Source organism: Dreissena polymorpha, chromosome 2 (genome assembly GCF_020536995.1).
Source record: "Dreissena polymorpha isolate Duluth1 chromosome 2, UMN_Dpol_1.0, whole genome shotgun sequence".
NCBI classification, from domain to species: Eukaryota; Metazoa; Mollusca; class Bivalvia; order Myida; family Dreissenidae; genus Dreissena; species Dreissena polymorpha.
In genome coordinates this window covers 41382161-41526339 of record NC_068356.1, presented here as the reverse complement: position 1 = coordinate 41526339, position 144179 = coordinate 41382161, and the positions used below count along the sequence as shown (strand labels likewise).

At 35.7% G+C, this 144179-nt stretch overlaps 5 protein-coding genes and 1 long non-coding RNA gene across 14 annotated transcripts in view; 2 read left to right on the top strand and 4 right to left on the bottom strand.

Annotated features, from left to right (window-relative positions):
• Positions 1-3503, bottom strand: part of LOC127869680 (serine-rich adhesin for platelets-like) — a 6398-nt gene extending 2895 nt beyond the window's left edge. The window contains exons 1-2 of the mRNA XM_052412338.1: positions 3428-3503; positions 1-56 (exon numbers count right to left, since the gene is read on the bottom strand). The exon at positions 1-56 is cut by the window's left edge and continues 639 nt beyond it. Coding sequence (XP_052268298.1) covers positions 1-56; positions 3428-3503 — 132 coding nt within the window. The remainder of the gene's footprint in view (positions 57-3427) is intronic.
• A 12860-nt stretch (positions 3504-16363) lies between these two features.
• On the bottom strand, positions 16364-20053 carry LOC127869679 (uncharacterized). Its single transcript, XM_052412336.1, has 3 exons — positions 19826-20053; positions 17545-17697; positions 16364-16719 (listed from the first exon to the last, which is right to left on the bottom strand). Exons 1-3 carry the CDS (start codon positions 19899-19901, stop codon positions 16364-16366), a joined length of 585 nt encoding a protein of 194 aa, XP_052268296.1. The 5' UTR covers positions 19902-20053.
• Positions 20054-35249: 15196 nt separating this feature from the next.
• Positions 35250-63385, top strand: LOC127866745 (casein kinase I-like). Of its 7 annotated transcripts, XM_052407525.1 has the most exons (11): positions 35252-35439; positions 35561-35643; positions 38066-38176; positions 43313-43461; positions 43782-44010; positions 44280-44450; positions 45301-45449; positions 46714-46843; positions 48787-48810; positions 49974-50021; positions 53840-53983. In XM_052407525.1, exons 2-10 carry the CDS (start codon positions 35568-35570, stop codon positions 49991-49993), a joined length of 1059 nt encoding a protein of 352 aa, XP_052263485.1. In that variant the 5' UTR covers positions 35252-35439; positions 35561-35567; the 3' UTR covers positions 49994-50021; positions 53840-53983. The 7 variants fall into 7 exon arrangements, with proteins under 7 accessions (XP_052263481.1, XP_052263480.1, XP_052263482.1 ...); XM_052407521.1 differs by lacking the exon at positions 49974-50021 and having other exon boundaries at positions 35250-35439; positions 53840-56014; XM_052407520.1 differs by lacking the exons at positions 38066-38176; positions 49974-50021 and adding an exon at positions 37892-38002 and having other exon boundaries at positions 35250-35439; positions 53840-56014.
• Positions 56423-58471, bottom strand: LOC127866761 (uncharacterized). 2 transcript variants are annotated; one of them, XR_008043091.1, is made up of 2 exons: positions 56961-58471; positions 56423-56792 (listed from the first exon to the last, which is right to left on the bottom strand). It is a non-coding gene; the product is annotated as an uncharacterized LOC127866761 (long non-coding RNA). The 2 variants fall into 2 exon arrangements; XR_008043090.1 differs by having other exon boundaries at positions 57185-58471.
• Positions 63386-64133: 748 nt separating the features above from the next.
• LOC127866736 (uncharacterized) lies at positions 64134-128168 on the bottom strand. The gene is made up of 31 exons (XM_052407497.1): positions 128126-128168; positions 121115-121529; positions 120634-120785; positions 118460-118602; positions 117598-117729; positions 114205-114318; positions 113143-113316; positions 110496-110597; positions 109599-109779; positions 106856-106990; positions 106087-106198; positions 103664-103751; positions 102697-102786; positions 101523-101688; positions 98592-98751; positions 97276-97429; positions 93043-93165; positions 92401-92523; positions 91980-92086; positions 87634-90055; positions 83880-83998; positions 82221-82335; positions 79739-79876; positions 79251-79403; positions 78270-78451; positions 76629-76824; positions 74579-74881; positions 70708-73125; positions 69998-70053; positions 68021-68123; positions 64134-65791 (listed from the first exon to the last, which is right to left on the bottom strand). Exons 2-31 carry the CDS (start codon positions 121471-121473, stop codon positions 65714-65716), a joined length of 8898 nt encoding a protein of 2965 aa, XP_052263457.1. The 5' UTR covers positions 121474-121529; positions 128126-128168; the 3' UTR covers positions 64134-65713.
• A 1669-nt stretch (positions 128169-129837) lies between these two features.
• On the top strand, positions 129838-142769 carry LOC127866750 (thymidine kinase, cytosolic-like). Of its 2 annotated transcripts, none has more exons than XM_052407532.1 (7): positions 129838-129950; positions 133274-133305; positions 133967-134080; positions 135774-135867; positions 137784-137873; positions 138500-138619; positions 140200-142769. In XM_052407532.1, the coding sequence occupies exons 1-7, from the start codon at positions 129900-129902 to the stop codon at positions 140446-140448; spliced, it is 750 nt and encodes a 249-aa protein (XP_052263492.1). In that variant the 5' UTR covers positions 129838-129899; the 3' UTR covers positions 140449-142769. The 2 variants fall into 2 exon arrangements, with proteins under 2 accessions (XP_052263492.1, XP_052263491.1); XM_052407531.1 differs by lacking the exon at positions 129838-129950 and adding an exon at positions 131290-131446.
• The last annotated feature ends 1410 nt before the right edge of the window (positions 142770-144179 follow it).

The window sequence follows — 144179 nt, the reverse complement described above, 5'->3', positions numbered from 1 at the left end:
AGGCGTGAATACTGGAGGCCGATTGTAGGAAAGTAGGACTTGGTCGGAAACATCGTCTTAAATACAAAATAGCAAACAATGAAAATCCAAAAACTGGATGAGGAGACCAATTGTTGTTGTTATCCACTAGTTTTAGTACAGAACAATTATAAACATGAAATGGTTGAAACGGAGATCACGGTTTTGGAACAGATAATGCAACGTATTGGGAATTTAAACCGGTTTGGAGTTTAGCCGATGCAGACGCGCGACTCAAACAATTGTAATCAATTGTAACTAAGCCTAAAAAAATGAACACATGAATGCCAAGACGGGAACAAAACACATATTTAAGTGTTCTAGTGTCGTAAGTATCGGACATCTATCAAAACGATTACATGATAGGATTAAACGTTATTTGTTAAATCCAAATCGTATATAATCTATAAAATATTGAACTATTAAAAGCGATGGATCTGCAGAAAATTGTCAAACAAACTACGTGTAAGAGAAATTGTAAATATGTTTTAACCACATTACACGAACTAGTTCTGCTAATTACATGCTTTCAAGACTGAAATATGACAACATTAAATATATTTACTGGGATAAGTTTTACTCCATCCAAACAGCACAAGTTAAACTGTTGTAGGATTTAATATAGCAAACAATGAATGAATGTATTAATTTAATTGATAATTAAACATTCTTCTTTAGACAGACTCGTCGACAGTTTGAAAACAGAACAATACAATATTTAAAAAAATGTTTATCAATAAATGCATTTTATGCAAACACCCCTGACTGAGAAAACTGTTACGAAAAATCTGTAGGTTTATGAATATGACCATACCAATTTGATTGTATGTATATCATATATTTGAATGTTTGAAATTAACCAACCATTCAGAAAAAAAAACACGCAACTAGGTTATTAACAAAAATCATTTTTCTGTTATGTATCGTCATTATACTGTACGTTACTTCAATACACATACTTTAACTGTAATGATAGTAGTAGGTCGCCAGGTCTCCAGCAATACTCAAATCAACTTGAAGCCATCATTATAAGTATAAGTATTTAATAACTATAATAGCACAGAATAATTTCGATCAACGACTGGATACAAATTTTTTTTTAAATCATAAAAGGACAATTTAAATTTAAAAATATATAACACAATAGCCAAATAGCAATTATGAAATTATACATCAAGTTTATGCAATAACAAAACGCTCTTAACATACGAACATGGAAGTGTAATTATCTGAAATCAGCAACATTCGTGGTGAGAGCAGTGAACGAAAACACTTCTGTAGTAGATTCACGCCAGCAAACACATACCTTGTGAGCAGTGTACTACCACTGGAGCAGTGCTCGTTATTTTAGCATGAACTAACATAGGGTAAGTAAATTGGAAAAATTAAAATTGTCAAAATCCAATTTGAAACAACTGTGTATTAACATTGATAACAAAGGTATTGGCCTACATGTAGAAAAAAATCCTGACAAATTTTCGAAAAAATGAGCGAATGTGGCTCCCTGAAGTAGAAGATCGGGCAAAATGGGCCATGTTCAGGCATTTGGGGAGAAAAACTGCTTTAATTTGCAAGCCACTACAATAATTAAAGGATTTATACAAACTTACACATGTCTGCAATGACCTCTCAGCAGGGTTTCTCCAGAAAACTATTTCTTGTTGAGAAATTTGCGTTTTTAATGAACATGTTGGGAAAACATGGATACCATCTGGAGAAGACCAGGAAACCTTATATGAGCAGTGACTTTATAAATCTTTTTGGTGACAAAAAGAATAATTTCGAGCCATTGTGTTGCAATTTATTTGCTTTGCAGAGGCACAGAGTAAGTATATGTGAGCACATATGCATACAAATGTACTTTAAATGTCTTATGTATTATCAATAGTGCCTTTTCAACATTCTCGTGTTTTATTTCTTTTTATCAACACTATTTTAGGAAATTTAAAGAAAGACTTGACTGATTTGTCACATAAATTAATTGGTTAGGTTCATATAATGATGTCTTAATAAGTGTATATGGGGTTGTATATTTAATATTTAATAAGTCACAGTCTTAAAGTAGGTGGTAGTGATGATCGCAACCCTTTCTTCATTGATTCACTTTTTTAAGAGCCTCAAAAAACTTGTCATTACTTTATTACCGAAAAATTCAGGACTTTTTTTTCATCCTGCTGACAACAACCAACTGCCATAGATAGGAGTTGGGTGGTGTAGTGAGATGGCTGTTGTTTTCAGATGGTTTGAGTAACAGGTGTTTAATTGACTAGTTTCGTATACATTATATATATATTTCAATTGAAAAAAGTCATAAGACTTTGGGATACAGATGTCAATAAGTTAAACAGTTGATAGACACTGTGAGCGAGTTGTATAGGAAAATGGGATACACTAAAGTCAACAATTTATAGATAGCCGTTTAAAATTCATTTTTTGAAATGTTGAAAAGGGGAGAGGTAGCAAGCGTTGTATTACATGGACTCGTGCATAGCATATATCTGATAAGATAAGGGGAGGTAAACCAAACTAAGAGGTAGCCATTAGTGAAATTGTCGGGACGGACGTGACGTACTGGGACAGGGACGGACGGGACAAACTGCTTCCTATATAGCCCCCCTAAACAGAGTTTGTGGGGATATAATAATGGGGGGGGGGGACAACAATAGCATTGTGATACAATGTAATTTTAGCACAAACTGGCAAACGAGTTAGTAATTGAGATAAAACTATCAGCATTACATATGTAAAGCTGACATAGTCTTACCACATTATATATCAGACAAAGGATTCAAGTTGCTGAAATTATGATGGATGAAATGCAAAGAATATCATAGAATGTATTATAAAGCATTAAAAGTACATTTGTATGCATATGTGCCCATATACACTTACTCTATGCCTCTACAAAGCAAAGAAATTGCAACAAAATGGCTGGAAATTAGGTTTTTAGTCACTAAAAAGATTTATAAAGTCACTACTCATACATGTATAAGGTTTCCTGGTCTTTTCCTGATGGTATCCATGTTTTCCCAACATGGTCATTAAAAACGCAAACTTCTCAACAAGAAATAGTTTTCTGGAGAAACCCTGCTGAGAGGTTATGGCAGACATATGCAAGTTTGTATAAATCCTTTAATTATTGTAGTGGCTTGCAAATTAAATCAGTTTTTCTCCCCTAAATGCCTGAACATGGCCCATTTTTCCCGAGCTTCTACTTCAGGGAGCCACATTTCGCTCATTTTTTTCGAAAATTTGTCAGGATTGTTTCTACATGTAGGCCAATACCTTTGTTATCAATATTAAAACACAGTTGTTTCAAATTGGACTTTGATTTTTTTTCTATTTACTTACCCTATGTTAGTTCATGCTAAAATAACGAGCACTGCTCCAATGGTTTTACAATGCTCACAAGGTATCTGGTTTCCTGGAGTGAGATTGTAAAAAGACACTGCTGTGGCAAACTTTGGATCGATGAAAGCGGCCATTGTATACAATCAATTACAAATACATGTTTCAACGGAAAAACCAAGGGCTTTGTTGGCGAGTGGCCAGTTTAATGAAATGTGTATATTGTAAAACAAGATTTTTAACGTTGTCAACACTTGTTGTTTGCGTTCAGGCGCCCGAAAAACTACCGTACGATAAACAGAAGATCAATTGAGATCAGCTGTGTATATCCTTGTGGGCAATCATAATCAGATAATTTGATCAAGCGTTTATAATAGTTATATATTATACAAACATACGTTTAAAGAACAAAAGTCAACATTTTGTCTTGCTTTACTAATTATTTATAATAATGATAATAATGACAATAATAATAATAATATTATTATTATAAATAATGTCTATTTTGCAAACAAAATTTAATGCTCATGACGAAAACACATACAACACACATATTTAAATTAAATACATTAACTCTTAATTTCGAAAATCTTTAATAACTTTTAAAATATATGTATGTGTTTTTTACTTTAACTGCATCATATATTTAAAAGAGCATTCATTTTGAGAACATGTGGTATGCTTTGTTAATATATGTTTAAATTGTTCTAAAATTGTTTTTTAGAAAATTTGACTAAAAAATGGTATATTTGCTAGTTACAAAATACAAGTTTTAAGTTTTTATCAGGTAAATAAGTATGCCGTCTCTTCAGAAGAAAATGCATGATTTAGCCTTAGTAATTAAGTGTGACGTTGGTGGTTGTAGCAAAAAAAAGTATAATACTAACGATATGACTAGTCAGAGTCACCTTTTAACCCATTTATGCCTAGCGTCTAGAAAAAAGGCATTGGCAAACAGCGTAGACCCAGATGAGACGCCGCATGATGCGGCGTCTCATCAGGGTCTGCGCTGTTTGCTTAAAATAATTTATGTAAGAAATATTCTAAATATAGAACTAAATATACTAGACATCCCCAATTTTGGAAATACATTGATGCCATTTAGAAGGATGGGAGAGTCCAGTAGGCATAAATGGGTTAAAATACTTGCCATATCAGCAACATTCCGTTAGACAGTACACACACGAAGTAAGCAGACTATACATGTACGTATGAGTCTTATTATAAACATGTCTACTTGCATACAACTTAAAGTGTTCGTTACTTGAAAGTTTTGGTAAAGAATTATGGATTAGTTCTTTCTTAATCGTCAAGTTGACTGGCAGAATGCCTTTTCTGAGCTGAACAGATTTCATAGAACTTATTAAAATATATTTAAAATGTATGGAGGAAATTAATTCATATTAATGTATAAATTTTCAACGAGAGGCGTGTTTTTGTGAATTTCAGTTGTTAAATGCACCGGATAGTAAGGGAAAATGTCTATACTAGTATTCGGCAAACAATCCACATGCGTTCGCCATTGTTGTCATCTCACGACGAGAGTTATATTTTCTAAATGACCTTGAGTGCATATTTAAAAATGTCAACACAACTTCCGTTTTCCGTAATGCATTTTTTCGATATTATAAATCTCACCCGCATATACAGAACTATATTTGGTTTAAAAACTAACAGAGCATATATTATATTACAAATAGATATGTATAAACAGATTAAACGTCACATCCGGGAAGGTACTCATTTTACAAATGGGTTCGATTTGGACGTGTACCACGAAGTTTTTTTTTAAGAAACAGTTTTAAAAATCTGCAGAATTGTGATAAAAGTATGCTACCTTTTTGAAAATAGAACACTGGCAATCAATCTATCCCATTATTCTTGTCATTTCAGTGAGTGCATTTTTTAATCATTCTTTGGGAGGTTTTTTCGCTGACTATCGACCAACTGTCAAATTTTGGTAGCCTGTTGCAATGATTTTTTCCCATAACTAGTTGTGGCGCAACTCCATTTCATTAAAAAAAAAACGAGAAATTGTAAGTTATGGTAGCCGGGACATTTTCTTTAACTTCGTTGCTTAATTTACAACAAAAACTTGTGATGTTGACCTTATAAGAACTTTCCACGATTAATGGACAAATTTCTTTAATAATCAGTTAGTTATCAAACACTGTTCTTGGTAATTGTTCTTGCAATAGTGTTATTCCTCCATGATTTTCTCCCAGCGTGTAATATCGACATTTGGGTACTTTGCACATGTTTTTAGTTATGTGCAATACATTTTCTAAATTTGGGTATGTTGCGAGAACATCGGTTATAATCAGTAAGTTATCAAACAGTTTTCTTGGTAATTGCTCTTGCAATAGTGTTATTCATCCATGATTTTCTCCCAGCGCTTTTAGTTAGGTGCAATACATTTTCTATAATTGGGTATGTTGCGAGAACATCGGTTATAATCGACATATTTTTTTAACGAATACCAGGTCAAATGAAATGATATGATTGGTTACAACCTGATTTTTTTTTGTGTATTTGTATCTGACGAAGTTTTGGGTCGGCGCTCCCGTAAAACAAAAAAAAAAGGTTTTGTTTGTAGGTTTTATGATCGAAAATTGTGTTATATTTATTAACTTTTCAAAAATATTCTTTGTATCAAACAAACGGTTGAATAAAATAATATTCTTTCAACAGGATGTGAATAATATAATTTTATGAAGAAAGAAAAATCTATTATGCATTTCTTTTTTATATATGCATTTAATGTGACATTCTTCGTGAAAATTTTGCTTTTGCTAATTTGTGATAAAAAATCCTTAAATGTATCATTATTTACCTAAAATTGGCGCTTAGCAGTATTTCCAACTTCCCAACAAATATTGACTTTGTTTGCTTAGACGATTGACATCATTGTCACTTACCACAGCCAAGTTCGTCGGAGAGATCATAGCACGAGGCGACGCCGTCACATCGAACGCAGTCAAAAGGACACATCTCGTTTTGGCAGCAGTGTCCTGGTATGTCTGCAAGATATGGAACGTTTAATTGTATGTACTAGAAGCAGCATTCCACACACTTTAGGTAAAATGTTTATCTTTGAAGATTTCCAAAAACAAAATATCATTCGTGAATCAATGTATCTTAATCTTCGGCTTGCAGAATGAAACATCAATAGCAAAGGGCTATCGATAAGAGAAATGGCGAAAATCTAATTTCTCATTATGATTTGCAAACTTTCAAAAGACAAAAATAACGCTTAATGATTACCTTCTTTTCCATTTTGTAAAGCTACAGTTGCTAACTGATTGCAAATGACCATTACTAAAACAAGCAAGTTCCGTTTGGTGGCCATTGTCAACGAACTTATGTCCAGTCCAGTCCAAAATGTAGAGTCCTCGCAACTATTTATAAGAAAGCATGAAATTACGAGAAAGCATGGATTGACCACATTGAGAATTGTCCAATGTGACAACGCTTGACCGAGTGGCGCGTGGTGAACAAGTAAAAACGTTTAGAGCTACAACAGTTTTACGCAATTTAGGCCCGGCATACGTTGCAGCGATGGCTGCTAAATATGAGTTCAATTCATTTATATCCATATTGTAATAATACAATAATACAATATACATTAGTTACACGTAGTTATAATCAATAGATACACATATCATTGAGCTTAACAGATTATGTTCTGTGTGATTGTTGTGGCTTAAAACTTGCGTTAATATATCTTTTTAACTTATTGTATAATGTACATGTACATTTTTAATGTTTGACCAATCAAATGGCGTTGTTGCAATTATCGCGATGGTCAAACTACAATTCATACAAATAGTTTTTTACTGCCCGTTCCTGTAAAATGCACATTGACACTGTTATACCGTGAAAGGTTTCACCGTACGCGTACACATTAAATTGTGTTCGTTCGATATAGAATGCTGTTTTTGCCAATCAACGACATTAAGCATCAAGTTTAATTAAAGTTCAAAAAGAAAAAACATTAGATTCTAATAAAAATTGCATTATAATGAATAACTAAAAAGAAAGTTATAATGTATAACTAAAAAAAGAACCCATTATGCTAACAGTTTCCTTCTTGTTAACAAATAAACTACGATTTGTAATGCACTTGTTTGTTAGTTCTTAGCATCGGAAAACAAACGTGAAAGCATGATTATAGTATGGGCCTCAATATTCCCGTCAAAGTCATAAGCCATAATTAATGTAAGTAAAAATAGCAATAAAACAATGATAGATGTAAATGAGTTTCTACATAACTGACACTGACCAGCGCTTTGCAACGTTTATTGACACATTTATGTGAACTGCTGTGGCTACAGCAGGTACAGAGAGGGAGCTTTGTCACTCATTGCTGTCTTTAAATTCATTTTGCCTTGTTATTGCGGACATAAATGTTGTAAACGTATCATTTTTTGAAGTGGTGACGTGAATTACTTTTTAATGGCCGCTCTAAGGGTTTTCTTCTCGCATTGTTTCATTTCTGAAATCGTTTCTTCGTCGAAACACTTCGTTAATTGTTCAATCGTCACAAGTATGCGTTGAATTTGTTGGAGAAAAGTTTTCACTTTGTCATGACCAAGTTTTGCTCCAGTAAATGTTATGTTATATGAATGCAGTTATTTTAATCAATACTATAGCACGTGTCCAACGGCGTAATTTATCTGTATTATTGCTTGTTATGAGTAATTGGATAAACGGACGATACAGGAATGACCCAATTCAATTAACAACATAAACATTGCCTGTCCGAATCGTGTTAAACTTGACAGTACATGTGAAAGTTGCCTAAGGCTATGTTCTCACGAACATTCATAAATATTCCTGGTAATTTACCAAAAGCGTGTTATTATGAAAGGTGGATGTAATTACTCACGTTGTATTTAGGATAAAGTGTGTAATCATTATTAATAATAATTATGTAGTGTTTAAATACAGTAGTGTGGCTAAAATAATCGGGAGGGGAGTAGGAGTATAATCAGGTATATTTCTATAAAGCAAGCGTATAAATATATAAATTAATTAATTAATTAAGTATATGTCGTAAAAAGCCGTTCCTATAATAATTATCTAAACAAAAAAATGTGCCCAGCAGTTTTGCAAGGTTGTTATTTATATGACTTGTCTTGATAAAGAGAACGATAATGCCAAAGGAGGGAATAAAGTGATCCTCATTTAGAGAAAGGTTAAAACGAATCATTATTGTTTCAAATTGTTTACTTGTAAGAAGATTGTTTACATGTATTTTGAAGTCATATTTTATTTAATCCTTCATTATTGCTGTGGTTATTTCCTTTCATGATTACCTACTAGGCTGATGACTCTTTATGGTTACGGTGATAACAAGTTCAATACCCAAGGAGGTAAGGCATTTACCCTTATCTCTCGTGTAACAAATATGATAACGCTAATTTTTGTCCATACTGACATGACTTTCGATCATATTTTAACGTTGGAAGTTTGAATTGGTCCTCTTGTGCATAGAAAACGACTACCGTTATGCAACGCTTAAGTATGTCCCCAACTTTCATTGGCGTCGCTCTGTAGTGCGTTCAGTTACAGCGAACGTTTGCCAATGATCGTTCGTTTCCGATTCGGTCTTATTGAACGATAAGTTCGGCGCGAACGTTTCAAGATGGCGGCTCCCAGAGAATTGGTTGCGATTTTGATGAAGGAAATCGCTTATAACAAAGAAAGTAATTAACCAATAAAATACACTATGTTTATAATCCAATTCATTTTATGTACTACAAAAGAAATGAAAAAAATATCGAAGTTACACTGAACAACAACAACAACTTAATTGTCCGCCATCTTGGTTTCGCTAGCGAACTATAGCGAACTACCTCCCGAGACGGTTCGCTTCTGTTCGCGAACGTTCGCGGCGAACCGAGCGTTCAATAGCGAACGTTCGCGAACCGAAGCGAACTATTGCGAACGTTCGCTGTAACTGAACGCACTACTGGAGAGCGGCGACTAGTATGTAATGCATTTTTTTCGCTTATGGTAGGAGAAGTTATTTTACGGATCAATGTATATTTTTTTGTTTTAAGAACATCTTGCATAGTGGTGATTTTTTGTGTAAATTAGTGTAAATAAGTACTGCATTTTTACCTATTACATTTATTACAACATTTATTGCCAATAATGCAAAGCTTATTGTTTTAATTAATAACTGATCCACAACTGATCACAGGGGAAAGATCACAGGGACTGTGCAAATACGCGAAACTTTCTGGTTTTGAATAAAAACAAAACATAATCAAAATATATTTATCTTGTGTTTTTTCTCATTTGCTTATTAGAGGAGAATCAATGTAATACGATATTTGACGACCTATCGCGCAAGCAAGTTTATTGGAAGGCGTAGTGGTACGAAAACGTACAATGTATTAGTTTATTAATAGACATATAATAAAGATCGCTATACACAATTTCACCAAATAGCAGTACATAAATGATGTCGGCCGGAATAGCTCAGTTGGGAGAGCGTTAGACTGAAATTGTTTACGCAACAAACATTTAAAGGCACTATTGGAACGGTTCTGCGGCTGACATTTTTTTTTTAAGTCAGGTTAATAAATATAATAAAGCTTTATTTACGTAGACATTTTTAAATCCATTTTACTACAATTGGAATTTTTTAATAAAATTAATGGATGCCGCGTGGTGACAACGTTAATTAAAATTTCTTACATCACTTAAATATCTTATAAAAAATACACGTGTTTTTATATTAACAAATACATGTAAATGCAAACAACACATGTATTATCCATGTATTTTTATGGTTGTCTATCATAGGCCCTAAGTACTATCCCTACCACATATAGAGCGCGAAGCGCGACACGTATTATTGATTGTAACAATGAGTTGCGATAAAGGAAGCAGCCGCTTATCAAGGAGGAGCTGTGTCTCAGCAACCCGTTTCCGTAGAGTCAAGCACTCCTCGGAGGTTTTTTTTAAGAACACATATACAGCTCAAAGCGCGACACGTATTACTATCCAGGTGGTATGGGCCCTTTAGCATTATCCGACAATTACGTCCATAGTTATCTTCCTTAGAATTTGAGAAATTTTGAAATCGTTGTTCATAGTCCAAAATTTTCATCCGATTGTTCCCAAACTTGCACAGGTTTTTTTTATTAATGCGGACCCAACCCAAACTCTATATGATCAATATCGGACCATAAGTCCAGAATTATGTCCCTTTGAATTTAAAAATAAAAGTGAAAAACTGCTTGGTTAGGTGATTATGCCAACATTTTTCATCAGATTCTTTCCAAACTTACAGTGTCTCCATATCAATGAGCATTTTTACCTCATTTAAAATGAGAAACATCGGGACAATAAGTCCAGATTTTTTCTATTAAATTTGACAAAATAAACAATTTCCACTTGTTTAAAAGATTTCGCAACTTTCGTCTGAATCTTTCCAAACTTGTTAAGTGTTTTTATATCAGTATTACTCAAACCCTATTAAAAATGATGATTATCAAAACAATAAATCTATAATGATCTTTTACTGAATTTCAAAGTATTGTGAAATGCAGATTCTTTATGCAATTTACAGTTTTCATTCATTTTTTTTTCAAACTTTTACAGTGTTTTCATATCAATTAGTACTCAACCCCTATCGTAAATGAGCAACGTAAGAATAAGTTCAGAATCATCTCCCCTTGAAGTTGAGAAAAATATGAAATTACGCTTACAAGAGGAAGCAGATTTTTTAAAACCTACACAGTTCTGTTCCATAAATGAAAACTAAACACGGATGCCATTAAAAAAGGAAACCAATGTAAATAAAATGAACTATGAAACATTTGGGGGTTACAACACCAAATCATAGATAATGGTTATTTGAGGATTATAACACAACATCATAAATAATGGTGATTTGGGGGTTATAACACAAAATGATAGATAATGGTTATACCAGTATCTTTTTCTATTTTGTTTAAAATAATCGGCCAATATATTTATATTTACATTAGAAAAAAATCGTTCCATGTAACTTAATTGAGTGCCTTTTACACTGAAATTCCCGACGCCCTTTGATGCTATGCATCAATACTTATCTTGTACATTATCAAATAAAGTGAAAACAAGCAAGTTGAGCTCGAAACAGTTTTACGTGTCAAAGAAATTGTAATTAAACTGAAAGACAAATTCACAATCTCCACATAAAAACGTCTTGTATGAGTCTATGAGGACAAAATCATAGGTTATAATTTGACAATTATTGCAATTGAATTATCTTTATAAAAAAGTTATTATGCACCATATGATTTTACATTGAAATTAAACTAAGAAACCCGCTCCCGTTGATTATAAAACGCCTATCCCTCCAGATTGATTTTCAGAAGTCCTAATTGAATGCCGTTCTAACATATCAAGGTATTTCCAACGCAATATTGAAAATAACTCGGATATTCTACCTTTCATATTAATTTAAAAAACAAATAAAAAAACAACATCAACACATCAAGCAATGTATAAAACCCTTAATTGCTTACGGTTTATGACAATTTCTAAATTTCAAATATTTTCTGGTATAATCATAGCCTCAATTCGTAGTGGATTGTCCTTTAAAATCGACCTCCAAAAGAATTCACAATACCATGTGTAAGTCTGTTAATACAAATACAGTTTGGACGAATTGGGAGGTTGAAAGCAGTTCCGAACGTATGTTGCAAGATATTGACCGAAAAATGACGTAATCTGAATTAAATTTATGTAATTTTATTTTTATATATATATTTTTTTTTTTTGGGGGGGGGGGTCACTTTTAATCATAGTGGGTTCTGTCGGTCCCTGCCTTTAAACTCTTTTATCTCCATAACCTCATGACCGTTAAATACGTTGGATTGAAACTATATAATTTGATAGATCGTCTGATCAACAGTTCGTTGTAGTTTGCGTAAAGATGTGCACTTAAAACAGGTATTTTAACTTTATTTTACAAAATAATTTAGAAAAAAAAGAATATCAGTGTGGGTCCATTGCCATTTACATTATAAAGTGTGATTCTCGATAATTTTCCTCAGTCGATTTTAAGAACGAATTTCGACAAATATAAAAGTGTTTTAGTTACTCTAACTGATCCGTTGTAAAATGTATACTTTTATTAGTTTACTATAATTTCTTCTACATATAATTCACTTTTTATACAAAACTTACCGCCAAATAATCGAACTCACCAACTTTTTTTCACGAGAAAATTGCAAAACCGCATGGATGCTTGACTTTTATCTTGCGGATACATGATCTTACTAGAGCAAATATGTTGACGTATTATATACTGTATGGAGATATGATGGACAAAATGGAAAATATGCAACGTTTAAAGACTCAATACATTTTCGGTCTTTGAGAATATTTAACCAGAAAGTTGTCATAAAATTACTGACATATTATTTGCCTGATAAAATCTTGCATAATTGCAATTTTGAAACTGTGAATAAAATGAAGTTTTCCCCAGTTGATTTGCTATCGTTTATGCGAAACAATACATGCAAGCTGGAAGACATTGTTCATCAAATAATAAGTCACTGGTGATTGTGAAATTGAAATGTAAATGTTTATCATTTGTCATTATATATTAAATTATCCAGTGCAGGCCTAGGCATTAATAAAGTGTGTGAGAGGATAATAAAGTGGTGTATTTTGTAAGTGACGTATTCATTTTTGCTAAAGCTGATATTTTGTGCAATTGAGCAGACCTTTGCAATATTTTTTAAGACAGAGGACCACCTAATGACCATGAGTGTAATGTAAATTGTTCAGAAGACAATCCCCAGAAGACGTATATCTATACTGGGCTACGGCGTTCATCTTGTGCAGTTAAAGTGCAGCCACTTACTAACATTTCATCCCCTCGATCCCACCTGGGGCATATGGTCGCCACAACAGCATGCCATCGGTACCGATAATGGCCACATGTTTGGCTTCTTCCCGTGGCAATCTGGCTTTTTGATGTTGTGCGTGAATGTTGTGCGTGAATGGTGCGCCTTAATTTTAGAACCGGACGACCTCTTTCCCTTTTTCCTTGAGGGTTTTAACAACGGCATTCCGCGCTATATATGGCTAGCTTCTTTTCAGCGTATGTCAAAACCACTTCCGTTTCCTCTGCGTTTTTAGCGATTGGTGCTTGTTTTGTGCGCTGTGACAGTTCCCGGTTGGGTATGAAATGGGGCCATCGTTGTTGTTCGGATCAGACACTTTGACGCATACAAAGAAGCAGGATAGAATGCTACAGGGTTTCATCAATACCTGCTTGCATAAGACAAATCCGTGGATTGACTTATCATGTGACGCGATGATTCTGAGGCTTTTTGTCTTCTTTATACTAATTTATAACCAACCCTGAGCGTCTTGAAACTGTTTGGAGTCGATCTTCCACCTGTTGGATGTGCTGTTGAGTATTGGACAAGAGTCCAATGTCATCGACAAAATCTTGGTCGTCCAGATGCTAAGTGAAGGTATAATGAACCCCGCTTGGGTTTCCATTGTGTTTCTCGTCACCCAATCGATATCGACTGAGGACAGCAGTGGACAGTAAGAAGCATTGCCTGACACAAACTCAAAAGAATTGTATTGACATATATTCTAAATCTGAACATGTTTATGAACAATTTCAATGATTTATGTTATGATCTGCATGCATAATATATTCACGCATACAAATAATTATTTCATTTAGCCTTCAAAAATAGTAAATTAATGGCTGCAATGCACGGGTTGGAAAGTAATGGTGTCCGAATAATAATGTTTGCAAAGCCTCGTTAACAAGGCGCGAAAACAAGGTGCCCGAGAGGACAGGTAACCAATCACCTTTGTCGTGATGTCGTATATTTAGCACAAAAATGACAGTGTTAATGACGTACCTTGTCAGTAAGTAATTTACTTAATTGCTCATGTTAGTTCGTACACGCAATTTCAAGACATATCTTGGAACAACAGGACACTGTAGCCTAACGCAACATTTTGCCTCGACAGGCTATTAGAATGCGTGTATATGTGTGTTTAACAGGTATTATTTATCTTTTGGTTATGATCCTTTTTTTCCGTATGATCCGTATTTTCCGACAGGTAAAACTGCTTCGGGCTTAAAGTATGGGGTAATATCTCACCTCCTACAAAAATGACCTTATCCGATTGGCTTAGAGCGGTCAAGTACCCATGGTGTATTTTTTCATACACCCCGAGTAATTTCCATACACCCCGAGTAATTTCCATACTTCTATCAACGTAAAAAATGGCGTCTGTTAGATAAACTGCTAGATAAGTATTGTTATTAATATATAATATATTCTATGTAATGTATACTATTTACTATAATGTATATAATATATAACATTATATTGATAATATAATATATATAATATATATAATATATATAATATATAATATATATAATATATATATGATATATGATATATTCTATACGATATATTATACATGATACATGATATATCATATATTATATATTAAACATGAGATATGATATATGATAGATGATATATCATATATTATATACTAAATGTTATATATTATATAGTATAGATATATTATATTTAATATGTATTATTTAAAATGAGTATGATTTGGATAGGAGAGTATGATGAAGAGTATCTCTCTCTTCTCTTCTCTTCTAGAGTCTCTTCTCTTCTAGATTCTCTCTTCTCTTCTTCTCTTCTCTTCTCTCTCTCTCTTCTCTCTTCTCTCTTCTCTTCTCTCTTCTCTCTTCTCTTCTCTTCTCTCTTCTCTCTTCTCTTCTCTCTTCTCTTCTCTTCTCTCTCTCTTCTCTCTCTCTTCTCTTCTCTTCTCTCTTCTCTCTTCTCTCCTCTCTTCTCTCCTCTCTCTCTTCTCTCCTCTCTTCTCTCCTCTCTTCTCCTCTCTTCTCTTCTCTCTTCTCTTCTCTCTCTTCTCTCTCTCTCTCCTCTCTTCTCTCTTCTCTTCTTCTCTCTTCTCTTCTCTTCTCTTCTCTCTTCTTCTCTCTTCTCTCTTCTCTCTTCTCTTCTCTCTTCTCTTCTCTCTTCTCTCTCCTCTCTCTCTTCTCTTCTCTCCTCTCTCTCTCTCTTCTCTTCTCTCTCGTCTAGTCTCTTCTCGTCTCTTTCCCTCTTCTCTTCTCTCTTCTTTTTATTCTTTTTCTCCTCCTCTTCTTCTCTAAACTCTTTCCTCTTATCTCTTTTCTTCTCTTCTCTATTATTTATCTCTCTTCTTACTATCCATTCTTTCTCATCTATTATATGTAATACATTATATATAACATATTATATTATATTATATATTCTATAATATTATATACTTTAAAGGTAGTCGGTGAGATATAATCGTTACACTTCGCTCGAGTATGGTATGAAATTACTGAGGGTGTATATCCCATACACCATCAGTTACTAACAGTGTAACTTATAATTTCATAAAGGTAGTTGTTTTGTGGAATTATAAACATAAGGGGTTGAAAAACACAATATTTGAATACTAACTTTAAAAATTTCAGCGAATTCCGCCATTCTTTACAAGACAATGTTCTCTACGTTACTTGAATCACATTTGTTTCATCGGACGTAAGGCGGTTCGCCTAACCACGGTGGTTGCGCAACGAATTGACAATCGAACAAATGGGCCGTGCTCTGTGAAAAAGAGGTTTAATGCATGTGCGTAAAGTGTTGTCCCGGATTAGGGACGTAACTTTCCGCTTGATGATATTTTTGTTTTAAAAATATCTCTTCTTAGCAAAAATCCAATTATGGCGTAAAGTTCGTCTCTGATTAACCTGTGCGGACTGCATAGGATAATCTGGGACGACACTTTACGCACATGCATTAAACCGCCTTTACGGATAAACGTGTGTCTTTCTATAGTGTGGGTTTTTATGTGTAGCGTGCATGTCCTCGTTTTTTTGCAACAATTTCATCATACCACGCAGTGGTCAAACTGATAATTCATTAAGCAATTAATTAATTACATAAAAGACGTTTTATTTTATTAAATCAAGCATCCACCATAAAAATAATTCGTTCCATTGTTGCGGTGTTGCAAATATACTAGTTTGTGAAATCCACCTGGTGGGTGGAAACGTCGGTCGACTCGTAAAAGTGGGTGGAAACGTCGGTCGCCTCGTAAAAGTGGGTGGAAACGTCTGTCGACTCGTTATCCACGAGTGACTATCGTAGTTTGTTGTTCCATATGTGGCAATCGGTGTACTTTTGGTGGCAATGTGGTCAGAAGTAGTTCTTTGGGGGGTAGATGTGTCTTTTTTGTCGCAAATCGGAAAGGGCGGGATAGGTGGCGGCACGAGGAATTCTCTTGAACACTCCAAACGGACCGCATCGCCTGAAAGTGACGATGCAATATGTGGCATTATATGAATGGTCATTTACTTTAAAACATGTTAGTCAATGTATCTTTATAGACATATAAGATCTGTAAATATATATTTTGTTCAGTTGTCGCTAAACCGCATACATTTTGTTTCGCTCAATTTATCTCCCTATACCTCGTAAGCATTGAGCTCATATATACTTTATAGAATGCACGCCAGTATATACCGAACAACTAGAGCAAGACTTTCGATGATAAACGACACGATATATCTCTAACTTGAATGGTGGTAACCAATATCATTCACATTGCTATGACAATAACAATAAAAAAAAGCATTTTTGAAGGAAACAAAACAAAATTATTATATACCCAGACCCCATTTGTAGTGTTCGTATATTAATCACCACACAAAGTCAAACCTGCGAGTCTAGGCTTACATTACATGGATATTAAGTGTTGCCTTTGATACAATTATAAGGTTCAGGAGCATGAAGGACGAAAGTTACACCTTCTAAGAATTAGTAAGTTTTCTGTTTTGTTGCTATGTTGTTTATTTTGTTTCATTTTTGGTGGACATTTTTGTAACATATATATAGTTATATATGTATTGGTGATGGTTTGGATACTATCGATCGTAATGGTATTCAAAGCCCGATAATATTGTCCGCTATTTATATCACATCCTTTTGTGATAATAAACAACAACATGTTCATGTTATACTGTTTACAATATATTTGAACACTTACGTTCCTATTTTGTAGATCGTTTGTATACGATACTGAATTCTTAAATAAATTGTAAAACACACTATATGTAACACTATCTGTACGTACACTTGTCCGATGCCCTGCCAACTAACACAGTTCGGGGCCAGTTGTCACATGAGATCTCGTCTGAGAGATCGAAGCAGTCCGGCCGGCCGTCGCAGCTAGGACACAGGCCATCCGGTCGGGAGCTGCATGAGAAGTGGGGTGGTGACAGCCCATCTAGGAAAGGGATTGGAGAGGCCATAATATTTCGTATCTGAATACGGTAAATACTAAGGTTTACCGATTGCATGGCATTTTTAAGTTTGGGCATGTGTACGTATTGTGTGCAAAACTCTGGTAAATCGCTATATTCAGGGAATAGTCTTCACAATTGGAAGAGTATGTCTTGAAAACATTCAAATAAAAGAGGTTTGTTCACATTGGAGATGTTTAAAAAATTAACAAAATCGTATTATCATTAAGATTTTATAAAGCGAACATCGTTACCGTGTTTAATGACTCATCGGCTTGAAGTTGACAATAATAAACATACACACAAGGAACGGTTAATTTGGTGTGGCTGCACGGTACATTTATAACAAACTCGTGTTTTGTATGATTGAATGTAATACAGAATGCCAGTATTTATGAGCTCATACATTTACTACCAATCACAAACTGTTGATCAATTCTTTAACCCGTAAGTTAGAGTTATACATCCCTACTTTAAAGGGATCTTTTCACGCTTTGGTAAATTGACAAAATTGAAAAAAGTTGTTTCAGATTCGTAAGTTTTCGTTTTAGTTATGATATTTGTGAGGAAACAGTAATACTGAACATTAACCATGCTCTAATATAGCCATTATATGCATCTTTTGACGATTTTAAAACCTAAAAATTATAAAGCGTTGCAACGCGAAACGATTGAATAATTTGGAGAGTTCTGTTTTTGTCGTTAAATTTTGTGAAACTTCGAAGATTGCTTATATAAGGTATAAAATACGTCACGAACATGTACTCGGCGGAATAGCTCAGTAGGCTAAAGCGTTTTTACTTCAGGACTCTGGCAGGACTCCAGGGGTCACTGGTTCGAAACCTGCTCCGGGCAATGTTCTTTTCCTTTTTTTATTTTTTTTCTTGATTTTTTACTGGAGCTTTTACGATCCAATGTTTACATTTATCAATATAAAGCATTTAATGAATAAGTTAAAAAAAATGCCAAAATCTGTGAAAAGGCCCCTTTAATAGCATGTGTCTTGAAAGATGTTTATGACACAAATGACTGTGAACACACGCTAAAACGCTAAAAATGCGCTAAAAATGACTTGTTTGATCACCCGGTGAACGATCCTGTTCAATATCCTAACGCACTTTCAGATTACAGCAAATGCCTTCGTTCGCGTTACAAGAAGCCAAATTAGCTCTTAAAATCTCAATGCGGCTACTTACTTGTTTGATTGTTTCTGCAGGCTTTCGACATTTCTGAGCTTACAATTTCTAAACAATGTACAATTTGGCTATCATTCAGATATCTCGGCGTTAACCAAAAAAAACGGTATTCAAAATGAGCATATTTCGAAATCGATGTTTGAAAACTGATGAAATATACCAAACCAGGTGTTAACGTTAATTATATGGAAATACGTTAAAATGATTCAACAATCGATAGCATTTTCCTGTCAAAAAGAGCAATCTCCGAGCAAATCGGAAATATTATTTCACATTTCGATAAAATGTTAAAGGGGCCTTTTCACGTTTTGGTTAATTGGCAAAATAAAAAAAAAATGTTTCAGATTCGCAAATTTTCGTTTTAGTTATGATTTTTGTGTGGAAATAGTAATATTGAACATTAACCATGCTCTAAAATATTCATTATATGCATCTTTTGACGATTTGAAAACCTGAAAATTATAAGGCGTTGCAACGCGAAACGATTGAATAATTTTGAAAGTTCTGTTGTTGTAGTTATATTTTGGGAAGCTACGAGGATTGCCTATATCATTAAAAATAACACCCGTTCATGTCATTAGCACGCATGGTTGAGTGATCTAAGCGGGAGACTTTTTACTCCAGGGGTTAGTGGTTCGAGTCCAGTTAAGGGTTACTTTCTTTCTTTTTTTAATTGTTTCTTGTTTTTGACTGGAGATTTTTAGGTCCAATGTTTAAATTTATCAATATAAAGCATTTAATGACAAGCTTCAATACATGCACAAATCTGTGAAAAGGCCCCTTTAAAGAGGCAAATGCCATTCATTTGCTCATACACAGACTAAATAATTTATTCGTTCATGCTTTTATAACTACAATACGGCTTAGTTGATACTTGCAACTAGATGATTTAATGAACGTATGCGTTTGTTCTTACCTGAATAAACGTTCACCGCAATGAAAGTTGTCATAGCGGCAATACAGCCAAAATAATTATCCCATAATACTGCCATGGTTATTCTAAATATCTATAACAAGATACGTTAACTATGCATGCATTTTTTAACAAGGCAAGAATAGAACTTCAACCTCCGAATCTTCAGTTGAGTTAGTTTCCAGTTTAGTTCACTTTATAAACCATGTTTTATGTTTCAATTATTTGAAACAAGACACAATGTGTTTTCCCTCTAGCAATTGACGCTACGACTTGCGACGTTAACCGCATGACATACGGTAAACAGTGAGACTGAATAATTTACACAGTCCCGGATCTCACATTTATCAACATTATAAAAAGGACATCCTCATGAAACATGAAAAGAACTTTCTATATAAATCATAGTACAATCGGCTTCAGTACGTGTGGATCGGGGCACGTAGGTCATCGCAATGAAATATTAACAAAGATAATGCATTTTTATAGGCGGTATGCATAATGTTATAGACACTTTGATTCCCGATAACGGCCACGTCGGATAACGCAGACTTTCAAATTGGGCAGTCTGATATGTTGTAGACCGGCGAGAGCACCGTTGTTGTACCAAGGAAGCAGACATCGAGAGGAATGTACGTAAGCGTCAACGTAACATTCGGTTAAGTATAAGATAAGTACGATAAGTATATTGAATCTTCAAGAATAATGGTCAGTTTTTCATCCCTAAGAAATCGTCTCTTAATTCAATATACCAGGAAAAACAAAATTATATTCCATAGAGACACGAAAAATTAAGCAATTTTTCGCTTTTCGGTCATTCGTTTTTAATTTACGTCAGTGTAGAAATTGTTATTAATTGCCAGCTTACAATAGCTCATTGGGTCATTGTCGACCTGAAATGGCTTGAAGTCACCCTGGGGTGATTAGAAGCCGATTCTTGTCACCATGGGTGACTTCAAGCCGATTCTAGTCACCCGGTCGGCTTGAAGTCACCCTAGGGTGATATGAATCGGCTTGAAGTCACCCTGGATGACAAGAATCGGCTTTTAGTCACCCCCGGGTGACTTCAAGACATTTCAGGTCGACATTGGCCCAATGAGCCTTACAATAACAGTATTCAACGGCGAATTTTGCATTTCTGGTTAATGGGGCCTTTTCACGCTTTGGTAAATTGACAAAATTGAAAAAAATTGTTTCAAATTCGCAAATGTTCCTTGAAGTTATGATATTTGTGAGGAAACAGTAATACTGAACATTTACCATCCTCTAAAATATCCATAACGTGCATCTTTTGACGATTTAAAAACCTGAAAATTATCAAGCGTTGCAACGCAAACGATTGAATAGTTTGGAGAATTCTGTTGTCGTTGCATTTTTTGATACAACGAGAATTGCATATATGAGGTAAAAAATCCATTGAAAATGATATAAGAGCGGATGGTCTAGTGGATAGCGCAGAAGGTTTTTGCTCCATGGCTCCAGGGGGGTCAGTGGTTAGAGCCCCGATCAAGGTTACCTTTTTTTTTTTAATTGTAATTGTATTCTTGTTTTTTACTGGAGATTTTTAGACCCAATGTTTACATTTATCAATATAAAGCATTTAATGACAAACGTCAAAACATGCCAAAATCTGTAAAAAGGCCCCTTTAACTAAAAATAGTGTGTTATATATGTAATCGTTAACAGAAAAGCCATTGTCATTTAGAGGATCTGTTAAAGTAGTATCATGAACATGTGGCATCCGACTCTTAAAACATTTAAATTTCAGCAAATACGTAATTTAAGTACATGTTCAACATATTGCAACATTAATAGACATTTTGAGCTTTAATTCGAATAATGAACTGATTTTCAATGGAATTTTCTCGTTTTTTTTATGTAATCCACAGCTCTTCCGCGAATGTCTTTCTTCGCAACACGAAGTGATATTTCATATATCGGCGAAACAATGTTACCTGTTACCTGTCTGAAAACCAAATTAAGGAACTCACCTCTCGGGCGTGGCCTTTGCTTTTCTCTGCTATAGAAGTGCCATCCGTATATAGACCGAATGACTGGCGTGTGGAGTGTGCTCTAGGACTCCAACCTTAATGTCTTTCTACACACAATAAAGTCGGTACTTTTTTGGAACGTGGTTGCGGTTTTTGTATTACGGTTAAGCTAAAATGTCTAGCTATTTCGTTTTTACTGAACGATATCCAATTGTGTTGCTGTCATCTTATTTTATGGTAAGCCGGAGTACCTTGAAGAAATCCCACTTATTCGGAACGGTGACTACAACCATGCTCACATGCGCCAAAAGCGAGGATTGAACGTGGGTCTGCTGACAACTTCGCTTAAAGATCAGGGCTCAACATTTACAGTTTTCCTATTGCCCCTGGCAAGTAAATGTTGTGTCCGGGCAAGTTACTTTATAATATAGTTGTCCGCCCAGGCAAGTGCAAAAAAGAACAAAGAGCATTAAATTTTGTCTTAACTTAGACTTTATTGCTGTTATCATTTTGTTAAATGTGCAAAAGTAAAAAAGGTTTTGTGGTGTATCATTTTGATCTTTATTAAAAAAATATGAGGTTAACAGTAAATGTGATATTTCATGTTTGGGCAAATGGCTTTACGTTCAGTGCAAGTAGATTTTCTAAGTATTTGCCCGACAGGGCAAGTTGGTTTTTAGGTTAATGTTGAGCCCTGAAGATACTGCGTTCATGCGACGACAAGGGCGTCGTTAAATCGCCATGTGGTCGTCGGGAGAACGCATGAAGAAGGCGTTCAAAGCCAGACAGTTAACGCTGGCGACCTTATACCCCCAATACACCGACTCCGTTCGAAGTACGTTCTGAAAAATGTGACTTAACGGGCTCGAACTGTGTGAGAATGGAGTGATCGTAGTAGCAACGTGTTACGAACTGTCTTCGAACTTTGTTGACGGCATGGAACGGGGTTGAACGGGAGAGGTGTTTCAGAACTTTGAGCCTACTCAAAATTTTCTTCAGATCATCCCGTTCTACAATTAATCGTAGTAACAACGTACTGGAAACGGAATGGACGTACTAAGAACGGATAGGTTGTACTAAGTGTCACAGGGTGTAAATTCTTAATACATGCCATTAGATCGGTTAGGAACGTGCCAGAACGTAGTGCGATCGGACCGAAATTACCTGTACGATGCCACACCGATCGAGTCCGTTTCTAGTCCGTCCAATCCGTTCTCAGACAGACCGATCCCATCCGCACTACGTCTCAAGTACGATCTTGTTTCGTGTATATAAACAGAAACTAAAAGATAAGTTCTAACAACGTTTGCAACACGTTCTATACGTTCTCAGTAAGTTCTTAGTACGTTGTACTCGTTTTAAGGAGTACGCAGTAGGTTCCAAGTACGTTGTACTCGTTCAATGCAGCTGTTACAACGTTCAAACCGTAAATACAATACGTTCAGACAACGTGCATATAAATAGAGGTCTTTGTCTCAAAATTCATCATTTGTGATATAATGTTGAAGCATTGACAATCTTTGGGCTGTTAATTTTTTAAATGTTGGCTTCGTGCAATTTATGTTAGAAGCAGAGCAGCAATATATTTTTTGTTGGGGCGAGAAAGAAAACGGAAACGACACAGAACTTAACCGCACTGCCAATTTGGCGGAATTATTTCTTGTAGGCATTACAAATGTACGTCCGGTCGGCATAAAGCGTGAAACATAAATGAGAACTGGCAGGAACGTAGTCGGTTTTATAATCTCCGTACAGAACGTGGCTGCCACTTCGTCCTAAACCTACTAAGAACGTAGTCAGCGGCGTCGGAGCTGGGGCGGCAGAAAATGAAATTTCGGCAAAGACCTTTTTTATTTTATTTTTTTTCATTTCAATACCCGTATATTTGAAAATATCTTTACCACGAAACAATGTAGTCACGCTTTCGCGGTTATGACACGTGTCTTGTTGATTGTCATCACCCGCACGCCGTTATGTACGTGTAAATTATGTTATTAATTGATCGGTCTCTTTTTATATCAATAATCCCTTTATTCTTGAGTAATAAAACCTGGAAATCTGTAATTGTCGGTATGATCTAAGCCTTTGCTTATTTTTTATTAATATAAAGGAAAGTATGACATGAAACCAATGTGCCGATATCCAATAGTTCTTAATTATCACACAATTAAAAATACCTCAAGATACCTGAATTAAATGTAATAACTCAAAGTAAATCTATAAAAAAACTTATTAAATGTTTTTACCACTTTTTTGTGTCATTTCAATATTTTTACTCCAAACCAACCAACGAATTTCAAATTTCCAAAACGGAATTTCGGAAAAAAAAAATCCCGAAGAACGTTCTTTCAACCCACATGATCCCTACTCTTGTGTCGCCTGCTACAAAGTACAACTGCGACATGAAGAGATCACTTCTCCATCATTTGTCTGTCTGCCTGCCTGTCTGTCTGTCTGCCTGTCTGTCTGTCTGTCTGTCTGTCTGTCTGTCTGTCTGTCTGTCTGTCTGTCTGTCTGTCTGTCTGTCTGTCTGTCTGTCTGTCTGTCTGTCTGTCTGTCTGTCTGTCTGTCTGTCTGTCTGTCTGTCTGTCTGACTGTCTGTCACAACTTTTGCCATTCAGAAAAAGCCTGCAATAGACGTGTATAAGGTCAGGTATCAGGCATAAAAACGCACCAGAATGCGCCATTTGATGCTAAAATTTGAAAAACGGGAGGGGTATACCCCTCCAATACCCACCCCATCCGCTGCCCCAATGTCAATCTGCTTCCGACGCCCCTGATAGTAGGACGGAGTGAGAACTGCCTTTGAACGAGTTACCACTGCACAACGAATAAAGAAGAACTGCGTACGAACGTGATCGAACTGGCTGAGAACGGGCTCGGTCTGACTGGAAACGGTATACCAACGGAGACGATGGAAAAATTGACCCGAATTGAATTGAATAAAGACGGGATAGGACGGGATAGGAACGAGCTGCACGTAGCGTGAACTGTGTATGAACGTCATTCAATCATATTGTAGATTTTTTCTGACCAAAAACTACACGTTCAAGCAAGTTCACATCCCGATTTGCACTTTCTTCAGAACGTTGTCGAACTGTCTAATAGCGTGCTGGGTGTATGGGCTCCTTTACGGAGACTACTAATTTTGTAGAAAACTAGGATCGTATGAGACGATTTATTCGCTTCTTTCTTTAAAAAAACTTTGCTTTCTTTTAATGTTCATCTTATAAACTTTTTAAAACTAGTTATTAATACATTGTTTATAAATCAACGTTAACAATATAAACCTATTAACTATTTACACTATTTTGCACCGTAGGGCATGTATTGGTAAATTTGAAAAGGGAAGTGAATCAATTGCATCACAACAACGTCAACAACAAAAATTATGACAAATGTCTATAAAAAATGTGTAAAGACACCAAGGCAACACAACGTTGATATGATGTTCGCAGTATTTGCGTCACCAAAATCTAAAATGATCTTTTCTAATTTGACGCGGTTTTCATTTTTCCCCGCTCCCGGTCACAGGTGTTGGGCGCGCGGCCAAGTCACTTTAACACTATCAAAATGTCATAACAGACGAGAGCCGACCTAGCATTTCTACGAGTTCGAGGAGTGTTTTCTTGTAATTTATGTTGGCAAGTAGCCGTTCGTGGTCATTTTGCGTCAGGAGGCAACCTTTCCCAACAAAATGGTACACAGTTTACGATAATCGACCTTCATTTAGGCACTTAATGACTTTAACCCTTTGCATGCTGGGAAATTTGTCGTCTGCTAAAATGTAGTCTGCTGAATTTCTAAAATTAGCATTTTCTTCGATTTTTTTTCAAAGAATACTATCAGAATAGCAAACAGTTTGGATCCCGATGAAACGCCACGTTCTGTGGCGTCTCATCTGGATCCAAACTGTTTGCAAAGGCCTTTAAAATTCGGTTCCCGCACTGAAAGGGTTAAAATGTTGATGTATGTGGTTTTCCTGTGTCAAAAGATACCTTATTTGTATATATTATATTATATCAGAATTTGTTTTTGTCAAAATGATGAAAAATGTTGTTTTATGACATATTGATAGTGTTAAAGTGACTTGGCCATGCGCCCAACACCTGTGCTCCCGATTTGCTTCGTCTGTAAGCTACGATTCTATTTATTTTGTAAGACCTTCATTTTTAAGAAATATCCTGTTTTATTTTTGTTAAACATTTTAAGTTACACTATAGCAGTATGAATGTGTTTGGTCTTATCTAAAATGCATGTTTTCTCTTGTTACTTTGATTCTGACGGTTGCAAATATTATTGCAGAATTACCACAGCTTTTAAATATGAAATATCGCATAAATTGTATAAATATACATGTATTCAAGAAACCAAAGGGAAGGGTAGGTAGAATAGAGCAAATAAATTAGCATGACGAAACGTCGATCGACTTGCTTCAATTTAGGAAAATGGGCAGCTGGATTTGCAGTATGTAGCTGATTAAACTTGCATATCACACAAATGTCAATGCAAAAAATATGTTTAAAAAAAACTCCGTGAATTGAATGTGCTCAAGATACTAGCTTAAATTGTTGACGATATGCCTCCAGTAATAAAGTTGACAATATGGCAGAACTAGTCCAAAAACAATACTCGGCCCTTAGCCTGTCACCCTTGAGTGACAGTAAAAAATACATACTGGCACGCGTCCTTTGTGGTTTTAAACAATCACTTACAAGTGACAACTATCAAGGACAAACACTGGTTTATTCATTTATCATTTTTGGCAATATATCCAGCAGTATTATGTATTTGGAAGAAATGTTCATTTTTATGTTGAATTTCTTTTTATTCCACTTGTTTCGCTCGCATCTGATTACAACGAAATAAATATGTTTTATTTTTATTTCGCTCGCTCGATCCATTTTTTTTTTGAAGGGGGGGGGGGCTGTATCGAAATCTGTCAATTCACTGATCAATTGTTGTGGTGTAAACGTCATATCTTATGGCAGAAAATAATATTTTTTTGATTTGTGTTAACAAAATACCAGAGAACTTAATATATAATAAAAAAGAAACTAATTGTGTACTCATGCATTCAGGCGACAACTGAATACTTCGTTAAAAGCAACGATTGTTCACGTGGTACCTTATTATGATTTATGTATTACTTGTTCGCACCTGTATCAGTACACTTCAGGTCAAAAAGTATCTATGTTTTCACTTGAAACCTTTTTGCGTGTTGATCTCTTATAAAAAATGTGCTATGCAAGAGTCATCATAGTTCATGAACTAATTAATGTTACGTAATGAATATAAACAGTAATTATTTTCTGGTATAAAAAGTTTGATATATATTTCCTTGTAGATAAAAGTAATCTTTAAACGAAAGCTTGATATGATCAACATTTTTGAATTTAATTTTAAATGCCATTTCCTCAAAATTATTGAAATGTTAAGAGACCTTTTTGACGATATTTAAATTAGGATATCAATCAATTTTATACAAATTGTTATGTCTTGGACAATACAAATGAACAAAGGGCAAAACAACATATATACATGTATACTTTGCAATTATTATCAAAGTCCTCTATCATTATAAGTAGATTCGTTTGAATCCCTTTTATACTTCTTTTCAGTTATGATATGCACAGTAAAATAACACTGTGTAGATGGGCTCTTTGCTAGATTTTTAACAAGGGAAATAACTCGAAAACCACAGAAATTAATCAGACGGAGATTGATAGTTCATCCACGATAACTGGTCATTTTCTCTCATGATTACAGAAATGCCTCATTGGACCTTTTTGCATTCATAGGAAGATATACGGATGTTCATTTAAAGAGGCCTTTTCACAGATTTTGGCAAGTATTGAAGCTTGTCATTAAATGCTTTATATTGATAAATTTAAACATTGGACCTAAAAAGGTCGAGTCAAATAAACACATAAAAGGCATATCACTAGAACCTGACGAAGAAATCAAACAGTCCCTATTTGCTGACGATGCAACTTATTTTTTAAACGACAATTACGATTCTTTCCATAATCTAATAGAGTCGCTAACCCTTTACGGAATGACATCGGGTCTTAAACGAAACAAAAGTAAATGTACTGTGCTACGAGTAGGTAAATTAAAACAAAGTAATGTCCAATATAAAAAAGAAAAAGAAATGAAATTTAATTGGACATCCGATGAAGCCACAACGTTAGGAATTATTTTCACAAATAATGAAAAGGATACAGTTCTTAAACATACTACCTAAATTACAGAATTTTAAAAACTGCTTAAAATTATGGCATCACCGTAAACTTACACTAATCGGAAAAAACACAGTATTGAAAACGTTTGCACTTCCTAAATTAATTTATGTATTAACAGTCCTCCCAAATCCACCAAATGATGTTATTAACGATATAAAATCAGCAATATTTAATTTCATATGGGACGGTAAGCCTGATAAAATAAAACGAACCCAGTTACTTCAATCGGCAGAAAATGGAGGTATCCAAATAACGAACATTGACTCATTCTTGAATGCAATCAAATGCAGCTGGGTTAAAAGATACCTAGATAATACCAATACGAGTAAATGGAAATTATTCTACCAGAAAATCCTAAAAAAATATGGTGACTCCTTACTCTTTGAATGTAACATCAGCAATACTATCTTACATGAAATTGCAAACGAAAACATATTTCTGTCTGATGTTCTATCAGCATGGAGTGATGTCACTCATAACCTAGAAACCCAAACCAGCAGTAAAACTATTCTATGGAACAATAAAGACATAACTTCAAACAATAAGACGTTTTAATATAAAGATTGGTTTGAACGAAGCATTAAATATGTCGACCAATTATATGACTACAGAATTAATGATTTCTACTCTTTTGATGATATATGCTACATATACGGAATACCTTCAAATAATTTTCAGAAGTACTACACATTAATCAAAAGCATACCCATACATATTAAATCTGAAATCAATACAAATAATACACCATGTACTAAAACAACATTCGTAGAAAACATACTTTGAAGAAAAAACAAAACGAATAAAATATTTTAAACACTACAAATTTAAAACCCTACAGAAAACTCCAAAACCCAAAATAAATGGCAAGCCTTTTCGGAGAACATGAACTTAATTGGAAACACATATTTACCATGCCATATAAAGCAACTATTGAAAGCACTCTGAGAAATGTTCAATATAAATACATCCATAGAATTATAGCTACAAATAAATATCTCTTTAAATGCAAATTATCTAATTCAAATCTGTGTGACTTATGCAGTGAAAACATCGAAACTATAGAACATCTTTTTTGGGAGTGCAAACACATCCAGCCTATTTGGAATCAATAAGTATCTTTTCTTGAACAACAGCAACTAAACGTTAAATTATTTTTCTTAAATGTTAGTTTCGGAATTAACTCATTGAAATCAATAGACTGTAATAATATTGTGAATTTTATTCTTATAATGATGAAATATTTTATCTTTAACATGAAGTACAAAAAACAAGTACCAAATTTTAATTGTTTTGTCCATAGTCTTAAACTAAAAGTCCAGATTGAGAAAGAAATAGCCCTTAGTAATGACACATTACAAACCTTTGAACAAAAATGGAATCGGATTAAATTCTCATAATGTTTGTCCACTTAAATACATTTCACTCTAATGTTAGTTTATCTTTTTAAAATATCTTTGTATATATTTTTTTCAATCTTATAAGATCATTGTGAATATACAACAAAACACACAAGTCCAGTATGCTTTCTTCCCACTTTATACAACTCATCATTTTTCATAACTATTCTTCTGTTGCTCTTTTCTTTTCTCTTTAAAAAATATATATATTAGCATATCTTGTATAACATGTCTGAACTTTATTGTTTTGTACAATCACTATGTTGTATGATCATATACATGTATACATTGTATGTATTATATTGAATAAAAAAAAAGGTCGAGTACAAAAACAAGAATACAAATAAAAACACGAAAACAGTAACCATCAACTGAGCTCGAACCACTGACCCCTGGAGTAAAAAGTTTCCCGCTTAGACCACACGAACATCCGTGCTCATGCTATGAGCTGATGTATTTTTAAGTTATATATGCATTCATAGTAGTTTCCCAAAATATAACGACAGAACTTTCAAAATTATTCAATCGTTTCGCGTTGCAACGCTTTTTAATTTTCAAGTTTTCAAGTCGTCAAAAGATGCATATATCGGATATTTTAGAGCATGTTAAATGTTCATTATTACTATTTCCTCACAAATATCATAACAAAAACGAAAATTTGCGAATCTGAAACATTTTTTTTTAATTTAGTCAATTTACCAAAACGTGAAAAGGCCCCGAACACTTATGTTTTGCGAATATATATATATATATATATATATATATATATATATATATATATATATATATATATATATATATATATATATTCCGGAGATAAAATACAGGCTAATCAGGGACGACGCTTTCCGCTTATATGGTATTTTTCGTTTACAGAAAGTATCTTCTTAGCAAAAATCAAGTTTAAGCGGAAAGTGTCGTCCCTGATTAGGATTGCACAGGCGGATTGCACAGGCTAATCTGGGACGACACTTTCCGCATATGTATTAAACTCACTTTTCACGGAGCACGGCTTATACATTCTCATGAGATAAAGTCAACAGGAATTCCATCATAAGTCTCTCGCAGCTCTATCAAATTTTGATATACCATGAAAAAGACTTAAGTCAGATAGTTTTAGCACGCGGATGAGTGCAGTGTTTGTTTCATTTAAAATATACCGTGGTAATCAAACTTTTGGTTGAATTAGCTGCTTTGTTCATGTGACTTTAGTATATTTATATATTAATATTTCCAAACAACTTAAAAAGAATATTAATTTCAAGAAGCGCATAAGATAGTTTTTGTATGCTGCTTATGGCTATATATAGCTTATACATCAGAATTACTTTATTTAATGACCTTGTGGTCTTAGCCAAAAGTGCGATGTGTATGTAGCATTCAACATCACGCGGTTATGCAGCACGCAACGTGAAATTTTGGCACCGATTTCAGACGTATTAAAGGAATAATTCTTAAATCTTAAGATATCGACACGAACTGCAAGAAAAACTGTCTTTTATGCACGATACATGTTGCAAATGTATTTCAATAACTTGAGATATTTAAAACAAGAAATATCTTTTAAAAAGATTCACGGCGTTGATTGTGGTTGGTGTTGATGAAATTTCAAAAGTTGTATCAATGAAATCAATGATAGCATATGCCTTTTATGCACAGTTCTTTGCTGCATCACACGCAAATCAATTTCGCAAGATTTCGTGGCTTATTTCGCCTTATTAGGTATTTTTGACCATATATCTATAGATAAAGAATAGGAAAACACAAGATAAATGAACATAAAGGAAAACATACCAGTCAACCGTCCACACACGAATCATCTGTACATATTTGAAATATTTATACGCGAGTTCTTCGAACAGACTGTTTTACTGGTTTGTCGGACATTGTTATGTGGTTCGATTCTTTTAAGTATCGTGAATCATGCTTAATAAATTGGTCTATATGGAGAAATATTTTTAATTAAATTAATCAAAACTGGTACTTATCGTGGAATTGTTCAAAACGCATTAGGAATCTATGAGTGACATACCATAATAATAACGCCTAATATCTTTATTTACGAGATTTATGGTCAAAAAAATTAAAGTTCACTTAGTTAACGCGACAGCTTTTATATAACGATTCTGTTACTAACCGCGAACTGACTTTGATACCTTGCGGGCTGGAATGCAATTCGGTGGTAATTATTGAATATGAAAACACAGCCTTTAAGGTATTAGCACGTCAATGAATTTCGTGCAATATCGCCTTATTTCGTACATATCCGTCACTCCGAAAGTTTTCCGGATATATGCGGAAAAACTACGAATATTCGATAAATATCGCTATGAAATCATAAATTAAGGAGCCGCAAGCTGAATAAAATTACAACAAATATATGGCAAACTTCTAAATATAAAGGGACAGACACAAACTGTATTGATTGCGATAGTTGAGTGTGTAACTGTTCTGTCTCTCAAGCCTTTTTATAAGATATTAAATTGTTTCATGCTGAACGTGTAGTTATTTATTATGTCGTTGCAAAACGCACTGTAGTATCCCTTTATACTCTATACTTCCCAAAAATAAAAAGGCAATCGAGTAACATATGAATGTAAATGTGAAAACTGTAGAATGCACGTGTTGTACTTCGAACAGTTTCAGGCCTACAGGCAGGAAATGTTATTCAAATTCATTTGACGCTTACAAAGGTCAGTTAAGGTGAAAAGCGGGGTAAAACAGCTAAGCCGAAAAATAAAGTTCTAACCGGTGTGTTTACGTTTTTTTCAGTCCGTGTGTAAACTCCTGAAAACCCTATTGATCCTGCACCCTGTTTAACACACACTAACAGACAATATGACAACAACCAATTACAATGCAGTGTTTGTAAAACTGTTTCGAAAAAAATGTAATGAATTTTACGAAAATAAATTCCAAACAACACTATAATGATGCAAATTGTACTTGATTCGAAACAATTAAAAAATGAAGTAAAACGGTCTAAATACTTGATCTGTATTAAACAAGAGGGCCAAGATGGTCCTAGTTCGCTCACCTGAAAGGAGTCGGTTCATTCAATCTTTACCTAATGTCAAACTTGACCTAGATATTGACCAGACAAACATCCTGGTCAAGTTTCATCATTATTGAACCAAAACTCTGGCGTACATGTAGGGAGTGTTTTTAATTTTGTAAGATTTGAAATGGTGACCTATCAACAAACTTGACTGAGATCTTTCAGCAACTTTGATAAAGAATGCGTGAGAAATGTGAATGCTAGAGTGTTTACAAACCAAATGTGGACGGACGGACAGCGGGCAAAGACCAATCTTAAAACCTCACCTGAGCAATCAGGTGAGCTAAAAAGTGTGTTTCACCGATCTGAGCCATTTTCCAACTTGTCCAAGAAATCAATAAAACCAATGTATGGACTAAGTTTCACGATGATTAGGCAAAATATGTGACTTCCATAGTGTTCGATCACAAGGTTTCTCTCTATATAGTCGCATAAGGAAAACTGCCCCATCCCCCTGGCAGCAATGTTTATTGACCCATCGGGACCGTTTGCAAACTCATCTGAGATATATATAAAACCAATCTTTTCACCAAGTTTCATGATGATTGGGCAAAAAATGTGACTTCTAGAGTGTTTACAAGCTTTGTTTTACTATATAAATATAAGAGAACTGCCCCCCCCCCGGCAGACATGTTATTCAACTGACCGGAACCATTTTCCAACTCAACTCTCGTATCAAGGAAACAAATGTTCTGACCAAATTTCATGAAAATTGGGCAAAAAATGTGACTTCTAGAGTGTTCACATGTTTTCACTATATACATATAGAGAAAAATGACCCGCCCACTGGCGGCCATGTTTTTTCACCGATCTGGACCATTTTCGAAATCGTCCGACATGTCAATAAAACCAATGTTTTGACCAAGTTTCATGATGATTGGGCAAAAATTGTGACTTATAGAGTATTTACAAGGTTTCTCTAAAGCCATGTTAGGAAAACTGCCCCGCCCACTGGCGGCCATGTTTTCAACGGACCGGAACCACTTTTGAACTCAACCAACATATCATTAAGACAGACATTTAGACAAAGTTACATGAAGATTGGGCATTAAATGTGACTTCTACAGTGTTACAAGCTTCTTCATTTTTTTGACCTAGTGACCTAGTTTTTGACCCAGCATGACCCAGTTTCGAACTCGATCGAGATTCATTAGGCCAAATCTTCTGACTAAGTTTCATGAAGATCGGACAATAAATGTGGCCTCTAGAGTGTTTACGAACAAATGTGGACGGACGAACGGACGACGGACAAACACCGGTCACAAAAGCTACCCTGAGCAATCAGGTGAGCTATAAAAGACATGCAACCTCGAATAACAATTAACACATAAAGGATACACAAATCTACACTGTATTATTATGAAAGCATTAATAATCAAAGGGGAGTAACTACTGTAAACTTAAATGCTATATTTAGAAGAGTTGTATCGCATTTTACATGACCTTAATTCATGATTGTTTACAAGCCTTTTTACTTTATAAATATAAGGAAAACTGCGCCGTCCCCCTGGCAATCATGTTTTTTTACGGACCAGAACCATTTTCAAACTTTACTCACGTATCTAGGAAACAAAAGTTCTGACCAAATTTCATGAAAATTGGGCAAAAAATGTGACTTTCAGATTGTTGACATGTTTTCACTATATACATATAGAGAAAAATGCCCCGCCCACTGGCGGCCATGTTTTTTCACCGATCTGGACCATTTTCGAACTCGTCCGAGAAATCAATAAAACCAATGTTTTGACCAACTTTCATGATGATTGGGCCAAAATTGTGACTTTCATAATGTTAACAAGGTTTCTCTATAGCCTAATAGGGAAAACTGCCCCGCCACTGGCGCTCGATTGGTCATTGTCGGCTCGGGTGCTACTTACATGTACCCCGGGTACTCTAAAGTATACTTACAAGTACCCCGGGTACGGTAAATATACTTAAACGTACCCGGTCGATATAAGACTGTACCCAAGTTGTATTCCCGCCCGAAATACGATGTCGTAAAACGCGCTACCGATTATCGTAAAACGATGTTGTTAATCATAAACAAACTTCTCTTTTAAAAAAAATGCATCAACATGCTTTTTGAGTATGAGTTTCGATAATAACGAGTCCATTTAACAGAAAAAATAACAAAACATGTGAACATAATTAATTTAAAAAACTGCCGACAACGACCGATTTAGCGTTAAAATTACCGGGTACGTTTTAGTATATTTACCGAACCCGGGGTACATGTTAGTCTACTTAAGAGTACCCAGGGTACATGTAAGTAGTACCCGAGCCGACAGTGACCAATCGAGCGCCACTGGCGGCCATGTTTTTCAACGGACCGGAACCACTTTTGAACACAACCAACATATTAAGACAAACATTTTGACAAAGTTAGATGAAGATTGGGCATGAAATGTGACTTCTATAGTGTTTACAAGTTTTTCTTTTTTTTGACCTAGTGACCTAATTTTTGACCCGGCACGACCCAGTTTCGAACTCGACCGAGATTTTATTGGGACGAAGCTTCTGACCAAGTTTCATGAAGATTGGACAATAAATGTGGCCTCTAGAGTGTTTACAAACAAATGTTAACGGACGGACGAACGGACGGACGTACGACGGACAAAGACCGGTCACAAAAGCTCCCCTGAGCAATCAGGTGAGCTAAAAAGAATCTTGACATTCGTTCCCGCGTTATGTCATTTGCATCCGGGTACTCGTGTATACAAACCGGAACAAAGATTTCGCGCTTGCGCACTATCGTCAACAACGGCTGTCAAAACCTGTAAATAATGGCGGACGAGAAATAATTGAACAAATATCTGATTAATCTGACATAAAATACCAATATTTTGACCCATTTAATTGTTATTAGTTTATTAGGTAGATATTAAACTTTATATTTATTGACATATGTTGGCCATTAGCTGAACAGGTTAGTTGATATTTTTCTTTGAATTTTAATCTTTTGTTTACAGATATTGTTTTGTGTTTACTTCCCTGCCTACATTCCTGAACATTGTTAACAGCTGTCGCATTTCCGTGTTCGTTTTCAGGTTCAAAATGGAGCTGAGGGTAGGCAACAAGTATAGACTTGGTCGAAAAATCGGGAGTGGGTCGTTTGGAGACATATATTTGGGTATATTTCATTATTACGTTCTTATTCTGAGTCAAATCATTTTCGAATGGAATCATCATTAATAAGACGACTTCGCCTTATGTCATCAATGTTAATTATGCTTTGTTTAACTTAAATGAACAGTTTTTCGTAAAAATATCAATTATAGAATAATATATTTAGGGCTTCCCTTGGCTATAAATTGTCTTTATCTAATGAGCCTCGATTTTGTTGAAGCATTATCATTTTGACTATTTAATGTTTTTTTATGAAGAAAACGTTGTAGCCAAGCAGTAGTTCTGGCTACCATAACTTTAAATGTCGCTTTTTATGATTTTTGACTGGCGCGACTTTATAGTTATGGACCAACCCCATTAGGAAAGTCAACCAGAAATTCCCTAAAAGTTGACAGTTAACAAAACCGGTCCAAAACAGCTTTTTAATGCAGTTATTGGTCCAAATCAACCACTTGATCAGAAAGATTGACATTTTTCACATTTAACTGATATATTCTTTCACAAAATCTTTAACATTTAAAATTATCTATTCTGCTCTTACATATAGAGAAAAACAGCCATGTGACAGACTTACTTGAAATGCGAATCTCCCGAGATTTCACGGTCGTATGACGTTATTTCTATTTTTAGTAACGTAACATGCGCTCAAGTGTTTTCAAATTCAGAATGACATTTCCCGGTATTTTAAATTATTCTGGCTTGTTTTGTTAACAAATTGAAGTGAAAATACAAACTCAAAAGTAAATATTATTTAAAACTACCTGATTCACACTTATAATCTTATAATCCAGACGTAAGTTGTTTATCACAAATAATAGATTTCAGAAAACGAATGTAATGTTTACAATTTCAGCAAAAAATGTCAAGGTCGATCCGAAAGTATCCAAATGAAAACTCTTCACATGACAAAGCGACAATGGCGTCAAAATAGTGAATTTCAGACTGATGAGAGTTATTTTCATATATTGTAAGATGCATTTGAAACATTTGAACCTTAAAATAATCCATGATGCAGTAATTTATATTCATTCACCAATATATGTAGAAATGTTTCCAAGAAAATGAGCTTTCTTTGATTTATAGCGTGACATAAATATGTTATGACTCTGGTTGACTTTCGATACGGGGTTGGCTTCAGTGTACAGGTCTGTCAATACTATATAAACTGTACGATGAAGTTTCTTTAGCTAGCCAAACAGAAGCAATACCACATAATTTTGTTAAGATTGTTGTATAACCTAAAACAATATTTTGTCGAGAGTAGTGAGTACATCTTTGCCAATCACAAAACCAAACCCTTACATAGCACATACTGGGCTTAAATTAGTGCAGGACTGCTCTGGACTCACTTTGAGTACAAGTAGTCTTGTATAGAACCAGTACTCTGTGTCTTGGAGAAATCTAAAGAACGCTTCCACAGTGGAAATTATTAAAAAGAACCTGTTACCTCCCGATTGCTATGTGGACATCATATGAATTATGGGCTAGATTGCACTTTACCGGTATGCAGTTGTTTACCACTATCAACAAAGCGAGGGTGTGGGGGCGGTAGCCCCCGATACTAAGGAAATATATAGGACAAAAAGGATTATTAGGTCCTATTAAGGTGTTGCGGGTGAGGGTTAGGGTACGCTTTTCAGTTCATTTTTACGTACCGGTTAAGTGCAATTGCCCCGAAATACGCCTCCGTAGGCACGTGTTGTTAGAAGAAGAAAACTTCTAAAAAACTTTCAGCTAGTGTATAACTAGAAGTCTCTGGCTGGTTATAAAATATTTTCAGACAGTAAGTTGTACTTGACATAGGTTAGATTGACTACATGAAGTGCCAGAATAGATGTGAGCAAATTTATAATCCTGTTGTGCTTTTAATGTTTTTGAAATGGTTGTTTAATTTAAAAAGATAAAAACGCTATCATGTAGAAGTGTACTATTGGTTATTGTTTTATGAGTAAAATTTAATTAAAGATTACTGCCATGTCATGTACATGCACTGCCTTTTACTTCTCGTTTTGCATTATTTTTTTCGTTTCTTTAGGTATTTTGAATGAAGAATTAATTAGAGATGCTACGTATAATGTGCGGAACTGTTATCCCACAAATAGAAATGCAAAATGCTGATAATGTCTTATTCTGAGACTGCAGTCTCGTATGTTAAAAGAACTCTAAACAGTTCCCTTTTTACAGATATTTATATATTTAAGTACTTAAATCTGACATGTGTTCTTTTTCTTCCAATTTTGCTATCTATACAGGCACAGATATTTCCAATGGGGAAGAGGTTGCTATCAAACTAGAATGTGTGAAAACCAAGCATCCCCAGCTGCATATAGAAAGCAAAATATACCGAATGATGCAAGGAGGAGGTCAGTATTGATTAACAGATCAGTTTATGCCACTAATACTGCTAACCATTGTTCTTCTCACAGGCACCGATATTTCCAACGGCGAGGAGGTCGGAATAAAACTTGAATATGTGAAAACTAAGCATCCTCAACTGCACATTGAAAGCAAAATTTACAGAGTGATGCAGGGCGGAGGTTAGTATTGAATGCCCAGAAAAGAGACTCAAACCAGCCTTGTACCTGTCTGCCAAGATGGCTCTCCTGTGCTTTGCCTGCCTTGTAACAAATGCTAGTCATGTGGTGTATATGTGTATTGTATTTGTTTGTTACAAGGTGTCAAATTAATAATTAAATTATTTAGATAAACATAATTTTACATTTATTTTAAAATGTTTAGAAATATTAAATTTTGGTAAGGCAACAAAAAGGGTTTGTTTCTTGTAACCCGACCTATCCAATATTTTAATCACCAGCTAAACAGTTTTGTCTGAAATTGGGATCTGATTTTTGGTCGAATTCCAGCTACAAATACACAGTAATTGTGTGTTTTGTGTGTACCTTTCTCCGATTTTAAGCGCATGAAAATTATTCTGCATTTTTAACTTAACATTATCAAAGAGGAAAACTTGGATGTATAAGTTTGTAACTAAAAACTACACACCAAAGAGTTCTGTAGCACATTTTAACAAAATGACATCAGAAACATTTTGGAATTGACACTTTTTCTTTATATTTTGATAGATTAGTATTGATTCATGACTTGCAATGCTGTCAATTAAAGTCTTGTTTAAAATAATACCTACCAACCCATAGTTTTTTGGCATATTAACATAAACAAACCTTTTTTGTGTTTGCCTAATAAATTTTTGTATGTGTTAAACTATAACAAGAATGTTTGTCTTGCTTTGCCTTAATGACTTCTTAAATTTTCCCTTTGCACAGTCAAGAGAATTTAGGAAGGGTTTAGAGTGACTTGGCTTAGATTGCTTAGTATTTGCAGGAGGTTTTTGCCAGGAAATCTGCAGCAAAAAATGAATTCGTTATTAAACATGAATTGTCATGTTTAATGAAAATGCTATTTGAAAGATGAAAATATCCTGAGATGTAGTTCATAGTTATTTGGGTGTTGAAATGTGTCTTATAAGTGGATATATCTCAAGTTAATTATGGCAGACACTGGTATCAGATAAGATATTAGACCTCCCCCAATTAAATCAATTTGTATCTTAAACAATCGCTCTCAAACTAGGGCTTAACACGGTTGCAGGACCCTGTCGCACCAAAGTCCCAACCTGCCCCCTTTTTTCTACACCATGCCCTGGTTTTGATTTCATCACATCATTACAACTGAAGTTGTATTTGAAGTTTTAATTAATCAAATAATAATTCTGGCAAATATCCGTTCTGTTTCGATAATTATTAACTGTACAACATAGTTGTATTCAACACAATTGTACTGTATAACAATCAGAGAAAATAAAATTGTTTTGTTTCCAACGTGTGCATGAACAAAAATAAGACAATAATATATTTACCAATCCATATACCCAACACCATGGCATGGTCATCTTGTACTTGCTGTCCGAGACAGATTCAGAAAAATATGACTGACAATAAACATATTCCGTCTCATTCATGAAAGGTGGAACAGAAAACTTGTCATAATGGCTATCATATTCCATTTTCATCAATTTTCGAACTAAAGCTGTGGGACATCCGAAGCCCTATTATGCCGGTTCTTTATTTAGGGTGATTGAACATGTGTTGAACCTACATCACTACCAGTTTGAATGAATATGGCGAGTAGATCAGAATATGTGAAAATTTGGGACTTGGTCATATTGATTTCTTGTTCTCACTTATAACATGGTCATTGAATCAAAGTGAGGTGCGAAATTGTTTTTATATGCATTAAATTCTTTAAATAAGGAGTTTTTACGGGTTTTAAAAAGCATAGCATATCTCCTTTTAGGTGTGTGCTTCTGGAAATGTGCACTCTGTTCTCGAAGTGTTGACTATCATATCTTGTGTTCCTTGAAATCAATCATTATGTATTGGTTTTCAAAATGCAAAGCCTTCATACCAAAGAATTAATAACGAAACATCTGATGTTTAACCATGAAGATATTTAACATCCTTTACAAAAGTTTATCAAAGTATTCAGATTTTAAATTTGCAACATATAATAAGTGAATTACTATGAATTGTTTATTAGTTTGTACATGTTTATAAGTTTTTGCTTTTTATGCCCCCCTTCGAAGAAGAGGGGGTATATTGTTTTGCACATGTCGGTCCGTTTGTATGTCCGTCCACCAGATGGGTTTCCGGATGATTACTCAAGAACGCTTAGGCCTAGGATCATGAAACTTCATAGGTACAGTGATCATGACTCACAGATGACCCCTATTGATTTTGAGGTCACTAGGTAAAGGTCACGGTGACCCGAAATAGTAAAAAGGTTTCCGGATGATTACTCAAGAACACTTATGCCTAGGATCATGAAACTTCATAGGTCAAAGGTCAAGGTGACAGTGCCAAAAAAGTATTCACACAATGGCTGCCACTACAATTGACAGCCCATATGGGGGGCATGCATGTTTTGCAAACAGCCCTTGTTTATTGCAAAACTGTTATTTGGGCATGGTTTAGTTTTAATGTGTAATTCCATTTTTCACCTGCTGTTCACCATGGCATTGATTGTTATTGTGACATGCATGATAATATATATCAATGCTGGACCTCCAAGGGGATTTTTAAGCACTTCCTGCTTGTTATTTTCCATCCTGCTGTTTATATTTTGCTTCCTTTGTGTGTTACATTATTAAAACAATAATTAAAGGAATACTAAATTTCATAGCACTCTGCTAGCAGTTGTATGCTAACATCAAACATTCAAATTGATGCCACTTACAGTTTTTGAAATTCACATTTTCTGGACCTCCAATGGCAAGTAAGTATATTAATGGCCAGATAATAAAATTTCATGTAGATCTGTTAGTGAATTATTTTGGACAAGTCAGTTATTTCAAAATCATTATTCTGTTTGTGTACATTTCTTAATTTTTGCATGCGAATATACTTGTTATCAAATAAAATATTGATTGTTTTTTACTGTTCAATATGCAACTGCTCATTATACATCAATGTTAAGCTTTTTTGTAAAGAGGCACTTTACTTTAATACATCACATTTGATTCCTATTGGCTTTTATTGTAAAACTATAGGTTAGTAAGGAATTAAATCAAAGAACTCAAGCGAGTGCCATGCTTTAGTTCTTGCAAGTTTTAAAGTATGGTGATGGTTCAACATCCTAAAAAACATACACTGATTCCAGGGAATTTTCTTTTCAACAGTACTGAATTGTTGTTTGTTGTCAATATTTTGGTAAAAATTGTTTCTGGCAAGTACATTTCCAAAGTAACTGGTCCAACTAGCAAGTTAAAATTTTAAAGTGAAATTAAATACTGCAGTTATTCATTGCTTTATGCTCAACAGCTAATTATAATATTGACATTTAATAGTGGTTTTGTACATTTTTTACTTTCTGCTTAATTCGAGTAAGACTTTTGTAAGGCAAAGCTACAAGCAACAGTATTATGGTTGACAAAATGGGATCACCTGCTATTTAAGTTATACCATACCAAAATCAGTAAACTATGAGATTTTCTTACCTGGAATTATCGATTCTCCATTGCTTCCGTACTTTAACCGAGATCTTCCTTTCTTTTGCTTGGCTTAAAGTGGATGTTACTGTCTACTGATTTTAAATGGGACAAAGAAAGTAACGATCTCAGGTTTGTCATGTACCTACAGTAATACAAATCCAGTCTGTTTTCATACTTATTCTTATATTGTATGATTTAAATAACGTATAAGTTTTCAGTTCTAGAACCTTTATGCAGATTTAGTATGCTTGAGGATTAAATACATCATTACTCAGTCAGGTATTTTTATGCCCCCGGTAAGGTGGCATATAGCAGTTGAACTGTCTGTAAGTCAGTATGTCAGTATGTGTGTATGTCAGTCCGTCCGTCAAAAAAAAAGCTTTAACATTGGCCATAACTTTTTCACTTTTGAAGATAGCAACTTGATATTTGGCATGCATGTGTATCTCATGGAGCTGAACATTTTGAGTGGTGAAAGGTGAAGGTGAAGGTCATCCTTCAAGGTCAAATATATGGCGTCTGTCCGTCCGAAAACTTTAACATTGGCCATAACTTTTTAAATATTGAACATAGCAACTTGATATTTGGCATGCATGTGTATCTCATGAAGCTGCACATTTTGAGTGGTGGAAGTTCAAGGTCAAGGTCATCTTTCAAGGTCAAAGGTCAAAAAAATTATTTCAAAGTGGCGCAATAGGGGGCATTGTGTTTTTGACGAACGCATCTCTTGTTTTAGACATGGTATTTTAATTAAAACTGTTTTTCCTGCTTTGAAACACCATGGCTTCATTTGTAGTTTTACCTTGCCCATCCAAACACTAGCATCAACTATAAGAAAACAGTGTTTCTGTTTGAAAATTTCTAGCCTTTACGAGGAAAACAAAGGCATTTTTGTATTGTTCAATATCTAAATGGATATGATCTAATCCAGTATTGGAGTAAGCTGGAACAAGTTATTTTACAATGTCTCTTCATTGCAAGTATAGAAATTGAGAATATTATTTTAGTATCTTTGTGTACCTGAATGTTTAAGATTTAAAAGCTTAAGTTTAAACCCTTGAGTTTTCTTATGAAAATAATTTAATGGTGGATAAATGAACTGCTAATACCATCCCTTCAATAAATAAAAAGGGATCTTCAGACAATTACCAGTACATACAAAGACTTATTTATATAAGCAACGTTCTAGGAAAACCGGGCTTAATGCGTGTGTGTAAAGTTTAATTTTTATTGAATTTTTGTTTAAAAGAAATCACTTCTTATTTAAAATCAAGTTGAAGTGGAGAGTGTCATCCCTGATTAGCCTGTGCAGACTGCACTGGCTAATCAGAGACTTCACTTTATTCACACACATTAATCCTTTCAGTGCTGGAACCGAATTTTGAAGGCCTTTGCAAACAGTTTGGATCCAGATGAGAAGCCACAGAACGTGGCGTCTCATCAGGATCCAAACTGTTTGCTATTCTAATAGTATTTTTTGAAAAAAATGAAGAAAATGCTTATTTTAGAAATTAAGCAGACAACATTTTAGCAGACGACAGATTTCCCAGCATGCAAAGGGTTAAGTCCCGTTTTCCCAGAGCGAGGCTCATAAAGCTATAGATGCAGTACATAGTCTTAATCATTCTTATAGACTATGCTGACAGCTTTCTATGTTTGTATTCAGTGGGCATACCTACCATAAAATGGTGTGGAGCAGAGGGGGACTACAATGTAATGGTGATGGAGCTCCTTGGACCAAGTCTCGAAGATCTCTTCAACTTTTGCTCCAGAAAATTCAGCTTAAAAACTGTCCTCCTACTGGCCGACCAATTGGTATGTGGTCCCATTACGCTTAAGTGATTACCTTAAGATAGAAGCCTCGGCTGTTTGTAAGTTGTAAGACTCTATAAGTTATATCTTAATGTTAAACATATTTAGATGGTAGTTCTGTAACTGACACAAATGCCTTTTAAAAACTTTTGCAAAATTGAAAATATGGTTCATTCCACTACAATGCACTGTAATTACATGTATTGTTGTTTAAATAAATGTTCTAATATTATTCACAAACATTCTTGTTGTTTTTTCTTGTATGGACTCCATGACAAATCTGCTTGTTAAGATCTGCATCATCTCTCTGTACTATGTTTCAGATCAGCAGGATTGAGTACATACATTCAAAGAACTTCATACACAGGGACGTCAAACCAGACAACTTCCTCATGGGACTGGGCAAAAAAGGAAATCTAGTATATATTATAGACTTTGGATTGGCCAAAAAATACCGGGATGCTCGCACACATCAGCATATACCATACCGAGAAAACAAGAATCTCACTGGCACAGCTAGATATGCCAGTATAAACACACATTTAGGCATAGGTAAGTGATTGTGTATGGAATAATGTTATGGCTTTCCTTATATGCTTTATTCTTTTCTGTATTTCAGTATTTAATTTTTTTGCTTACCTTTAGCTTAAAATATTGATAGTAGTGAGTTGTAGTATATATCTTAAGGACAGCTATGATGATAAAGTCTAATCATAAAGCATATCAGAATATCAGTCATGGTTTTGGAAGTCCGTCTCAGGTTAGAGGCATCAGAATGATAAGTGCTTAAAGTAGTAACGTGGCTGTATCGTGTATTTTAGAACAAAGTCGTCGTGATGACATGGAGTCCCTGGGTTACATCTTTATGTACTTCCTGAGAGGCAGTCTACCTTGGCAGGGCCTCAAGGCCGCTACAAAGCGACAGAAATACGAGCGCATCAGTGAGAAAAAGATGTCCACGCCCATTGAAGAATTGTGTAAAGGGTTCCCATGTAAGTGGATGCCATGAAAATGCATGGATTAAAACTAATTGCTTAAAAGTATTTTAATTTATAATATTACACTCATGGGAAGGGGTACTAGTCTTTAATTAGTTGAAATAATAGCGCATTATAAACTAATTTAATGGTAACTTTTACATGATGTTATTGCTATAGGAATGCAGTTGCTATGGGTAAAGTTGTATGGGGGGAAACTGCTTGATTTTAAAGAAATTATATGGGGGTTTGAAACTGAAAATGAATAATAAACATACAACACTATTTTAAGTGATTTAACTTAAAACAGTTGTAGCATAATTTCGTTATATTTGAAACAACTTTTTATGCCCCCGGATCGAAAGATCGGGGGTATATTGTTTTTTGCCTGTCTGTGTGTCATTCATTGTATGTGTGTCCCAAAACTTTAACATTGGTTAAACTTCATATTTGGCATGCATGTGTATCTCACGGAGCTGCACATTTTGAGCGGTAAAACATCAAGGTCAAAGACATCCTTCAAGGTCAAAGGTCAAATATTGTATTTTTCTTTCCTAAAACTTTAACCTTAGTTTAAGTTTGGTCATAACTTTTTGAATATTGAAAATAGAAACTTGATATTTGGCATGCATGTGTATCTCATGGAGCTGCACATTTTGGGTGGTGAAATGTCAAGGTCATCCTTCAAGGTCAAAGGTAAAAAATATCAAAGCGGCGCAATAGGGGGCATTGTGTTTCTGACAAACACATCTCTTGTTTGTTGTTTTAATTGTTATGTGTTGACATTCATCAAACTATCTTTCAACATAGTTATGTGTTGTCATTGTGGTGTTACCAACGACAACTTATTCAATCACAATTTCAGCCGAGTTTGCGACATACCTGAACTTCTGCCGGTCCTTGCGCTTTGATGACAAGCCAGATTACTCGTATCTCCGACAGTTGTTTCGCAACCTATTCCATCGACAGGGATTCACATATGACTATGTCTTTGACTGGAACATGCTGAAATTCGTAAGATTCTGTGAAAAATGATTTTAAGGGGGAGTTGTATAGATGAAAATATTCTCAGCTCTTTGCAATTAAAATTCCATTTGCACAGACAGGATAGCTCATTTCCTTAGTTATGTGAATGGTTGTGCACCAACCTGGCCCAATTAGTTTGAAAATTCATTTTAATGTTACCAATCCTCAAAGTTTGACTCGACTGACTTTGATTCTTAAATGGAGACTACAAAATGTCTTAATGTTGATCTATTTGTTCAACTTCGAATCTCAAATAATAAAAACTGCAGATGACATAAGCAATCTTACTTTTGAATTAAATGTACATGCTCGTGTCTTCATTCAGATTCTTTGTTTATGTAGAAATTTAAACGGATTCCTTATATTTGATTAATTTATTCCAAAAAATGTTGTGTTCATATTTACTTTTGTCTTCATTTGATAACATGATTATCCATTAACATTTGAGGTTATAAAAATAATTATCCATATGTGGTTATATAATCACCTTTTAAATTGGTCACATTAGATATATTGTAGTTTGGGTCTATGTATACATGCTTTGGTATTTCAAATAAATATTACTACTCCAAAAAATAGTAGAGAAATGTTTCATGACAGAACATTGTCGCGCTTAGCTGCAAAATGACCTGTTAGGTTGGTTTAAATTATGTGTGTTTATAACCCAAAGGGTTTCAACAAATATGTTTGGATAAAGTTTATATTTATTGACAAAGTTTTAAACCAGGTTTTCTGAAGGAAAAAACTGGTTAATAGATTGGCGAATGTCGGCAGGCGGGCGGAACAAGCTTTTCCAGGCCATAACTATGTCGTTCATCGTGAGATTTTGAAATCATTTTGCACATGTGTTCACCATCATTGAATGGTGTGGCGCGCGAAAGAATTACGTCAATATCTCCAAGGTCATGGTTAAACTTTGAGTTCAAAGGTCAAAAATGGCCATAAATGAGCTTGTCTGGGCCACAACTATGTCAATCATTGTGAGATTTTATAATCATTGGCACGTTTATTCACCATCATTGGACGGTGTGTTGCGCGAAAGAATTACGTCAATATCTCCAAGGTCAAGGTCACAATTTGAGTTGAAAACCTGGTTTTGTGACAATTTTGTCCCTTGTTTTATTTATATTTGTAAAATTAAGCCATAACAATTTGTATATCTACAATAATCAGTGTCATTAATGTAGAATATTTAATGCCAAGGTGGAGCAATTCTTCATACATTTGATATCCATACTAAACTGATCTGCAGGGTGGCAGGAACAGTGACGATGCAGAGCGTGGCAAGGTGAGCCTCTCAGCACGTCCAGTTCACGGTACGGCACAGCCCCGTGGCCGCACTGAACAGATGGCTACAGCCACCCCACCTGGGGAGTACGGAAGTAAGTTGAGCAGGCACCCCACAGTAGTGTAGTCACCAAAGTGTACACCCATTGTCATTGAAACAAACGTCACCATAATAGAGCCACGTGTATGGGGAAGGCAAATCAATCTAATGAAATTTCAAGTGTTCATTATTGAGGTGAAATTCTCAATTACATTATGTCATTTGTTTAATTGTATTGCCAAGTTTCATAGTTTTGATTGTTGAATCATTATGTTAAGATGAGATTGTTTAAATGGTTTGCTTATTTCGAGGTAGATTTTTCTGGACTTATCAGATCAATTTGTTACTTTTTAAAAACTTAATTGGTATGCCCCTACAGAGTGGAAGGCATAAAGCTTTGCACTTGCCCGTCCATATGTCTGCCTGTACTGACAGAACCTTGTGTTTTGAATTCCTCTTACAACAGAGTGGATTGCGACTAGAATTGTCCAGTTAAATATCTTTCATGTTTAGATAATCGTTTAGAAAAATTTAAGGAATTTAGGCTGCAATGATTTTTTAAGAATTATTGCTCTTTGTGTGTTTGTCTTCTGTCGCCTATAAGTTGTGTTTTCAACTCCTCTAAGTTATGTTGAAGATAATTGTAAATAAGGTATTTTGGCTGTGATAATTTTTGGCAGGAATATGGAATATGTTTGTTTTTTCGATGTTAAATATTTTGTCTCCAATTTTGTAAATTCAACTCCTTTTTCAAACAGTGGATGGATCTTGCTCAAACTTTCACATTGAAATGACTTTAATGTGTAGATGATTTTAATGTTGGGAATTGTCTGAGAGAAGTTTTGGCAGAGTTTTTGTTCACTTTCTCTTTAAATACAGTTTGAATCCTCTGCAAACTTTCAATGTGCAATGACTGCAACAGTTTTGTCTGAATTATTTTGTCTACTTTTGTAATTAATAGATTTGTTTGTGTCCAAAAATGTGTTGTGGGGGCATCAGTGTCTGTGACACATTTCTAGTTGCTTCCAAATATGGTGACATTTGCATCCATCATTGCTGCATACACATGTATTTTCATTCATTTTTGGCTATTTTGTATTGTGTCACACATTTAACAACTTTTTTTTTGTTGTATATTCAAACTTCCTTTAATTATAGCAGAAGTCAATACATGTCTAAAATACTGTAGCATTTAGCATTTTTTTCATAGTCCTGTTAGAAAGTGCATACAGTTGTTACTTGTAGATAGATGTTTATTTTGCAAGAATATAAACTTGCATAAAGATGTTAGTAGAAAGCAGGTCCCTCAGGTTTGCTTTGAAAAGAAGACTTTTGTGCATAATAAATAAACCCGTGTTTGTTTATTAATATGCTTTTCAATTGTACAGATACTGGTTCAAATGACATTAAAATGCAAATTTGGACAGTTGTTTTGTGGTGCATTGGTGAACAAGCATGTTTTTTTTATTGTTTGTAAAATGTTGATCCCCTTACTGTTGGTTTTCAACCCATACCTTTTGTTTACTGATGGTGTTTTACATGTTCACCCAAGGTATTTTATGAGTCTGAATTTTGCTCTTCACCGCTTTAATATTATTATCCTTTATCACATTTCTTTACTATTTATTGTACAGAAAATAATAATTAAATGTAATTAAATAATTTTCTTGATTAAATTGTCTAATTGTTCTTAGATTTTTGAAAATAAGTAAATTGACATTTAAATGACAAATCAGGATATTGTGATAGATGTGAGTTTAGTATGAACCCTGATGTGCCTACCCTAATCCTAAAGTGGTGTATGTTTAATGCATCCTGCATTTTATCGTATGTTGTTAAAAGAAACTTGAACACAGTAATTCAAACAGTAAAAAAATGTAAGCTGTAAGTAACAAATGCCTATTAGCTTAAAATTGATGCATATCCAGACTAGGATATAATTAGAGTAAACTTTTAAAACGATCTTGAATGCTTCTGAAGACTTGTCCACTTGTGCAGGTGTGACTATGAGTGGGTCAGTGGGTAAGCATGCTATTGCTTTAAACGCCTGTATGTTACCTGTACACATATTTTCTATGGGTACACTATATCTCGCAGACTCCTGCTCATCAGTGTACTGAACATACCTTACTGCTGCAGCTTGTACATCTGTATCGGAAGTATATATGAACCTTGCTCTAGGAAAATGGGGCTTAATGCATGTTTGTTAAGGGTCATCCCAGATCAGCCTGTGCAGTCCACACAGGCAAATCAGGGACGACACGTTCTGTTTTTATCCCCTGCCATAGGCGGAGGGATATTGTTTTGGCGTCCGTCTTTCCGTCCATAAGTCCAGAGCCATATCTTGGAAGTGCTTTGGTGGATTTCATTGAAACTTGGTATGAGTATATATATGGATAACAGGATGATGCACGACAAATGGCATGGTACACCATCCGTTAATAACAGAGTTATGGCCCTTTTTATCTTGAAAAAGTGCTTTTTTTGTGTGTCCGGAGCCATATCTTGGAAGTGCTTTGGCAGATTTCATTGAAACTTGCAATGAGTATATATATGCATAAGAGGATGATGCACGCCAAATGGCATTGTGTACCATCTGTTAATAACGGAGTTATGGCCCTTTGTATCTTAAAAAATGCTTTTTTTACTGTCAAATATAACACTTTTGTGTCCAGAAGCATATTGGCGGGGGATATCAATTCAACGAATTTGCTTGTTGTAGTTTAGTTTAAAGGGGTCTTAAGCAAAAAATCTAGTTAAAATGGAAAGTGTAATTCCTGATAATCTGAACAGACTGCACCTTATCTGGTACAACACTTGCAAATGCATTAAGCCCTATTTTGTGTGAGCCCTGCTCATATATGATACCCAATAAACACTGTATAATATAGGAGTCAATGCTTAGTTAATTAACTGATGTACTTCCATCAATGGACTGTATTTGGTCCAAACAGGGTTGGTTGGGTTACACTTGAATACCGAGTCTACTAATCTTAAGTTGATGCATATAAACATAATAATTCTTCTATTTGTGCATGTGTTTTTTATCACAGAGAAAAATAATTGTTCTTTAAAAGCTGATTGGGTATTCTTTGTAAACATTGAACAAAATCTGCTTCAATATTTACGTAGTAGGTGTATTGACCTCCCCAGTGCGTGTATTTCGTGATGTTTTTATTCATCAGAAGGATTGACGAGAAGATAATTCAAGTGAAACAGATGGAAATATTCTGGTAATTCTTATGTGTATTTTAATACTCTAATAAGTGTGTGTACAATGTAATGTTTCACAGATATTTAACAAAGTTTGCAAGGCAACAAAGCGTTAAATGTTAATTTATTACACCGAAAAATGTATTTTTTATATAATCTTGCTTAATACTTGCATGCTTCCTGTTCTATTATACATTGAAAACAAAGGTTAAAGGCTTATTAACTAATATATTGGTGGACGTTTTTTTCATTCGATACCACACATATCGAGTCTTTCATAGAACTGGGAAATCTTCGTTTCAAATCAAGTGCAATGGCTGCTGATAATTGACGAACATTCAATGTGCAACAGCTTTAGTGAAGATAACATATAAAGCACCTACATAGGGATAGGTCTAGAGTGGAATATCAGGGTGCTGCCACTTGTTCTTTTTGGTTCTCCCCTCCTGCTCCTTTAGGTTGAGGAAATTTTCAATTGGAAATTAAAAAACATTACCTTTCAACCTAAAAAAACCTAACCTAGGAAATTCCTTATAAAGGTTCCATAATCCACCCTGCCCCTTCTTAGCTGCACCCTGTACCTTTTGTGATTCTAGATCTCTCCTAGTGAACAATTGTCTTTTCTTATTGTGAATACATGTATGTACAAGCATAGTTTTACTAAACTGCATAATGCAAAATACACATTTTGGTATGTTGCTTTTAGAAAATATTAGTACTGCAAAATATATTGCTTGTTAGTTAAGATTGTAATTCTTTTGGTTAACATTTGTTCAAGTTCATTTTGTGTTACTTTAAATTATATAATAGTTCAATAATTAACAATTGCTCCTGCATTCTGAACAGCTAAGTTAAAGGTCTCTATGAGCTCCTTTCAAAATTCCAATGTCATTGTTTTTTTAGGTTCCAAACATCTCAAATTGTTGTCATAAAAAACAAGTCACAGAAGTATCGCTAGTATTTGTTACGAATCAATGAGTATGATATTAGTTTGGTATTTAATTGTTCTCATCCATTTTTTTAAATAATTTTACTGACTGAACGATTTTGAAACACTTAGAAAAGTTAGGTCAAATGGGTAGAACAAAAGAAAAAGATGCAAGTATATGCTTGTCAGTTTTGCATTTTAAAATTGCACTTTTTAGATATGTGTGGTATTAAATGTTTTTATTCCCTAGCATGAGTTGTTTTATTGCTGTATAACTGCATGTCCTGTATTTGTTTAAACTGTTGTTGATCCGCCACTTGTATAGTTGTAATAAAAACTTCAGTTATCTTAATGTACATTGAGAAAATCAAACTACATTGTTGTGGTGGTTTATGAGCAATTGTTGTACCCTGTACTTTTTGTCCCCTACCGGTGAAACCAGAGGGGACTTATGGGTGTGCGCTCTGTCAGTCTGTCCGTCAGTCTGTCCATCACACTTTTTAGCTCACCTGATTGCTCAGGTGAACTTTTGTGACTGGTCTTTGTCCATCGTATGTCCGTCCGTCCTTTAACATTTGCTCGTAAACACTCTAGAGGCCACATTTCTTGTCCCATCTTCATGAAACTTGGTCAGAAGCTTTGTCCCAATGAAATCTCAGCTGAGTTCGAAACTGGGTTGTGCCGGGTCAAAAACTAGGTCACTAGGTAAAAAAAACAACAACCTTGTTAACACTGTAGAAGTCACATTTCATGCCCAATCTTCATGTTACTTTGTCAAAATGTTTGTCTTAATGATATCTTGGTTGAGTTCAAAAGTGGCTCCGATCCGTTGAAAAACATGGCCGCCAGTGGGGGGGCAGTTTTCCTTCTTTGGCTCTAGAGAAACCTTGTAAACACTCTAAAAGTCACAATTTTGGCTCAATCATCATGAAAATTGGTCAAAACATTGGTTCAATTGATGTCTCGGACAAGTTCGAAAATGGTCGAGATCGGTGAAAAAACATGGCCGCCAGTGGCCCGGGCATTTTTCTCTTTATGTATATAGTGGCAGTTTTCCCTATTTGGCTATAGAGAAACCTTGCCAATCATCATGAAAGTTGGTCAAAACATTGGTTTTATTGATATCTCGGACGAGTTTGAAAATGGTCGGGATCGGAGAAAAAACATGGCCACCAGTGGGCGGGGCATTTTTCTCTATATGCATATAGTGAAAACATGTGAACACAGTAGAAGTCACATTTTTGGCCCAATTTTCATGAAATTTGCTCAAAACATTTGTTTCTTTGATATGAGAGTTGAGTTCAAAAATGGTTCCGGTCAGTTGAATAACATGGCTGCTGTGAGGGGGGCAGTTTTCACATTATGCCCCCCCCCCCCCCTTTTCAAAGAAGAGGGGGTATATTGTTTTGCTCATGTCGGTCCGTCCGTCCACCAGATGGTTTCTAGATGATAACTCAAGAGCGCTTATGCCAAGGATCATGAAACTTCATAAGTTCATTGATCATGACTCGCAGATGACCCTATTGATTATCAGGTCACTAGGTCAAAGGTCAAGGTCACAATGACCCAAAATAGTAAAATGGTTTCTGGATGATAACTCAAGAACACTTATGCCTATGATCATGAAACTTCATAGATACATTGATCATGACTCACAGATGACCCCTATTGATTTTCAGGTCACTAGGTCAAAGGTCAAGGTCACGTTGACCCAAAAAAGTAAAATGTTTTCCGGATGATGACTCAAGAACGCTTATGCCTAGGATCATGAAACTTTATAGATACATTGATCATGACTTGCAGATAACCCCTATTGATTTTTGAGGTCACAAGGTCAAAGGTCAAGGTCACAATGACCTGAAATAGTAAAATGGTATCTGAATGATACTCAAGAACGCTTAAGCCTAGGATCATGAAACTTCATAGGTTCATTGATCATAACTCGTAGATGACCCCTATTGATTTTCAGGTCACTAGGTCAAAGGTCAAGGTCACGGTGACCTGAAATAGTAAAATGGTTTCTGGATGATTACTCAAGAACGCTTATGCCTAGGTTCATGAAACTTCCTAGGTATATTGATCATGACTCGCAGATGACCCCTATTGATTATCAGGTCACTAGGTCAAAAGTCAAGGTCACAGTGCCCAAAAACATATTCACACAATGGCTGTCAAGGTCACGGTGACTCAACTTAGAAAAAATGGTTTCTATATGATAACTCAAGAATGCTTACGGCTAGGATCATGAAACTTCATAGGTACATTGATCATGACTCGCAGATGAAATTATGATGAAACTTGAACAGGATGTTTGTCTGGACAATATCAAGGTCAAGTTTGACATTTGGTAAAGATTAAATGAACCGACTCCTCTCAGGTGAGCGAACTATGGCCATCTTGGCCCTCTTGTTTGGATCCTGCGATAACTTTAAAAGTTCTTCATATTTTTTCATGAACTTAAAATATGGATAGGTTTTAATATGGAGATTATGCACATCATTTCATTTTGTTCCTACATCAATAATTATGGTTGCTGTGGCAATAAATAAAAACAAATAAAAAACATCTGACGATGATGGAGTTTCACCGATAGGGGACGATATTGCTTGGCAATCTCTTGTTTTCTCTCTTTTTTTCCCAAAAAATTCTTCAAATTAAAAAAATAAATAATCAAAGCACATACTTTGTCTGCAATGTATACTGTTTGTTTGACACAACATTGGCTATATTGTATGAAAAATCATGCTCACAAAAATATTGCTTAAAAAGAAGAGATATTTGTGCAATAAAGTTTTGATTCCCATCGCAATGAATGCTAGGCTGATGATTTATAAGTAATTTACACAACTTCTGCAAACACATCGTTTTTATTTATTGTCTAAGTTAACCCATGAATGTTTTGATCCTCAGATATGACGCGTTGTGGCAGGGCAGGTAAGGAGCGTGTTCCAAACAAACTGAATATTGCCAGCCGGGGGGCGGAAGGGGGCACGGGAGAAATTCCCATGGACACTAGAATGAGTGAGAGTCGCCTAGCAACCCCCTCCTCTGGGGGACGAATGAGTGCAAAGGGCTCTGGAATTCCAGTGCCAGTTGCCGGGGCAACAGGGGAGACCGCAAAACAGAGGAGGTTGCAAGGGGACACACGGGGCCACGCGTCATCAAGGCAACGACAGCAATAGCTGTCCGTAGGAATACAAGAAGACGTGACTCTTACCATGGAAAATGTTTTAAGTAGCTTTGAATAAACCAGTGCAGTTATATTGAGAAAGTTAAGGGACAGAATATTTTGTCAATGAAAAATCTTTGGCACCTTGTTATTAAGGTTGCTTTTAAGAAAATTCCATTAATTTAATACTGTCTCTTGTGTATGGAATACTGCAAAATCGTTATTATACTTTTTACATGAATTTTCGTAGATTTATAACTGGAGTTGATTACACTGTTAACTTTGCTGACATTTCATATTTTCAGCCACTGTACAAGGATATTTCTGATAAAATACTGTACTTTAAATGGTCCAATATTTACAATACAGAGTGATAGAAGCTTTATTGAATACTAAGCCAAGTAATTTGCTTACATAAATTAAAAACAGGTTTATTTGGGCCTTCTCTAATTATGTCGGTTATGGTAAGATTGTCATCAGTATTGCCATGGTTGTTATTGAATAATACTTTTTATTAGAAATTAGCTTTGTCGCTTCAAACACTTTTTAAAAGTCATTCACTCCCCATAATCTGTTTACTTCCACTTCAAAACAATGGACTAGTTTATAGGCATATTATAAATAGTGCTGGACTCTATAATCTTTTAACACTGGACTCATGAATCAGCATGTTATTAATTTGGCCCACTGCCTGTGAGTGTACTCAAACCACAGGAATATATCCTGGACATGAATAACAAACACATAAGTTAAATGGCAGTTTTAAAATGTTTAAGACTTTCCAAAATCAGAAATTAGAGATTTACGTGTCCATGAAATTGTCAGTTAATATATAAAAAAAAACATGAAATATAATGCAGACATATATATACATGATTTTGCAGTTTGAGATTTTTTTTCTGCAATATAAACATTATTGTGGTGAAGCAACATCACACAGTCTTTCCACATTGTAATTTAAAGTTGCAATATCAATTAAATCTTTGTGTTGCGATTCTAAAAAATACTACAGTCATAAACTAGCTGTCTTGTTATGAAGATGTGCCAAATTTCAGCTTCATGAGTCTAGTAACTACATGTACATGGATGCAAACGGATAAAATAATGCACTCAATGAAAAAAAATGCCAAAATTAATTGTAAACTGTGTAAGGCGCATGTGCCAAAAAAACGACTGTTGACATGTGCTATCTAACATAATGATTTTTACAAAGTAAGTGAAAGAAGACAGTGCAGTTATTTTCAAGATTCTAATTCTTTCTTGTTTGTCACTATATTAAAGTTTGGTTATTGACATTGCAACTTTAAAGACATTATTGCAAAGCTTGCTTCTTTGTTCAGAGCTCTTAAATAACATTATCAGTGTTCATTGTGCTCATATGTACATAGCCGTTTCACCAAAACAATATCTTTGTAGGTAACATTTGTGATAATTTTTGTTGGCATTGTGATGAATGTGTAAATAATAGCTTCATTACGAGTTTGTAAATCTGACTGTATAGAGGACACTGCTACATGTATATAACCATTGTGCATTCAATTGTTATGACCTATAATGTTATATCTACAACATCGATGTAAGCGTTAAAGTGCAAGTGTATTAACTGATTCCAAATTTGACATCAAACACTTTAGTCTTATACCAAAAATGCTGTAAGTAATATGTACAAATTTGTTAATCTGCATTGATTGATTGATGCAAGAGATTCACACTTTTAAAATTGACAACAAAAGCCAGACAAGAATACCATTATGAATTTTAATTTGCAATAAAAAAAAAATAGTTATTTCAATACTTTATTTTGTAATTATTTTTTTTCAATAAATTACTAATTTTTTGGTGACAACTATTTTCTCAGACCAATGGGGAATTTTACTACATTTTTTAACTTGTTTAGTATAACAGGAACGAAGAGATACATGCACATACTTTTCAATTTGTATCTGTATTTGAAATGCAAAATTGATCTTTTGTTTAAAAGGCATAGAGACTTTAATGCTGCGTATAAAAAATCAGTTCACATTATTTCAAAACAATGTTGGTTTTTTTACTTAACTTTTAAAATAAATATCTATAACTTGTAATATAATGCAATTTACTTTTGATGTATGTAGTTGTAAGATTGTCTTTGTTATGTTTTAATATTTGGTTGTTGCATTGCTACATTATAAAATTATTTTGCATTTTTAGTCATTTATGGTGTTGTGTTACAATGTCATTTACCTTCTTTACAGTTATTCCAATACTTCATTTAAGATTAAATAGTTTATTGCATAACTTATATATTTTTATATGATAGGTTGTTTACAGTTTTATTAAAGTGCTCTTTAGTGTCTATCTATTTTGTTTAACATCTCGTTCCATCCATTAACTAAATTATTAACTTAACTTTACTTTACAATCTTTAGAATAATTGTACTCTTTATAATGTTTCTGAAATAATCATACCATGTACAAGTTGTCATTGGGTACAATGTTGTACAATTGGTCAACTAAAGCTGTTTTAAGTTTCCTTTGTTAACCTTTTTAGCTGACCTGGGCACGAACATTTGACTTTGATTTCAGTCTATTAAGATGACTTTTGTAATAATATATAAACATTATAGGTGGTGGTAAAATAAAGTGTTTTTTACTGAACGATAGTCAGTAATGAAGATGTATTGTTAGTATAAGAGCCGTGTTCTCAGCTTGTACCTGGGTATTGATGAAGGAGAGTGGACAGATGGAAGAGCCGTGTTCTCAGCTTGTACATGGGTATTGATGAAGGAGAATGGACAGATGGAAGAGCCGTGTTCTCAGCTTGTATATGGGTATTGATGAAGGAGAGTGGACAGATGGAAGAGCCGTGTTCTCAGCTTGTACATGGGTATTGATGAAGGAGAGTGGACAGATGGAAGAGCCGTGTTCTCAGCTTGTATATGGGTATTGATGAATGAGAGTAGACAGATGGAAGAGCCGTGTTCTCAGCTTGTATATGGGTATTGATGAATGAGAATGGACAGATGGAAGAGCCGTGTTCTCAGCTTGTACGTGGGTATTGATGAATGAGAGTGGACAGATGGAAGAGCCGTGTTCTCAGCTTGTACATGGGTATTGATGAATGAGAATGGACAGATGGAAGAGCCGTGTTCTCAGCTTGTACATGGGTACCGGGTATTGATGAATGAGAATGGAAAGATGGAAGAGCCGTGTTCTCAGCTTGTATATGGGTATTGATGAATGAGAATGGACAGATGGAAGAGCCGTGTTCTCAGCTTGTACATGGGTATTGATGAATGAGAATGGACAGATGGAAGAGCCGTGTTCTCAGCTTGTATATGGGTATTGATGAATGAGAATGGACAGATGGAAGAGCCGTGTTCTCAGCTTGTATATGGGTATTGATGAATGAGAATGGACAGATGGAAGAGCCGTGTTCTCAGCTTGTATATGGGTATTGATGAATGAGAATGGACAGATGGAAGAGCCGTGTTCTCAGCTTGTATATGGGTATTGATGAATGAGAATGGACAGATGGAAGAGCCGTGTTCTCAGCTTGTACATGGGTATTGATGAATGAGAATGGACAGATGGAAGAGCCGTGTTCTCAGCTTGTACATGGGTACCGGGTATTGATGAATGAGAATGGAAAGATGGAAGAGCCGTGTTCTCAGCTTGTATATGGGTATTGATGAATGAGAATGGACAGATGGAAGAGCCGTGTTCTCAGCTTGTATATGGGTATTGATGAATGAGAATGGACAGATGGAAGAGCCGTGTTCTCAGCTTGTACATGGGTACCGGGTATTGATGAATGAGAATGGAAAGATGGAAGAGCCGTGTTCTCAGCTTGTATATGGGTATTGATGAATGAGAATGGACAGATGGAAGAGCCGTGTTCTCAGCTTGTACATGGGTATTGATGAATGAGAATGGACAGATGGAAGAGCTGTGTTCTCAGCTTGTATATGGGTATTGATGAATGAGAATGGACAGATGGAAGAGCCGTGTTCTCAGCTTGTATATGGGTATTGATGAATGAGAATGGACAGATGGAAGAGCCGTGTTCTCAGCTTGTATATGGGTATTGATGAATGAGAATGGACAGATGGGTACTAAAATGTACATAATGCTACCGGTTTATCTGTCAATACATAACATGAATGTAGGAATCGGTGCAAAGTTAAACAGTGTGAGAGAAGCTAAATAAATGCCCTTGATGGCGCGATGTATGCTTATTTTTAATTGACTCGTATATCAATGGGCACTGGTGTTGTGTACTTTCCATGTGTGATCTGCCGTAGAACTATTGACAGTTTTACCTCTACAGTTATTGACTGTCTGCTTATTAGGAAATTCAGGTCATACAGCTGCGTGCTTAATTCTACATCAAAAACCATGTGAGTAGTAATGAGCTGCGCAGGGACAACAAGGCTAAATGCATGTGTGTAAAGATTTGACCTTGTTTAGCCGGCAATTTGACCAGACTTATCAGGGATGACTCCTTCAGCTTTTATAGAATGTTATGGCTTAAAGGCAGTCTCTTCTAAACAAAAAACCAGTCTTTTGAGAAACTATTGTCCCTTATTAGCCTGTGCGGACTGCACATGCTAATCAGGGACAACACTCTGCTTTATGGAAATTTTGGTTTTAAGGGGAGTCTCTTTTAAACCCTGATTATTTGTGCTAACCTGCCATATATGGCGAATATACTTTCATTTTTGTCAAAGTTTAACAAATAAATAAGTAAGATAATATCTATGGAAAAGTGAAGTTTGACAGCTGATTCATATTTTAAAGGATAGTTGAATTTTAAATGTGTGTGTATGCTTTTCTGTCTATATGTATTTTTAAAAACATGTTCATGAATGAGTCTAAAATAACAAGTCTGCATTATCATTGTTGAGCTTCGAGTCTTTGCTAATGTTTATTTACCTGAGAGTTATTGTCTTGATGCATAGTATATGCTGCATGGTTTCAGTTAATCATGTATAATTATGTCCATTACATGTTCATGTTGTATATTGTACAAACAAATTTTAATAAACTGCCAAATTCAAACAACTGTGTGACTGGTTGGATTGTCTCTGCCTTGTTTGTTGTGCAGATTTGGTTGGATCGCAACAAACTTGCACAAGTGATCTATATTACAAATTGCTAAATTCTTGACCTCTTACATATTTGCAAGCAATAACTTGTATTGCATTAACCCTTTACCCCCATTGGAAGCAAAGTAAAAATGGCTTTTGCAACCAGCATATCTGGTTACTCGCAGGCTGTTCAGGTTTTATGCTGTTAGCTGCTCATCAGTAACTAAGGGTTGGAAATGAAGCCTTTAAATCTTGAATTTAGTAAGAAAGGTCTTTAATTAAATTTAACTTTCTAAGGGACTACACATGCATCAAAATACGTATCTATGTGGTAAAGGTTTAAGATTAAATCATGTCATTTTATGGTCAGATAACAAATATATTTTGGAATACCAATTTGCCCTTAATGGTTTACTTTACATCACAGAATGTTGCTCAAAAGTGGAATGATGCAAATGATATTTCTTTGTTTCGTTAGGCCTAGGGATAGTATAGTAATTTACTTTTGACAATAGTCTATTACAACAGTGCTTTTAAAGTAAAGCCTGGTATTGGTGTAGCCATATCAAATATTCAAACAATTATGGTAGAGTTGTATGCATAGGTATTGATCTAGTACATATAGCTGGTGCCTATCAAGTGAAGTCTGTTAGAAAGTGCTCAATGTTAACAGCTGATAACGTGTATGGTTGTCTGAAATCCCACAAGACACAACACTAATTGTTTTGTTCCTTTTAGAACTATGATCATATTAAGAGGAAAGCAATGTAAAACAAAAATGCTTCAAGCAATCCTGAAAATTGTACCTTCATGTTTGGGTATTTAATAAATAGATGTGGTCACAATGAAGCATTATATTGTTCATAGAAAATAAGGTGCCTGTATCTATTAAATCAAATTGTTACTGTATAATTGTCACATGATTGTATCTATGGAAACAGTGCCTTTACTTACAAACACATGATCAGACTTGAAGGTAAAAGTAAAAAATTGGATTAACCCTTTCTTACTCAGAATCAAGTGAAAATGGCTATGTGTGAACAGCATAAAACCAGAACAGTCTGCAAGTAACTCACAGGCTGTCCAGGTTTTATGCTGTTTACTGCTCATCATTATATAAGGGTTGGAAATGAAGCCTTTAAAATTCGAATCTAGTAAGAAAGGTCTGTAATTAAATTTAACTTTCTGAGAGACTTTATAGATTGCACATACAGGCCAACATTGTTGGTCATGGCATGGTCAAATTGCTCTAATTGAAGAATGATGTGATAAGAGGTTGTAAGTGCAAGGTTTAGACTCAGCAAGTCTATTTACATTTGTAGAACATTGCAGTTTTTAGAATATTTTAAGTGTACTAATTAGAATTGTTTGTTGAATATGGCCCAGGTACTGTTAACATATTAGCAAGGAAAAAAATGTGAAATAATTTATGTATGGTTATGAAGTGATGTTTTTACTGTCATATCAACATATGAGAGTAAAAGAAAATGTCAGAAATATATTTTCAAACAAATAGCAAACAAGTTTATGTTCTTCTATTGCAGCCACCTCACCAAGGCCAATGTCAAGAGAACGTGAGAGGCGTACAAGCACCCGTCTACACCGTGGTATTCCAACCGCTGGCCAAGACGGCATTGTGCGAGAAGGGACCCGCATGTCCACTCAGATGCAGCCTACGGCCCTTCCCGCCAATCCCGCTGCCATGCGCAAGGGAAGTGCTTCAAAAGATGGCGATGGCCCTCAGCGCGCTAGCTCTTCTAAGCATGTGCGCAAGTGATGTGATAACGTACATACAGACTGTGATATTAGACAATGACCAAGTGTAGAAAGAATCATTGGGTGCCAACAATATATTTTTTTCTTTTTTGAAATCAGCCATACCATGTTCATTGAGTCATTTCATTGTTGTGTTGAGAGCCGTTGCCTGGGTGTACAGGGATGAACCATGCTCTTTGCCTTTTTCAAGTAATTGGCAAGTGTCATTTTCACAGGTCATATCAGCATCATAAGGTCCTTGTGTGTATAAGGGTTAAGTTTTTGAAATGTTTTTTAGTTACTTAGGATTGCTGTGGAACAATCATTCAAGATTTATTTTTTGTCTTAATTTATTTTTAGCTCTAATTATTTTGGCTTTATTCTGTCCATCTCAGACTAAAGTTCAAACATGCTTGTGTTGATTCAAAGAGATCTTGTATGTTGAACCAGTATACTGTTGTATCCTTATACTGGTATTTCAATCATCTGTTGAGGCAAACGATTATCAAAACAATGTAGTGCTTGATTTAGAACACTGGTAATTTCTTGGATGTGTTTTAAAGGGAAGTTCTACATTGATGCAAATTAGAAGGCAGGTCATATGTGCACAGCAGGACATTTTGATGGCTACATGTGCAGACCAGTGTTGTTCCACACCCATGTGTCAAAGTAGGACAGGAGATTTTATGTATTGTGTTATATTATATATTGTCATGCTGTAATAATATACAACTTTCAAAAATTCATGTTGTAAATCATGTTTATGTCCACACCACTATAGTGGGGGACATATTGTTTTTGCCCTGTCTGTTGGTCTGTTGGTTTGGTCAAATTTTAACATTTGCCATAACTTATGCAATATTGAAGAAAGCAACTTCATATTTGGCATGCATGTGTATCTCATGAAGCTGCACATTTTGAGTGGTGGAAGGTCAAGGTCATCCTTCAAGGTCAAAGGTCAAAAAAAAGTCAAAGCGGCGCAGAAGGGGACATGGTGTTTCTGACAAACACATTTCTTGTTAATATCTGACAATTTTTCCAATTTTATGTATGTGTACCGATTAAAAGAATGTATGAGATATATGTGCCTGTATCACAGTGATGTTCACACTAATAATAAACAACTTTCAAAAATTCATGTTGTAAATCATTTTTAATATCTGACAATTTTACCAATTTTATGTATGTGTACTGATGAATAGAATGTATGAGAGATATGTGCCTGAATCACAGTGATGTTCACACTAATAATTAATTGCCCTTGTTGTATATATGTAATACAGTGTTTAGAGATAGTTCAGACATTATCAAAGAGTCCACTGGAAGGCAACTGAAGACAGTTTGGAGGCAAAATAATTGATTTGGCTAAATCTTATATTTATATCTCTTGCTTTCCAAACTGCTACAAGGCTTTATGTTAAAATAATTATAGTGGTCATTTTAGGCATTGTATTAGTTAAAAGAATAAAAAAACATTGCATTACATGACTTACATCTATAAATAAGTTGAGTCCATTGATACACTTCTATGCATATATTTATATACTTGTGGATGTTTGTATTAACAGTAGCAAATCTGTACACAATTATTATCTGCAATTTCTGCAGCACATTTCAAGATTTCAAGATGGCATGGTGCTTCATGTTGTTTCAGGAGCTACATCCCTTTGTTTAAAATTGCCAACATGAGCTTCTGTGGGCAACTCATACATTTGCACATGGTTTTTGACAGACTTTTACAGAATACTTATCTGCAAGGGCTACAATGCAGTTTGTCAAGGTATCAAGATTGGGGTTGAAAGGAGTAATTGCTGTTTGTTTTTAATAACATATAAAGTGTCTGTGTGCATTTTGCATGCCTTTTCCTTTACAAAATAATGATCTCCAAGTGCTACATGGCATATTGTTGATAATTCACACTTGTGTAATTTTTTAGAAGTTATTGCCCTTGGTTTAAAATTACAAAAGTTTATGTGAGCTCCTTTATTTTGCATCCTATTTTGTTAAACTTTTACAGGATAATTATCTGTGTGTGCTACAGCACATATTATCAAGGTTTCACAATTGTGTTATTTTGAATGGAGTTATTGTCCTTTGTATAAATTACATGCAATGGTCGTGTGATTGCAGCTATTAATTTTCTTTAAAATATGATCGCAAATTCTAACTGTACCCTCTTGACAACAATGCAACAGAGGTGTTGGATACACTGTCCGACATTTTCTTGTAAATTTTACTTGCATTTTCATTTGTCATGTTTTATAAAAAATTTAAGTGTTTTTTTACTTGTATTTAACACGGGATCATAAAGTATGATTATTACAGAGTATTCTTTGATGTCATGTTTTAGTCAGAGTGATAGTTGCTTAAGCTAAAAGCATAATTATACAACTGTTGTAAATATCAAGTAACTATTAAGATCTGTGTAAATATAACTAAGTAATAAAATTGCTCTTAAATCCAGCCTGTTTTGTTTGTGACAAAGTTTAGCTGCATGCTTAGACCACACACACACACAAGACAACACTTATTGTACTTCACACACATTTTATGCCCATGCCATGATCATTGGGAAAGGGCACAAAGTATTCACCATGTCTTAGTGTGTATGTGCTGATATTAGTTTGGCTGGTTCATAATTTTGTCATGCCAAAAGGGACTTGAAATTTGCTCTAATGATCGCCATACCAAAGGTCAAGGTCATAAGTGACATTTGAAGTTTTTACATATGCCTGGCATGGCTATGGTGGAAGTAGATGTGTCTGGCCCATAATTTGATAGTGATTGGATGTCGAATGGATTTGCACAAATGTTTGTGGCCCAATAACTGTATTTTAAAGTTTGTGGATATTACTTGAATACACATGTAAATAGAAATTGATGTTCACATCTGGTCCATTAATATTGGATGATTGGATTCATTTCACAATTATAAGGTAATCAGAAGGTGTGTTACAAGACTAAGAGAGGTACTTTAAAGGTATTTACCATTTTCATTATTTTGAGGAATGGATGTTTTGCTTGTGACTCTGTGTTATTCACATGATGTAAGTTACACAACTATGGTCCTGTGGTATTTGAGCATTGGACACATGAACATGTCACATTTCTAGACAGACTACTGATCAGTTTCAGAAGTTCGCTTTAAAACACATTAAACAGTTCTATGAAAGAAAGACTTAATATTTTACTACAAAAGAAAGACTTAATATTTTGATACATTATTATTTATTTACAACAACATGCATAATAAATATAAATGTTTACCCAATAACTTATCTCAAGAATTGTTTATCAATTTTCTCAATTATCAAGAACCGACACATGTAATTTTTCTGCACATAAAAAGTAAAACTTATTTTCATATATCTATTTGGTACCAAAAGAAGTACCAGTTACCAATTTACTCAATTTTGCAGTTGTCAATATGTAGAACCAAACTAAAAAAAACACAATAAATAACATTAAGCAAGTTCTTAACGATAGTTCATAATCAAATCATACAGAATTTACAAGACGCTTGAACTATATACATGTAGCAACATATAGCACAATGATGCTTAGGATTTCAAAAATGATAACACATACTATTGAATACACACAGAGATGTCATCAACCGCAGTAAGCTCCTACAATAATTTGTTTAACCTCTTGATAAACAATAATTCAATGTCATAAAGTAGAATGCAGGAAGGATGAAATTGGTGAACATAAATACAATTTTAAAGACGTATATTGCACAAAAGGACATTATCATAGTACTACCATGCAAAAACGGGTTTGAACATTTGAAATGAAGTGTGCAAACACACTATTCAAACCAAATATAGCATAGGATATTGGTCATGATTAACTTACAACACTTACACAATTAACTCAAAACAGCTAAGTTAAATTAACAAGAGGCCCACATGAGGTTCTGGCCCTTGATGATATAAAACATCCGTTGAAGTTTCAAAAGGATAGAACTTTATATGCAAACAAACAAGAAATGTGTTTGTCGGAAACACTATGTCCCCTTCTGCGCAGCTTTGATTTTTTTTTTTTACCTTGAAGGATCACCTTGACCTTTCACCACTCAAAATGTGCAGCTCCATGAGATACACATGCATGCCAAATATGAACTTGCTATCTTCAATATTGCAAAATTTATGTCAAAATGATAAAGATTTTCATTTTTTTCTCATATTCAAGGGGAGATAATTCTGGACTTATAGCTCCGATAGGGTTTGACTCATCATTCAGATAAAGACACTGTGCAAGTTGGGAAATGATTGAATGAAAACTGTGGACTTTATTGTGTAAACAAGCCTTATTTCACAATTTTCTCAAATTCAAGGGGAGATAATTCTGGACTTTTTACTCTGATGTAACCCATTTTCAATAGGGTTCGAGTCCTCATTAATATAAAGACACTGAACTAGTTTGAAAAGAATCGGATGAAAACTGTGGACTTTATCGCGTAAACAAGAAAAAGTATAACGCACAGACGGACGACGGAAACCACGCCATGACATAAGCTCTTCAGGCCTTCTGCCAATAGAGCTCAAAATGAATATCTCTCTTAAGGACAACAGTTCAAGACTCTGCCACAGAGTTGAAAACATCTGACAACTCACTATTTGGTTTAGAACCACCACTTCTTAGGTAAATCTTCAACAAACACAGTTTGCAACAACAGACGTCTGTTCTTTTTTAAATGCACAATGAAGTCCAGCCTTTCTACAGCCAGTGACTAGACCAGGTTGCCTGCTGTAGATGGATAACCCTCAATTTGTCTCAGGTATTCCCTTATATGGACTCATCCTCCGTTTCCTTATAGGGTATGCCAAATATCAACTTGTACAGGTGAGCAAATCTCTCTCGCACCTGAGATAGAAAATACGAGAACATTTTAAAGTAACAGGAGTTCAGTCAAGAAACAGGAGATCAGTCAAGTAACATGAGTTCACTTGTAAGCTAATATTGATATGTGGGCATGACATATGAATTTGAACTAACAATGGCCCAGTATAATGAACATTCTAATTTGTAAATGCAACTCAGAAGATGGGTTTCCACACAGTTGAGTAGTGAGAATGGCGGTCATCTCAGAAACAATAAGAGTCGCGTTCTGAGAAAACTGGGCATAATTCATTAAAGTGTTGTCCCAGATTAGCCTGTGCAGTCTGCACAGGCTAATCAGGGACGATACTTTCCGCCTAAACTGGATTTTCGGTAAGGGACTTGCTTGAAACTAAAAATACCATAAAAGCGGAAAGTGTCTTCCCTGATTAGCCTGTGCAGACTGCACAGGCTAATGGACTGCACAGGCCATTCTGGGAGGACACTTTATGCACATGCATTAAGCCCAATTATCTCAGAGCACGGCTCATATAAACCCTCAGCTATAAGGATACTCATTGTCCTCCTCTTACTGGGGTTCAGTGAGGTCCAAAACTCATTATAACTCATGTGAACATCAAACTTGGCAAGATTAGCACATTTATTTCAACCCTTTCCCACTAAGAAGCAAAGTGAAAATGGCTATGTGCAAACAGCATAAAACCAGAACAGTTTGCAAGTAACTCGCAGTTTGTTCAGGTTTTATGGTGTTTGCTACTCATCAGAATCTAAGGTTTGGAGTTGAAGCCTTAAAAACTTGAATCTAGTAAGAAAGGTCTAAAATTAAATTTAACTTTCTATGGGACTACAAATGCGTGAAAATACGTATCTAAGTGGTGAAGGGTTAACAACAGTGGAACAACTCAAAGTGGAGTAAGCATATTAACTTAAGTATGTTAGTTAACAAGGCCAATGACCTCATTTCTGGTGATGAAACCTTAAGTCACCTTCATTATTTGAGCACGATTAAGAAAAAGTCCAAGGGGAGGAAAATTCTGAATCGATACAACCAGATGCAAATAATGCAAAAAAAATTCATGGATCCGCTGAAAAATCCTCTTAATACCTGGTAAATACACTATAATTGGGCTGTGCTCTGTTTAAAGGGGGTTTAATGTATGTGCATAAAGTGTCGTCCCACTGAGAGACTGGGTTTCAATGCATGTGCATAAAGTGTCGTCCCACTGGGAGACTGGGTTTCAATGCATGTGCATTAAGTGTTGTCCCACTGGGAGACTGGGGCTCAATGCATGTGCATAAAGTGTTGTCCCACTGGGAGACTGGGGCTCAATGCATGTGCATAAAGTGTCGTCCCACTGGGAGACTGGGGCTCAATGCATGTGCATTAAGTGTTGTCCCACTGGGAGACTGGGGCTCAATGCATGTGCATTAAGTGTTGTCCCACTGGGAGACTGGGGCTCAATGCATGTGCATTAAGTGTTGTCCCACTGGGAGACTGGGGCTCAATGCATGTGCATTAAGTGTTGTCCCACTGGGAGACTGGGGCTCAATGTATGTGCATAAAGTGTCGTCCCACTAAGAGACTGGGGCTCAATGCATGTGCATAGTGTCGTCCCACTGGGAGACTGGGGCTCAATGCATGTGCATTAAGTGTTGTCCCACTGGGAGACTGGGGCTCAATGCATGTGCATTAAGTGTTGTCCCACTGAGAGACTGGGTTTCAATGCATGTGCATAAAGTGTTGTCCCACTGGGAGACTGGGGCTCAATGCATGTGCATAAAGTGTTGTCCCACTGGGAGACTGGGGCTCAATGCATGTGCATTAAGTGTTGTCCCACTGGGAGACTGGGGCTCAATGCATGTGCATTAAGTGTTGTCCCACTGGGAGACTGGGGCTCAATGAATGTGCATAAAGTGTCGTCTCACTGGGAGACTGGGGCTCAATGAATGTGCATAAAGTGTTGTCCCAGATTCGACAGACCAGTTCACACAGGTTTATCAGAAATTTCACGTTCTGCCTAAAATGGAATTTCGCAAAGGAGAGACTTCCCTTAAAACTAAAAAAGCCATCTAAGCGGAGTTTCATCCCTGATTCACCTGTGGGGACTGCACAGGCTACTCTGGGACAGCACTTTACACACATGAATTAAGACCCATTTTCCCACACCAAGGCCTGACTGATTATGGAACTACCTGATGTGCTCCCGAATCAACAAGTGTGTCCTAACACAGGGCTATTCAAATCTTACACACCTGCATCTCTGTTACTTTCCCAAGAGTCTGTGCTATTTTCTGGAATGTCTTGTCCTTAATTCCATGCATCTTGCACATTTCAAGAATAGTTTTATCGGTCTCCCTGGAAACAAAAATCAAGACATCTGAAATACATATAGCATAAATCAATTCTTCTTAAAATTCAATTGTTGTTTCAATACAATATTTATTACTTTGCCTATTGTTAACTTCTGACTAACAGTTTATTGTAAATTTCTGACTAACAGTTTAAGGCAAGACTAACAAGAAAAGTTTCAAATGGAAATTGATGCATCCATGTTAAACTTTTTCCCCAAAAATCCATTTAAGTAAAAAAGCAAGCAGTCTGACTTGGACCTTTGAGCCTGTGAGACAGTGGATACACACCACACTAGTCTATTCATGATGGTCACCTTCTTTTCAAAATAGCATGATGATTAACAAGCTTTTTTTTATGGCAAAATGTGACCCTTTGTCTCAATTATGCAATCTTGACCTTTAAGGTAGGGGGTCAGGTGGTACACACACCATAACAAGGGCTGTTTGTAAAACATGCATGCGCCCCATATGGGCTGTCAGTTGTAGTGGCAGCCATTGTGTGAATACGTTTTTTGTCACTGTGACCTTGACCTATGACCTAGTGACCTGAAAATCAATAGGGGTCATCTGCCAGTCATGTACCTATGAAGTTTCATGATCCTAGGCCTAATTATTCTTGAGTTATCATCAGGAAACCATTTTACTGTTTTGAGTCACTGCAACCTTGACCTTTGACCTAGTGACCTGAAAATCAATAGGGGTCATCTGCCAGTCATGATCAATGTACCTATGAAGTTTCATGATCCTAGGCGTAAGCATTCTTGAGTTATCATCCGGAAACCATTTTACTATTTCGAGTCACTGTGACCTTTGACCTAGTGACCTGAAAATCAGTAGGGGTCATGATCAATGTACCTATGAAGTTTCATGATCCTAGGCGTAAGCATTCTTTAGTTATCATCCGGAAACCATTTTACTGTTTTGAGTCACTGTGACCTTGACCTTTGACCTAGTGACCTGAAAATCGATAGGGGTCATTTGCCAGTCATGATCAATGTACCTATGAAGTTTCATGATCCTAGGCATAAGCATTCTTGAGTTATCATCCTGAAACCATTTTACTATTTCGAGTCACTGTGACCTTGACCTTTTACCTAGTGACCTGAAAATCAATAGGGGTCATCTGCCAGTCATGATCAATGTACCTATAAAGTTTCATGATCCTAGGCCCAAGCATTCTTGAGTTATCATCCGGAGACCATTTTACTATTTCGAGTCACTGTGACCTTGACCTTTGACCTAGTGACCTGAAAATCAATAGGGGTCATCTGCCAGTTATGATCAATGTACCTATGAAGTTTCATGATCCTAGGCCTAAGCGTTCTGAGTTATCATCCGGAAACCATCTGGTGGACGGACCGACCGACAGACGGACCGACAGATATGTGAAAAATAATATACCCCCTCTTCTTTGAAGGGGGGCATAATAATAGTAATTATCTTCTTAAAATGGTTTACATTTTCAGAAAGTTTGGTGACAATAAGATGAAAATGTATGCTTCAAAGAGCAGAAGTATTAAAAAAGCCATATTTTGATAATTTGAAGGCCATTACCTCCAAAGTGCCTTGTGAGATTTGAACTTGGAATCAATGTTATGCTAATTTATATTCTCAGAAAGTTTTGGTAATGATCAGTTGATTGCATTAGATTATGGAACCAAACAGTTCTGACATAGGGAACAACAGTGCAGAAGCTACATGCCTCCTTTCCATGTTTTACAGGAAAGTTCATTCAAATAATACACTGCACACAAAAAATATGCATTGTTTAATATAACACCGGTAAACTGATCCTATCTGATTGATGAATTGTTATGGATAACCAGTTAATAGCTTTTATGTTTTCTTGTTTTAATGAAACTCAAGAAAGTCTCTCACTTGGACCAGACAGGCTCTGCCAATGATGGAGATGCTGTCTGCAAGGAGGATCCACTCTGTAAACAGAACATAATGATGGCAATGAGCTTTTTCTGAGAAAATGGAGATAAATGCATGGGTGTAGTGTAGTCCCAGATTATCCTGTGCCTTTCCCACAGGCTAATCAGGCACGACACTTTCCAGTCTTACTGTATTTTTTGTTTAAAGGAAGTCTTTTCTTAGCCAAAATCCAGTTTAGTTAGAAAGTTTTGTCCCTGATAAACCTGTGCAGACTGTCTAGGCTAATCTGGGACAAAATCTGGGACAACACTTTATGCACATGCATTAAGCCCAGTTTTTTCGTAACATGGCTCAAATATCACAATGCATTAAGTCCTGAACAATTAATTACACTAAGGTGTATTTTTTATTTTGAACCTTATATTCCGAACTCTCCTTCAGTTGACCACTTTTTTTTTTAACAGAAAGTTAATCCTTACACAGCTGTTTACCATCATATTTCTCAGAAAAAATGTTTGTCATAATGAATAAGCACCTTTTCTGTTAAAATATTGTGTATCACTTGGCATTCATTTACAAGCTAACATGTACAATACACCCATTATCTAAATTCAAAGATAACAGTTTTCCAAAATATAATATTTAAATTGATATATGTTATTGTGGCATCCCTGCAATTGATTAGCACACTGATTTTTCAATATTATTACCTGCTTTTCTTTAATGTTTCCTTTTATAATATCATCAGCATCACTGGAAGTTTCTACAGCTTTGTCAGAGGCGATCTTTTTCCTTTTTGAAGAGCCCTTGTCTTCATCATCAAAATCTTTTCTTTTCCTTTTTTGTTTCTTTTCTTTTCCTGACTTGTGCTTTGATTTATGTTTAGACTTCTTTTTGCAGCGTGATTTTGACATGTCATCTGTTCCCTTATCAGCTTCCTCAATGTCAGGTTCTATTTTAATAACATCAGGAAGATAATCACTTGATTCATTCATGGCATGTTCACTTGTACCTGCTTCTGCCACATGTTCAGCACAAGCACTTTTATCATTCCTGTGCTGTTCACTCTTGTATTCCACTGCACGTACAGCTTGCTCCTCGTCATCTGCACAGACCACACCAGTCTCATTGTTACAAACAGTACCTTCAGCTGGTATTGTGGTATTTTCCTTACTCCCTGAGTGTAAAGATTTTCTTAGTTCACGCCGAGACATTTTTTGACGTTTCTCTGTAACTTTCTTGGTTTTGGATACATTATCAACCGAGTCTTTACCTTTACAAGTAATGGTATTCTGAATTTTGCTTTGGAGATTACAGGTATCTTTAATGGCAGAATTTCCATCAAGTTTCTTACTGAGATCAGTCATGCTACTTGAAGGTGTTGTTCTAGTACTAGAATCACTATCTGACAGGGAAGAGACCCAGAACTGGCCACGAGTCAGTCTCTCCATGTTTTCAATACTTTGTACAGAATGTGGATAATACTGGCTATTCAGATCACTGGGAGTATTTTCATGGTCACTAGAGAAAGAGCTGTCACCCTGGCTATCACTTGTTGAATTTTCTTCCATTCTTTCTTGATTCTTGTTAGCTTCATTCACTTCTTCAGATTTGTTCTCAGAAATGTTACAGGCCTGAACATTGGATGGGCTGTCCCTCTTATGATCACTATGCTGCACAGTTTCTTCTGAATTGTTTGCTGATTTACTTACACTTTTAGAGACACTTACATCCATTAAATTGTTGGTTAAGGTTGCTGGCAGGTCATTTGAGTGACCATCCAAAACATTTAACATGTTAGTCAGATTAGAAACGCTGTGCAGAGTGTCTGAACATTTGGCGAAGCACTGGAATAGGCTCTCGTCAGACATGAGTACTGAACTGTGCTGGGTGGTCACTGCAAGTCCTGGAAAACCAACATTTGCATCCTCAGAGTGAATGGCGGGCTGGCTGAATACCATACCTGATGGGACATCATTTGTCTCTTGAACTTGCTTGGTGTCCGACTTTGATGTGTCGCAGGCCTTGAATCCGGAGTCAGATTCAAAAGATGTCAAACTTTTTAATGCAGAGCTCATTGATAAATGTGTACCAGAATTCAAATTTTGCTGACTTCCACTCTTTGAACTCAGTGAGAAAGGTATGGCTGTATCACTGTTGGACTTGTCACTGTATGTCAGACTCAGAGGACTAGTGACCATATCAGGGAGTACTGGGGAATTATCAAGAGCAGCCTGGAATGATGAGGATGTCTCCGACATGAGTGACCCTTTCACAGGGATTGGAGTGATTCGTCGCACGCCCTTGACTGCTGCAGGGATCTGACTGGAAAACCCTGGACTCATCACTGATGAAGACCCGGTGATTGTCTCTACCTCCTGGCCAAATGGAGAGAAAGGTTGTGAGTTATTAAGGTCTGGATTCAATATTTTCTGGGAAGAGATGAGACTTATGACCTGCTCTTTGGGTGAATTACATTCACTTCGCTTTCTTTGCACTGTTGGTGGTTCGACATCAGAGTGCGCAAAAGATGACTGTGTTATTTTGGAGAACGATGAGGTGTTTGAAATCTTGATTTCCCTGTCCCCAGTGGGCACATTCCAGGTACTGCCTCCAATCAAGCCACTTACTGCTTCTGCCACTGCTGGCTTCTTCTTCCCATCATCCTCTACTTTGTTGACCAAGAAATTGGACAAAGAGAACACAGGCTGCTTTTCGCTGGCCTCACTTTCAAGCAGAATGCGCTCAGTTTGCTCGTCGGGCGATATCAGATTACTGAAACTCATCGAGTCCATTGACATCTCCCCTGACAAAGCCTTGTTAAACGCAGCAGCCAAAATGTCATTTGCTAAGGACGTGTCATTTAAAACTCTCTCTGGTACATTGAAACTTCTTTCCGGTGTAACTTTAGCAACACTAACATTTTCATTTCTGTGAGTGTCACGCTGTTCATCACACCTTTCTTTTGTTTCCTTGTTGTCAAAAGTCATCTCCTTATCACTGCCATTAGCTGAAGTTTCAGGCGGTGCTTTTGCCACAGTTGCGTTAGCTTGGTTTCCAGTAGAATTTGTGACGTGATCTGTAAATGTTTCCATCGGCTCAATTGTTTCCTTTGTGAGCACCACATTCTGCAAACAATTCAAAAGACAGCCATAAATAATTATACATGTAAATACCAGTGAAATAAACATTGGTTATTCACTTTTTTGGACATTCTTTTTCTCAGATCAGATATTTTACTATTTATTACATCTGCATTGTTTGGGTGTACAAAAACCCCAAATTTTGTGTAGCTTTTTCTGGCTGTTTTATAATAAACATTTTTCTCAGATGATTTACAACAGTGAAACCAGGAAAAATGCACAGCTCATATGTAATTCAATTTAATATATTTAAATAAATGAAAATATTCCTGAAATTACAGAAACATTGAATATTACATACCCACAAATAAGCTTATTATAAGCAGATGCCTATGTGAGTACTAGTACAATTAATCTCACAATTGTGTCGCTCACTACTTGTGGAGTGCTCCCATCGTACTACTTTAGCCATATAAAACTTCCCAGTTCCTTGAGGGCCGTATTTTCCAATAAAAAGGAGCCATATCTTACAAATTGACTTTTGATCTAGTTTTTGACCTCAAAATACCGGGTTTCAAACTTGCCCAAGATATTTTTTGGACACAAGCTGTGACCAAGTTTCATAAAGAATGGGAAATAAATGTGGTCTCTACATTGTGCTCTGGTGAGCAAATTATAAGGTCTTGCACTTCTACATAGTATAAGCAACATCATAGTATAAGCAATATAGCTATAAAGTTTCATGCTAATAGGCAGAAAACTGAATGATTATGTCCCGAGTGATAGACCAACCAAACAAACAACCTACTGACCAACAGACCACACAACCTACCAACTGACAGTGAGATTCTAGAATACCCCCCAAAAATTCATTTGCATGGGTATACTTTCAGAAACAATGGACTCATTGATTTTACATAATAAAGTGTATCCCTTCACAATTAAAGGTAAATGAATGACATTCAAATTTATACTGCCATCAAGCTCCCTTGCATTAAAAAGGGCTTAATGTATGTGCATAAAGTGTCATAAAGGGCTTAATGTATGTGCATAAAGTGTCATCAGTATGCACAGGCTGATCAGGGACAATACTTTTTGCCTAAACTGGTTTTTGGCTTCAAAGAGACTTCCTTTTAACCCTTCGCATGCTGGGAAATTTGTCGTTGGCTAAAATGTTGTCTGCTGAATTTCTAAAATAAGCATGTTCTTCTAATTTTTTTCCAAAGAATACTATCAGAATAGCAAACAGTTTGGATCCTGATGAGACGCCACGTTCTGTGGCGTCTCATCTGGATCCAAACTGTTTGCAAAGGCCTTCAAAATTCATTTCCTGCACTGAAAGAGTTAAAGAAAAATACCATAAAACAGGGAGTTTTGTCCCTGATTAGCCTGAGCGGACTGCACCTCCTAATCAAAGTAAACACTGTTTGCACATGCATTAAACCCTGTTTTGTCAGATTCCTCAGGCTGAATTTATCAATGGTTGTTCATGTCTTACCTCGAGTACAGTAGATCCACTGCTTTCCTTTCTTTCTACATCCTGGTGACCATGTTGGTCTCTAACTTTGTCCCCATCACTTCTTTCCTGATCAGTTGGTTCCCTGGTTGTTGTTTCATTCCCCACACAACAGTTCAAGTCTGGTTCCCCATTCTGCTCAAACTTGATAGGATTGATTTCAGGTCGATCTTCAGGTGACTGGTTTGTCAAAAGGCTGCTGGCTTTAATGGTTGGACCATAGGTAACATTGACTTTCTTTATTGTGCTCTTGTTCACTTTATACACTAATTCCCCATCTATCACCTGAGAAACAAATAATGAGGTAATAAGTTTGTACTCTAAAAAGTACAAGATGCTAGGTTCAGTAATAACATATGCCCCCAGTGGAAGCCGTGTTAGTAATTATTTATTGCCTCATTTGAATAAGTTAAGAAAAGATCAATGTCAAGCACAAAATGAGGTCAGGTGATGTGAATGAGCTTAGAGTTATATGGATGTAGCAAAGCTTTTTCATATCTTTTTCGAAAGAAGTATTGATGGTTAGCAGACGGTCAAATGAGTAAACAAAGATTGTTGACTTTCTGAATAAGACTTAATCCAAAGGTCAAAATCAAGGTCAATTGTGTGTTGATAGTTAAAGACATCATCCCTTTTAATATCAAATATTTCTAAGAAGCATTATTGATGAGAAATATGTCATTTTGGGTCATCCTCATACAGATAAATGGAATATTGAACTAACAAATGAACAAGAATGGACAAGAAAATCTCAATTGCCTTACCAGATAAATATCTCTTGGCTTCAGAGCATGCTGGGGGCATACAAATATAATTAACCAAACTTGTCCCTTATAAAATCTTAAAGAACAAGTAAAATCATGGTACCATAAGCTTACAATAGAAGTTCAAAACAACCTCTGACTGTAACTTACAGCAATTTTTTTGCCCAGAAATAGAAAAGTACCAGTACCATGCCAAATGGGAAAAATAAGCGCAAACAGATCATGTAATTGGGAGATATTGTATGATGAAATCTTCAGATTGGGTTATTTGGGGTCTTTTGAAATTGCTTAAAACTTAAATGTATAAGATCATGTAAATGTTCTTTTACATTCTTTTTGTGTTAAATGTTCAGTTTCTGTGATCATTTTATTTTATTTACTATCTGATGCTGTGAAACCATTTATTTTGGTCAGCATGAAATTTCATTATTTTTCAAAAAATGAATATTTTGTCAGCACTTAAATTCCCCAATTTCTGATTTTGACTTTTTTTTACGTCAGTCAATATCTGATTTGTTTGTAATACTTGTCCGCAATAAATAGCGGTTTTGCCGTTGTGACACATCATGGTGGGGAAAAGAGAAAACATTTTGGAGTTCTGTTTGTCACATGCCAATTAAATAGTCTTTTTCTATCAAGTGATAGTATTGGGCCCTTATTATTGTATGCCTTTGACAAGTTCATTGTTATGATAAGCGAATTAGCGGGACCGAATAACCGTCAACAATTGCTTGAAACAACAAAGCCAATTGCCAATAAGTGTAAACGCCTGAAAAACACAATACACACAATGGGTAATAAAGTTGTAAACAATTAGTGCTAATCATTACTATTCTACCCAAATGAAGTCAACGCATTCGATACAGCTGAACTGCATCCGCGTTTTACAGCAGTGCCACTTGTCAGTTAAGTACACTGTATAATGTGCACCCCTTTGTGTCAAAACCAGATTTATTTTGATAACGCAAACAGACAAACAAAGTATGTATGCATGGATTACGTTGGATTTTAATGTCTCATGCAATTCAGGCTTAATTTTGTTTAAACATTGGACATAATTATTTGTTAGGATCTTAAATTTGTCACTCGGTCCAATGACAAAATAGACAAATTAATGCCTGAAGAATAATAATGGTTTGACAGTAATATGCTTTTGGACAAAATCGATTAAACTTTCAATGGAAATAGGAATTTTGTAATTTTTCCTACAATTAAAAATTGCCTTTTACAGGTTCTTTATAAATACGGAAAGAAAATCATTGATTTACTGTCAGACAGCACTGGTAGCAATGTTTCTTTCTCTGCTTGTAGATGTCATCCCCTGAGCTATGGCAGTCACAGCTGCAGCGTTTGGTGCCGAATGTGTCCTCCACATCAACACGTGATATCTCCTCACAGCTGGACACCCGGGGGGAGTCCCCTTCACTCTCCTGTAGCGTGATGTCCTCAAAGTCCTCCATCAAACTGCATAATAGAAATATTACTAGGCTTAATGCATGTACCTAAAGTGTTGTCCAAAATTAGCCTATGCAGTCCGCAGTCATATCAGGGACAACATTTTCAGCTTTATGGAATTTTTCGTTTAAAGGAAATCGTTTCTTAACAACAATCCTGTCTAAACGGAAATTGTTGTCCCTGATTAGCCTGTGCAGACTGCACATTTTTAATTGGCACTTAACGCACATGCATAAAGCCCAGATTTTCCAGAATGAGGTTAAATATGCTTAGCGTTTCATGTATACATGTACCGACCAAAGCTTTCTCTGGCAAAAAAAGACCTCAGAAAAAGCAATATGAGTACATTTTACAGACCATTCAAAACATTAGCTAAGAACCAATATTTTGTTTTGTATGCCAAGTTGTCTATCAAAAGTTACATTGAAAGGTAACTATCTCTGTGAGAGTAAGGTGTGTGTGTGTGTGTGTGTGTATTTGTCACCTTTAATGATAGTTCATGGGGCTACTCTGGTTTTCCAAATTAGCCTATTGCTGTAGAAAAGCACATTGGGCTTTGGAAACAAACCCCACCAAAATAGAACAGTTATCAACGTCTTGATCTTGTGAAGCAAATTTGCTACAGAAAAGCGATTTATTTTTTATCTGACACCATTATTCATATACAAAACAAAATAATTATTCCTTGCTAATGTTTTGAATGTTCTGTGATCACCACTAGGTAACAGAGACAAAATTGACCATGATAGAAATTCACAGACTCAGATTCTTAGTTTTATAAAGGCAGGCTACTAACATCTTGCATTCAAGGTATAATACGACCCAAGATCCACATTTAACCAACTCAAGTTTGCATTAAAAAAAACACAAATAAAAATATCAAACAAGGGACAAAATTGTCACAAAACCAGGTTTTCATTGTGAAAAAAAAAATCTGATAAAGGGAGAAAACTCAAACTGAACTTTTCAAATGAACAAACAAAATTAACCCCCTTTGTAAGTTTGTTTTTTAAAAAAATCTATTTTTAGTCGTGGCGACCTTGACATTGGAGATATTGACGTGATTCTTTCGTGCAACACACCGTCCCATGATGGTGAACAAATGTGCCAAATGATTTAAAATCTCACAATGAATGACATAGTTATGGCCAGGACAAGCTCATTTATGGCCATTTTTGACCTTTGAACTCAAAGTGTGACCTTGACCTTGGAGATATCGACGTAATTATTTCGCGCGACACATCGTCCAATGATGGTGAACAAATGTGCCAAATGATTTTAAAATCTGACAATGAACAACATAGTTATGGCCCGGACAAGCTTGTTCCGCCCGCCCGCCAGCCAGCCAGCCCCCCCCCCCCCCATTCGCCAATCTAATAACCAGTTTTTTCCTTCGGAAAACCTGGTTAAAAACCTGGTTAAATATAACAGACAGACTACCGGTGTTCCCTCACCTTTCCGATGGCCTTTCATTAACGTAAAACCTTGAGAACTCCTCCATCAAGTGCTTGTTTCCCTTGATGAGGGGCTCTATCTGATCCTTCAACTCTGTCTCTGTGTGACCCACTTTCTTGTTCCAGCGAGCTAAGATCCGAACCACTCTCTGATACTGGTTTGGGTTCTTGCTGAAGTAGATCTAGAAACAAGATGAACATTTAATATTACTTGTCGATCAAATAGTAACGCGATAGTTGAGAAATAATTAAAAGAATCAGTTTATAAAGAACATGAAATTTACAACTGTATGGAGCCTAAAATAGCATGACAAAGTGTAATATTTACATGTTTTTGATACAGGGTCTATGAAATGAGCAACTTCAAAAAAATATCAAGGAACTGGTATAAAGAGGACTAAAAGTTTAATGTCCATGTCATGTTGCAAGTTGGGAATGAAGAAACCATTATTGTTTGATGAAGAAACAGAATAACTTAACTATTGCTGAAATATACATATATAGAGGGTGCGCAATCTCCATATTTAATTTGTGTTTAATCAATAAATATCATTTTACAAATGGGACTCATTCTTAATGCATGTGCTTAACATGTCATCCCAGATTAGCCTGTGCAGGGACAACCCATCCCCCCATAATCAGGATTTCCATTTAAAAGAACAAAAAATTCCATAAAAGCAGAAAGTCTCATCCCAAATCTGGGCCAACACTTTATGCACATGCATTTATTCCAATTTTCTCAGAACCAGGCTCAAATAATAAAAACTTGGTGCCATAGTCTTACATTGCCCCTTATGTTTACCTCACTTTGCCCAATGTTTACCTCACTATGCCCCCATGTTTACCTCACATTGCCCCCATGTTTACCTAACATTCCCCTCATGTGTAAACCTGACATTGCCCCCATGTTAACCTCACTTTGCCCCCCATGTTTACCTCACTTTGCCCCCGATATTTACCTCATTTTGCCCCCATGTTTACCTCCAGTTTCCTCAGGAAGAGCCGTGCGTGATGGAACTCCATACACTCCCTGTAGCAGCCACACTTGCTGGCCTGGTCTGGCTGGAGGAAGCAGGCAAAGTCCCTCAACAGGTCGGGGTAGCCACCAAACACCTCCTGCAGCTTCATGTACAGCTGGAAAACACAACCAGTATGTAATATATAGGAATTTACGTTGTTAATCTTTAAAGGTATAGCTGTTTGTTTATAACAAAATAATATAGTTTTTACAAAAACAATACATTGTCTGATAAATTCTTTCTTGACAAGTATGCAAGCATTCTGCATAGATGAATATAGTCCTTGTTCAGGGAATACTGGGCTTATTTTATAAGTGTTAGTTTTGTCCCTGCTTAGCCTGTCCACTACACAGGCTACTCCCGGGGAGGAGACACTTTACATTCATGAATTAAGCCCAGTCTTCATAGAACGAAGCTCATATTGTCCTGCAAAGGACATGCCAGTCATACCTGGACAGGTGAGGTGTCACTTTTGATGAAGCCGGCCATGAGTTTCAGGAACCTCTCCAGGGTGTCCATATCATCCTGAAGGGCCTTCTTCACCCGCTGCAGGTAGTTCTGCACAAACAGGGTGTCCCGCGTGTCACGCTGTACAGTGACAAACATTGAGTATGTTAGTTGGTGCTGTCAAAGTGGTGCATGTCAGCTGACAAACATCGTATAATAATTTCTATGTTTGTCATGGTGCAAAATAGTAAATCTTTTAGCTTCTTTCAAGGTACATTGGATTGCTGAAAGATTACATCACAAGCCAATTGTTAATACAGCCAAATTTACCGATACAAAATGTCCTGCTTATGGTCTTTAAAGCCGAATTTAGGCTAGTATTCCATCTGTCCGTTCCACATCCACATCTCTGCATCCGCAAAAAAATATAACAAGTTGCAATGCACTGCGCTTATTCCATTCATCCGCATCCGCATATCCGCATGCGCAATAGGCATCCGCAAAAGAACGCTCAAGTGAGCATTCTACTGCGGATGCGGACAAGATACAAATGGCATCTAGCACGATTAGGGAAAGCTATCATCTCAAAAATCAACTGAAAAACTAATCTAATTTGTGAAAAATTACACGGAATTATACAACCAACACAGTTCTGCATATTGGGACTCTGATTTCACTTCAAATGTTTCGAAAAGCATAGCCAAAGAACTAGAAGAAGATATTTCAGGTATTTACCATTTGTATTCTTTTACAGACAGAATGATGATTTGTACCTTATATCTACTTAAATTCACGCTTGTCCTTCATAATAATTATTTCAACTATAACTTTCAGTTTCGGCATACATGTTTTCAGTTCAGAAGTTTTCCCAAACTAGGCAAAAGCGTTCTTGAGTTATCATCCGAAAATCATTTTACTATTTCGGGTCACCGTGACCTTGACCTTTGACCTTGTGACCTCAAAATCTTTAGGGGTAATCTGCAAGTCATGATCAATCTACCTATGAAGTTTCATGATCCTAGGCGTATGCGTTCTTGAGTTATCATCCGAAAACCATTTTACTATTTCGGGTCACCGTGACCTTGACCTTTGACCTAGTGACCTGAAAATCAATAGGGGTCATTTGCGAGTCATGATCAATCTACCCATGAAGTTTCATGATCCTAGGCGTATGCGTTCTTGAGTTATCATCCGGAAACCATTTTACTATTTCGGGTCACCGTGACCTTGACCTTTGACCTAGTGACCTCAAAATCAATAGGGGTCATCTGCAAGTCATGATCAATCTACCCATGAAGTTTCATGATCCTAGGTGAATGCGTTCTTGAGTTATCATTCAAAAACCATTTTACTATTTCTGGTCACCGTGACCTTGACCTTTGACCTAGTGACCTCAAAATCAATAGGGGTCATCTGCGAGTCATGATCAATGTACCTATGAAGTTTCATGATCCTAGGCCCAAGCGTTATTGAGTTATCGTCTGACAACCACCTGGTGGACGGACCGACCGACAGACCGACATGAGCAAAGCAATATACCCCCTCTTCTTCGAAGGGGGGCATAAAAAGAAAGATACCTTTGACGTATGCGGATAAATGGAATATAGCGTCTGTATTGTGACTTTGCGGATACGAATGCGGATACAGATGCAGATAGATGGAATACTAGCCTTACACATATAAACTGTTCAGCTTATTGTCTATAAAGCAAAATTAACAAATATTATCTGTCCTGCTTCAAGTTATTACAGCCTAATGTACCAATATAACCTGCCCTGCTGATGGTCTACACAGTCCAATTTACCACTACAAACTGTCCTGCTTGTAGTCTTTACTGTCAAATATACCAATATTCTCTGTCCTGCTTATGTTTTTTACTGCCAAATTTATGAAGATATAATATTCTATTAATAATGGTGTTATCATGTGTTTTGAATGTAACCCGAGGATCTTGGATATTGTTGTTTTGTTGTTTTTTTAACTTTCTAAGTAATTATTAACAATACAAAGCTTTAAAAATAAAAAAAAGAAGCTTGAACATTTCACAACAGAATGTGTAGCTGTTGGCTTTTTACCCTATGAAAGCATAAACTGTTTGTTTGTTTTCTTTCTATTACATTTGAGTCCTGGCAAGCACTGATGTTGTACAATCACAGAAGTTTACTAATTGTTTTCAAATAAAGAAATGTCAGGCAGATTAATAATAGTGCCTCTGTCTGGGAAAACTGGGCTTAATGCATATGCGTAAAGTATCGTCCCAGATTAGCCTGTGCAGTAAGCACAACACTTTCCCCTTTCATGGTATCTTTGGTTTAAAGAAAAGCTCTATTTAGGGGATATCAAGAGTATGTGGAAAGTGTTGTCACTGATAAGTTGGGGCAGACTGCATAGGCTAATTTGGGACAACACTTCACCCACAAGTATTAAGTCCAGTTTCCAAGAACCAGACTCAATAGTTTATCACTGAAGCCTTGCTATTGAGTACCTGCGGGTCAGACTCCACGATGTCTGGAGCCAGCAGGGCCAAGGTCAGGTCCCTATCACGATCCTTCCTTCCCAGCCGTCCCTTCGCTAGCTCACTGTCCTGAGTGGGCTCAAACCTATTGAAAACATAGAATCATGGATCTATTTATGCAGTAGTACAACTGATTCGTGTTCTGGGCAAATCGGGCTTAATGCATGTGCGTAAAGTGTCATTTGTGATTAGCCTGTGAAGTCCGCACAAGCTTATGTGGGACATGTTGCGCTTTCATGGAATGTATCGTTTAAATGACCTCTCTTCTAAAGGAAAATTTTGTTAAGACTGAAAGTGTCATCCCTGATTAACCTGTGAGGACTGCAAAGTATTATCTTGGACAACACTTTATGATTAAGCATTATGACCAGTTTTCCCAGACTGAGGCACAGATGTGTCTTGTTCGGAGAAAATTGGGCTTAATGCATGTGCGTAAAGTGTCGTCCCAGATTAGCCTGTGAAGTCCGCACAGGCTAATCAGGGACGACACTTTCCGCTTTTATGGTATTTTTAGTTTCAAGGAAGTCCCTCCTTACCGAAAATCAAGTTTAGGCGGAAAGTGTCGTCCCTGATAAGCCTGTGTGGACTGCACAGGCTAATCTGGGATGACACTTTACGCACATGCATTATGCCCAGTTCTCTCAGAACGCGACTCATATGATGATTTCCATGTAGGTAATGAGAAAGGAATATGATGTCTAGAAAAGTTGTCTACATGGTAAATAGTTTTGAGGATTTTTTTCCATTAGATTTGTATATGTTACAAATGACACACTTGATGTTGCTAAGTTCTTCAGAATACATAGCTCCTTTAAAAATGTTATGTAAATCTATTGAGGAATAATGTACAATAGATTGAATAACTAGCTTTCAGATAACAAATCTAAATAGAATTTACAAGTCAAGTTTTGCTTAAAGACAGGATCATCAAGTGAGAAAACTTGAACCATTAGCCCTGGTTTTGTTAATGGGCATAACATGCAATGGCAACACTGCACACCACTGCTGAGCCCACTGCACACCACTGCTGAGCCCATTCACTGCACACCACTGCTGATCCCATTCACTGCACACCACTGCTGAGCCCATTCACTGCACACCACTACTGAGCCCATTCACTGCACACCACTGCTGATCCCATTCACTGCACACCACTGCTGAGCCCATTCACTGCACACCACTACTGAGCCCATTCACTGCACACCACTGCTGATCCCATTCACTGCACACCACTGCTGAGCCCATTCACTGCACACCACTGCTGATCCCATTCATAGGCGAATGTACACAATTTTGGAAATATTGAAATCAACAACGCTTACTCTGCTGTCTGACAAATTAGTAAATGACTTTCAATTGACTAATTTGGTTCAAGAAAATTCTATTTGGCTACAGCTTTTTCTTCATTAATACGCATGCACTAGCCAAATTATGAAGATTTGCCAGTCAGTCGAATTGTATAAGAACATTTTTTTACCAGGGGAAGCCCTGATTTGGTTAGCAATATGCTGAACTGACTTTACTATATTTTATGAAGGATATACTGAAATCAGTATCAATACTGAAACCCTTTCCCCCTAGCTCCTATGTGACCTGTTTGTGCGACTGAACCCTTTCCCCCTAAGGTACCTGTGGGTGTGGCTGACTGCTGGGGGCCCCCTGTCTGTCCCCTCCTCTTCCTGACTTTCGTCCTGGCTGTAGAACATCTCCTCGTCCTCCGTACACTGAGCCTCATCCTCATCACTGCCCTGAACACAGTAGGAACATAACTGAGTCTGAGTAGTGACGTCACAGATTAGCCTGTGCAGTCCACACAGGGTTATCGGGGACAACACTTTCCGTTTTTATTAAGTTTTCGGGACAAGGAAGTCTCTCTACATAGAAAATGTCTAGTTAAGGAAGAGAGTGTTGTACTTGATTAGCCCTTGCTGACTGCACAAGCTAATCTGGGACGCCACTTTACACACATGCATTAAACCTTACAGTGCTGGAACCGAATTTTGAAGGCCTTTGCAAACAGTTTGGATCCAGATGAGACGCCACAAAACGTGGCGTCTCATCAGGATCCAAACTGTTTGCTATTCTGATAGTATTCTTTGAAAAAAATACAAGAAAATGCTAAGTTAAGAAATTCAGCAGACAACTCTTTAGCAGACGACAAATTTCCCAGCATGCAAAGGGTTAAACCTTGATTTGCTAGAGCAAGGCTCAGATATATTACATACATGTACATGTCATAGTGGGTGCACAGTAGGCATTGTTATTTTAATGTCATGTAGATAAAATCTGTCAAGGTGCCATGTCATTGTAAATCAGTCATGGCAGGGGAAAATAACCCCGATTTTGGCCGATTTTGTTACCGGTTTTACACTACCCTGATATTTCACATATCTATACCTAACACCTTACCCGATCTTTTTAAGATGGGAGCAGCACTCTCCAATAAGTATTTGTTTCGGAATATGGGTTTCCATGGCAACGGGTTTGAAAATGGTGGGCACTATTTAAAATCAATGTCAGTCTGGTCGCATGTGTGATTTTGATGTAATTTAATATACCAAAAAGACGTTGGAGAAACTTACAAGGTGTTCGTGCAAGACAGACTGCAGCAGCAATGGTAAATGTTTATGTTCGAATGCCAAGCTTAAATGCTTAGCTAGCTGTAGCTGCTCATGTGGTAAATGATTAATGAGAAAACGACCGTTGTTTATATAACCAATGTATGACAAATTAATAAGTATTTTAAGCATACTTTTCACGAGAAACTCATTGTCAATTGATATACATGGACATTTACTGTAAACTGAAATATATTCTGGTGACTGCTTGCTAGCACATTAGCATTTCTGTGATAATGATATTTAAACTCCACAATGTGTTGGATTTAAAGCATCTGTGAAATGTTTTTAGATAATCTGTGATAAGTATATTTTGAAAGATTTGCAATTACAGTGATGATGTTTTTTTATATATGTGAAAGATGGTTTATTTGTGATAAGTATAATTTGAAGGTTTTGTGATAATAGTGATGATGCTTTTGTGATATATGCAAAAGATGGAATATCTGTGATAAGTATATTTTGAAAGATTTGCATTGACATTCATGATGCTTTTGTGATATTTGTGAAAGATGGTTTATCCGTGATAAGGATATTTTGACTGATTTGTGATAATAGTGATGATGCTATTGCGATATATGCAAAAGATGGTATATCTGTGATAAGTATATATTTTGACGGATTGATTTGTAATTACAGTGATGATGCTTTTGAGATATATGCGAAAGATGGTTTATTTGTGATAAGTATATTTTGACTTATTTGTGATAATAGTGATGATGCTTTCGTGATATATGCGAAGATGTTTTATCTGTGATAATAATATCTTGAAGGATTTGTAATAATAGTGATTTGTGATAATAGTGATGATACTTTTGTGATATATGCCAAAGATGTTTTATCTTTGATACAAAGATTTTTGAAGGATTTGCAATAACAGTGATGACGTTTTTGTGATATTTGCCAATTTCCAAAGATTGTTAGCAGTTGCCTAAAATGTCAGAGTTAAAATTGTTTATCTTGTAACATATTAAATTGATTATTGAACAGTTTGTAAATCATAAATTTTTGTGATGTTTATAAGTTAAGTTACAATTAACACTTTTGAATATATGTGATGTAATGCTTAACAACAGTTTAATACTTTTGCTAATATATTATAAATTGATTAAGATGTGATAAAGGTTAATAATATTCTATAAGTCTATGATAACACGTGTGATTACGGGAACCACATCTGTTGATGATATTTCTGAAATGATTGTGATACAATTTGAAACGATGAAAACACCTTATGATTTCTGTCTTTAAATATCTTTGTATACATGTGAAGAAATTTTGAAGGATATTTCATTACATTTATCTATGTCTGACAGTTACAAGTTATTTTACACATTATTTTCTATTAATATGAAATGCAATAAATGTTCTCTGAATTGACACTCAACAGTTATAAGTTTTTTATAAATACAAATTGTTTTCTATTGCTGTAAACTGCAATAAACGTTCTCTGAATTGACATTTAACTTGAGCTTTGAACCTCCAGTTTATATTTGCAAGTTTCTACTTCTGAGAATATGAAGGTATGTTTGACCCTTCAGACTGACCTTTACCTTGAGGTAAGGTGGTGTAATTGTCCATTTTGTAATAGTAATATGGTATTGTTCAATTGTCCCCACGTGTTAAAAAGATATTAAGTATTATTTGTAGATAGTAAACATTTTTCAATATTGTCTGTTGCCATGGAAACTATTATTTTGGAACTTAATAATTGCACTACTCTGCTGCTGTCCCTTCTATTAAAGCTTATTTAAATGTGTTTTATGTGTTCACAATAATTATAAGTATTATAAGTATCTATTGAAACAAAAAACAAGCTGAACTATAGAGCCAAAAAATCATAAACATAGTGAATAATTGACCTTTATCGCTTAATTTGTGACCTTTTGACCCCCACTGATGACCCTTACATGAACATACCCAAACAAATATTTAATTGAGGGTCACCAATGTGTGATACATGCTAGTTACAATTATTTCTTAAAAAGGTTTCAATTTATTGGACAAAAATATAACAAAAATGTCTGAAAACCAATAAATATCCAAAATATTGACCTTTGACCTCTGACTGTGACCTTTGCATCATGAATTTACAATGCATATGTATATTATCGTCATGGTTAGTATATTGTACAGTTACATGCAAAGTTTCATGAAAATATTTCCAATAGTTCAAAAAATATTAGGCAACATTTAGACTAGTGGTAAATTCAAATTTTAATCACACTGTTGCCATGGAAACGCTGATTTTAGTGCTTTATAGATGTACCCCAATGCTGCTCTCATCTTTATTTACATCGCCATACCATACACTTCGATATCTGAAAGTTTCTTCCCAGTGTAAAACAGGTAACAAAATTGTGAAAATTTTCCCCTGCTATCATAACACCTAAACTGAATGTGTTCATATGTTGTTTTTTTCTAAAAACCCACACTTAATGAAGTAACAGTTACACAAATACAATTGTGTTTCTCTCTGGTAAAATCGAGTTGAATGCATGTGCATAAAGTGTTGTCCCAGATTAGCCTGTGCAGTCTGGATAGGCTCATCAGAGACAATACTTACCACCTCGAATTAGTTACATTTAGAAGACTTCCTTTCAAAGATAATTTCCATTAAGCAGAATCATCCCTGATTAGCCTGTTCGGACTGCACTGGCTAATTTGGGACAACACTTTACATGCATGCATTAAGCCGCATTTTCCAAGATTAAGACTTAATTATAAAGAGCAAAACCTTCAACAAAAAGCGCCATTTCACTCACCTGGGTATCTACAGCATCCTCGCCTTCAGTGCCCTGTGTGTCCCCCTCATCCTCACTCTGCGTGTACTCATCACTCTCAGTGTCCATCTTCACCTCTTCATCATCCAGACCTAGCTCATACATGTAGCTGCTGTCAATAGTCACGACCATTTCGTTCTTTCTATCAAAACTATCAGCTGATAAATTCTTCCTTACCGCTGACCCGTTCGTGTCAACCCTGTTATGCTGGTTTTTAGCTCTATCCACAAGACAGGATGCTGCTTTTTTAGCTGGTGATGTTACAAAACTGGTGATAACAAAGTTTTTCGGAAGAATTGCTCTGGCATTGCGATTCAGTTGTGATCTAAAGGCTGAAGCTTTCGGAGATTTAGGAGTCTTTTTGATAATGGGTTTAACCAACTCAGTTCCATTGTGTAGAGGTTTAGGAGCAAGTTTCCTAGGCAATGATGGCGGAGACTTGACAACACTTTGTTTTCCAGGAAATGGTGGTGGCGACTGTAGCAAATTTGGTTTAGGAGCAATTTTGCGCGGTGTTGATCTTGGTGATTTTACTTTTCGCGGTTTTCGCCTCGGAGTGGAGGCTGGCGATCGTTTGAATATGGCCGGGTCAAACTGGATTCCTGGAGAGGTGTCTGGATTTGGAGCGAGTCTAATCAAAGAATCGCCAGATTTAGTTGGTGTCTTTTCCAGAATTCTCTGCTGCTTTGTTACAGTGCCTACAGTGCTGGTGTATGGAAAAAACAATGAAGCGAAACTTGCAACCATTTCCAAGGCTGTTTTAGGCCTCTTTCCAGTCTCAGATTCAGAATTTAGGGAATCTGAAGGGGCATCGGTTCCAGTTAGTTCCGGCGGCGGTGTACACACACATCTTGCTACAGAACTTCCTTGGGCTTGATCAGTTTTGTCCAGGGACTGCTCTGGTGTGGTTGAGGTAATGATTTCTGACTGAATTTCATCAGTAGCTCTTTGGCTATTTCCTGATACGACGATATTCATTTCTTCAGATCTGATGCTTGGTGTGGATTGGTTGTCGTTGACAGCAGGTGTTCTAGTAACCATGTTGACGATGATTGACACTTGGGTTTGTGTATTTGAGATGGGTAAAGACTTCAAAGCTTTCCATGCACTTTCCTCAAGAACTTTAACAGTTGTGTTTCTAATTTGCTCAAAATTCAAGTCTCTCTTTGCATCATCTTTGTTATTAATATTCCCAGCAGTATTTTTCTTCTCCAAATACTCATTCAAAACTTCCAGTTTAGATTGCTTTTCACACATCTGTGCCATTTCTTCCAGTGACTTGCAGCCTTTGCCAGTGAGGGACCTACTGATTGCAGACAACTTCATGGGAGAGGCCAGCAAATCTATCTCTGGCTCATTCTGAGAGGCCATTTCATCCTCTGCAGCCATTTCATCCTCTGCTATAGACTTGCACAGATCTTCAAATGTAGCTTGAATTGGTTCTTTATCACAATCATGGTCAGAAGAATCTGGATTGGAACATGGGCCAGTAAACACAGTTGAACCAGGTGTAATACAAGTTGGGTTAGGGCTATCATTAAAAACTGTTGAGCTAACATATGATGGTGTCAAAGGTGTTTTGGAAACTGTTAAAGAATTGATAGGAACAGCACATTTCATGGATGATATGGCACGCACAGAAGAGACCATTGTCAGTGAAGATGAGGATGTGCATGAATTCGTTAATGTCGCTAGCTGTGAGGGAGTGCTGCACCCACCTGAATTAATGCCATTATTTTTTGGTGCAAGGCTACGTTGAGTCGCTACATTTGGTCTAAAAATCACTGGGTTTTCATGTTGAGTCAATACACATTGTCTCAAAACCACTGGGTTATCATGATGAATCACAATGATTGTCGGTCTAGACGGAGATTGAACTGTCGAAGATACGATTTCTGAACTTGGACTGGACTTTAATATCTGCCCAGATGAAGGTGTGTGAACCATCAATGGTGATGGCAGTCTAAAGCTGTTACTAGGCGTCAATAAGTTTGTACCTTGCAGAGGTAGCAAATTAGAAGCTTGGGGTCTTAACTGTGGATTGGAAAACATGGTAGATGTTAGATTTGGTGTCATTGGACGAGTAGTTGTAATACCATTGGTTAAAGGTGACAATAATGGTGTCTGCTGAGAATGCTGTATTTGTCCTTGGAAAGCAGGCAATACCAAGCCATGTTCATGAGCATTCTTGGAGCTGCAGATAATTGAGACAGACTGCAGTGGACATTTCACCAATGAAGACGCTTGGCTTAAATTCAGCTGAACAGACGGGGCCATGCCTTGAACTGACAGAGGAATCTGGCCACAATTAATTACACATACTGGAGTTACATTCAGGCCTCCAGTTATCATATTAATGGATGTCTGAGTTTTCTGTTTTCTACATTGGCGTCTTTTCTTGGGCCTGAAATCAAAACAGACTAAAACTTGACCTTCTGAAGAAACCTATGTCAGTGATTTCCTAAATATGAGCTATCTTTTGTTAATTTTGTTACACTAAATGTGAGAAACATAACTGCAATATATGGTTGGGAAGTAAGCCATAACAAGGGCTGTTTGTAAAACATGCATGCCCCCCATATGGGCTGTCAGTTGTAGTGGCAGCCATTGTGTGAATACGTTTTTTGTCACTGTGACCTTGACCTTTGACTTAATGACCTGAAAATCAATAGGGGTCATCTGCCAGTCATGATCAATGTTCCTATGAAGTTTCATGATCCTAAGCGTAAGCATTCTTCAGTTATCATCCGGAAACCATTTTACCGTTTCGAGTCACTGTGACCTTGACCTTGACCTTTGACCTAATGACCTGAAAATCAATAGATGTCATCTGCCAGTCATGATCAATGTACCTATGAAGTTTCACGATCCTAGGCGTAAGCATTCGTGAGTTATCATCCAGAAACCATTTAACTGTTTCGAGTCACTGTGACCTTGATCTTTGACCTAGTGACCTGAAAATCAATAGGGGTCATCTGCCAGTCATGATCAATGTACCTATGAAGTTTCATGATCCTGGGCGTAAGCATTGTTGAGTTATCATCCGGAAACCATTTTACTATTTCAAGTCACTGTGACCTTGACCTTTGACCTAGTGACCTGAAAATCTATAGGGGTCATCTGCCAGTCATGATCAATGTTCCTATGAAGTTTCATGATCCTAGGCGTAAGCATTCTTGAGTTATCATCCGGAAACCATTTTACTGTTTCGAGTCACTGTGACCTTGACCTTTGACCAAGTGACATGGAAATCAATAGGGGTCATCTGCCAGTCATGACTAATGTACCTATGAAGTTTCATGATCCTAGGCCTAAGCATTCTTGAGTTATCATCCGGAAACCATTTTACTATTTCGAGTCACTGTGACCTTGACCTTTGACCTAGTGACCTGAAAATTAATAGGGGTCATCTGCCAGTCATGATCAATGTACCTATAAAGTTTCATGATCCTAGGCCTAAGCGTTCTTGAGTTATCATCCGGAAACCATCTGGTGGACGGACCAACCGACGGACCGACCGACATGTGCAAAACAATATACCCCCTCTTCTTCGAAGGGGGGCATAAATATTAAATATTTTGTTTTATATATATAATAATAATAATAATTATATTATATATAATATCTTACACAGTAAGATGGCAATCTTAAAAAAGGCATTGAAGTAAAACTGAGTTTAACAATTGTTTTATCAGAAAATTAAAACAAGAGCACCGCATAACGGGTGCCAACGCTCGGCTGCGAAAGCTTGTCAGAATTTTTTTTTTTTTAAAGGTCACAGTGACCTTGACCTTTGACCTAGTGACCCAAAAATGGGTGTGGCGTGTAGAAGTCATCAAGGTGCATGTACATATGAAGTTTCAAAGTTGTAGGTGGAAGCACTGTGATGTTAGAGGCAAAGTTAAAGTTTTATATTAGAGGTCACAGTGACCTTGACCTTTGACCTAGTGACCCAAAAATGGGTGTGGCGTGTAGAACTCATCAAGGTGCATGTACATATGAAGTTTCCAGGTTGTAGGTGGAAGCACTGTGATGTTAGAGGCAAAGTTAAAGTTTATATTAGAGGTCACAGTGACCTTGACCTTTGACCTAGTGACCCAAAAATGGGTGTGGCATGTAGAAGTCATCAAGGTGCATGTACATATGAAGTTTCAAAGTTGTAGGTGGAAGCACTTTAATTTTAGAGCCAATGTAAAGGTTTTAGCACGACGCACGGACGGCAGACTGCGAGGAGGCTATGACAATACCTCGGGTTTTCTTCGAAAACAGCCGAGCTAAAAATTTGTCAATTAATCTTCCAATATAAATGTCCATTAAACCATGATTACTTTTGAATGTTGAGCTCTACAGAAGATGGAGTGCTTGATCTAGATGAACAACTCCCACTAGACTTCATCCATGGGCTGCTAGTGTTGGAAGCACACAATATGGGCTCCTGTTAACAAAATGTACATGTCTCATAATGCTCTTGTGAATAAAACTTCATTAATTGAGGATACGTAATCACAAGATATGCATGAATTAAATTCTTATTAATATTTAATATGTGTGTGTTTTCATTTATTGCATGCTTCACTGATATTCACATGTTTTAATAAATTTCAATTAAAATCAAGGGAAATTAACATGCAGCAACCAAATCATTTACATTTTTTAGAGTCTTTTTACATGCAGTTTTTGAAAACAGAATTGTTTGACTTAGCCTGACTGGCGATACTATAAAGGTCAGAATAAAGAGGGCTACTGTACCACGCTGATATCTGGCTGACTAAGATCTGCAGCAAGCTTTGACTTCCGTTTCTTCTTCATTTCCTGTTTCTTCAGTAGAATGTCTCTAACACCAAGTTCTGTGTCCACATCCGGACAAAATATCTGACAAATGTACAGAATATAGTTGTAAAATAGCGGTCATTAATTTATTTATAAACTTTTGACAACCATTTTAATATACACAAGGTAAATGAATAAGAATAAGCCTCATTCTGGGAAAACTGGGTCTAATGCATGTGCATAGTGTCTTCCCAGATGAGCCTGTGCAGTCTACACAGGCTAATCAGAGACGACACTTTCCGCTTTTATGGTATTTTTCTTTTAAAGGATGTCTCTTCTTAGGGACCATTCTTTACTCGGGAGGCGGAAAACGACAACGGGCGAGGCATGGTATGGTATTGCGCAAGGGGGGGTTAGAGGGTTAGGGTTTGGGTTAGTGTTAGGGGTCGGGTTAGGGTTTGGGTTAGCCTAAACCCAACCCTAACCCTAACCCGACCCCTAATCCTAACCCTTACCCTAACCCTTTTTTGGGGTTATCACCCCTGACCATGCCTCGCCTGTTGTAGTTTTCCGCCTCCCTTCTTTACTCACACGCATTAAACAAGTAATCCATGCACATACCTTGCACCAGTCTGGCATTTCATTGATGGGGAATCCTGAGTCTTTAGGAGCCTTGATCATGTCTGGACTGAACACAGGCGCATACTGTGGGAACGTGGGCAGCATCTTGTACTTCTTGAAAAACTGCAAAATATACCAATCAGGTTGGGGTAGCTTGCCATTCAATAACAATTTGAACAGAAATGTCTTTTCCAAATGTTCATTCATTAACAATTCTTAGTTTACAAGCCTTATTAGAGGCTTCTGAGCAAAACTTAACACTTTAGATCCTTATTTTACTCATTTGTAGTCCCTCAGAGAAATATATTTAATTAAAGACTTTTCTTTCCAGGTTCAAGTTTTAAAGGCTTCATTTCCAACCCTTAGATACTGATGAGCAGCAAGCAGCATAAAACCTGAACAGACTGCGAGTTACTCGCAGGCTGTTCTGGTTTTATGTTGTTTGCACATAGCTTCAAAGCACAACAGTAAAACCTCAGTCACACGCCTAGCAGCTCATACTTCAGGGGGTTAACCCTTTGCATGCTGGGAAATTTGTCGTCTGCTAAAATGTCGTCTGCTGAATTGGTAAAATAAGCATTTTCTTCATTTTTTTCAAAGAATACTATCAGAATAGCAAACAGTTTGGATCCAGATGAGATGCCACGTTCTGTGGTGTCTCATCTGGATCCAAACTGTTTGCAAAGGCCTTTAAAATTCGGTTCCCGCACTGAAAGGGTTAACATTTGAAGAAACTTGGCGGTGTTTTAATGATAACTCTATAAGTCAGGTCAAAATTTGAAAAGAAATTGCAAAATAAAAAACTGAAAAAAACAACAACTGTGGTTAGTTTTACGGCCCAATCAAGCCCAAAGGTACTATCAGCCATTGAAGAATACCTCCTGAGGTTAAAGTATGCATGAATAAACTGTCAAAAAAAAATGCATGTTGTATGTTAGCAAATAAATTAAATGCAGACAACTTCGAGTAGATTTTTTTAAACATAAATTATTGTTTATTTTTTAACGTTTGATTTTTTAACTAATTTTCAGGAATTGATGAGTGAATCTAGATTGATGAAACAATCTCAATTTAAATTTACATGATGACTCATAGTTGTAACTTGTAATTGAATATGAACAGTGCCTAATGCGGACACATCAAATGCCACCCATTTACGCACATTCAATAGGAAAACCCCTGACTTGATTGGAAGTCAAAAAGAGGAATATCCCTAACTGCACTTTATGATATTACCTGCATGTTACACCTGAGAGCCGACTTTCAGAAAATGGCAAACATTTGTGTAGATGCTATTCTTTAACACATTTATCAACAATATTGGCCAGATTTACATTGAAAATGTAAGTAGTGCAAGGAATTCCCTACTGATCGCCATTGTTGCAAGTTGCGACAAATTTTCAAAAATAGCGACACATTTTTCAACTTGGCAAATATCATTACTGAGACCATAATTGTAGTCTGTGCTAATCTGTTTCACAAGAAATCTGGTCTGGTACATTACTGAAGCATATTAAGTCATCAGATTGGTACAAATAAGACCAAAAACATGTTTTTAGATTTTATTTCTGAACTTTAAAACATTGTCTGAAATTTAACATGAATAGGGGCAGACAGTTGATATTTTAACAAATACAGATCTTGTTTGCAAGGAGGATTCCGCACTCTGCAAGTGAAGTGTTATTTTGTCATATATTTTTCCATTCCAATGAAATTGTCAACAATGCTGACATCACTTTATGAGTGGAAATAACATGTTATAAAATAGATATCTCCTATAACCGTATTAACAATTATAATGTACCATTTTAATAACGTAAATGGACTGGATTGTATGCTACTTCATTGTGACAATGATGTTTATTGACAGAAATGTGTCAATATAAATTATTATGATTAATATTATTATGGAAAAAGATTGGCTCCTACTTGTTTTCAGTGTCCGACAAATCCATTGCCCGGAGCCCGGGGGCTACCGAAATTTTTCATCGGGCTACTGAAATATTCCAGCTGACGCCCGCCGGGCTACTTTAAATCTATAAGAGTGGTAGCCCGGTTTATTGACAGACATACGTAGAATAAACACGCTGACCATGTGTTTGTACACTGTGTATTGCTTATAATCCGATAACAAAGTGCAATCAATTATCTAATCAGTCACCGATCACTTGCGGTAATGTCGTAAACAGTAACAGTGTATTTTAATCATCCAATCAGAATCAATATTTGTCTTCTGCTAATAACATAATGAGAGCCGGTTGGATAGTTGGCGCACATGATGCAACATCATTTCGCAGTTTGGAATTCTTTGTTAACCGCAACAATGAGTAATAGCGACAATGTTTTTGATGTCGTTAAATATCCAAGGACGCCGAACATTAAATAAATCAAAACAATAGCGGATTCTTCAAAACGGTAACGAAACCGAAAATGAATATCAATTACAACGGTGTGAACGCGCTTAACACCTGCTAATTAGTTTGCATAGTCAATAAATAATTGGATTAATCGACTGTAAATCAATAATACCATATATGCCCGATTTATATTCTTAAAACCAAATTATGGGTGGGTAATATAGACGATAAGAGTCATAAACACAAACGTTTGAAATTTTCTAAAGTGTCAAATGAATTTCGGCATACGGTTCTTTTTAAAGATATGATGAAATAAGCTCCCAATCAGGACCGTCGTATTGCAACATGCGTAAATCACTTGTCATGGTTTGCACGTTTTGTGTACAGCTATTTAAGGTTACCAAATTCTACATTTAATAAATGAAGTTCTTTGTCCAGATAAAACGCGCGCGAAAATGGGCGTGGGTGTATTTATTTGTAAATAAAAATTTCGTAGCGGGTACAACATTTAGATCATTTAATTTCCATTAAAAGTTTCGTTGTGAATTTCAACTAAAGTACCGGGGTATCTCGGGAATTATTTGGCATTGACATTTCCTCTTAATAAAATATAATGTAAACACACTGTATCGTTACCGTTACGCTGTATCAATTCCTTCATTATTGAAACTATTATTGTATTGTATACTGACTGCACACAAGTGTCGTAACATATGAATGCAATACGTAAATTCGGACAGTACATAAAGTCGGACACAAGTAAATAAATGAGTTAATACTCTAGATTTCTTAAAACTCGGTATTTGTTGTTAAAAAGGGCAATTGCATTGATTAACACCATACGAGTCAATCGTATTGATCATCTAAACGCTTTATTTACGTTTCCGACTTAACGTGCTGTCCGAATTTAAGTACACATACATGTGCACATACATGTAATATCTACATGTAGTATATGATTTTCTTTGGTACATTTACATTTAAGTACACGATGCCTGTACTGTAACATTAATGTACGATATTGACTGTGTACATCAGACTACTTGCTGTATTATGTAAATGTAAATGAAGAAATTAAATAAAGATGAAAACCTGCCTCTTATCATTTAGTAGGAAAAATTTATGGGCTACCGAATATTTTTATTGGTAGCCCAGTGGGCTACCTGAAAAATAAGAAATTTGTCGGACACTGTGTTTTAATCAACGAAATTTGTGGAGACAACTTTGTTTGACCCAGTAAAACCCTGTAGTTTGTGTTTATTGTAAATAATGAAGTGAAGAGTTATAACTTTTTAGGCTACAAGGTCAAATGCCTGGCAATTGTAATGAAATGTCCCTGAATGAATTATGGCATGTATCATTGTTACTGCCTCATCAGTCAGGGCTATGGTTTTGAACAATTTCTGACCAAAAAATCTTGACCAGCAACTGTTTATTTACGTAATTCAATATGACCATTACTTCACATATAAATTGAAACACTAGGAAAGTTTGTATTGTACTGGAATGGAAAATGCATACAGTAGGCGTCTTCTATAATCCTTCCTCACTCAGAGAAGCAAAGTGAAAACAGTAACTCACAGTCTGTTCAGGTTTTATGCTGTTTGCTGCTCATCAGTATCTTGGAGTTGGAAATAAAGCCTTCAAAACTTAAATCTAGCAAAGAATGGTCTTAAATATATTTTAATTTTCTAATGAACTACAAAAGCATCAAAATGCTATCTGAGTGGTGGAGGGTAAGAGAACCAGACTAGAATTAACCTAGCCTCATTAACCATCATGACTCATTTCTGTTACTAGTAAATTGGGTAGGAATAATTCTAGAGCCACCATCGCATAATGACCTTTCTGCTTGATAAACAAAAATGTTCCTTACCTTAACAGGGTTGTCCTTGGCTGCATTGGCTCGGAGGTTCTTGATGCGTATCTGGATCTGCTTGACAGACTTGGAAGGTAGCATGAACTTCTGAATGTAGAAATCTCTGTCCTTCTTCAGACTGTTGAACTGGGCCAGTCCCATCGCTAGCAAGCTGAAATATTAAGTCAGTCACTGGGAAAACTCCTTATATTGAGTTTGCAGTAAGTGTAGTCCCGGATAAGCTTGTTAAGTCCACTATCGGTAATCAGGGATGACATTTTCCGCTTCTTCCAGTTAAAGTGGAAAGTTTTGTTCCTGATTAGCCTGTGAGAACTGCATTATGTCTAGTTTTCTCGGAATGTGGCTCATTCAAAGTCATCCACAATAAATTGAAGTTATCTCATGCAGTGTAAAAATACCCAATTGAGCGCAGAAAAGTTATCTCATGTTTTGAGTTTTGCCATGAGTAACATATAGCTGGTAAACATAAACATTTACAGAATTATTTACTGATATGTTAATTTTGGATTTTATATAAGGTCAAGTTTTAAGATACTTTGTCAAACAAGAGCACCGCATAACAGGTGCCAACGCTCCGCTGCGGGTGCAGTTTTGAATAAAAGAAAGATTGTCAGAATTTTTTTATTATTTTTTTAGAGGTCACAGTGACCTTGACCTTTGACCTAGTGACCCCAAAAATGGGTGTGGCATGTAGAACTCATCAAGGTGCACCTACAAATGAAGTTTCAAAGTTGTAGGTGGAAGCACTTTGATTTTGGAGACAAATGTCAAGGTTTTAGCACGACGCGGACGGCCGACAGCAGACGGCAAGCTGGCTATGACAATACCTCGGGTTTTCTCCGAAAACAGCTGAGCTAATAAAATGACATGTTATGATTTTTCAGCAGAAATAAGTAGCTTTTCGGATTATTGATTCTTAATATCTTATTAAATATTATTATTATTAAATTCTTTAAAAGTTTAGTAATAAATTCACTACAATGTGAGTGTTTAACAGCCAAAAATTAGACCAAAAGAAACAAAACACAACTAAATACAGCCATTTTGTAATTTGAAACTTCTTCATTACTAGATCCTCGTTCTTAAAAAACTGGACTTCATCTATGTGCGTGAAGTGTCATCCCAGATTAGCCTGCGCAGTCCACAAACATTTTTCACTTTTATGGCATTTTTGTATAATGGTCATCTCTTCATCCAGTTAAGGTGGAAAGTGTCGTCCCTGATAAGCCTGTGCAGTAAAAATGGGAAGACACATTATGCACATGTATTAATCCCTGTTTTTCCAATACGATGCTCAAGTATTCTTTACTCACTTGTCTTCAGAATCCAGGAACTTGACCCTCTGCCTGTCCCGTTTGAGCTCGGCCCTCCTGAAGAGTCCGCCGGGCGGCAGCAGGTCCGGGTACAGAAAGGTCGGGTCGGCCCACATCAGGTACATCTGCCTCAGATGCAGGCGCGGCAAGCTCTGGTTATCTGGCAGCACATTAATATCATTAGGATTCTTAGTCATCTACACATGCGGAAAGTGTCGTCTCTGATAAGCCTGTGTGAACTGCACATGCTCATCTGGGATGGCACTTTACACACATGCATTAGGCCAAGTTTCCCCAGAATACAGCTCATATTAATTCAACATATGGACAGCTAAATCCCATTAGCATGATTTAGGCATCATGATCAAGATTGATCAAGATTTAAGTCCCAGCAAGGAAACCAACAAGAGCACCGCCTTGCGGGTGCATACCGCTCATCTATTTTTCTTTTTAAAGGTGAAGGGACTCTCATTTTCAATCACAAAGAAAGGAGGGGTGGAGTGAAGAGGGGTGTATAGTGTGGGGGTGTGGTGGTCATTTGCAAGACGATCTTAAAAAAAAAAAAAAAAAAATGGGGGGGGGGATTTGGGTGGGGGGAGGGGGGGAGTGGGGGGGGATTCTTGGGTGTGATGGTTGGACGGTATTTCAAACATAAAATAATAAAAATAAATATTTGTGTTTTTTAACCGTTTCCAAAAAATAAATTGGGGGGTGGGGGGGTATAGTGTGAGGGTGTGGTGGTCATTTGTGAGATGATCTTTAAAAAAAATAAAAAATAGGGGGGGATTCGGGGGGGGGGGGGGGGAGGGCACGGGGGATGGTTTGGGTGGAGTCTATTGTAGTGTGTCAGGTAAGAGTAGTTTTGTCAAAGTATCAATCAAATGTAATCATAAATAAAGAAGTTATGGCAATTTTAGCAAAATTTAATAATTTGACCTTGAGAGTCAAGGTCATTCAAAGGTCAAGGTTAAATTCAACTTGCCAGGTAAAGTAACCTCATGATAGCATGAAAGTATTTGAAGTTTGAAAGCAATAGCCTTGATACTTAAGAAGTAAAGTGGATCGAAACACAAAATTTAACCATATATTCAAAGTTACTAAGTCAAAAAAGGGCCATAATTCCGTAAAAATGACAACCAGAGTTATGCAACTTGTCCTTTAACTGTACCCTTATGATAGTTTGCGAGTGTTCCAAGTATGAAAGCAATATCTATGATACTTTGGGGGTAAAGTGGACCAAAACACAAAACTTAACCAAATGTTCAATTTTCTAAGTATAAAGGGCCCATAATTCCGTCCAAATGCCAGTCAGAGTTACATAACTTTGCCTGCACAGTCCCCTTATGATAGTTAATAAGTGTTGCAAGTATGAAAGCAATAGCTTTGATACTGTAGGAATAAAGTGGACCTAAACACAAAACTTAACCAAATTTTCAATTTTCTAAGTATAAAAAGGGCACATAATTCTGTCCAAATGCCAGTCAGAGTTACATTACTTTGCCTGCACAGTCCCCTTATGATAGTTAGTAAGTGTTGCAAGTATGAAAGCAATAGCTTTGATACTTACGGAATAAAATGGACCTAAACACAAAACTTAACCAAATTTTTCAATTTTCTAAGTATAAAAAGGGCACATAATTCTGTCAAACTGCACGCCAGAGTTATCTAACTTTGCCTGCCCAGTCCCCTCATGATAGTAAGTAAGTGTACCAAGTTTGAATGCAATAGCATTGATACTTTCTGAGAAAAGTGGACCTAAACGCAAAACTTAACCAAAATTTTCAATTTTCTAAGTATAAAAAGGGCACATAATTCTGTCAAAATGCACACCAGAGTTATCTAACTTTGCCTGCCCAGTCCTCTCATGATAGTAAGTAAGTGTACCAAGTTTGAATGCAATAGCATTGATACTTTCTGAGAAAAGTGGACCTAAACGCAAAACTTAACTGGACGCCAACGCCTACGCCAAGGTGATGACAATAGCTCATAATTTTTTTTCAAAAAAAAGATGAGCTAAAAATGACATATTAACAATTAAAAGACAATAACTCCCTGAAAAACCACTGGACAATCAATATGATGGGATAATGCAAATGTCCACTCTGTAGGTATACTGCATCTAAAGTTTAATCCAATTCCAACTATTACTGTCTGAAATCTTGAGCAAAAATTAATTAACATAATACTAATCAAAGGGCAGTGTAAATCAATAAAAATGTAAGACCAACAGCAATATTTTGTCATCAATTACAATGATGTACCTGTGCAAGTTATTTTCCTGACATCTGCCAATAGGTGTCAAAATACTCACAAACATTTGTTTCCAATTTATCCACACACAAAAATTATGATGCTGCAACAACAAACAGATTATGAAACTGTTGCCAAGATAAAAATGTATGACATTATTTTGAACACATTTTGATGACATCATAATACACAAACGTATAACTTTTTTGCATTGTTTTGTTTCTCGCTTGTACTAAAGCATCAAATCATATGAAAATGTTTTGCTTTCAATAAATGATTAAACATAGCCAGGGTCACTGGTAACAGAAAAACTATATTTTCAATAACAACTCATGAAATAAAATACAAAAGTACCCCAAAATCAACAAATATCCTCTATGTACACAAGACAAGAATATCAATATTTAATATCTCAAAACTACAATATAGTTCATATCATCCTTGTTTTGGAAAAACTGGGCTTAATGCAAGTGCGTAAATTGTTGTCCCAGAATTATTTGCTAATCTGGGACGACATTTTTACGGCTAAACTGGATATTTGTCAAACAAATAATTACATAAAAGCCGAAAGTGTTGTCCCGGATTAGCCTGTGCAGACTGCACAGGCTAATCTGGGATTACACTTTACCTACATGCATTTCGCCCAGTTTTCCCAGAATGAGGCCATATAAGGGAACCTACCATATGTGAATACTGCCGAGTCAATCCTTTGCTGGTCCAACTGTGGCAGCGGTATGCTCTCGAACCTGTTGATCACTGCGATGGCTGAGTCCAGGTTGCATGCCCTGAAGGCTGTCTGACCTCTATACAAGGCCTCCGAGCGGCCCGCGAAGTCACTCAGCTCAAACTGCAAGATACACAGAGAATACTTAGATCTGAGATCTGGAGCGAACACGAAAAGTAACATTATAATTATCAAAAGGCAATAACTCCCTGAATTCAAATTTGACCTTAATGACCTTACACAGATGTGCATGTCCAACCTAAAGGGATGCTGCATATCAAGTTTCATCAAATTTGGATCGTATTTCTGTGCGGAAACCAAAAGTGTGACAGACGAAAGAACGAAAGAACAGAAAAATTCTCAATTCCGACCAATACAAAGACAACAAGCAAATTTGTTGAAATGACATCCCCCGCAAAATAAATGCTTAGGTAAATGTTTGAAAGACTGACGGACTGACAGATGGTCTTTGGCAGGGGATAATGAAATCAAAAGAATTTGGACGGACCAACAAAGCAGCTACCATATGCTACCCACTTTTGGAGAGCAATAAAAAAAACAAGATAAAAATCAAATGACATCTTACATATTAACAAGATGACATATTATTTATACTTATCATTTAGAGATGATATAAACATATGGCTGTGTGAGACATGGGTCACAAATCCTCTAAGGTTTCATAAACCTTAAAAGTAGATGGAGGTATTCGAAAGGTTGGAGGGAAATATGTTTATTTTTACTAAAACTTTCAAACAGAGCTTATTTTTACTAAAACTTCAAACAATAAGGGGGCGCTTTTACTTGCCTCCAAGGTCTTGATTAAACCTGCACGTGTACTGAAAATCTTTGTCTCTAAATGTATTTAAATGTAATATATAAATCTAATAAACAGTCAATTAAACCACTTAAGGTTTCAATGTTCCCTGATCTGGTGCCCTATCGTACTCAGCCTACAAAGTCTTTGTAGCCACATCTTAACAGAGACCACCGAAGGACCACAGTAGACACACTACACCAAACCAGTTCCATAAAACACAAACCTTATGTTCATACATTTACTCACAGTGTTTGTATCAGACACCTGTACTACATGCCATATATTTGTGTGTTGGCTCTGTGTACACTCACCAGGTAGGTCTTTGCCTCTTTGCCAATGGGCTGGTGTTCCTCTATGCTGTTCTGAGTCATCACATACATCTGGGCAAGTAACTGGACATGCTTTATGCAAGAAACAAGAAAACAGTATGACTTCATGTATTGTACGACAATAGTGTGCGCATGTTTTAAACAATTTACCTCATTGTAAGCAGCTTCTAAACCAAGTGTGAGGATTCCACAACACCACTTGTACGCTCATCATAAAAAACTTGTTTACCCTTTAAGACAGCTTCTAGAGAACATGTTAGGATTGTCACAATAAGTGATTAACTATTTATATTCTTGCAACACAAAAGGAATTGATTTTTGGTACACTTATCAGGGTGGCTTATACAGTAGTTTTTTGTTTTGCTGTTGTCAACAGTATTTCACTGATAAAACCGCTGTCAGCCAGTAACTGACAAGTGCCCTTCTTACATCAAGGTAACAGGAGAATGGCCGTTAACAGGATGTCATGACTTATATAAACACATATACAAAACACTACACTTCAATTTTTTTTTGCAATATAGTGTCAATAATAGAAATTCAAATGACTTATTTTTTTAACAGGCAACAACAAAATCTTTTTGTTTAATAAGAAGAATGCTTACAGTTTTGGAACTAACAAATGGTGGGCTGTCATATATTACAAGTGTTACAACTTTTGACAACTGTAATCTGATAATGGTCAAACATCACTGGAACTGGTAACCACAAAATATTTCGAACAGCAAGTTGTGCAATATCGCATTTCAATGCAATCCTTTTGACAGTTTCTTCTGCAATTTCAGACTGGCTGGTGATTTTTCGCCACATCAGATCTATCAAATCTTCTTTTGATTATTCTTATGTGATCATCAATTTCGTGCAAATGCTCACAAATTGAATGGCCTACAGTTAATCCCTGTTTTATTTATGAAACCTCCATCCAATGCATGCACTAGTAAGTGATTACCTTTCTCATTTGATCATTAATCTGCAGGCGCTCATTGTCCCCAATTTCCAGTATCAAGGACTGATGGCTTTCAATGGTACTCTCCACCCTATTCAGCAGAGAAAAATCATGTTAGATTACCATGTCCAGTTGCATACAATTGCTCGAACATGTAATGGCCAATTGAATAAAAAGATAATTAATCTAAGATAATAAAAAATAAACACTGTAAGCAAGATCATCAAACTCACACTTCATCTGTAAGTCAGGTAAGTAGACTCACATACCAAAAATATGTGCAATATCTGAAAGTGTTGCGTAAAAACCCTCCAGAAAACAATGATTTAACATAACATTTCTAAGTCCAATGCTGATAACTTCACCAAAAATCAATGGACCAAAACAATTCACACTTCATCTTAAGTCATGTAAGTAGACTCACACATTAAATATAAGGTCAATATATGACAGTGTCTTAGAAAAAAGTAAAAAAGTTTGGAAAATGGTATGCCAGACGAACAGACAGTCCTACTGCTATATGCAAACCCTACCGGGCATAAAATATCATAATTTTTAAAATAAAAGGAAATGTTATATAAAGAATTTTATTTGGCAATGAGGCTAAAATTAAAATTAAGTTTGTTTGCCCTTAACCGACCTACCCACTTTTTACCCCCCCCCCCCCCCGCCCAAAAATATGTATTGCGATTTCTGAAAGTGTATTTTTTTTATTTTCGTATTTTTCGCCGATCATAAAAGAGCCGACTGCAATATTTATTTGTGCGCGTTTTATCCCTGTCCATTCTTATCGCCCCTGACAGATCTAGGTGGCTTCGATAGTTGGAATTTCATATGCTGATTGAGCTTGTCGAGTCGTCGCCGAATGACAACTGACTTACGTTTTGGTTTGGGAATGTTGTCGAATATATACGATTTTACGTTGCTATCAAGTATCTATCTATATATTGCGGAAGATACTGATGTATCCCGCTTGAGCACGCATGTTTTTACACACGTCCAAGATGGCCGCAAGCAGATGAGAAATTGTGATGAACGGCGGATTGATAAATAACATTCAAGTTAACAACCGATATCATATGTTTAATAGGATATAATTTAATGAGTGTGTCAATTAACGCAAAATACTACGGTTGAGATATAAAAAAAACACAACATAAATCTGCACAGTGAATGTGCATCACGGAAACGAGAGACAAACATGTTTTAAATTATATGCTAGTGGATCTATGTATACTCAGATTCATACCCATATTATGCTTTATTATGTTTGTCAAGCTGTACAGTTTACTGAAGTAGGTTGTCAAGTGCATGATATTAAAAGGTAAACAAATTAAATATATTATTTTAACTCTATTTAATACATCATTAAGTTTTGTGATTAACAAAACAAGAACACTTAAGCCTGTTCATTAATATTTGTTATTGTTTTCCCCATATGATATTTAATTTAAAAATACTGAATTTAATTAATACTCTTAAAGAGGTTATGATTAAAATAAATGGTGTATTTAAGAATCTATAGATTATTGCAAGTTTAATATGCATGAGGAGGGATATTAACTAAACATTGTCTTCATTGTAAGAAGACATTAAAGCAGCACTTTATAATATAAAAATGCTGTCAAACATGAACTTAAAAGCAATTTTAATTCTGTTACGTATAATCATATTTATAATGCTTAATGTTTCCCAATTTCATGGTTTATCACGCTTTTTTTACCAATTTCATGGTTAATCGCGCTAATTTTCCCAATTCAAACGGCACAGGCTGTAAGAAATAAAAGCGAAAAAAATTCACAATTATATGCAAGAAAACAGCAAACAAGATATGGTTAAGGTACATGTACATAGGGCTTCGTACACTGCAACAGTGCTGTAATAACAGTGTTTTAAATATTCATAGACTATAAGGGTATTAAAAATAAAATTTCTCAAATAAAATAAAATAATTTTCCTACCTACCTACCCACCTGTAAAATCTAGGGTTGGTAAAGGGCAAACCAACAATATTTTAAGTGTGGCCTGACAAGTTAACATTTTAATGAATACCATTGCTGCTTTTTCTTTGAACATTTCTCCCTAGAGTTACATTATTCTTAATTTTTGACTAGCAGAATAGTAAATTATTCCTCAGATTGCAACATTATAGGAATTTATGTAATTAAACTTTCTTCAAATATGATATTTGTTTGTTTGGGTTTGTCACCGTTTTCAAAAGCAGTATTTAGGCAGGTTAATCAGTAGTTAATGCACATTCCAATGTCTACTTAACTAGCTAACCTAAGAAAAGGTTCAATCATTGTTTGTATGCTAGTATTGACATGTAAACATGTTCATTTTTCTTTCTTTTTTCATTTCCGGTGAAACATGAACCATGGCAATTAAAAATCTATTAAAAAACCATACATGTATAAACAACTCACAGAATCTTGTCTGACTGGACCTTGATGTTCCTCTTGTATTCCTCGTTGTTCAGGGGATCATTGTCACCCAGACTTGAATACAACTCATCAAGGAGCAGAGTCACTTCCTTCTCTAAAATATATGTTTCACTTTGTGGTTTTTTTAATTTTTGAAACATACATGTAACAATACCATAAATAAAATGTACACTTTTATTGAATTACACGAGAAAACAAAGACATTGTCACAAAGTCAGACCCATCAGGAAAAAAATGAGGTTAAGATAGACTATGTCATAATTAATATATCTTAATTTTTTTCTGTGATCTTAATATTTGACCTTGACCTTTGACCTTAGGACATGGTTATAGTGCGCTCCACTAGGTGTGCTTGAAACAAATGAAAAATAATTCCAAAATCTGTAATTTGTTCATGACTATATTTTGATCTTTGAAACAGATTTCATACCTTGACCTAAGTACTTTTGACCTTCATGTGTGCAACACTCAGTCTTGTCATTATGATTGTCTTTGCCAAGTTATTTGAAATTCTATCTATGTTGGACAACATTATGCTCCTGACAAAAAGTCAAGTACAAATTCCTTTAAAATGAATATTGACCTTGAACTGTGTTGTTGACCTAAAATCTAGGGACCTGGTTCTTGCGCGTGACATTCCGTTTCATTATGATTATAACTTATCATGTCAAGTTATATGAAAATCCATATATGATAATGATAAGTAAATTGTAATAGGTGACATTTTATAAAAAATGAACACCTCACTTACTGGAGACTTTGACTGCTTTATCGTCCCTGAAATCCTCGAGATCGTAGTCCTCTTTTTCCTCCAGGAAGTTATACTCTGGGTCCTCCTCCTCCTCATCCTCTCCACACGAGGCCAGCAGTGTGCAAGTCAGGGTCGCTATAGAAGGATATAGTGGGGGTCTTTATCATAGTGCTATCAAACGTTGTACATATGAAGTAAGCATGGCTACAGAAGGAAAAAGCGGGTGTCTTCATCACATTAAAACATTTTAGATATGAAACCCATTCTGATAAAAATCTCTTTATCTTCGTACTATTAAACGTTGTATATATGAAAACACATTCTGTGAAAACTGGGCTTACTTCATGTGCCTAAAGTGTTGTCCAAGATAACCCTAAGCTTTCAACACACGCTAATCAGAAAAATCACTTTCGGCCAAAACAGCTTTTTGTTTAGAAGAGATTTCTTTTAAACAAAAAAATCCACATAAGCAGACAGTGTAGTCCCTGTAGTGCACACTGCACAGAACAAGGCTCATATATCTGTCTATACTCACTCTTTTGTGTTTGTTTCCCCTAAAAACTTGTCTTCAAGTTTTGCTTAAGTTGTCATATACTTGACCAACAAAAGGGAAATCGTAAACAAAGAAATATAAGTCAGGGATTGGTGATGTAATTAATGTGTACACTGTAACTTCAATATAACACTGTTGATGGGGTCAAAGCAACAAGACAGCATTATAAACAGATTCGCATTATAAGTTCTGAGTTCATTCAATGATTGCAAGGCTGTGTTGTCATTAACCAATACAGGCATATAAACCCTACCGCATCAAATAATGTATACAAACCGCTTTTTTACTGTGCATATACATCCCGTATCCTATTCTGACCATTTATGACGATAAATGTATTTAATAAGAATTTCATAAACACAAACATATGCTATTTTGCAGACGTGTAAATGTACAGACCAGTGAGTTTAAATTAAGATTGAATGCAATAGGATACTATGCTATGTTTTATTGCATCAGTCATGCTCAGTCATGCAAAAAACGTGCTTCCCGGGGACTTCCTAAAAATTAAGCAAAAATGAAAGTGAATTTCTGTCAATATTTACCCTGCGTTTGGATCAAACTAATCATCTTGATCACTTATTTAATTTCTCTTTGCCTGTTACGTTTTCAATTGCATTTTAGCAGACAGCATTTAAATTCATATTTTCAACAAATAACAATTAAAGTCACACACCTTATTTGGTATTAAATTTGAGTATAATTGAGAAACATATTTTATCCATGCCAATTAGAATATATGTGGTCGTTACAAGGTAGAAATCCGTCTTTGTTACGCTTGAAAACTTACAAATAATCGCGTTTGTCGAAATGGACGTTTATGTGTCAAAATTCTACTTTCAGTTTTAAAAGCAGTACCGTTTGACAAATAATAAATTACTTGCTAACTAGGCTATAGATTTAATTTTATTTATGCCAATTAGAATATATCTGATGGTTACAAGATAGAAATTCGTCTTTTTGCGCTGTAAAACTTAAAAATAATCGCGTTTGTCGAAATGGACGTATAGATATAGAAATCCTACTTTCGGTTTTAAAATAAAAAAAACAACTACTTGCTAACTAGGCTACAGATTTAATTTATTTTATCTATGCCAATTAAAATATATCTGGTGGTTACAAGGTAGAAATCCGTCTATTTTGCGCTTTAAAACTTAAAATAATCGCGTTTGTCAAAATGGACGTTAACGTATAGAAATCCTACTTTCGGTTTTAAATTCTAAAAAAATGATAAATTACTTGCTAACTAGGCTATAGATTTAATGACAATTTTGCACACTTTCAAATTGCATCTATATGTATTGATTAAACTGTATTTCATTTCAAGGTGTGTGTCTTTAAGTGAAAAGTGTATCGTAAAACTTGTCAAAGCTGTCAATTCTGCAAAAGATCGATAGTATATATATAGTAACAGCAAAAGATCGTGAAACACATGCTATTTTCACGCCTGTATTGCATCAAACTATAGATAATCACACTTAAACTGTCAATTTCACCAATAATGGTTAGTCTCTCATCTATTATATTTGAGTTATTATTCAATCAGCACATCAGACGCCGCCATATTTGAATTTCAAGAAAACGCTCTAGACCGAAAATGGAAGGTGCGGAAAAAACGGGAGCTAAGACCCACCCGTGTTATATTGCATTCATCGTTATAAAGGAGCGCGTTGTATTGGACTTACAGTGTATAACATACACTTTGTTACCTCTGAAATCAGTTCGAAAGTTGAAAAGGACATTTATTTTCAACATACTTTACTCTTTGTATGTGCATATGTATTAAAACCATAAGTGTTATTGCATGTACAATTTTATTTTAAGATGAATAGCATCATATTCTTATCAGTTAAAGGCTTCAATAGTTACACGCAACTTAATGCATTTGCATAAAGCGTCGTCCGAGATTAGCTTGTAAATGTAATTTTTATTTCAAGGAAGTTTCTTCTTAACAATAATCGAGTCTAGCCCTTTGCATGCTGGGAAATTTGTCGTCTGCTAAAATGTTGTCAGCTAAATTTCAAAAATTAGCATTTTCTTCGATTTTTTTCAAAGAATACTATCAGAATAGTAAACAGTTTGGATCCAGATGAGACCCCACGTTCTATGGCGTCTCATCTGGATCCAAACTGTTTGCAAAGGCCTTTAAAATCTGGTTCCAGCGCTGAAAGGGTTAGGCCTGCAACCTACTGTCAGGCTGTAGCTTGATGAAGTCTGTAAGGAACTCCCTCCACTCATGGTCGTCACATGACGTGTCATACAGGTCTTCTGAAATATCAGGTGCCACAAAGTTCGCCTCAAGGTCAAAGATGGACTGGTCCTTCAGGGGATACTTGGAACGCGTCCTTGATGCAATGATCTCCTCAGACTCCTGACAAACAGATTAAAACAAATAAAACAAGAGATTGCCAAGCAATATGGTCCCCTACCGGTAAAACTCCACCATTGTCAGTAAAAAAAATTATTTGTTGCCATAGCAACCATAATTCTTAATGTCGGAACAAAATGAATTGACATGCATAATCTCCATATTGCCATCTGTCCATGTTTCAAGTTTCATGAAAAAATATGAAGAACTTTTAAAGTTATCGCAGGATCCAGAAAAGTGTGACGGACTGACAGACAGACAGACTGACAGACAGAGTGCAAACCATAGGTTCCCTCCAGTTTCATCGGTAGGGGACAACAAGCAAATTTGTTAAATTGATATCCACTACCAAATAAGACTTGTTTATGGATGGGTGTAAATACCTGCTTTAAAATTATAATGGTACACAGTACAAAGTGATTCAGGGATATTGATTGCCTTGATGACAAAGCTCTTGTCATCCCCCACAAAAGGCGGAGGGATATAGAATTGGTGTTGTCTTTCAGTCCATCCATCCGTCTGTCACAAACTTTTTAAAGCTATTTTGACAAACATTAAATGGACCTCGTTCTGAGAAAACAGGGCTTAATGCATGTCTTTTTAGAGTCGTCTCTGATTAGCCTGTGCAGACCACACTTGCTCATTTGGAACCACAATTTACTCACATGCATTTAACCCAATGTTTCCACGAGGTTCATATTTAAGTTCTTACTACATACCCTCTGCAAAGAGTCCCGGTATTTTTGGCCCAGCACACTGTGCTTATGGTGTGATTTTGGAACGTTACTCAACAATGGTGGGCCCATAGGACTTAAAAGACTCTGGAAACGAAGAATACAACTGACATTTACAAACACCAGGCATACAGACTGTATATTTGTGTCAAGAAAAGTTGGTAAAACATTCTTTACTTATGTCTATATTGTCAAAATATATTTCAGAGCAATGAGTGAGATCATTACTTTAATCAAAAAGGTTACTTAGCTTTAACAAGAGGCCCATGAGGGCCTGAATCGCTCTACTGGCTGGAATCAATAGGGCTCAAGCCCTTGATAGTATGAAAAATCTGAGTAAGTTTTAAATAAACAGACCCAAAATGGGAAATTTATCGCATAAACAAGAAGAAACGTAAAATTTAAACTTCAAATGGCTCCTTTTCAACAATAAGTTGGACAAATTTTCTTCACTCTCAATGGGGTTCTGGCCCTTGATGATATAAAACATCTGTTGAAGTTTCAAAAGGATAGAACTTTATATGTGTTTGTCGGAAACACTATGTCCCCTTCTGCGCCGCTTTGAATTAATTTTTTTAGAGAGAACTACTTGAATAAGAGAGCAGACAACATGCTGAATGTTTAAAACGCATCAAGTGACCCCGTGACCTAGTTTTTGACCCGGCAAGGCCAATGTTCGAACTTGGCCTAGACATCATGTAGATACAACTTCTGACCAAGTTTGGTGAAGATCGGATGAAAACTACTTGAATTAGAGAGCGGACACTTAATACAGACCGACAGACAGACAGACCGACCGTCAAGTTCACTCCTATATACCCCCCTAAACTTTGTTTGTGGGGGTATAATGAAACCCTTACCTGATGAGGATAAAATGAGCCATGTTCTGAGAAAATTGAGCTTAATGCATAACAAGAGGGCCTGAAAGGTCCAAAGTCGCTTACCTGAGATTCAAAGGAACTGACCTGTTCTGTGCAGCCCAAGATGTCATTAGAACAAAATGTTCTTACCAACTTTCATGACTAGTAAACACCCTGGCAGCCACGTTTTTCAACAGACCAGAAAGATTTTCATTCACATCCAAGATATCATTTAAACAAATAATTACTGACAAAGTTTCATGAAGATTCATAAGTCAATATAAGGAAAAATGCCCCGCCCACTGGTGGCCATGTTTTTCAAGCAACTGGAACCAACTTGTCCAAAATATCATTGGGACAAATCTTCAGACAAAGTTTCATGATGATCATACAATAAATATGGCTTCTAGAGTGCTAACAGGGTTTTACTAAAGCCATATAAGGAAAAATGCCACGCCCCCTTGGCAGCCATGTTTTTCCATCAACCAGAACCATTTTCAAACTCATCCAAGATATCATTGGGACAAATCATCTGACCAAGTTTCATGATGATCCGACAATAAATGTGGCCTCTAGAGTGTTAGCAAGGTTTTACTAAAGCATGATATATAGCCATATTAGGAAAAATGCATCACCCCCTGGTGGCCATGTTTTTTAAGCAACCGAAACCATTTTCGAACTCATCCAAGATATCATTAGGACAAATCTTCTGACCAAGTTTCATGAAGACAGGAAAATAAATTTGGCCTCTAGAGTGTTAACAAGGTTTTACTATAGCCATATAAGGAAAAAATTCCCCGCCCCCTGGCAGCCATGATTTTCAACCAACCAGCATCAATTTTTGAACTGGTCAACGATATTTTTGGGACGAATCTTCTGACCAAGTTTCATGAAGATCGGACAATAAATGTGGCCTCTAGAGTGTTCAGAAGGTTTTACTATAGCCATAAATAGCCATATAAGGAAAAATGCCCCGCCCCTTGGCAGCCATGTTTTTCAAGCAAACGTAACCATTTTCGAACTCATCCAAGATATCATTGAGATAAATCTTCTGACCAAATTTCATGAAGATTGGACAATAAATGTGGCCTCAAGAGTGTTAACAAGGTTTTACTATAGACATATTAGGAAAACTGCCTCACCCCCTGGTGGCCATGTTTTTTCACCGATCTGGACCATTTTCGAACTTGTCCGTGATATCAATGAAACCAATGTTTTGACCAAGTTTCATGATGATTGGGCAAAAATTGTGACTACTAGAGTGTTCACAAGGTTTCTCTATAGCCATATAATGAATACTGCCAAGCCCCCTGGCGGCCATGTTTTTCAACGGACCGGATCCATTTTTTAACTCAACCAACATATCATTTAGACAAACATTTTGACAAAGTTACATGAAGATTGGGCATCAAATGTGACTTCTACAGTGCTCACAAGGTTTTTCTTTCTTTTTTTACCTAGTGACCTTCTTTTTGACCCAGCATGACCCAGTTTCGAACTCAGTCGAGGTATAAATGGGACAAATGTTCTGACCAAATTTCATGAAGATCAGACAATAAATGTGGCCTCTAGAGTGTTTACAAGGCAAAATATTGACGACGGACGACGCACGATGGACGACGCACGACGTACAAAAGGCGATCACAAAAGCTCACCATGAGCACTTGTGCTCAGTTGAGCTAAAAAGTCAACCCTGACTTTTAGATGACACTACACACATGCTTTTAGCCTAGTTTTCCCAGAACAAGGTTAAAATAAAGTGACAACTGTACCTGCTGACTGTCCGAGTCATGCACAGAGGGTGTGAGGTCCTGGGAGGCTATGGATGAGTTGATGGTGGGGGTGGAGGGCGTGGTGAGGGGGGTGGAGGGAGCGGGGGAGCCGAGCTCACTGAGGTACGAGGAGGACACCAGGCTCTCACTGTCCTCATCACTCTCTGCCCCAGCCTGAACATACATAATAACTGCCTGAACAGACATAAAAAGTCAAATATGTGTTAGTTAGTGTGAGTTTGAATTTATTGGAGGCTGCCTCTAAGAAAACGTGGCTTGATGCATGTGCGTAGTGACTTTCCAGATAAGCCTTGCACATGCATAAAGCCTCGTCTTCCAAGAGAGCAGCTCATTTATTTTAGATGATTTCATTGAAATTTAAATACTTGTTGAGACACTCTCAAGTCAAGTTCCTGGGTAGAACCAGTGCCTGATGTTGCAAGAGAAGATGTTGAGAACACTCCCAGAGCAGAGATTAAATCCAGGACTTTCTGATTGCTGACGACAACGAGACAGCTTCAGTGCTACCTTTGTGTTAACTTGTATGCATTTATTACCTCTTATTGTCTTGGGCTAACTATTAAGATAACAACTAAAATTCAGTTAACCCTTTCCCACTCAGAAGAAAAATAAAAATGGCTCTACGCAATCAGCATAAAACAACAGCAGCCTGCGAGTGTTTAGGTTTTATGCTGTCTGCCGCTCATTTGTATCTTAGGGGTAGAAATGAAGCCTTCAAACTTGTATCAAGTAAAAAAGGTCTTTAACCCTTTCAGTGCGGGAACCGAATTTTGAAGGCCTTTGCAAACAGTTTGGATCCAGATGAGACGATACAGAAAGTGGCGTCTCATCAGGATCCAAACTGTTTGCTATTCTGATAGTATTCTTTGAAAAAAAATCGAAAAAAATGCTAATTTTAGAAATTCAGCAGACGACATTTTAGCAGACGACAAATTTCCCAGCATGCAAAGGGTTAATTTAATTTGATTTTCTAAGGGACAACACAGAGGCCAAAATGTGCATCTGAGCAGTAAAGGGCTGCTTCATGACGATAGTTGGTACCCTCTCTGGGTTGAAGTCCTCGTCATCCTCTTCATCCTCTGGTAACTCCATCTCCAGAAAGTTGGGAGACCTCCTGGGCTTCTTTGATGGGGAGAGACCCCAATTTGTAGGGACCTGAAATAAATGTCTTATTATGTCAAGGAAAAAGCCTTGTTCTGAGAAAACCGGGTTAAATGCATGTTCGTAAAGTGTTTTGCCAGATAAGCTTGTGCAGCTAACACACGCTAATCAGGGACATAGAGAATACTATGTCGGTGCCGAATAAAGCAAAGTTTATTTTGCGAGGCTTAGAAAATCTGAACCACGAGCCTTGGCGAGTGGTTCAGATTTTTGTGCCGAGCAAAATAAACTTTGCTTTATTCGGCACCGACCTAGTATTCGATTTATCCCATCAATTTTCTTAGTCATAAATTATTTCTTTAAAAATAGAATAGGAAAATCGAACTACACGGAAAATCCCAAAGTTATTTTAAGCAAACATTGTTTCATTATTTTAATCTTGCCGAGCCTAATACATTACAAAAAGATCAGTAACTGACCTGTTTTTCTGTTTATCATACCTCTACGTCCCCGATTTTTAAGAAATAATGGGAAAAAAAACACTAAACAACTGCAGCTTTAGCGTGAAAGAACATGCATTGTGTCGAATGACGTGTTAATAATGACGTCATGAGTACGCGCACTTAATATTTGTAAATAATGTTTTTTTGCTTTTCGAGTTGCATTATGTGTTAAAAATATATTACATCTTGGTTTAAAATTGTTTGTTTTGTTGAATCTGATTCTATTTTACTAAAAATGATTACTTTATAGTTGATTCCGAGTAATATGACCATTTTCCGCCGCGCGTGACAGCTATATTTCAGCACTGCCGAAATAGAGGAAAATTTATTCCACAGTGGTTTATTTCGACAATGCACGTCTGATGATGGGATAAAACACTTTATGCTTTAATGGAATGTTTCGTTCAAATTTTGTCTATTCAAAATGAAAATCTGCATGCATTAAGCCCAGTTTTCCCACACAGCTGCTGTAATGAGATTTTACAGTGGCTTTTTATAAACATGTATGAGGTTCTCAGTATACTCACATGGTTACATATCTTATTGGTTTCTTGAAGTTCTTACTAACACTTATGAATCCATAAGTTTAAATGCCAAGCTAATAATATTCCAAGAAATACCTTTAAAATTCATAAAATTAAAAAAAATGTAAAAACATGTTAGTGCTTTTTCAACAATATGAGGCAAAATTATGACCCCATTTTCAATGCATATTATTTTAAGGACAAAAGTCAATCCAAATTAAACAAGCAAATTCATGGAATTGATATCCCATGCCAAATAAAGTTTGTTTATTGATCGGAGCAAATCCCTCAAACAAGAGGGCCTGAAAGGCCCAAAGTCGCTCACCTGAGATAACAAGATATTATTGGGACAAATCTTCTGACCAAGTTTCATGAAGATTGGAAGTAAATGTGGCCTATAGAGTGTTAACAAGGTTTTACTAAAGCCATATAAGGAAAAATGCCACGCCCCTTGGAAGCCATGTTTTTCAAGCAAACATAATTATTTTCGAACTCATCCAAGATATCATTGAGACCAATTTTCTGACCAAATTTCATGAAGATTGGACAATAAATGTGGCCTCTAGAGTGTTAACAAGGTTTTACTAAAGCCATATAAGGAAAAATGCCTCTCCCCTGGTGGCCATGTTTTTAAAGCAACCAAAACCATTTTCGAACTCATCCTAGATATCACTGGGACAAATCTTCTGACCAAGTTTCATGATTATCGGAAAATAAATATGACCTCTAGAGAGTTAACAAGGTTTTACTATAGCCATATAAGGAAAAATGCCCCGCCCCCTTGGTGGCCATGTTTTTCAACCAACCGGCATCATTTTTGAACTCGTTCAAGATATTTTTGGGATGAATCTTCTGACCGAGTTTCATAAAGATCGGACTACAAATGTGGCCTCTAGAGTGTTAACAAGATTTTACTATAGCCATATATTGCCATATAAGGAAAAATGCCCCGCCCCTTGGCAGCCATGTTTTTCAAGGAAACGTAACCATTTTCGAACTCATCCAATATATCAATAAGACAAATCTTCTGACCAAATTTCATGAAGATTGGACCTTAAATGTGACCTCTAGAGTGTTCACATGTTTTCACTATATACATATAGAGAAAACTGCCCCACCCCCTTGCGGCCATGTTATTTCACCGATCTGGACCATTTTCGAACTCGTCCAAGATATCAATGAAACCAATGTTTTGACCAAGTTTCATGATGATTGGGCAAAAATTGTGACTTCTAGAGTGTTCACAAGGTTTTCTATAGCCATATGAGGAATACTGCCACATCCCCTGGCTGCCATGTTTTTCAACGGACCGGAACCATTTTCGAACTCAACCAACATATCATTTAGACAAACATTTTGACAAAGTTACATGAAGATTGGGCATCAAATGTGACTTTTACAGTGTTCACGTTTTTCTTTTTTTGACCTAGTGACGTAGTTTTTGACCCAGCATGACCCAGTTTCGAACTCAGTCGATGTATCAATGGGACAAATGTTCTGACCAAGTTTCATGAAGATCGGACAATAAATGTGGCCTCTAGAGTGTTCACAAGGCAAATGTTGACGGCGCACGACGCACACCACACGACGGACAAAAGGCGATCACAAAAGCTCACCATGAGCACATTGTGCTCAGGTGAGATTAAAAGTGTAGGGTAATTGTTAATATGAATTGTTTTTCTCCTCATTGATATCTGTAAACCAGTTTCATATTGAAATCTTGTAGCGTATCTGAGATATAACCTGAAATGTTACACAATACAAAAACAACAAAGGGCAATAACATTTATTAAAGAAAGTGCAGGGTTATAGTTCTTATGCATGGCACGTCTCCTTTTTGATATCAATACACTTATGAAGTTTAATGTTGAAGTCTTGTATGGTATCTGAGATATAGCCCTGAAAAGTTTTTTGACTTATGGACAGACAGACTGATGGATGGAAAATGCCAATTCTATATCCCTCCTCCTTTGGCAGGATATAAATGGCTTATAAGTTATTATGAAACTTTTTATCTTATTTGTTTAAATCCAACAAAGGTTTCCCTCTAGACTGTTAAAGATATTTCATTTTATTTATTACAAGGAACATAATATTTGGTTCAAATTTAACTAAAATATAAACAATCAAGGCAATAATATCTTAATTAACAAATATTAATAAAACAGTTACAATTTAGCTGCCGCAAAAGATGGTTATCAGTGACACTTTCACAATTAAAAGAGCCTTCATCCCTCTAGGCTCTTCACAAGAACTATAAAAAAATTGCACAATTTTTGTGTGAGTAATGACACATTATATCCCACCTGTCCTTGGGCTTCAAACTCCTTCAGTTTGGCTCTGGTCAGTTTGGGCTCATACACCATACTGGCCCCGTCCATTTCTTCCTGCACAGCCTTCCTCACCATCTCTACCACATTCTCATTGGTGATAATTTTCTGAAAAAGGAAATCCATATTATTACTAAAAAAATTCCTCCTTTTAAATTTGAACATTTAACAGTTCAAAAAAAGAAGCCAGCAGTCTGCAGAATCCAATATTTTATAGAAAACATAAGGAGTGGAATGACCTAATAATACACTCATGTCCACTATATAGGGCAAAACTGTACACCTCAGTAAATTTTATCGAAAATGTGCGAGGTCCAACTTTTTTGGTATGAATTTAGTCTGTTCAAAAATTATGCAATACAGCAATATACATGACCTTGCTTACATGTAAGTAGGAGATATTTGAGATCAGTTACACTTTATACAAGATTTTTTATTAATTTTAAGTGAGATATTATATAAATGTTCATCAGTGTGTTTTTCTGTGTATCTAGTATGTATGTGCATACTGTTCACCAGTGAGATTAAGATTTTCGATTGAGATTTTCAATGCATACATTTATTAAAATCATGCATGGACAACTATCTGACCATCTGACATACTCACATGTATAATGGACTTGACATTGATAGCGCTGAGAGAAATCATGCATGGACAACTATCTGACCATCTGACATACTCACATGTATAATGGACTTGACATTGATAGCGCTGAGAGAAATCATGCATGGACAACTATCTGACCATCTGACATACTCACATGTATAATGGACTTGACATTGATAGCGCTGAGAGAAATCATGCATGGACAACTATCTGACCATCTGACATACTCACATGTATAATGGACTTGACATTGATAGCGCTGAGCGAGAACTTGCTGGACTTAAGGTCGAGGTCATTATCAAGTTCACCCTCAGATTCCACAATCTCCCATTTGTCTTCTTCAGAACTGTCCTCCCCACTCAGCCTGTTAGCATCTAAATATATCGAGTTAATCTTAATAACCCCTCTTTAGGTTTATAACAATAGAGACTAAGGAAAATGAACTGAGACAGTAGACTTTAAAGGGGCCTTTTCAGGTTTTCCTAAATTGACAAAATTGAAAAAGTTGTTTCAGATTCGCAAATTTTCGTTTTAGTTATGATATTTGTGAGGAAACCGTAATACTGAACATTTACCATACATGTACTCTAAAAATAGCCTTTGTATGCATCTTTTGACAATTTAAAAACCTGAAAATTATAAAGCGTTGCAAAACGATTGAAAAATTTGGAGAGTTCCATTGTTGTTGTTGTTTATATTTTGTGAAACTACGAGGATCGCTTATATGAAGTATAAAATACATCTTTCATTGTATACGGAAGGATGGCCGAGTGATCTAATGCGTAGGCTTTTTTACTCCAGGACTCCAGGGGTCAGTAGTTCGAGTCCTGCTGAGGGTTACCTTGTTTTCTTTTTTTTTATATTTTATTCTTAATTTTTTACTGGAGCTTTTTAGATCCAATGTTTATATTTATCAATAGAAAGCATTTAATGACAAACTTCAAAACATGCTAAAATCTGTGAAAAGGCCCCTTTAAAATGACTTCAGAGACAGGTAACCAATATTTAGTACCCCTACTTTGGCCAATATCAATGAAAATTTGATTAACTTGAACATTTTGTCTACTGTTGAAAAGTACATTTTAATTCAACAGAACAAAAATTAAGAAATAATAACATGACTTTTTTACCTCCTAAACTAATTTAAATGGAAGGTCAGAATGTAGAAGAATCCTAACTTTTATGAGACAGCTTTAACTGGAAGTACATTTATATGATATAATTGTACTAGAGTTGCAACACTTTAAGGGTTTTGCGTGATGGAATGATTTAAGGGATCAAATCAAATTGAAAATTGTTTTTTTTTTCAAAAAAAAATTGGTACAAAAAAATATGTGGGTAGGAAAAAAAACAAATTTGGGTACGAAAAGAAATTTAAGTACGAAAAAAAAGGGTACAAACAAAATAAGGGTACGAAAAACTATTTGGGTACGAATAACAAATTAGGTACGAAAACATTTGGGTACAAAAAAAAATTTGAGTATGAACAAATGGGTACGAACAAAATTTGGGTACAAACAAATTTGTGTACGAAGAAAAATGGGTACGAAAAAAATGTGGGTAGGAACAAAAAAAATTGGTTACGAAAACACATAGGGAACGAAAAAAATTAGGGTACAAAAAACTATTTGGGTACGAAAAAAATGGGTACGAATAAAAATTTGGGAACCAAAACAAATTTGGGTACGAAAAAATGGGTACACAAAAAATTGGGTACACAAAAAATTGGGTACAAAAAAAATTGGGTACAAAAAAGATGGGTACGAAAAAAAACATTGGGTACGAACAAATTTGGGTACGAACAAAAAATTTGGGTACGATAAAAATTGGGAACAGAAAACATTTGGTACGAAAAAAATGGGTACGAAAAAAAATTGGGTACGAAAAAAAATGGGTACCAAAAACTATTTGGGTACAAAAAAATGGGTACGAATAGAAATGTGGGTACGAAAAAATTTGGTTAAGCCACGTGTTTATAGCGATTGGGCAATAAAAAACACCACTTTTTTGTCATTTTATCAAAAAACTAGATTTTCCCCAGAAATGATGAATATGCCATCGTGTAGATTGCGTTCTGATCCATATACATGTCAAATTTCAGACACAGTGTTGGGCCAGTTTTCAAGACTATCAAATCGCGGGTATACGCTGGAGCTAAACAAAACTTAGCCCCCATTATCATTCGTTCAATTTAACTTCATCAAATGATGACCTCAATATAGCACTCATTCCATATTTAAAAGAAAGTGCCTTTTTAGCAAAAATCCAGTTTAAGTGGAAAGTGTCGTCCCTGATTAGCCTGTGCAGACTGCAGAATGAGAGGCTAATCTAGGACGACATTTTAAGCACATGTATTACACCCTATTTTCCTAGTGCAAGGCTCATTTGCATGTTCTACAACTCACCATCACCATCTACTAGCGCCATGCTCTCCTTGTCCGGGTTGTTGATCTCCTCATGTGATGAGTTTGCACTACTCAGTGTTGTGTCACTTTCCTTCTCATCATCACCATCGTTTTTTAAGTCAAACAAGCTCGATGGCGAAGCTGATACATTTCTGAAACAAGAGAGCCAGAATCAAAGGCCCTACTGTTTATTAAACTACCAAGGTAAAACTCACAGTGTCATTTCCAATTAGCCCTTGGTAACAGCTTGTTATTTTTCAATTTGTTAAAGACTATAAAATGATTGATTTAAATGTAAAAATGTTAAGAAAAATTGTTTTGAAAACAACACGCATTTACACAAAACAGAAAAATCTATTCCAGACAAACAGATAACATGGATTAAACAGACAATACATGTTCGACTGTCACAGCTAAGACAAACCTTTTCATGTTTATAGTCAATATTATATGAATTTCTTTCAAATTAGTGTCTAGTTACCTTTTAACTTCCTTCAAAACATTCTGAAATGCTGGAGACGCCTTCAAATATGGCAATCTGGTTTGTGGACTAGTTTTTGGTGACGATCCCACAGCTGTGTGCATGCTTTCATGTGTGCTTCCTTCTGTTTGTGACTGTGTGGACAGGTTTTCCAAAGAACAACTGCTGTTAGCACAATTTCCATGCTTTTCTACTATCCCATTACTTGTATTCATCTTGACAGGACTTTGTTTCTCAGGGCTGACATGAGCACTCTCGTAACTGCTACAGCTGGACGAGTTTTCACTGGACTCAAAATCTGGGGAAAACACCGACCTGTACACTCGTTTCTTCTTCCCCACAGTCAGTACCGGGTTCATGTGGTTTCTATTTATGCTCTTGCTTCACATTGTAAAAAACAAAAGCTTCACTGTCTCTGAAAATAATTTGAAAATAAAATCAATTCATTTATTGCTAGGTCAACATGGAAATTCAATGTTTGGTGTTAAAGAAAGTAACAATACTAGACACAGAGTTTTTTCACCATTTTGGGAAAAGGATAAGAGCTCTTTGGATCGGGAAAAAGTGTGTCATTTGGACTAAAATAGGGAACTTGGTGGGAGTGTGTTTTTTTCTGAGAAACATTTTAAAAATTGAGAATAAAAATGTTTTTAATATAATTCTTACTTATGTCAAGCTTAAAGAGCTTGATAGAGATATCAACTAAATGTTGCTGATAGAGATATCAACTAAATGTTGCTGATAGAGATATCAACTAAATGTTGCAATTAAAATAAATTAAACTTGCAACTTTTTTGCCAAAAGTTTGCAAAAAAATGAAGACAAGTACAAGCTTGGAGCTTAGGAAAAATGTAGTAGCCAAATTTCAACCTTACAATGACGACCCACAAAGTGCCATTAAAGCTAATTTGCTCTATAGACGGTATGAGTGTACCCGTCGCTTTGTGCCACTGTGTGAGACTAACAAAGGATGCACAACAACATAATTATTATCTTTAATGTATTGGCATCAAAAAGCATTGACTTAAATTATCAAACCACATTTAAATAAATATTTTCCCTCTGAAATTTCTGAAATTAAATGTTCCATTTAATTTATTTTCATTTCAATTTTATTCATTTTCATGCATTGATTGACAGGAATTGCTGCCCCCCCCCCCCCCTCTCCCAAATATTTTTTACAAACGTACTTGTCAAACAACGTAGTCTGGTGCTTAAGCATGAATTACACAATAAAAACAAAACATGGTCAACTTAAGTGTCTTCAAATTTATGTTACAATACAGTTCTGGCTACCATAACTTATAATGTTGCTTTTTATTGTCTGACTTTGTGCGCCATAAAATTATGAAAAAACAAACATACATGTAATACATGTATAGTCTACCTGAATTTGATGTTGATAGACAGTCACCATTAAAACTCCTAAAGAGATCTTTTTAATGAAGATTTTACAATAAAATTAAAGCAAAATAATTAGATAATTTGCACACATTAGTAACAAAATGCTGTTTCAACACACTTTTTAACAACTGTTTCATTTCACAATATATGTATAGCCCATGGTCTAAAGTAAATACATTTTTGTATAATATGTCCTTGTATTTTACAGTCATGAGGATTTTTACCAATTATTAGTTACAAAACATCTGCTATTTCTATTTATGAAGAAAATAGAATTATATCGAGTTTAACTTGGCGGGTGCACTATACATTAAGTTAACACATAAAGAGCAATACCGTTACATTTCAAATTAATATTAAAACAATGTGTATGCTGGTCAGTCATGAGTTTTTTAAACAAAATTGCATTCAGGAAATCAAAAGTTGTGTTGGCAATTCTCATCAGCAGTCAGGGTCGATTAAAATATATATTCTAATGTAACTCTTGTCACATATTAAACAACAATTGTTGCCTATTTGTACATCAAATGCAGATTAGAGACATCTTTTGGGTTATTCAATGCATTTGACTTGCTATTACTATTCACAAAATAAATTAAATATGCTACATTTCATTAATTTATACTGACATACCCATTTTTACATTGATTTCCTTTAAAAAAAATATCAAAATTATATATTTTGATCTATGAAAAGCTTAAGCTAAAAGTTATTGCCCCTACAGATCGTTAGGAGTTTTAATTCCTTAAGGCTTTTTTTGATAATTATATTAATCAAAGTTTCAAACATATCAATGATTTATGAAAATGTGTGTTTTTGCTATGGTCAATGCAAAGTATTCTGAATTTGAAAATATGCCAAAAAGGATCTTCCAAATTTGAGACCGTGATACATATTTTATTCAGGAATCATCCGCAAGATCTCATGTCTAATCATATAAATACATTGACTGTCTCTGGAACTGCAGTGCAGGGCCCTCACACTACTTTGGGGGAAGGGGTCCGCAGCCCTTAGGAGGGGGAATTTTCGCGGCGTTTCCCTTTTTGGGGGATTTTTTTACTTACTCTCTCATTATTTCATTTGTACATGTTTGCACTATATCCATTGCATTTTTCATAATTTAGTATGTTTGAAAAGATTAAATTGAAATAGAATTGAGATATAATAATCATGAGACACATCTTTCTATAAAAAAAAAAAAAAAAATTTTTTTTTTAGGGGGAATTTTTCCCCCCAAAAGGGGAAAAAAGTATACTTTTCAGGTGGGGGACTGCCACCGAAATTCGGCGGCAGATTTGATAGATTGAGGGCCCTGCAGTGCAAGAGATTGAACAGTCAATTTGAGATTTCCGCTTTGGGTTTGATGACGTTTTTTTATCAAGGTTTAGTTTAAGCATTTCTTCCCAAAACACACGTATTGATGTTGATGCTTACAGGTGTAATGTTGTTGCAGTTTATGAACTTTTGTGCCAGTACCAGTTCCTGCCACTGATATTTGTGTTGAAAAGGAGTAAACATTTCAACACTCTGATAATATATATGCGGATAGGTGTAAATAATACTGTAAAGGTGGGAATCATAACGGGATGTATATTAATGTAGTACTTCAACATATGGGACAAATATGAAGACAACGAGATGACAACGATGTAACTACTGAGGGCATGCAGTCACATCACAAGCCAGGGACTGGACACAACAAATGACCAGATCAAGGACGAAGAAGAATTCTGAAATGTGTAATATTTATGCTTTGTTTATAGTTTGCTGTTGTATTTTAAGTATACATTTGAGTCTTTGTGTATATGTGTATAGAAACATTAATATAAATTTATGTATTCACTTTCAAGTTTCAATATTGTTAATGTATAATATGAAACGTGTCAAAAATTAAACTGAAATACATTTTGTTAATGTATTATATACAGGGCTCAACATTAACCTAAAAACCAACTTGCCCTCCCGGGCAAGTACTTAGAAAATCCACTTGCCCTGAACGTAAAGCCACTTGCCCAAACATGAAATATCACATTAACTGTAAACCTCATATTTTGGTAATAAAGATCAAAATGATACACCACAAAATCTTTCTTTATTTTTGCACATTTAACAAAATGATTACAGCAATAAAAGTATAATTAAAGTCTAAATTAAATGCTCTTTGTTCTTTTTTGCAATTGCAAGATTGCTAGATTATAAAATAACTTGCCCGGACCCAACTTTTACTTGCCAGGGGCAATAGGACAACTGTTAATGTTGAGCCCTGGTATTATATATAAAAATAAATCTTGAAATCGCTTGAAATGCATGTAAAAATACATTTAACCTGAATAAATAATCTTAAAATAAAACAATGTTGTTTTTAAACTTTCAAAGAGGTTACAATCAAATGTGTGAAATTTTCCCGTTATGATTAACAGCTATACAGTATTATTCACACTAATCTGCCTATTTATTATCCAGTGCTAACGCTGCTGCCAGACATTATCGCCAATGGCGATTATTTTATCCAACTGGCTGTTATTCCTTAAAATTGGCTAGAAAAAATGGTGATTATTTTATCCAACTACATCCAAAAAAATTTTGCCTCTACAAATTTTCCGGCGTGTGCAAAACACATGTAAATCGGGCCATCAAGCAGGAAAAAAACGATAACAAGATTACTGTGTACACACTCGACCCTGTGTATTGTCATAAACGCGTCAATAAACTTCTGTGACATCGTTGCCTAAAGCGTTTTTCTCAATCAGTGTCTGACAATAATGATATATTTCGGAAAAAATTCTTTAATCTCCATGTGCTTCACCAAATATCGGTAACTGTTAGATCTTCATTATTTTTTCGCCAATTACTATTATTTAATCGTCATTATTGAAAATCTTCGCAAATATTGTCTGCTGGTTTTGTTTTTCACGCCAGTTTTTTCTGCAATAAGATTAGGTTGAACATTACATGATGAAATAATAATTTAACTGCCATCAGCTTATTATCCCTGTAATTACCATTATTTGTTGTCACAATTTAAAAATATGTTTCGTTTCACCGATTTTTATTCCGAATTTGCAAATTTGTTTATGAAACGTTTAACTGTCGTCGCTTGTTTTATTCATTTAGAAGCGTGAATCAATTTAAAATTTAAACCAGTGCAACCGATGTATTAGTTCAAGCGCGGCTGATCATCCTCACCATTAATAAACAAACAAAATGGCGTCGCGAAACTCGCGTTGCTAACTTGCTATGTTTAAAACATTATTTTTAAATCAAATAATTCTGTTTTATTGCAATTCGAGTTAACAATAAAGAAACAAAAGATTTCTACAGCGTTTTTAGTCAGGTTCTTATGCATGTATGTATGTAACTGTAGCTGATGTCTGGTTTGTTAAGTCACACCCTAGTCAATATAAATTGCCGCCATAGAGTCTTTTGATGATTTTTGCAGACTCTTGGCGTCAATAGTCCACTTTATCTTTTTAATAGCAAGAGTTCCGACACGAATTTCGGTCGCATCACTCCAGAATTTAAATTCACACATATTTGTGACTATTATGAAAGAACGTTGCCTAAATAGTATATATTGAGCAAAATATATCGAAATTTACCTGTTAATAAACTATATTTTGAGTTTGTTTGATCCATTACATATCCTTGTATAGTAAAGGTTCATGTAATCTCCCTTGAACTGGAGGTTAAATTCAACTATGTTTGTTACTGAGTTCGAACAAAAAAATTAAGTGTGCAATGTGCGCAAAACAGTAAGAAATGAAATTGGAAATAGTAAGAAGATGAAGCAAAAAAAGAATTATAACTATTATAACTCAAAATATTAGAATCGACAGTCAAAATACCCCAAAAATAATAGGTACGAAATAGATATGGTACGAAATAACAACAACAACAACAATGCAAAAATGGTTGCCTTTGAGAAAATGATCGCTCCATGTCTATGATTTTGAATGATATACAGGTAATTTTTGTGATCTAAGTTCATATTTGTCAAACAACAGGTAGATTTCAGATATATACACTTGTAAATACCGTAATTCCCATAATAATATTGTATTATTTTTCGTTATGGTTTTTACAGACTGGAGTTTCAGCTGTCAGATTTATTCTGAATCTGAACGCAAATTATTTCAGCTAAGTCACACCCACAACCTTGATTGTATTCTTTCTTGTAAAGTCTAGATAATATTTTCTAAGAAAATAACACTAATGTAATTCTTGTTTTAAAGTGATAGTATGCTTGTTCTAAAGTATATATGTATGTAACTCACTACCTGTAGCTGATGTCTGGTTTGTTAAGTCACACCCACAACCCCGATTGTATTCTTTAGTGTAGCCATGAATCATGATATTTTATAAGAAAATGACACTGATGTTATGCTTGTTTTTAAGTATATATTATAACTTAAATCCAATAGATATACAATTAATAAAGCATAGATAAAATGAGATTCATTGCTTTTTCTTTTTGCCTTCAGTACCGTTTTGCGGAAAAGTCTGCATCTGTTTTGGCTATTATTTTTTTAAAGAAAAATGATGGCTATTTTCTGAAGGCCAGTGTGAGCATTATTATCAGTGGAAAGAAATGTAAAGTCCCTCTATACACAAATATCAGTGGCACGAACAGGAAGTGGCACGAAACCTCCATCACCCTGTTGTTGCGATGTGTTAAGTTGAAATAAATGTTATACATTCGTGAGCAATAGTTTTTTACAGAGTATTTTTGCTTTTACATGAAGAATTTAGAGCTGTTTATTTGTACTCATAAAAGCTCAAAGCATCCAAGACAAAAACTTCTTTGTAACCTTTTTATTGTGTAAGTACCTGTTATCGAACAGCACCTATTATCGGACGTTTTGCTTTGATTCTGTATACACATGCGCAAAAGTGCGCATTACGTCACATTGATAAACAAACGGTCGCACATAAAGTGCATGACCTACTTGCCTACAAAGCTTGAAACAAATGCGCCGAAAACAGGTTAAAGGAATGCATCTATTGTTATTTACACAGTTTTATGTGTTTTTTGCTATTACCTTTTGAGTGCATTTATCAAAACGTGCATTTACACACCAAAAGCATATTTCCGTTTGCAATTTTGATTGCAGCAGACGCAGATTTTTTCGCGGAGTCCGGGTCACGTGATAGTCATGTGACTTTGTATATGCTAGAGTAGTATTTATGAAGTGTCGGGTAATAGGTCATGTTTACATCGGCCGCCATTTTGTTTTGTCTGCTAGAGGTGACAATAACCAGGGATTCATTGTTATGAATTCTTTGCTGGAAAACTTTACAGATAAGTTATTAAATGATTAAACTGTTAGTCATTTGTTAAAACAAAATGTTTTTGTCATTTTAAGTGTTTCAATTTTGACATAATTTAAGGTAATTTCTTAGGTGTTCGATAACTGGTTCGTCCACCATGTATTTTTACAACAAAAATAGAACGAATAAATCGGTCGGCGACAACATTAGCCGTAATTACCCAACACGGTGTGTGATTTTAAAGTTTCTGAACAAGTTAAATATATTGCCTTCAATGAGACCATGCACAAATCAGATGAATAATCTATACAAACACCATAATATATGAACAACACCAACCTAATTCAACTTATGTTTATACCGCCATTTTTGTTGAGCCAATACATTTAACCCAAAGAGCTTGCAATTAGCAACAAGCAAATAATCCATTACCTATCGCCTCATGACACCGAGTTGAAGAACGTCAGATTCGGTTTGCGCGTGACATTGATAATAATTTAAAAAAAAATTACATAATATACATACTCGAGGAATTACAGAAAAAAGAACTTACTAATTAAAAAAATGTAAGGTTAATATCTCTTACTCTTCATTCGCATCGGCTTTACATCTTTCTTCTTCCTTTTTGTGACTATATGTAAACTGAAATTGACAGAAAATCTCAATCTTAACATCAGTCTGATATCTAACGTTAAATGTGCGGTGATTGCAATAAGAATTCGGATATGCCTTAGCAATTAAACTTTTATAACAAAGTACCATACCAACCGTGCTAGTTTTCAATGTTGACTTAAGTATCGGACATTTAACTACGAAAGTTGTATTTTATACACTTTGAGACTTTTCTTACGCAACACGTATTCAAATCAATATAACTTGCTTATTTCTGAACGGATTTTGTTGAAATTTGGACCGAAAATAACTCAACAAATATCTGATAATTCCTGTGAATTTAATTAAAATTGTTTACTAAAAAATATATTACATTACAAATTAAAAACATCACTTCAAAAGCTAAATCTCAAAATCGTAAAACGTAAAATAATAACAATATAATAAAGTATTGAATATCCCAAATGTAAGTGGTCATACCTTGTGTGTGCTCGCATGGCTCGAACGACGTGTACATATCTCTTTTTCATTGAAGCCACGTAGTTAAGAATTAAACGTTGAGCGATGTTTCGCCACTCTTCCACAAGGGCCCGTTTTAATACACAGAGTGAGACTTTTCTTACGCAACAGTTTTCAAGATTGAATATATCAGTTATGATTAAAGAATTTGATTTAAAATTGTAAATGTGATCGTTTGACTACATTTGGTGCCATCTCACGTTAAATTCGTTCATCCGTGACGATCTGACGCTGTAGCACGTGGGTAGGTAGCCTGCAACGTGTTTGAGTATTCATACAAGCTATACTGTTTTTTGAATTCGTTTTATGTTTTCCTGGTGCAAGAACCCACATTAACTGATGAAATTGAAATAAAATTAGAATTATACAGCGTTTCATTATTTCCATGTGCAAAATGATGAAACCGTACTTACTCTACAGTGTCAAAAGCGTCATATTGTCATGGATAAATGATGTTATCGTAAGCTTGCATATAATGTAGCATCACTCATAACGTAGATATTCATATTTGAAAAGTGTTGCGTTAAAAAAGCATCCAAGTGTAAATTAATTAAATACCATAATATGTGACTGGTTAAATATATAAATGGCTGAAACTAAGTGAAAATATCTTTTCAGACAAGTTTTTACCACTTCTTGTTATTTGATTATGTCTTACAGTACATCTAACTAGTTAAAAGAATTATACTCAATCCAAACGAATAAAAAGTGGGATTATGAATGTTACTTTGACTCTTTATATATTGTCTTGAGGTAATAAATGAGTTATTGTTATGTCACACGGACAATTATGTGTTTATATGTTTTTACTTCGAGATATGTGCATTCTCCATTAAGATCGACAATAACCCATCACGTTTTCCTTTTCACGATTTCCTCGTGCATTACTTAATTTACTATACCAGTGTGCTACACAGTAGCGTGTACCTGCACATTGTACGATGATACCACAGAGATTGATGCAGTGAATTTCTGTGAGAAAATGATGATTATAGCACCTGTACACGCATTAAGTGTATGCATACACAGCCAGGTGATGACTTTTTGGGGGGGGGAGGGGGGGGGGGGGCATATAATCGCCGCTTCGTCTGTCCGTGGGTCCGTGTGTCCGTGTTTCCGTGTTTCCGTGTGTCCGTCCGTGCACAATTTTTGTCCGGGCATTTTCTCAGCAACTAATTACCGGAATTCAATGAAACTTTAAGGGAAGCTTCACTACCAACAGGAGATGTGCATATTATCAGCCGGTTATGGTTGGATGATTTTTCACATAGTTATGGCCCTTTGAAATTTTCTATAAACTGTACATATAGTGCAATTCTTGTCCGGGCTATTTCTCCCCAACTACTGACTGGAATTCAATGAAGCTTTATGGGAAGCTTAACTACCGCGAGGAGATGCGCATGTTATTTGTGGGTTTTGGTTAGATTATTTATTTAGAGAGTTATGGCCCTTTGAAATGTTTAAGTTGCTAACTAATCCATCGTATTATTTTGTCCAAAGTAATAAGTTATGCCCCTCAAAACGTTTCCTTTTATCTGAATATATAGTGCAATATTGTGACCAAAAAAAACTTTGGGGAGTACCTACCGTCTCCGAGGGTTTCTTGTTGAAAGATGCTGGTCGACATAGTTAGAGATTCCTGAGTTCGGTCTTTGTTAATGTTTGTTTCAACCAAAATATCCAGTGGCATTGTACATTTACCAAGCTTATGGCCGTTGTTAGACTGTTTGGAGGAAAAGTGTTGTAAAATAATGGATGCTTACATGTTGAAGATCCGGAGCTAAATTATTTGGAGTTGAACTCTGATTTTTTCTGGGACCATCTAGCTGGAAGAATTCACAACTTTATCAAATCATTTTATAATTTTAACAATCACTTATAGAATAAATCTTACCGTTCTCACATCACATTAATTCCTTTTATAATAACATTAGTTGTGACAGCAACGAACGGTGTATAAACGGACGGCATGACTGTAAATTAAATTGTTTAATGTTGATGATGGTGATGATGATTATTACCTTTTTGTTGGCCCGAACCGACCCTATTTTTCGTTAAAATACTTTTTAGGTTACTAAATTCAACCATGTCCGAATAATTAACGTTAAAACCTCGGGAGAAATCGATAAACTAACTTATACATCTCAAGAAAGACATGTTGCAAAAGATTTGGAATACGTGTATAACATAACATCCTTATCAGAGTGGGATATTACTCTTTTTTGGTTAAAAATAAATAATGAATAAATGAACAAAAAGTTTGGCCGAACGCCTACCCTTTTTGGATGCAAACCAATTAGTTTGCTTTATACTGACAACACTAATTTACTGGAGGTTAACCACTTTATCGTTACTTTATTTGCGAGTCATTAGTCATATTCATTTGAACGCGGGAGATTTGCGTGTAAACAATCGCGCAAAATTGCACAATCCCGCAAATTTTTCATACACAATCGCAAAATGATGGCCTTAAGTCCCGCATTGTCGTCTCCACTTATGAATAACCAGAAACACATGGGTCACATACAGGTAAATAGAATATGACAGCATTTGTGATGCTTTAGTGATGATAACAAGTTATTGATTCACCTTTTAGTCTTTAAGAAAAAAACGTAAAAAAATAAGGCTACGCGGCTTCATGACTTGTGAAACAATGAGTGGCAGTTTGAATATTTTAAAAAAATCGAATTTAACTATTTTCAAATGTATGTTCAAAGGTCTATCAATAAACTTTGATGTGGATTTGGTCTTCTTCAAAAGTGTTGATGAACATTGTTCATAAACTGTGACATTACTCCTCATTAGCTTTTCATTAAGCAAGTGGCAAGTCTTTCTGCACTAGTCTAATGACAATTTTTGCCAGCACAAAATCTTCTATTTAGAAGGAGTGCTGTATCAGAAGAAGTAGTTGCAATAATCCCTTGGCTCAAAAATTTATTTAGCCAATTTCGTCTTGCTATGGCAAAATTCTTCTATTTTGGGCTATTTTATTAGTTTTAATGAAGAAAAAGTTGTAGCCAAATAGAATTTTCTTTAGCCAAATAGGTCATTTTGTAGCCATTGGCTAATTTGGCGAATGGCAGAGTAAGCCCTGAATCCAACTCCCAGCTATTGACTCCGGGTCGCTGGGAGTTGCAACTGCTTACAGCATTTTCCATGTCCAGAATCCGGGCGGCAGTTAAATCCAAATATTAGCCACATAAACTATTTAATGGCACAAATAGTGCGTAAATATATCCATAATGCGCAAATAAAAACAACTTACATGATATGTAATACTTGCATAATATTGATATTAATCCAAAGTTTCAAACACGTCAACGGTGCTTTTAAATGTATATGTTTTTGCAATGGACAAAGCCAAGTATTCCGAGTATTTCCGGGTTTTGTGTTAAGTTTTTGTTTTGAGTATTTCTCCACAATTCACTAGCAAATTTATATCTGTAATAACAGGTATTGTGTTTGTAACGATGTACATGTATTAGGTTGATTTAAGTCGATTTTATAGACATACGTGAGACATAATTTGTTTACATTAAAAAATGGGTTACAAGGAAGTACTCTGAGCTGTACATATGTACTTATAAAAGCTCAGAGCATTCAAGAAGAACTACAGAAGAAGTAGTTACCCATAACAAAAGAATGGTCTACCAGCAAATTAAAAATAAATTAAGCTGTTTTGATTGGAAAAAAATACAATCATCATGATCATCAGAGCCCATGTTAACTAAAAAAAACGTATGCTTCTTTATTAAGCTATACAAAGTATGTAACCCTCAGTGTTTGCTTAAAGCATACATGTTTTTAAATCTAACTAATAACATTTTAAAAGTGCAATTTTCTTTCAAGTTTTAATAACTTACCTAACACAGCAAATCTAGTTTCATAAATTATAAAAACTATGTTTTAAATGAAAATACAAGTATTAAACAAGTTTCATTAATTATAGAAATAATGTATTAAACAAAAATATAAGTTACATGAACTATATATATATGTAAAACATGCTATATTGAAAATATACCTCGGGGACAATGCATTTGTGACTGAGTGCTATGTGCCTTTTTGACTGAAGAGCACCTTGCTATAATCTATAGAAGTATAAATATTTATAGTAACTAAATATTCATAATTCTAAGTAAGTTGTAATATTCTTATACATGTTATCCCTCCTGTCGTAGTATTCTGTTTTAAAATTCTCTTGGAAGGGCCTTGTTCCCCCATGAGTGAGAATATTCATGAAAAAGAAATTTTGTCAGCAAGTTGTTAAAAGGAGTATTTTGTGACAAAAAATTGAATATCATGTTTTTACAATATTTGCACTGGAGAATGATGCATGTGCATTTTTCCTTGCAGGTTATCTTTGGGCCAATGTTTTCTGGAAAAACGTAAGTACTGGTACTAGAAAAAATATATAAAACCTATTCAGCATTTGTTACATTTGTCTCTTTTGTTTACTTTATTAAAGACAAACTTGCCTGCTTAATCCTTAAGATATGAAGTTTTGCATTCAGGTTTTCCTGCTTAAATCAGGACTGACAGCCTTGCATACATTCAGCGATTTTGTTTGGCCTTATTAGGAAAGTACCGCTACAAGCCCAATTTGGGAAAAATGAGCGCCAAAAACCTGACATTGGGAAAATACGTGTCATGTAGTCAGATTGAGATTTTGGTGTATTTGATTTGTTGCTAACAAATACTTTAAATTGATAGCTATGTGTTGTTAATATTGTTTTTATTTGGGTTCAAGCTATAGTGCTTCAAATGAAAATTAACTTCTTGTTTTATAATAATACACTTACTTTTTGTGTGTGGGGGGGGGTGACCTTCAATTGGATTTTTTTTTAATAGCAAGTTGGAAATTTTTAGGTTTTTCCATATTGGGAAAGTGCCATTTTCCGGTACTTTATAATGAAGGGAAAAAAATCGCAGACATTGGCTCTATTAATATGCTGTATTTACCTGAAAATGTTTAATTAATTGTATAAAACTATCTAAATATAGGTATTTTTGTCAAATATTACTGTTGTTTCCACTATTGTTCATAAGAACTGAGCTGATGAGAAGAATGAAGCGATATCAGATTGCCAACTACAACTGCCTGGTTGTAAAGTACGCCAATGATGTCAGATATGATAAAGATGGCATTGCAACACATGATAGGTAACTTAAATGAATGCTTTTTAACCTTTTTTTTCTTTTCTTTTAAACTCTTTGCAAAACATGGATTGTCATAAACCAATAATGATGGAGTGTAAATTTCCCAAAATGCTACTTACCTTGCAGGACCAATAATTACATAATTTTACTCGCTGTTGAAAATTTGAAGTGACCTTAAAAAATCATGTTATAGTTCAGAAATTAATATTAACTGCTTTATTGTTTGCTTATTTGGTGTCGTCCCGATTGTCCCACATTTAGAAATTCAATACACCGTACAAATAGGTGTGAAGAGGCGTAAGATGGGTAATACAAGTGTAAAAAATATCATGTCTAGGATTTATTATGATTAACTACGATCAAAGTATAAAACGATAACTATCTATTGTTTGTCTGCTGTAACATAAATACAATTTAAATTTAAAAAAAATAAGATAAATAAAAACTGTTATTTTATATAATTAAATAACAGTTGAACATCTCAAACATGCATTAATATATATCCATGCGTTATCAATAAATTAACCTAACTTCACTTTTTTCAAAATTCCACGTTATTTATTTACTAATAAACACGAAGGGATGAGCATTTTGCTTGACGGATTCAGATTTGTATTTTAATATGTATACTTGTATACTCATTGATCTTATAACAGTGTTACTTATAACTAAGTAGTGTTAGTATGCCATTCGAATTAAAGTATACAGAATCTTTATTCAGAGGGGAGATTAAATAACGGATTGAATGATTGATCCTTTGAATCGAAATATGAAGATTAAATGGAGATTGTTAATAAACAAATTACCTGAGATTGTTTGATTTTTTAATACATTCATATTTCATTTTTATAGGTATTAAATTGATTGGTGATTAAATATAAAATGTTAATAAAGTGTGTCTATATTCCCTCTATTGGAAGAAAATAAAAATAAAATATTTATCGAGAAACACTTTTGTGTTTATGTTTTGTTAATTTAATCAAATAAATACACGAAATAAATACCCCTTTTCGAGCCCCAGATATGCGACTTACCTGTATGTTCCGTTATCGATATTTTACTCTTAAAATAAAAATGTGGGACAATCGGGAGTAAACCGCTTATTTGTACATCCATTTGTATTATGTAAATTTTTAATAACTATTTCAGAAAATTTCCCTTAATAGCAGTTGACAGTACAAAATGTACAAAATGTTTGAACAGACAAAAAAAAATGCATTTCTGTAAATAAGTATTGCTGCAATCCACAAGCTGCAATTAATTAATAAAAATTTGCCTTGGTAACTTACATATAGTAATAAACATTCCTGGATTGGTTGGTAACAAACTTCTTTTGTAATATTTCTGGTATTCCAAAGTTCTATTAAAGAACAAATACAGAGGCATTGAAAAATTAACACCATTGTATCATTTTTGTTGCATTTCCCAATTTTATATGTGGACAATGCACTGGCCCTATTGGACTATGATAAGATGAATCAAGCTCACCTGACTGCATAGTTAATTAGGCATAATGAACAGATGAGTGGAGTGGACTCACTGTAATATCTGTCACCCATAAAGTTGTGGTTATGACTTCAACTACACAAATGTATATGTTTTAAAACGGGTGAAAAAACAGGATTTTTAGTTGTAGTAATTTTTAAGGTGCGCTTGCTTTTCATGTTTGATCTTTTTATTTATCCACATTCAACAGACAAACTTTGCCAGCAGTATCGGCCAGGATATTGTCTGAACTGAGGGCAAGTGCTGATCAGTATGAAATTATTGGCATTGATGAAGGTCAATTCGTAAGTATAATTGGGTTGTGTTTAACCACAACCATTCAATTTTCAAATTCTCTTCAATAGACTTGTTAAGATTATGTTTTTACAAATCATCCATTTAGCACTGTACAACATTTCTATCGTAGTCATGGCTTTCAAATGTAATTAAGCTTAGTGTATAGCTCATCAAATATTGTTCATTCTTCTATGAAAGTGAATTTTTAGCTCACCTGATTGCTCAGGTGAGCTTTTGTGACCGGTCTTTGTCTGTCCGTTAACATTTGCTCGTAAACACTCTAGAGGCACCATTTCTTGTCCCATCTTCATGAAACTTGGTCAGAAGCTTTGTCCCAATAAAATCTCGGCTGAGTTCGAAACTGGGTTGTGCCAGGTCAAAAACTAGGTCACTAGGTAAAAAAAATAAAAACCTTGTAAACACTGTAGAAGTCACATTTCATGCCCAATCTTCATGTAACTATGTCAAAATGTTTGTCTTAAAATGATATCTTGGTTGAGTTCAAAAGTGGTTCCGATCCGTTGAAAAACATGGCCGCCAGTGGGCGGGGCAGTTTTCCTTGTTTGGCTATAGAGAAACCTTGTAAACACTCTAGAAGTCACAATTTTTGCCAAATCATCATGAAAGTTGGTCAAAAAATTGGTTCAATTGATGTCTCAGACGAGTTTTCATGAAATTTGCTCAGAACATTTGTTTTCCTTGATACGAGAGTTGAGTCAAAATATGGTTCCGGTCAGTTGAATAACATGGCTGCTGGGAGAGGGGAAGTTTTCTCATTATGCCCCCCCCCCCCCCCCTTTCGAAGAAGAGGGGGTATATTGTTTTGCTCATGTTGGTCCGTCCGTCCACCAGATGGTTTCCGGATGATAACTCAAGAGCGCTTATGCCAAGGATCATGAAACTTCATAGGTACATTGATCATGACTCGCAGATGACTCCTATTGATTTTCAGGTAACTAGGTCAAAGGTCAAGGTCACGATGACCCAAAATAGTAAAATGTTTTCCGGATGATAACTCAAGAACACTCATGCCTAGGATCATGAAACTTCATAGAAACATTGGTCATGACTCGCAGATGACCCCTATAGATTTTCAGGTCACTAGGTCAAAGGTCAAGGTCAGGTGACCCAAAGCAGTAAAATGGTTTCCGGATGATAACTCAAGAACGCTTATGCCTAGGATCATGAAACTTCATAGATACATTGGTCATGACTCGCAGATAACCCCTATTGATTTTCAGGTCACTAGGTCAAAGGTCAACGCCACGATGACCCAAAATAGAAAAATGGTTTCCGGATGATAACTCAAGAACGCTTAGGCCTAGGATCATGAAACTTCATAGGTACATTGATCATAACTTGTAGATGACCCCTATTGATTTTCAGGTCACTAGGTTAAAGGTCAAGGTCATGATGACCCGAAATAGTAAAATGGTTTCCGGATGATAACTCAAGAACCCTTATGCCTAGGTTCATGAAACTTCATAGGTATATTGATCATGACTCGCAGATGACCCCTATTGATTATCAGGTCACTAGGTCAAAGGTCAAGGTCACAGTTCCAAAAAACTTATTCACACAATGGCTGTGAAGGTCACGGTGACTCAACTTAGAAAAATGGTTTCTGGATGATAACTCAAGAATGCTTACGCCTAGGATCATGAAACTTCATTGGTATATTGATCATGACTCGCAGATGAAATAATTATGAAACTTGACCAGGATGTTTGTCTAGACAATATCTAGGTCAAGTTTGACATTTGGTAAAGATTGAATGAACCGACTTCTCTGGTGAGGGAACTAGGGCCATCTTGGCCCTCTTGTTATAAATAAACATGTGTTTAATGGGAGCTGCAAGATAACCAGATTTTAGGACTGCTTTTGAGTCAAACAGCATGTTAAATAGTTTAATCTGTGTTTCCAGTTTCCAGATGTTGTTTCATTTTGTGATGAGATGGCAAACCGAGGGAAGATTGTGATAGTTGCTGCTCTTGATGGCACTTTCCAAAGAAAGGTGCACTTAACTTTGAATATATTATTATTTTGAAAATGAACCTTTCTCTGGGAAAAGGGGGTTTAATGCATGTGTGTAAAGTGTCATCCCAGATAAGCCTGTGCATTGCACACTGGCTAATCAGGCACGGCAGTTCAGCCTTAACAGGATTTTCATGAAGAAGCAGATATTTCCTTTAAACAAAAAATGTAATAAGAGCTTAAAGTGTAGTCCCTGTTGAGCATGTGCATTAAGTCCTGTTTTTGCAGTGCGAGGCACACACATATATTACCAAGTTATATTTATAAAGAAATCGCTCTCTTTTTTCTTATAAAATTTCTAATACTGATATTCAGAATTTAACAATTATTCTCATGCACATTTCGTGTCGGACATCCAAAACTTGTAACACTCAGTAAAGAATACAAATTTATTTACTTTCTATCTTTATTTTCATGAGAAACATGCTAGTATTACTTTGTTTATTCATTTGATTATATTTTGGCAAATTCCATTCCGGTCGGATAAATTTTGAAACGCTGTCAAACTGAATGTCTTACACTTTTCTGGAGCTTTGGGAGGTTGTATGTTGGGATATTATTGTTTTATATCAATGTCACACATTCTGAACTGTATTTTTCTTGCAGGGGTTTGGTGATATACTAAACTTGGTCCCGTTGGCTGAAAATGTGATAAAGCTTTCTGCTGTTTGTATGACATGCAATTCAGATGGTCACTTCACAAAGAGAATCACCGCTGACCAGTCGGTGAGTTAAACAGTGGTTTACATCAGACGTTTTGGGTCAAATGTTGGGTTGAGATTGATCTTGCAAACTTGTTTTTATCTTCCACATACACCGCATACAATTGAAGTACAAGAAATGTGCTACAATGTACTCTACTTTAACAACAGTGAGTTCTGACATTCTTTATATGGTCAAGTAACCAACAAAATAAATTAATGCATGTATTTATAAAATTGAATTTTCCATGTGTAACAAAACCATCCAAAAACTAAATGTAAATAAAGAGAACATTTGGAAACATGAAAAGTATTCATTTAGATAAAAAAAAATTATAGAAGTGTTTCATCTGATTTTCAGAAAATAGTTTTTATGTGATGATTTCAATCTAGGTTTACATTCACTAGTCCATTGGTCGTTTTAATTAATTTCATTGTATATACCTTAATTACTCAATGTTTCCGGACACACTGAAAACTTTGATACGAAAAATATTCACAAAATACAGGTGTCCGAAAACTTAGAGTCGACAGTTGAAGTGTCCGAAAATAGCGTCAATTGTATCAACGACTACCTGTAATAGCATGCGCTTGTAAAATACCATGCCGTATAGTATATATTACAGTTATAAATGTTTGCACTGCATTTTAAATAATTTTAAATGCTGAATTTATTTGACAGAAAGTTACTACAATGTTGCACTTTGACCAACGAGTTCAAAGATAGGCATGTGATGTACCAATACTCGCTAGTATGAACCGTAATTGACGCAATAAAAAAGCAAACTATGAATTCTTTGTTTGTTCATTTCCGATAGTTGTCTAACACATACCATTGTTCTTAAAACTTGCAATAGGCAGCATCGTACTTGGAAGCTTTTACTATTTGTCACAGTTATTTTACTGAGAAGGGGTAGTACCATTGCGGTAGATAATTGAACGGTTAATTGACACTACCCTGGTAATTGTCATAACGCTTATGTTATCGGGCGAAACCATTGTTTAATACCGGTTTGAAAGCTTATTTACCCAATGATGCAAATGTAATGGTACGTTGCCCTCAGGCATGAACCTGCGATGTTTTATTATGTTAATCTGGTTGTAAAACCCCACGATCGAAGTGTCATTAGATATCGAAAACAGGACCGAAATTTGGTAAAATAGCGCTGTACAATATACTGTCCGAAAACTTAGAGACATTAATTATGGACGAAAACTCGTGTGTCCGAAAATTAAGAGTCACGAAAAATAATTATTTTTGCTAAAAATAGGGGTGTCCGAAAACATAGAGTAATTACGGTTGTCATAAGTGAAAGGGTGCTGTGTTATCAACATGTGAGTCTAGCTGTGTGAAAAATGGGTTTTTTATGCATGTGCGTAAAGTGTTAGTTCCAGATAAGCATGTGCAGTCCTCACAGGCTGATCAGGGATAACACTCAGTGTGTGTTTTTTCCGTTTAAATACAATTTCTTAGGGGTAAGCCCTGTTAAGTAAAAAAGTGTTGTCCCTAATTGGCCTTTGTATAATACACTGTCTTATCTGAGAGAACACTTTATGCACATGCATTCAACTCTGTTTTCCCAGAGTGTTTGTCATTTATTTCAGGTGGAAGTCATCGGTGGGGCTGACATGTACCAGGCTGTTTGTCGTGACTGCTATAGATCAACAGTGAAAAAATCCCCAAGAAAGTCCCCTTACAAATCCCCATACAAGTCTGAGAACGTCAGACCCTCTGGCGAAGTTGTACTCTCGCCACAAAAAGGCACCCCTACAGTGCTAGGTGAGAGGTCGATCACTAGTCTACAGAACGGCATCAACAGGCAGCTCTTTGTTTCCTCTCCTCCAAGAATATAGGTGATCAGGAAATCTACATCACCTTTGGCAGATCATATGAGCCACAGGGCCCTCAATCTGTCAAATTCACGGCCGAAATTCGGCCGCATTCCCCCACCTGAAAAGTATTCTTTTTTCCCCTTTTTGGGGGAAAAATTCCCCCTTTAAAAAAAAAAAGTTTTTAATAGATAGATGTGTCTCATGATTATTATATTTCAATTCTATTTTAATTTAATTTTGTTTAATCTTGTCAAACATACTTAATTATGAAAAAAATCAATGAATATTGCGCAAACATGTACAAATGTAATAATTAGAGAGTAATTAAAAAATCCCCCAAAAAAGGGAAACGCAGCGAAAATTCCCCCTGCTATGGGTAGCGACCCGCTTCCCCTAAAATAAATTGAGGGCCCTGAGCCATGTTCTTGGAAAAACTGGGGTTAATGAATGTGCGTGAAGGGTCGTCCCAGATTAGCTGGTGCAATCTGCACAGGCTAATAAGGACGACACTCCACTTTTTATGGAATTTTTGTTTTGTTTAAAAAAGTCTCTTCGAAACAAAAATCCAGTTAAGGTAAAAGTGTCTTCTTTTTAAGCCTGTGTGGACTTCACAGGCTAATCTGGGATGACACAATGCACATGCCATAAGCCCTGTTTAACCATTAGGAGGCTCATGCCAACCATCAATGCAGCTCAATGTTTTGTTGTAATAAATACTTACTTTTATATATACTATATGCAAGTTGTAACTTATTTATGTTAGTTATTTTTGTAGATGTCATTTAGAGCCTGGGGCTTAGTTAGTGTATATTTGTTTAGTTGTGTGAATTTTTTAAATATTTATTTGCATGTTTAAACATGAATAATTTTCCAATATTCTCTATATTCAAATTCTTTAACAAATGGTTGGATACCAAATCCCATTCAATTCGCCAGTAAAAAAATCACAGATTGATCATTTTGATTGAAAAGGGATATTTACAATTGAATGTGTTTGATATCTAGATATAGTGCAAACAAAGTGTGCACCATGGGATTTAAGTTGTATTATGCATTTTAAATAATCATAATTATGATATATATATTGATATATTTTTAATTTATTTACCTTAAGCAATAAGCTGCAGGTTCATGTTTATCTGAAACTGCAAAAACAATTCATTAATTGTATGGAAAAAAAGTAAGCTGCATTGTTTTATTACTAGTATCTTTTTTTCGGTCTCAAAACTTTTATTTGTCTAATCAATTATCTTTGAACAAAAGCTCAAAAAAATGATGAAACATGTTGAAGAATTAAAGTATTTATTTTGGGACCAGTGAATAAGTTGCATGTGTTCATTCTAAAGTTTTTATATATATTTACCAAGAACTATAAATGTAAAATTAAATATAATAATGACCGTGTTTGCCAGAGCTACAAAACTATTGAATTGAAACCAGTATATAAAATGATCTTTTTATCGTAAAGAAATTCCTGTCAGTGACTGTGTAATCCTCTTCATTTGCTTTGTTTAAACTTTTGTATTTATTTATAATTTTCACATAACCTTGCTTTTTATAGTCCTTATACTTTTATGTTTCTTTGTTTCCTTTTTGTGAACTTGTAATGTTGTAATTGTATGTAGTTTCATTGTTTTTATCACATATATAGCTTCATAGTTTTATCACGTGTTTTATTATCTTAATATGTGATATGTTTTATTGTACCTCCTTTATAATATAAAATCCATTTGTGAGCTATCACACTTTGTTCTGTGATTTGCCTCTTCAACTTTTAGCTAGTCTTCAACTTTTAGCTTGTTGCCACTAGGGATGCAACATTTTTTCTCCAATATTAAGACCATGTTTTAAACTGGGTCAAGTGTGGGTCAAAAACAAGGTCACCAGGTTTATACAAATTTGTTACCACATTTATGACTCCATTCATATGAAACTTGGTTATAACTATTCACAATATGAAGGAAATGTTTATATCAGGGTCAAGTGACGCCAAAAACTAGACACCCAGGTCAAGTTTTCAATAATTGATGTCTAAACTCAATTGAGCGCTCTTGTAGGTTGGAGCTATAAAGATTATAAAAAAATAAAGTATTTTGTAAAAACACAACATATTTATTTTGTTGAAACATTTAATGTGAATGTATGCGTTTCAACTTCTCAATAGAGATAATGGTTACATAAAGCATGTGTGATAAACAGTCACCTTATCCGGTTCTGGAGCCTATGAATTATCACTTTGTGTCTTGTTGCCTGTCTAAATGATAGTATGTATTTTACCTCAATGTGTTCTTTTGAGTAGACACTTCATACTTAAGTAGAAATAAAATAGTATGGATTGTAAATGTGGTTTGTTTTGCTTCAGTTTCAATACTTACATATGGCTCAGTTAAACTTAATACAAAAACTTTAAGATGTTTTTTTTTCAGAAAGATTTTTGAATTGTCGATAATTTCACTGACAGTGTAACGATCATAAACAGGTCTGGTAAGCTGCTAAAACTTCCTGCTCAAGCTGGTTTACATGTTACTCAGCCTGGTTGGTATATCTGTAAATGACAACTTTCCTTCATGAATAAGACATACCGGTAGGGAATGGCAGTATAAATAAATGACTTGAGCTGGACACATGGTCTCCACATGATGTTTTTGTCCCCAACCGGTTTGCGCTCTGTGAGTCTGTCTGTCTGTCACACTTTTCTGGATCCTGCGATAACTTGAAAAGTTCTTCATATTTTTTCATGAAGTTTGAAACATGGATAGATGGCAATATGGACATTATGCACGTCATTTCGTTTTGTTCCTACGTCAAAAATTTTGGTTGCTATGGCAACAAATACATAAAAAAATATTGTGACAATGGTAGAAATTTCTGACAATGGTGGAGCCGGTAGGGGACATATTGCTTGGCAAAAGTCTTGTTTTATATGTGGCTACTTGTACATAAGGTGCAAAACGTTAAAAATGCCGATTGATTGAGTTGTGGCGTTAAACGGGTGTTTTACTGTCAATAACGTTGCATTGTCCATTGAGTGAAGATGGAGAAATTTTGAAATTGAGTGTAAGGTTAGTTGGAATTTCATATAGGACCAGTAAACAGGTCAAGACCGTGGGCGCTGTTTTTTTTAAAGAAAAAATTAGCTAAATGGCTGTAGTTATGCTCTGAAACAGGATTGCCATGCTTCTTGTTTGAAATTTGCCCGTAGAATGAATTAACAGTCTGGACAAGCAGTATCAATCTCATATTTGACATCTTAAGTGTGACCTTGACATTTGATCTCAGCGCATATGCGCGACACGCGGCACTGTGATATGTTTGATCAACAAAATGAAAATCCTGGTTGTTCGGTTCGGCATCGTGGGATGATTGCATTAAACAAGTGGTTTACAGTTAATAACTATCGTTGAATTAGCCAATCTTGGTGAACTTTTAGATGTAGCAAGCTTGCTTGGCGACCTTGCTTGGGATTGAATTTTAGGTCAAGGCCACTGTAAGTTAGACTGTGAAAACGGATCACGCTCAACAGCTTGTGTTTAGATGGAGGTAATGCACTGAAGTTTTGATGTCACTGGCACGCAGGCCTAGCTTGTAATTGCATAAGGGATCAGTTGTGTCAAGGTCAGTTATTTAAAAATAAACGCGTGGTTTAATATCGATATAGAACTCGGTCAAAAGCTTGAGCGTGCACGTCGCGACCGGGGCGAGATTTTCTTGAAGACTTCTCGGAAGAATCGGCAAGCGCAATTTTTATGGTA

Bases quoted from the DNA above. Each gene is read 5' to 3' on its own strand.
- LOC127869679 (XM_052412336.1), bottom strand. From the start codon at position 19,901: ATGGCAGTATTATGGGATAATTATTTTGGCTGTATTGCCGCTATGACA. The intron at 17,698-19,825 runs GTAAGAACAAAC...TCCCTTTCCTAG, and splicing joins TGCGGTGAACGTTTATTCAG to ATGGGCTGTCACCACCCCAC. The intron at 16,720-17,544 runs GTACGTACAGAT...CGTCACTTTCAG, and splicing joins TGGCAGGGCATCGGACAAGT to GCGATGCGGTCCGTTTGGAG.
- LOC127866736 (XM_052407497.1), bottom strand. From the start codon at position 121,473: ATGAACCCGGTACTGACTGTGGGGAAGAAGAAACGAGTGTACAGGTCG. The intron at 117,730-118,459 runs GTGAGTATGTCA...TTCCTTTTTCAG, and splicing joins ATGTCAAGTCCATTATACAT to AAAATTATCACCAATGAGAA. The intron at 79,877-82,220 runs GTACTCAATAGC...GTCACTGTACAG, and splicing joins TCGTGGAGTCTGACCCGCAG to CGTGACACGCGGGACACCCT.
- LOC127866750 (XM_052407531.1), top strand. From the start codon at position 131,378: ATGATGGCCTTAAGTCCCGCATTGTCGTCTCCACTTATGAATAACCAG. The intron at 131,447-133,273 runs GTAAATAGAATA...TTTTCCTTGCAG, and splicing joins AACACATGGGTCACATACAG to GTTATCTTTGGGCCAATGTT. The intron at 135,868-137,783 runs GTAAGTATAATT...CTGTGTTTCCAG, and splicing joins GCATTGATGAAGGTCAATTC to TTTCCAGATGTTGTTTCATT.
- LOC127866745 (XM_052407521.1), top strand. From the start codon at position 35,568: ATGGAGCTGAGGGTAGGCAACAAGTATAGACTTGGTCGAAAAATCGGG. The intron at 38,177-43,312 runs GTTAGTATTGAA...GTTTGTATTCAG, and splicing joins CAGAGTGATGCAGGGCGGAG to TGGGCATACCTACCATAAAA. The intron at 48,811-53,839 runs GTAAGCATGCTA...TTTGATCCTCAG, and splicing joins GACTATGAGTGGGTCAGTGG to ATATGACGCGTTGTGGCAGG.